Raw genomic sequence first — 144,179 nt, 5'->3', positions numbered from 1 at the left:
TTAAAAACACTGTATGTGATATTGCTTCAAATAGACAGATTGAAACTCGTGAATTTCATAATATGAATGCAAATAGTATCATTGACTATACAAAGAGATATGACAAGAGTGAAGTTACATTGTACTGTAGAAAATGTGACCCTGACTTTGCAGTCAATCAAGATCAATATACAGTGTATCCAAATGATTTACCAGCATTAGTGGTTCACGACAGTTGCCTATACATCGAAGAAGAAATCTAAAGTGAAGATTTAAAGAAATTGTTGTATATATATATGCATTTTATTAATAAACAAATTCACATACATTTTTTAAGCGCTTTACTCTTAGGGCACTGAAATCAATACTGTATAGGTCTGAGAGGATATTTTCCACTAGAAAGTCCTTCAGACGAGGATTGTCAACATAAATGTGGAGAAACTGCTTGTAAGTATAGCCGCGACATCGGAACACAAAATATAGTAGTGCATGGAAGCCGCAGCTTTCAGTCGTCAGATCCTGCACCCTCTTCCAAATTTGCACAATAGTTTTCCCCCTGATCTCAATAAAGTTGCTGATGTGAGGCGTGAAGAATGTATAGGGTAGACCAAGAAGATCAAAAAATTCAATCGTGTTCATTGTTTGAAAGATGCACAGCCAATGACCCGTCAGCACTGTCGACGGACTGCTATTTACAATAATCAAGGTATTGTTGACACTTTGAATTTTTCCAAGAAAGTCCGAGGGCAGACAATAGGATTTGTACTGGGACATGTAGGGGTCCCTATTAAATACATTGATTATTTGACTGGTGTTCATGGCGCCAAGTCTAGTAGAACACTGCCTTCGGGAGTGATTTCCCAATAGGTTTCACAATGATTTAGTGATATTATTGCAATACTCTCAGCTAATGGGTCGGCAAATGTAAAATCTAAACGCACACTCCCCGTAATTACTATACTCATATTTTGTGTGCCAGACAAATCCAATACAATGACACCATGTGTTTTAGCAAACATATCTTCGGTTATACCATTTTCAAATAATTGCGAATCATGATCTAGGGTTTGCATGGTCAACTCATACAATGTTCTATAGCATTAATCAAAAGATAGATTGTAGAGTGGGATACCGTTTACTTTACACACAATAGATAAAAGTCCAAACATCTCAAATTTATGTGGGCATTAAGTCCATGATCCTATTGCACTGGCACTTTTTATAAATGCCAAAGCAAGTTTCGACGGAATTTCACCATTGATAAAGGATGAATCGATGAAGGTGCGTGAGCCCATTGCAATATGACGTTGATTGGTGATTGTATGAGGAACAAGTAGTTTAATATTATTTCCATTGGCTCTCAGTTTTTCCACTGCCAAAACAACAGAACTCATGACCTGTTGTTTGCGTACATGAAGTATTGCCGAGGCGAGGGAGAGACTTACATCGGGATTGGCAGGAAGTTCTTTTCTCAATATGAAACTGGAGGGTGCAAGCATTAAATTTATATCAACTTTAACATTGGGTGGCAGCCATTGGGGTATATTAAATATTTCATGATATATTTTTCCAACTAGATATAATTCCCTAGTTGTAGCATTTTTAAGTGCATCTGTACTATCAGTATTAGTAATATATTCATATCCATTGAAGATGCCTCTCAATTCCTTGTATGACTTGGGTGTCATCATTATGAATTGCATATAGCTTGTATAAAATGAGAGATTGTTGCTTGTGCTCACCAGCGTGCCATTGATGTAGACACTAATTTGACGAAATAAATTATGTAATTTACAATTTTCATAGGATATTCCATCGCCCCGAATTGGCATTGTATTATCGGATTTCCGGACTTTCATTTGCAAATCTATAAATGTCGAAGACATGTCCATAAAGTAGTCTTCATTGGAATAAATTTGAAAGTGGATATTATCGGAGAGGGGTTGCTATGGATAAAATTGTTCATAGTATCCATGCTTGACACTCACATCAACATTTTCAGCATTGAATAGATTCAATGAGGCGGTGATTGAAGGTTGAGAATCCTTATGCGGTAGGTAGGACATTTTAGGAGAATAAATCTAGTTTCGATCTAACACTTTTCTTCCTGGGGCTTCTTCTTCTGTTAACAGCACGTGTCGGCTTTTTCCTTCTTTTTTTTGACAAGAGGGATGATGTCTTTCGTTTCCGACCTGAGTGGAGACTGATGAGTGATGCATTGTTTCTCGACCTTTTTAAGCCTTTACCATTTTGTTTTAATCTCTCACCAAGGGTTCGCGCACTGGACCTAAGATTTTCCGAAGCAGTTTTTTTTAAATCCTTGCCAGAGCCCCAATCGTATAGTGTAGAGGATGCAAAATCTGTCGCAGCCGGTACAAGATATTTTCTAGCCAGTGGTAGTGAAGAGCGAAACAGCTTAGCAAACCAACTGCCAAGACTATAGCCAGACATTGACGAGCGACCCTTGCAATAGTCCAATTCATTGCCCTGTTGTCTTGTGCCAAGAGTATTAACATACCAGTCAATATCAGGACAGGTGAATACCACTTTTTTATCAGACATCTTGGTTTTGAACGATGGGACGAAAATGGCATGTAATCACAGCCAAACATTTTGAAATTGCTATGGGATCACCCAATTCGGTTCTTAGTGTTAACTGACAGAGTTCCAAATAGGAAGTGTTTACGGGAATATACTGAAGATCCTTTATATTGTAGTGGTGAATATGTTCTTGATTGGTTTTTCGTTCAAGAACTCGTAGGAGGGGAACATTTGAATTACCAACTCTCGAAGTTTCCACAAATCAAGCTCAGAGAAATATAGAAGGGTCTGTGGAGAAGGCTGGTGGATAGTCAGAGAAAATGAAATTAGTGTTTCCGGCACTTTTGCCATTGATTATATTGAGCTTAAAGCCAAGAACATCCTTTAGACTATCATTGAGAATAACCTTTTCACTGGCAATAGGTGAACTAATGTAGATCTTGCCCTCCTCCTTTGAATAGTTGAAATGAAAAGCTCCCTTTTTATGAGCGTAAATTCTTTTATTAATAGAACGACATAACTCACCCATACAGGCGAGTTCCTCGTAGGGTAATTCAATGCATGGATAATTCATCCAATTGATTTTTTGAATTTTTTCTTGATCACTTGAGGATGGCGGCGGCCAATCATAGGGTCTAATTTTTATTTCATATTTACGATCCTTTCTCAGGATGTCATAAATATTTTTGAGAATACAGTCGACAAGAGTTACTTCATACTTTCCGTCGAATTTGATGGTGGGGGAGAGTTTCGTCCAAAAACACTTGTTCTATTCAAGTCATTGTATAGAGGATCGGAAATATTGGACATGAAAGTCACATAGAAATCATTGGGCATTGTTAATGTCTTCAGCACTGACCCAAGAATCAAAATATGAGTTGTATCCTAGCCAGCGAACAAGCAACTGTCTCTTGCCCCTACGAGTACGACTCTTTAATATCTTTTCAATTTGATAAATTTCGCTAGTGTTTCTAACTTTTTGCAGTTCATATTCATAAAAACCACCGAGAATCTCATCATCTTTGGTGTCTCGCAGTCGATATGTCGTGGGCTCGGTGTCCAGGATTTTGGACACTTTAAAAGTTCGGTGCTCCATAAATAATTCCCATTTCCAAAAATATTGGTGGTTCTGTTAATTCGAACAGTATCACCAACATTGAATTTCTTCTTCACATTTTTTTTTTCTTTTTCACCGTTGGAGTATTGCTTTAGAAAAGCATCAAATGTATTTTTATTGTAGTGAACATCTCGAGGGTTTGACTTGGACAGGGATCAATGAGGTTGATGGTTGTATATCTGCACTAATTTATCTAAATCTTGAATAAAAGCCGATGTATTTTTCAGGGTACAATATCTTGAAATTAATAGACGAATCGTTCTTATTAATCGTTCAGCCAATGCAGCCTTTATCGGGCTGCGACTATGATAAAGTGTTGTATTATATTTCAATAGAACTTTTTGCACATGGGGATTAACAAATTCACTGCCACGATCCGATTGAATTTTTCTAAAAGGGTGCATTGTGACGTTGTTGAATTGCGTCCAAAGTTAAAAGATCCGTTTGCATTATATGCATAGGGGAAAAGGCTTTAGTTTGTCGATATTGTTTGCTGCGAAGCCTGTGATTCCAGTGCAGTGTATAACTCGGTTCATTTTCTAGATACTCTTTTGCTTTTTTCAATGTGGTGGTGCCAGAGAAAGCGTTAGAAAGATTTTTGGGAGAACTTAAACTTTCCGCGTCACCAATATTTTCATAGACACCTTTCAGAACTTCATCCATTTTGAACGCAAGCACGTAGTGTAATGTCCACTCCCCTTTTGCACACTGGAGGATGAATCAATTCGTCTTCGCTTTTGACTGGCAGCCACATGTGTTGTAAAATCAGTGCTGTTACTAGTATTTGCAAGTATTGAATATTGTTCTTCTTTTTTTAAATGGAGATGATGTTGGTGGTGATGGAGGACTGTATTCTATTAGTTTCTTTAGAATTTGATTATTGCCAATAATACCCTTGGGAAAATTTGGTAAACTTAGAAAAGTGGACAAATTATCGACAAATGATAAAAGTCAGTTACGATTCGTTACCATATCACAAATTAAATCAACTAGATTATAACTTTTTCCCTGAATTATAATTTGTTCCCCTGTGCTATGGACTTGAACTTGATGTTCATCAGCAGTTTCTAACATGAGATAAGATAATACTCTTTTACTCTGTTCTCGATAGGTCAGTGGCAATAGGTTTCCAATTTTTGAAACACTTGAATTCAAGTCCTTCTCCTTTGATGGCAGTGCTGCAGAATCTTGAGGAGATGTTTCCTGTTTAGAGGGATCAGTGGCGGCGGCGGTGACGGTGGGTCTCTCACGATAAGGTTTATGTTTGTCCACACGTCGTATTGCATCTTGAAGTAAAAGCAGCTTTTTGTCATCGGCAATATTCTCATCATTAATGAATTTGCTTAGATTGACTTCAAAATGTTCGATGGCCGAGAGGACAAGTTCAAATGGTGTCAATTTATAGTGCTTAGCCATTCTCTCTCTAGAAAAAATTGTTTGCAAGTCCTGCCATTATTGGCACTAAAAGTATGAAACAGCAACAACCTGCTTGAAGGAGACATTTAAGTTTAAAACTGTTTCCCTTGTTTTTACAAGCCAAGGCGCCTACAGTGGAACGATGTTGCTTTGTCTTTTGTCTAACACCATCTGGCAGTTGAACATTGCCCTCAGTTAAATTTAAACAAAGTTCAGATATTAGATTAATGAAATCATTGTCAGCACCATATTAGAGTATGGCTTTCCTAAGCGATGGTTTTGAAGTGCTTAAAACGGAAAATAAATGCTGTTGTTCATGTAGTTTTTTCAGTGTCATGATAGCGACTAATAGTCTTTTCTACTATTCACCGGGAGATATACTGTAATTTCTTTGTCGAAAATGTCGGTGACTACACGTAGATCCTCGGGTGTGCTCTGATTAAGATCCAGCAAAATGTAACCGTAGGGCTTGCTAGTCACCTGAGTGTACGCTGACAACAGAAATTTTGGAGCGCCGGGGTATATCTGTTTATTGAGAGTTATGAGCGAGCTAGAATCACGAACGACTCGATAGATAATATAGACGGTGCAATTCAAAGCAAGGGTTCGCATACATTTGCTCTGATGAAACAGATTGTGTAGAACCAGGGTTATGGAAATGTGTTCATGATGGAAGCGGACAGTGAACAATTGTAGCCTTTCCTGTGAGAACTGTTCAATGGATTCAGCCAAATCATCAATAATCAGCCACGAGTTCGATTCAATACTATTGAAAACATCAAGTCCTCGTATGAATTGTATTGGTATGGCTGTGGCAATAGCTTTTATTTTATCATAGGACTCCTGCCAAATACTATAGCAATAGTAGATTTTTTTCGGCTTTTCCAAAAACATTCTATCACAATTTTGAATTATTTTAGCTAAAAGTGTTGTTGTTCCCGACATTGAGGGCCCACACAGAAACGATCTGAAGGGTGTTTTAAATTGATACATGCTGTTGACAACAGTCGGCCTACAACTAACTGTAAATCATACGTGTCCAATGAATAAGCAGCATTAATTTTCCCATTGATCTATCTATTCAAGAACAACAAAAAACCAATCTTTCATGGCAGAATTTATTTTGGCAATATGAAAACAAATATTTGTTCAACATGAACAACAGTAAGAATAACACTGGTTTAACAAGAATCTGATAAAATTTCATGGTCAATATGAAAACTCTGTTTTTTCAACATGAACAATGATAACACTCTATGTACAATATAAAACACTTTTGTCAATCATCAGCACTTATTGTCTGTAAACACTTTTCTGTACAACACTTTTGTCCAGCAGCTAATTGTCTTTAAACACTTTTCTGTACAACAACATCAACAGCACTTATTGTCTTTAGAAACACTTTTCTGTACAAAAAAAACACTTTTCTATACAACAACAAAAACAGAAAACACTTGGAACATGAACTAGCACAGTTGAACATTATAGTGAATTTAAAAGGTGGGACCCCCCCCCCCCGGGTCCGCGGGGCCGAAGGCCGGCCGGCCGCGGGTGGGAACCCCCTCCCCCCCCCCCGGGGAGCCGGCCGCGGGAAGGCCCCCACCCCACCCCCGGGGACGGCGAGGGTGAAATAACAGTACACAATAGTTGTCGTCACTGCTGCTGCTACAGGTTAGGGTGGGTTATTGGTGGTGGTTAAGGTGGTTAGTTGACGTTGAGTTAAGGTGAGGTTGGGTTAGTTAATTTATGAACGGGTTGGTGGTGGTGGTTAGTTAATTTATGAAAGGTTGGTGATGGTTAGTTGGTTAGTCAGATTAGGTTAGTTTATCCAGACCAAGTTGATTGCGATAGTCTATGCATTCAACTCGGTCTGAAATACGGTAGTGACCATGAGGCAGGACACTCACACCATTCTCGAGCACATAGACTTTGTCGAATATACACGACATTGCATTCTTTTCCACTCTTACACTATAATTTCTATACTGTAGAGAGCAAATTGCAAGCACTTGTGCTCTTGGCAATAGGCTACTTTCTACACTGTTTCTGTACACACTCATGTTGAAATTGCTCTTTAAAAAGTGTGTAGGTACCCCTTTACACGCCTGTTTTTCATCCCCAATATGAGTTTTAACGCAATAAACTTTGGGACCCGGGAACACCCCCCTTGATATCAAATCACTCCCCGTCTCTGATTTTAACATTAATAGTTGGTTGGGGCTTGACGTTTCACCATCTCGGGGTAGAGAGATGGATTCCAGTTGGTGAAATCCATCCGCGAGCTGATGTGTTTCCCCTTTTCTAAATCACCCAATAAATCTTCGGTCCCATTTACCTTTAACAGCAGAGAATCTGTATCCCCATGGTAAACTTGAACCTCCCCCTCCCGTGGCCATTGCACCTTGCACAATTGTAAAAGAACGACAACATGAGCCTTTTGGAAATTTCTAGTACTGAACTGCCGCCTGCTATATTCTTGTTCAGTACCACATTTCGCTTTCGCCTGTGTAGAAGAACCATGCCAGTCTCTATGCTCGTGAATGATGTAAAATTGGGATCGGTAATAATTCGTGCACACTCTAGAGGGTCAGTCACGACGTCGCAGCGAGATCTATTACGTACGCTTTCACACATTTTGCCAAACGCTGAATTTAGGATGAGTTTGTACATTTCCTTCTCCACCTTTGAATTTGCCCTAGAGCGTTTATCGACAAAAGTATCGATAAACGTTTTCAAATATGGTCGCTGATTGAACTGCAGGACCCTGTGTATTTTGGTGATCTTGAAACCATTATTCACCATCCAGTGCAAAAACACATGGTGAACAACGATATTCTCCTTAGGGTCCAAATAAGCAATCAGTTTTTGTTTGGAGGGAGTCCAGATCATCCCCATATCCTCAACCAATGATCGATTGTAGGGGCTCAGAGAGTCCCTGCTCACGGTCCGATTGATACAGGGAAAAACAAAATCTTTGACTGAGTCGTGAAGCGCCAGCAGAATGTGACCGTCAACTTCAAAGAACCATCCATGTGGCCCATTGTCCTCGACGGTGGTAATGTCGGGGAACTCACAAGGATTCTCAAGCCATTGATAGTTCCCTCACGGCAAAGAGTGGTGAGACATTGCCGAGGGGTACAATGAGTTCATGTCCAAGAACACTGCATTTGACTTTGCACCGGTGCTTTGTCCGCTCGGATCGGTTGATAAAACGCGGTCCCCATGAAAAACATACCCTCCCCTCATTGAACGCTCTGCAAAAAGGTGTTGATCTACATCTGTGATTAGGCCTATTTCCTCCCTACTAAATTTTAAAATCAAATCCATCACTAAATGGGTTGTGGAAAAATAGTAGCCTATATCTAACCCGAACTCTGAATAGATTTGGTCTGTGTTCTTACAGACTATATCCAACAGAGTTAGAACGTCAATGGCCAAGTACAGTCTACAATAATCCCACCCATTTTTACAATTCCCCTTAGACCACACCTTCTTGGCAAATTCATACTCCTCGGCTGTGCATTCACTGCTGGTCAGTGAATTGTAAAAAGCTTCAATTGGAGGTAGTTTCACCTCACTTAAGCGAGCACTAGAACAGTAATACTCGTATACATATACACCTTTACAGGGCAACAGATCATACATTTCACTGTCTGGAAAGAGCTGTTTAAGCAAGGGAAAGCTATCAAAATTGTCGCTTTTCTGCACTTGAATCAATTGACTCAATGCCTTGGGAAAAAACTAAATGAATATAAAAACCTGATTTTATTCCAGCACGTTTGCCCATTATCCACTGCCTGCCATTTCAACTCAAGAAGCAACAAATTTTCGGCCAATTTGGGAATAATGTTATTGGTAAATGAACTGTTTACCCATGGACTATCTACTCCCCCTCCCTCCCTGTGCATACGTGCCAGTGCCGGTAAAATAAATTTTAAGTCATAATTAGAGTTGTAAATAAAAACAGGGATAAAAAACTGCTGGCTAACATTTCAATTTCACGATTGATGCGCAACCCCTCTAAAATTACTACCCCCCGAGGATATTTCCTGCCACAAGTGATTATGATCTCTGACTTTCCCCCTCCCCTCTCTTTTCCCTTTAGTCCCCTTATCCTCTTCCTCTGCAAACTCCCCCTTACAAACCCAACATATTTTTTGATCTTTAATCGCGAGACGATCCTCTGCAGACAAAACCATAGGATAATGCGTATTTAGCAAACAAGAAATAGCACCATTAGCCGTGCCAATTAGTTTAGTAAGTGCCTTGACCGTACACTCCCACTCATCCAATGTTTCTACTATTTCTAACAACCGCATGGTGTTAGAACTATCTCTTTGCGTGTGAGCATAGGACACTGCAATAGCCTGATGTTCTTTGATTCGGTTTGGAAATTGGGGATCATTCACCTCCACCAGCTTAGCTTCACAGTCTAAAGATATTTTGTTGCACTGGAGAAGGGTGTTCTGGAAATTTTTGAAGCGTAAAATAGCCCTATCCCCTGAAACCCTTTGCAGTGTCTGGTTGCCATGTCGGCTACAATGTCTCATGTGATTTCGAAACTTTAATTCAGTCCAAAATCTAGATAGGCATATTTGACAGTAGAAATGAACCCCCCACCCCGGTTTACCCTCTCACACCCCACTCATAAAGGCAGGAAACTGAGTGAAATTATCAAATGCATTAGCAGGTTAACTAGGGGGGGTACATAACAACCAAACCCAGTGTCTGACCAAATCAACTGACTGGCCCCTTACAGGGACGACCAGTCTCTTCTTTTTAGAGTGAACCCCATCTTCAAATTCAGTTTCATACTGAACCACAGTAACGCCGATATTTAAATGGGCATTAGCCCTTTCAAAAATTTCAATAGATCGAAGCGTTACTGGGTATTTTTCCTCTAAACAAGAAAAATCTACAATGGGGAAATTGGACCCGTCCTTCCCATGTACAGCCCAGTGATCTAAATTCCTCTTGTAAGCGTCACGTGCTAGAGGCTCGAATGCTGATATGAGAAAAGCGTACATGAAATATTTATGTCCTGTTTCAAAACAAATCCGCTGGACACCTTTACAACCTTCTAGATCTGGATTATATTTTAAGACTACTGCTCTTTCCCCACTCCCCCTCTTAAAATAAAATCTTTCTTAATTTTACATATATTTACGCTTAAATTTTCAACAAAAAGAACTAGAGACCCACTACTGTTTTCGTTAAAGTTCTCAAGATGCGTTATAATTTGACTATCTATGAAAACTATAACTAATCTATGAAAACACCCTCAAAATTTTCTAAATTCGAATAAACCAAACGCATCTCGGAATGTACATAATGATAATAAACTTCGCTTTTCCCCTCATTTAAATTGAACCCTTTTATAACAATAGAAACCTTAATTGAATCCCCCCCCCCATAATTGAATTTGTTTATCCAGTAGTGTGCGACTTTTATCTACATAGGTATGTACAATTTTTACAGGGTCAAACACAAAATTCCCCCCCATTAGTGAATTAAAAGGGTCTCCAAAAGTCGCAGTGTAGACAACTATTGCATTTAAAATTGTGTTGGTCAATTGAAAGTCGGGAAAAGTTGTACCCCCATCCCCCTCTTGTATATTATCCCCTTCCCCACCCCCAAGTTGTTCAACAATATCTGGGGTATGTGAATGCTCCACTTCAGTTGTTTGAAGTGGACTCGTTAGGGTATCGGAGGCTGGAGGAGGAGGAGGAGGAGAAGGGTTCCCAGTTAATTCGTTTGTGAAATCCTCCAAAAGCTGTAGTGTATTTGGGCTCAAGTCCCCCTGCCTGACTGCGCTATTATCTACATTTAAAAAATCATTTAAATACTCATCAATATTATCAGGTTTTTCATCGGAATTAGCAATATCACTCAATGGTGAAGTGTTGTTGGAGAGCTCCTCACCTTCTCCAACTGATGAGGGGGAAGACAAAGAATAAGGGACCAATGGTCGTCCAACCTATAAGTGAAAAATAGCTTATTTTCAAAGTGTTCAAATCATCCCCTACTGTTTTTAAAATTTGGATTATTATTTAAAGTCAGCGCTTAGTAGTAGTAGTAGCAGTATGCGCATAGTAGCATTTGGTTAATTCAACTGAAAGAAAATCCAACTTAATATAAGATAAATACAATCTAAAACGCCGCTTTACATAGAAGGCGGCAATTTGATTTTGTTCAAAAAAAATAGCTTATTTTCAGTGTTCAAATAATCCCTATTGTTTTGTTTTTTTTTTGCCCGCAGCACTTTACCGCAGCGCTTCTGGCAGCGCTTCCCACGGTACTTCTCAGGCCCGCAGCTCTTCCCGCGACGCTTCTCGGTCCCGCAGCGCTTCCCGCGACGTTTCCCGCAGCGGCCTAACCGCTAATGATAGAACAAGACAGGAAAAGTTATGAAACAGATCTATTTATATGCTTGTGCGGAGCTTTAAGCCAAAGATTAAAACTAGGGATATTCTATTGTGAAAAAAATAGCATTTTGAGTTTCAAAGGCGGTGATTATTAATTGACTAGAAATTACATAAAAATATTCGCTTATGAGATATCGAAGCGATAGCAACAGAGAAAATAGCAAAGATTAGAAAAAAGAGGAGCGGTTTCTTTGCAAAAAAAATTACATTAGATATCTCCGAGGGAGGGGGAGAAAACAATGGTTGGAGGGGGGGCGAGGGGTTAATATTTTAATATCCTGCTGAGATAAGTTTATATTGGATTGAAAAATAGTGAAAAGAAAAAAACATTGGAAGAAATAGATCTATATATTTATATAATATAGGTAGGAAAAAAATGCTCACATTTCCAAATCCTGGCTGCACTTGTGTGCCGGATGGTCCAGGTATTGCGTGTTGGAGGGCGGACGGGGCGGCAGCGCTATGTTCTTGCGCAGCTGGGCCAGCAATGTCATGGGCTTGCATAGATGAGCCAGCGGGGTTCACCATCCTTATGGCCCATTCTCTTTTTGGTTTATGCCCAGACTGTATGGGGGCTGGCACTGATGGGGCTGCCTCACTCTCTCTTGCTCTCTTACTGGGTGGTGGTGACGGGCATTCTTCATAATTGGCCTTAAAAAGAGAAAAAAGTTAGTATCGAAATAATTTCCCCCTTTTTACAGAAAGAAAGTTAGTATCCACATCCAAATGAATTTGTCTAGAAAAGCATTTATCACTAAGAAAGGCCCCCCCTACGCCAGCATTTTCAGTAAAACAAAAAGTAAAAATATACTACACTCAGAAATCAAATGCTATTTTAATTAATTAAAAGAGGCTTATTCCTCGACATCCCAACCTAACCTTACTTCTCATGCAAATCTTTGTTTTCATTTTACAATAATGGTGATAGAATTGAGCCGTGTCAAACCCCCCCCTTTCATCAATGTCCTAAATATATTGTTAGTAATTATTTTTGGAAATAATCACGTTTCACCGGTTCTCCGGCAAATACAGGTTACGAATCCACAAGCTCAATAAACAGCAATCTCTTTTTGCTTAAAACTGTTTTAATTTGATACAAAGGGAAACAAATCCTTTTTATCATTGACACCTTTTGGTTAAGTCGCTAACGTAAAGGATTAACAAGCAGGAAGTGCAATTGTGGGATGTCAGCTAATTATCACCTGTTTAAATCATTGCGGAAAAATGTTTTTAAGTCAAGTAAACGGCTGTGGTGGCTTAAATGGAAACGGTTTATTAATAGCTATGGGATAGACAGAAGTTGATTGTCACTTTTTGATAGGCTTACAGAAAGAATAAATTTATTGAAAAAAGAGAAATATTTCTATTGGCAAGAATTATACTTGTAAAAACATTGGGGGGGGGGGGGTTGCGGGGGTTTAGGTAATAAAAAGAACATATTTTATGTTTCCTAGTGAGTATAAGATTGCATGGTGGTTAGGTTTGTGGGGGAGGGGGTACTTACCTAAATGTACTAGAGGGTGACCAAGGAAAATAATTTATTTTGAAAATAAAAAATGTACTAAATCAGAACTTACATGGTAAATTGAAGTTGCCAAGGCTTCTAATTCATCAATATTATCCATTGTTGTTTGAACTATATCAAAATACTTTCTGATAATTTAATCACATTGCATGCCCGTTATATACGAAATCTCAAGGGCGAATTGTTATGTAACTGGGGGAAAACCATATGTAACCAGCTCTCTGATTGGCTGAGAAGGAGGATGTATCCGACTCGCTGATTGGCTGAGAAGGATACATGCACTTCCGGTTTCCTATTCCTGGACACCTTGACATTCATCCCTAGCATGCACTTGTCCAAAACAACAATAACAAATGAATCCCTCAGGCCTAAAGATTAAAGAAACCATAATGTTTCTTAATTCCCCCTTCGTGAATCAATACATTCCCCTAGCGATTATTTAAATCAATTTCTCAGGTTAGGTTAGCCTAAAGATCAAAGAAGCCATGTTTGTTTCTTAATTCTCCTTTCGTAAATCAATACATTCTCCCCCACCGATTATGTAAATCAATTTCTCAGGTTAGGCTAGCCAAACAACAATGAAGCCATGTTTGTTTCTTAATTCCCCTTTCGTGAACCAATAACTCCCCCGCCGATTATGTAAATCACCCCATTGTCATTACACCTGGATAAACAACAGCAAATAAATCGACCTTGAAACATCCATCAAAGTGAGAAAATTCCTGTTTTTTCATTCTCACTGACAATGAACCATAAAACATCCATCAATGTGAGAAAGTTCCTGTTTTTCCATTCTCACTGACAAAAACCATAAAACATCCATAAATTGCTGTACTCGTCGCTGTTTTTTCATTCTCACTGACAAAAACCATAAAAAAGACATAAATTGTTGTTGACATCCATGAAAAACATCAACTAAATTGACAAACACACATAACCATCCAAGAAAACATCCATCAATGTGAGAAAATTCATGTTTTTTCAAGTGAGAAAATTCCTGTTTTTTCATTCTCACTGACAAAAACTATAAACCACGTGGTAATGTCACGAGTTATAGGGTCCTCTCTACTCTCATATGTGAAAAAATATGGAATTTTGCAATTTTTACCAGAAGAAAAATCACAGATGTTGTTTTATGTGGATTTTTGTTGTTGTTTTTTTTTCCAGGGGTGGTTATATCTACATTATATGCCTGTAACATAAGGATATGACTCGTTCTAACTAACATGAAAATCTATTATACATTTTTTGTCTACATATAAATGAAGCGGTCCCCTCCTCAACTGCTCGCAACTTAATATAAATTTTGTATTTCTAAAAAATTTATTTTTTTAAACAATAAAAAAAATTACTCTTAACGAGAGAAATGTTGAGGAGGGGACAGTCCCTTTCATATACGGAAAAATTTCTGTTCGTTTTATGTTTTAATGTCACTCCTTACTTTCAATTAGAAAAACCTTTTTTTTTGTTTAATTTTTGAAAGTTTTTGAATTAACGCAGGTTTTGATTTTGTTTCACCGTACATAAATAATTAAAAACAATTTGCATATTAGTTTTACTTTTATTTGGCTAAATGACTTTCACGAAAGCTGTTTAATTACCCATCAAATTCCAAACAGAGAACATAGAAATACTGATCTTTTTTCTGCGCTTCCAAAAGTACTGTTGTAATTTTACTGTTAAGTTTCATTAAATTTAATAACCCAACTAGGACATGGAGTGCAGAGAAAATAAGTATCAATATTAAAACTTAAAAGAAGTATCCACACCTTTTACAAACTGGATAAAAAAAAACTATCATTTATTTTTTGCTTGTTGGCGCGGTGATTATCTTTAACTGAAGGAGGTTGTAATTGGGAAGGGAGCATTGCCGTGAAGGGGGCGCCGCATTTCCAAGCATTATTAAAGAAAAAGGTCAGAAATTAAGTAAAAAAAAGTTTTTCAACTGAAAGTAAGGAGCACCATCAATACTTAAAACAAACAGAAAATATTACGTACATAATTAGGGTCAAACCCCTAGTCCATACTTCGGTCTTAAAACCAAAGATTTTCTAGAACTTTCATAAGAGACATTTATTCTAATTAACTACCTGTGTTATTAAGGATTCGTTTTTGGCCAATTGGAACAAAATTTGAACTTTATCTTAAAGAGCAAGGTATTGAATAGGGGGCTAACCCCCTTATATGCGTATTAAAAATCAATGAATATAGAAGTTCGGTACGTAAGTTAATTCGTAAGTTATGTATACTTATTACTAATCAAAACGTTCGTAAATGAAATTAAACATGTTTTGAAAAAGCCATTTAAGCAAAAAAAAAGTAAAATTAACGTACAAATTTTCTTTTAATTATTCATGTACGGTGAGGCAAAATCAAAACCTGCATTAATTCAAAATCGTTCAAAAATTAAATAAAAAAAAAAGTTTTTTTTACTGAAAGTAAAGAACGATGTTAAAATTTAAAACGAAAAGAAATTATTTCTTATATGATTGGGTTTACCCCCTAGTCATTACCTCGCTTTTTAAACTAAAGTTTTGTTGTTGTTGTACTTTCACCAGAGCTTTTTATTCTAATTAACAGCCTTTGTAATTAAGGGTTCATTCTTAAAGAAATGGATAAAAATTTGAACTTTAGCGTAAAAAGCAAGGCATTAATATGCTTAATAAAAATATAAGAATATAGAAGTTCGTTACGTAAGTTAATTCGTAAGTTCTATAAGATAAAAATTTCTAACATGAAATTTGGCCAAAAAAAAGTAAAATTAATATACAAATTTTTTTTTAATTTTTCATGCATGATGAGCCAAAAACAAAACCTGAAATTATTACAAAACACCTAAACATTAAATAAAAAAAAACAAGTTTGTTTTAACTGAAAGTAAGGAACGACGTTAAAACTTAAAACGAACAGAAATTATTCCGTATATGACCGGGGCTGTCCCCTCCTCAACGCCTCGCTCTTTACGCTAAAGTTTGACTTCCTCACAACTCTATTTTTTTTAAACAATAAAAACTTTAGTGGAAAGAGTGAGGCACTGAGGAGGGTACAGCATCTTTCATATACGGAATAATTTATGTTCGTTATAATTTTTAACGTCGTTCCTTACTTTCAGTTAAAAAAACTTGTTTATTTATTTAACTACATATAAAGAAACAAATTATTTATCTCTCAAATAAAATACTGGTTACGGCCGTGGGGGATCAAACATCCATTTCTACTTTATTTTGGCGCATTAGCAGAAACTTAACAAATCATAAGCTCAAAAATGCTTTTGAAGCTAAGCCTTCCTACTCTCTTTAAGTGAAAACACTGCAAGTCTTCTCATAATAAGTTATTTTATGTGACTAAGAGACACTTACGAAAACTTTTAGCAATGCAATATTCCAGAATCCGGACAATATACAAAATTTAACAATCTTATCAAATATGTTGCTTCTTTGAGTCCTATTGTAGAACAAATTTGATAAGGCTTTATTTCAACCCAAGGACAAGAGCAAATAACATGTTCCGGTTTTCTAGAATTCTCCCTAGAGATTTCAAACCTGTAACAACCCAAATGAAAGTTGACACCCTGAAGCAAAGCATAAGCCATTGGAAATATCGATCGAAAGGAAAAGTCAATTTCTTGGGAGATTTATCCGAACTGAAAACTACAATAGAACATCGTGGGAGTTTTCATTAGAACGGAAATTAAAAGTTCTAGTTCCCTTTTTAAGTGACCAAAAAAATGGAGGGCAACTAGGTCCTCTTCCACACTTTTTTCCAAAAGTCACCCGATCAAAATTTTGAGATAGCTCTTTTGTTCAGCAATGTCAAAAATATGAAAACTATGTCTTTTAGGATGACTTAATCCCCCGAAGTCCCCGGGGGGAGGGCGGAAAGTTATGAACTTTACCCAATGTTAACATATAGGCCTAGTATTGGTTATTGGGAAGTATACAGACATTTTCAGGGGGAATTTTCTCTGGTAGGTGGGGGGGTCGGGGTTATATGGGAGGATATTTCCATGAAGGAAGTTTCCATGGGGGAAGGGACATTGCTGTGAAGGGGGCACCGGATTTCCCATCATTATTAAAGACAAACATAAGAAATTAAATTGAAAAAAAAACAAGTTTTTCAACTGAAAGTAAAGAGCAACATCGAAACTTAAAACGAACAGAAAATATTACGTATATGATTGGGTTCACCCCCTAGTCAATACCTCGCTCTTTGAGCCGAAGATTTTCTATTGCTTTAATAAGAGATATCTATTATAATTAACGGCCTTTGTGAATAAGGGGTCATTTTTAATTAATTTTAACAAAATTAATACTTTAGCTTAAAGAGTAAAGTATTGACTAGGGGGCGAGACCCCAAATATAGGCATTAAAAATCTATGAATATAGAAGTTCGTTACGTAAGTTAATTTGTAATTTACGTATATTTATTACTAATAAAAAAATTCATAAATAAAATTAAACAAGTTTCGAGAAATCCGTTTAACCAAATAAAAGTAAAATTAATATGCAAATTTTGTTTTAATTATTTATGTACGGTTAGCCGAAATCAAAACCTGCATTAATTCAAAAATGTTCAAAAATAAAAAAAAAGTTTTTTTAACTGAAAGTAAGGAACGACGTTAAAACTTAAAACGAACAGAAATTATTCCGTATATGAAAGGGGCTGTCCCCTCCTCAACGCCTCGCTCTTTACGCTAGTAGAAGGGCCTTATTGACTCCGATCCCTCACCCCTGCTGCCACCTACAACATTTTTGCACCCCATATATGGGCATAGCCTCCCTAGGGAGAACACGTGGTTAATGGGGTCAATGACCAAAATTTCCAAAGGTGTTAATGTTGTTGTTGTTGTAAGTGCACGCTCTCAGCGAATGTCAAGGTTGATTTATTTGTTGTTGTTGTTGTAAGTGCACGCTCTCAGTGAATGTCAAGGTCGATTTATTTGTTGTTGTTGATGTAAGTGCACGCTCTCAGCGAATGTCATGGTGTCCAGAAATAGAAAACAGCATTTGTTGTTGTTGTTGTTTTGGGCAAATGTTATGAGTTTCCCGGAATCCCGATCCGGACACTTTTTTTAAAACTCCCACGATCACCACGTGGTTTATGGTCCTAATATGGGAATAGAGTCCCTAGGGGAGATGGATTTCTGAGAAATTGATTGCGTAATCAAAGTGTGTCAATGACCTAAATTTCCAAGGTCGATTTATTTGTTGTTGTTGTTGTAAGTGCACGCTCTCAGCGAATGTCAAAGTCAATGTTGTTGTTGTTATAAGTGGCACGCTCTCAGCGAATGTTATGAGTTTCCAGAAATAGTATTTGTTGTTGTTGCTTGAGCCAAATGTTATGGTCCAGAAATAGTATTTGCTGTTGTTGCTCGAGCCAAATGTTATGAGTTTCCCGGAAACAGTTAGATTACGTGTTTCCTTCTCAGCCAATCAGAGGGCTTGTTTACATATTAGTGGCGGAGGGAATATAAGGAAAGGATTTTTGCTATAGTTTTTATTAGTCAGTGAATAGAATTCACTAAGTTTTTAGTTAGCAGTGTAATAACATGAGTGAACAAGTTGAGTTAGAAATATCTTTTTATTGCAACTGTTCTATTTGTAAAGGACATTTTCATGATTTTGAGTATTCACATGAACCTACTGAATGTTTAGATAGCTTAGAGGCAGAGACAGATGAGAAGAATCTGGAGGAAACGAGAAGAAACATTATACGTGACATGGAGAGAAATTTATATCGATTGCAAGTAAGCTCAGATAAAAGAAGGTTGGATATGATAGAAAAGGAGGATCAAAAGAAGAGACTGGTAAAAGAGGGCTTTCTCTATAGTGTAAAAGACAACAGTGAAAACTCAAAGAAAAATGTGTATAGTGCAAGATATAACTTGGATTATTATGATGATTATGCTCCAAGAGAAGAGAAAAAGTGGTCCTTTAAGAGACAACATAAGAGGTCATTCTACGAAAAGGATTTTAAACAACGAAAACCGTGGTGGAAGAGTTCTCATATACCATTTTACGATAAATCCCATTTTTGATATGCTTGAAAAGTTTTATATCATAATCATACAATAAATTTGTTTCTGCTATTTTTATTTTCTCCTACTAGATATGTATAGAATAAGGATACCAGCAGAGACTTCTGTACATGAAGAGTTTAGTTTGATTAGATCACCATATAGAGTATTATCAATCCCCAGTCTAGTTTTCTATTAAAGATAAAAAATAAATCATTCTTCTAATCATTTACTCATTTGAAAAATCAATATTTACAACGGTTTTTAAATATATAATTTCTGGTTAAATTATTTCAACATCACTATCGCTATCTTCTAATATCGCTATATTACACAGAGGGGGTGGTATACATTCAACCTCCGGTTCAAGTAATTGAACCTCGTCTTCATCATTGACCATTATATCGATCAATGGGGGCATCTCCTGAAATAAATCATCACGTACTCTTACAGGTATACTAGCAGCCAACCACTCATCGTCTTCAAGACACATTCGACCCGAAGGCCCCCTCCTCACTAAATCATCAGATGTGTATGATAGTCCTAATGAAGTATAATGAACTTCCATTATATCATCATCGGTACCATCAATGCTTATATCGCACAAAAGAAGCTCATCCTCAACTTTCTGTGAGCTCCCACTCGCTCCATACATCCTAAAAAGATTGAGAACACTATTGTCAAAAGCTCTGTGGAAAGGTATAGTCTTCATGAATATACTGAGGGGTGTTCTATAAATGTAATAAACAGGGTTACTTATTATTTTTAATTTTGTCTATAATTTTGTATGTCTAAAATTCATCAATTAGACAGATGTGGTTTTTTTTTTATTATTTTTTACATACGGAGCGAGATTTAATGTCATTGATAGAAGCCTATATTATATTTAATGTATGTGATAAAACCAGGAAAAAGAAACTTTCCAAGAACTATGTTTTTCAAAGAAAAGTAAAGAGCTACGACATTAAATCAAAGAGAGCAGAAATAAAGTTGAATAATTGCATAAACGTAAATTTTCTGTAAACATACTTCGAAATAATCACTCCTAAAAAGGTAAGTATAGACCGCTCATCCTCTATGGTGGGGGAGCATGCACAGCTGGGTCCTTCTCGGTCGACTAGGTGCTGTAGTGAGTTGTTGGTAGTAGGAGTACATTATTTTTGAAGATTTAAATGAATCACATTAGTTAAACAAAGCTTATAAATAAAAATTGTATTAACAGTTAATTTTGTACCGACTACATAAATATTTAAGACCTAGTGCATCACGAAGCACCATTGTGGTCTGAGAAATTCAAAAACTCAGAAACTCAATACATAGTTTTCGATAATTTCAAGTTGATTGCTATCTAAGAATTTTATTTCTACAACACTTAGACCTTCCTTAGGTTGAAGTGCTGTTTTGCGCCACAAAATGATAGAAAATCCCGCTTTACTTGAGTACATTATACGTTTTGCCTCTTACAATAGACACTAAAAAGGTAAGTATAGACCGCTCATCCTCTATGGTGGGGGAGCATGCACAGCTGTGTCCTTCTCGGTCGGCTAGGTGCTGTAGTGAGTTGTTGGTAGTAGGAGTACATTATTTTTGAAGATTTAAATGAATCAGATTAGTTAAACAAAGCTTATAAATAAAAATTGTATTCACAGTTAATTTTGTACCGACTACATAAATATTTAAGACCAAGTGCACCACGATGCACCATTGTGGTCTGAGAAATTCAAAAACTCAGAAACTCAATACATAGTTTTCGTTAATTTCAAGTTGATTGTTATCTAAGAATTTTATTTCTACAACATTTAGACCTTCCTTAGGCTGAAGTGCTGTTTTGCGCCACAAAATGGTAGAAAATCCCGCTTTACTTGAGTACATTATACGTTTTGCCTCTTACAATAGACACTAAAAAGGTAAGTATAGACCGCTCATCCTCTGTGGTGTAGGAGCATGCACAGCATGAAAAGTCATATTAAGAGCTATATTTTTGAGTTTTTCACTGAAAATTCCTTTTTTCATACCAAGCCCTGACCCCCCTAATTGAAGGATATGAATTAGAACCATGGGAACATAATTACGTCGTATTTTGCGTATTTTTGTTGGAAAAAACACTGAAAAACCATATTAAGAGCTATATTTGTGAGTCTTTCACTGAAAATTCCTTTTTCATACCAAGCATTGACCTCCCTAATTGAAGGATATGAATGAGAACCATGGGAACGTAATTTCGTCGTATTTTGCGTATTTTCGTTGGAAAAAACACTGAAAAAACATATTAAGAGCTATATTTGTGAGTCTTTCACTGAAAATTCCTTTTTCGTACCAAGCCTTGACCTCCCTAATTGAAGGATATGAATTAGAACCATGGGAACGTAATTTCGTCGTATTTTGCGTATTTTCGTTAGAAAAAACACTGAAAAACCATATTAAGAGCTATATTTCCGAGTCTTTCACTGAAAATTCCTTTTTCATACCAAGCCTTGACCTCCCTAATTAAAGGATATGAATTAGAACCATGGGAACGTAATTTCATCGTATTTTGCATTTCCCACAAGAGGACACTTTTCGAGTAAAAGTAAAGAGCTACCAGACTAAACCAAAGATATGATGAAATAATAACGAATAATTGTTCAAACTTAAATTTTCTGTATTACGGGAATAGTTTATTTTCGAACCAATATATCTACCAAAGGTTCAATACCTGAGTTAAACTAAGAGGTTTCAATTTCAGGAAAAAATTACATTTTGACAACATTTGACAATTTACCAAATTTAAAGTTTTGTTTAGTTTCAAAATGTTTTCTGTCACTCATCATCTTTTAATCATTCACAAACAATACTAAAGAAAACCACTTCCCACGGTTTATTGATTTTAAATTATTAAGAAGGCTATTATTTCATTGAAATATACATTTTACATTTTTAATTTTCATGCTTTTGATAAGTATCTTGTCCTTTTGGTGTAAATTGCAGCTGAAGGCTTATCGCAAAATCACTGTTTCAAGTTTTTTCATAATTAAAGGATACGAATTAGAACCATGGGAATGCATTTCCATCATATTTTGCTTATTTTCGTTGGAAAAAACACTGAAAAGTCATATTAAGAGCTATATTTTTGAGTTTTTCACTGAAAATTCCTTTTTCATACCAAGCCCTGACCCCCCTAATTGAAGGATATGAATTAGAACCATGGGAACATAATTTCTTCGTATTTTGCGTATTTTCGTTGGATAAAACACTGAAAAACCATATTAAGAGCTATATTTGTGAGTTTTTCACTGAAAATTCCTTTTTCTTACCAAGCCTTGACCGCCCTAATTGAAGGATATGAATTAAAACCATGTGAACGTAATTTCGTCGTATTTTGCATGTTTACTTTCGAAAAAACACTGAAAAAACATATTAAGAGCTTTATTTATGAGTATTTCTCTTAAAATTCCTTTTTCGTACCAAGCCTTGATCCCCCTAATTAAAGGATATGAATTAGAGCTATGGGAACGTAATTTCATCGTATTTTGCATTTCCCACAAGAGGACACTTTTCAACTAAAAGTAAAGAGCTCCCAGATTAAATCAAAGATGAACAGAAATAATAACGAATAATTGTTCAAACTTAAATTTTCTGTATTACGGGAATAGTTTATTTTCGAACCAATATATCTACCAAAGGTTCAATACCTGATTTAAACTAAGATGTTTCAATTTCAGGAAAAAATTACATTTTGACAACATTTGACAATTTACCAAATTTAAAGTTTTGTTTAGTTTCAAAATGTTTTCTGTCACTCATCATCTTTTAATCATTCACAAACAATACTAAAGAAAACCACTTCCCACGGTTTATTGATTTTAAATTATTAAGAAGGCTATTATTTCATTAAAATATACATTTTACATTTTTAATTTTCATGCTTTTGATAAGTATCTTGTCCTTTTTGTGTAAATTGCAGCTGAAGGCTTATCGCAAAATCACTGTTTCAAGTTTTTTCATAATTAAAGGATACGAATTAGAACCATGGGAATGCATTTTCATCATATTTTGCTTATTTTCGTTGGAAAACACACTGAAAAGATATATCATTTGAACTCACATCAAACTTTGGCGGACTTGCATTTGAATAACCTACCATATTTTCTATCTTGTCCTATATTTCAGCTTATACTGACATTTAAACCCTTTCAAAGCCATAAATATACTAACCTAACGGTTATTTATTTACGAAATCGTGCAAACTGTTGATTTTAGAACAATAATTACCTTTCTATATATCAATTAACACTCGCTAGAATTGCCACTTTTCACTCGCGGAGAATGGTTCACAGAAGGACTCGTCACAGAAACATTGAAAAGGACTCATTTGATTGGGAATTAAAGTGACTAGCACCCAATTCACAGGAGGGGGCGTGAAAATTTCTAGGAACGTATTTTCAACATATTTAAATATTTACCTACGTACGCATCACTTAGGTTAGATTAGATTAGGTTAGAGACAGACAAAAAAGTTAGGTGTATGGTTAGGTTAGGTTAGATTCTGTTAGGTTATTTTCTATCTTGTCCTTTATTTCAGCATATACTGACTTTTAAACCTTTTCAAAGCCCTAAATATACTAACCTAACGGTTATTTATTTACGAAATCGTGCAAACTGTTGATTTTAGAACAATAATTACCTTTCTATATATCAATTAACACTCACTAGAATTTCCACTTTTCACTCGCGGAGAATGGTTTCAAAACAATACCTCTTACATCACATAGACTAATTGTGTCAAACGAAATATCTTCAATGCAGGTTAATTAATTGTTACGTTCAATTTTGTTTTGGACATAGGAGAGCATCGGCGGGAGTGAGAATTTCTGTAAAACTATCAAAGATTGATCAACTCTATGATTTCACACTACTTGTGTAATCAGAAAGAATAAATAAGAAAAATTGAAGAAAGATATTTTTAAATATGACACGAAATCATAGATATTCTAGCCTAACTGGAGCGATTGGAGGGAAAATCTGGCTTAAGAATATAATGTATGTATAATTTTATATTATATAAGTCCTCTCATAAGTACTCGTCACAGAAACATTGAAAAGGACTCATTTGATTGGGAATTAAAGTGACTAGCACCCAATTCACAGGAGGGGGCGTGAAAATTTCTAAGAATGTATTTTCAATATATTTAAATATTTACCTACGTACGCATCACTTAGGTTAGATTAGGTTAGAGACAGACAAAAAGTTAGGTGTATGGTTAGGCTAGGTTAGATTATGTTAGGTTAGGTTAATTTAGGATAGACTAGCTTAGCCTACGTACGAGAAAGAAAAGTTCTTAGGTGTGGAGCTCCCCCACCGCCTCAACCATCGCTCTTGAAATCCCTTGAATTAGGTTAGAGATAGACAAAAAGTTAGGTGTATGGTTAGGTTAGGTTAGATTATGTTAGGTTAGGTTAATTTAGGTTAGACTAGCTTAGCCTACGTACGCGCGCGTACGTAGGCTAAGCTAGTCTAACCTAAATTAACCTAACCTAACATAATCTAACCTAACCAGATGTAATACAGAAAATTTAAGTTTGAATAATTATTCGTTATTATTTCTGTTCATCTTTGATTTAGTCTGGTAGCTCTTTACTTTTAGTTGAAGTGTCCTCTTGTGGGAAATGCAAAATACGATGAAATTACGTTCCCATGGTTCTAATTCATATCCTTTAATTAGGGAGGTCAAGGCTTGGTACGAAAAAAGAAATTTTCAGTGAAAGACTCATAACTATAGCTCTTAATATGGTTTTTCAGTGTTTTTTCTAACGAATATAAGCAAAATATGACGAAATTACGTTCCCATGGTTCTAATTCATATCCTTCAATTAGGGAGGTCAAGGCTTGGTACGAAAAAGGAATTTTCAGTGAAAGACTCACAAATATAGCTCCTAATATGGTTTTTCAGTGTTTTTTCCAACGAAAATACGCAAAATACGACGAAATTACGTTCCCATGGTTCTAATTCATATCCTTCAATTAGGGGGGTCAGAGCTTGGTATGAAAATGGAATTTTCAGTGAAAAACTCAAAAATATAGCTCTTAATATGACTTTTCAGTGTGTTTTCCAACGAAAATAAGCAAAATATGCTGAAAATGCATTCCCATGGTTCTAATTCGTATCCTTTAATTATGAAAAAACTTGAAACAGTGATTTTGCGATAAGCCTTCAGCTGCAATTTACACCAAAAGGACAAGATATTTATCAAAAGCATGAAAATTAAAAATGTAAAATGTATATTTCAATGAAATAATAGCCTTCTTAATAATTTAAAATCAATAAACCATGGGAAGTGGTTTTCTTTAGTATTGTTTGTGAATGATTAAAAGATGATGAGTGACAGAAAACATTTTGAAACTAAACAAAACTTTAAATTTGGTAAATTGTCAAATGTTGTCAAAATGTAATTTTTTCCTGAAATTGAAACCTCTTAGTTTAACTCAGGTATTGAACCTTTGGTAGATATATTGGTTCGAAAATAAACTATTCCCGTAATACAGAAAATTTAAGTTTGAACAATTATTCGTTATTATTTCTGTTCATCTTTGATTTAGTCTGGGAGCTCTTTACTTTTAGTTGAAAAGTGTCCTCTTGTGGGAAATGCAAAATACGATGAAATTACGTTCCCATGGTTCTAATTCATATCCTTTAATTAGGGAGATCAAGGCTTGGTATGAAAAAGGAATTTTCAGTGAAAGACTCAGAAATATAGCTCTTAATATGGTTTTTCAGTGTTTTTTCAAACGAAAATAAAGCAAAATACGACGAAATTACGTTCCCATGGTTCTAATTCATATCCTTCAATTAGGGAGCTCAAGGCTTGGTACAAAAAAGGAATTTTCAGTGAAAGACTCACAAATATAGCTCTTAATATTATTTTTCAGTGTTTTTTCCAACGAAAATACGCAAAATACGATGAAATTATGTTCCCATGGTTCTAATTCATATCCTTCAATTAGGGAGGTCAAGGCTTGGTATGAAAAAGGAATTTTCAGTGAAAAACTCAAAAATATAGCTCTTAATATGACTTTTCAGTGTTTTTTCCAACGAAAATAAGCAAAATATGACGAAAATGCATTCCCATGGTTCTAGTTCGTATCCTTTAATTATGAAAAAACTTGAAACAGTGATTTTGCGATAGGCCTTCAGCTGCAATTTACACCAAAAGGGCAAGATACTTATCAAAAGCATGAAAATTAAAAATGTAAAATGTATATTTCAATGAAATAATAGCCTTCTTAATAATTTAAAATCAATAAACCATGGGAAGTGGTTTTCTTTAGTATTGTTTGTGAATGATTAAAAGATGATGAGTGACAGAAAACATTTTGAAACTAAACAAAACTTTAAATTTGGTAAATTGTCAAATGTTGTCAAAATGTAATTTTTTCCTGAAATTGAAACCTCTTAGTTTAACTCAGGTATTGAACCTTTGGTAGATATATTGGTTCGAAAATAAACTATTCCCGTAATACAGAAAATTTAAGTTTGAACAATTATTCGTTATTATTTCATCATATCTATGGTTTAGTCTGGTAGCTCTTTACTTTTACTCGAAAAGTGTTCCTCTTGTGGGAAATGCAAAATACGATGAAATTACGTTCCCATGGTTCTAATTCATATCCTTTAATTAGGGAGGTCAAGGCTTGGTACGAAAAAGGAATTTTCAGTGAAAGACTCGTAAATAAAGCTCTTAATAAGGTTTTTCAGTGTTTTTTCTAACGAAAATAAGCAAAATATGAAGAAATTACGTTCCCATGGTTTTAATTCGTATCCTTTAATTAGGGAGGTCAAGGCTTGGTACGAAAAAGGAATTTTCAGTGAAAGACTCACAAATATAGCTCTTAATATGGCTTTTCAGTGTTTTTTCCAACGAAAATACGCAAAATACGACGAAATTACGTTCCCATGGTTCTATTTCATATCCTTCAATTAGGGGGGTCAAGGCTTGGTACGAAAAAGGAATTTTCAGTGAAAGACTCACAAATATAGCTCTTAATATTGTTTTCAGTGTTTTTTCCAACGAAAATACGCAAAATACGACGAAATTACGTTCCCATGGTTCTAATTCATATCCTTCAATTAGGGGGGTCAGGACTTGGTATGAAAAAAGGAATTTTCAGTGAAAAACTCAAAAATATAGCTCTTAATATGACTTTTCATGCTGTGCATGCTCCTACACCACAGAGGATGAGCGGTCTATACTTACCTTTTTAGTGTCTATTGTAAGAGGCAAAATGTATAATATACTCAAGTAAAAGCGGGATTTTCTATCATTTTGTGTCGCAAAACAGCACTTCAACCTAAGGAAGGTCTAAGTGTTGTAGAAATAAAATTCTTAGATAATAATCGACTAGAAATTAACGAAAACTTTGTATTGAGTTTCTGAGTTTTTAAATTTCTCAGACCACAATGGTGCATCGTGGTGCACTTGGTCTTAAATATTTATGTAGTCGGTACAAAATTAACTGTTAATACAATTTTTATTTATAAGCTTTGTTTAACTAATCTGATTCATTTAAATCTTCAAAAAATAATGTACTCCTACTACCAACAACTCACTACAGCACCTAGTCGACCGAAGAGGACACAGCTGTGCATGGTCCCTCACCATAGAGGATGAGCGGTCTATACTTACCTTTTTAGTGTCTATTGTAAGAGGCAAAATGTATAATGTACTCAAGTAAAGCGGGATTTTCTACCATTTTGTGGCGCAAAACAGCACTTCAACCTAAGGAAGGTCTAAGTGTTGTAGAAATAAAATTCTTAGATAACAATCAACTTGAAATTATCGAAAACTATGTATTGAGTTTCTGAGTTTTTGAATTTCTCAGACCACGATAGTGCATCGCGGTGCATTTGGTCTTAAATATTTATGTAGTCGGTACAAAATTAACTGTTAATACAATTTTTATTTATAAGCTTTGTTTAACTAATGTGATTCATTTAAATCTTCAAAAATAATGTACTCCTACTACCAACAACTCACTACAGCACCTAGTCGACCGAGAAGGACACAGCTGTGCATGCTCCCTCACCATAGAGGATGAGCGGTCTATACTTACCTTTTTAGGAGTGATTAATTAGAAGTATGTTTACAGAAAATTTTCGTTTAAGCAATTATTCAACTTTATTTCTGCTCTCTTTGATTTAATGTCGTAGCTCTTTACTTTTCTTTGAGAAACATAGTTCTTGGAAAGTGTTTTTTTCCTGGTTTTATCACAGACATTAAATCTCATACAGGCTTCTATCAATGACATTAAATCTCGCTCCGTATGTAAAAAATAATAAAAAAAACCCACATCTGGCTAATTTATGAATTTAGACACACAAAATTGTAGATAAAATGAAAAATAATAAGTAAACCTGTTTATTACATTTATAGAACACCCCTCAGTATATTCACACCTTTCCACAGAGCTTTTGACCATAGTGTTCTCAATCTTTTTAGGATGTATGGAGCGAATGGGAGCTCACGGAAAGTTGAGGAGGAGCTTCTTTTGTGCGATATAAGCATTGATGGTACCGATGATGATATAATGGAAGTTCATTATACTTCATTAGGACTATCATACACATCTGATGATTTAGTGAGGAGGGGGCCTTCGGTTCGAATGTGTATTGAAGACGATGAGTGGTTGGGTGCTAGTATACCTGTAAGAGTACGTGATGATTTATTTCAGGAGATGCCCCCTTTGATCGATATAACGGCCAATGATGAAGACGGGGTTCAATTACTTGAACCGGAGGTTGAATGTATACCACCCCCTCTGTGTAATATAGCGATATTAGAAGATAGCGATAGTGATGTTGAAATAATTGAACCAGACATTATATATTTAAAAACCGTTGTAAATATGGATTTTTCAAATGAGTAATTGATAAGAAGAATGATTTATTTTTTATCTTTAATAGAAAACTAGACTGGGGATTGATAATACTCTATATGGTGATCTAATCAAACTAAACTCTTCATGTACAGAAGTCTCTGCTGGTATCCTTATTCTATACATATCTAGTAGGAGAAAATAAAAATAGCAGAAACAAATTTATTGTATGATTATGATATAAAACTTTTCAAGCATATCAAAAATGGGATTTATCGTAAAAAGGTATATGAGAACTCTTCCACCACGGTTTTCGTTGTTTAAAATCCTTTTCATAGAATGACCTCTTATGTTGTCTCTTAAAGGACCACTTTTTCTCTTCTCTTGGAGCATAATCATCATAATAATCCGAGTTATATCTTGCACTATACACATTTTTCTTTGAGGTTTCACTGTTGTCTTTTGCACTATAGAGAAAGCCCTCTTTTACCAGTCTCTTCTTTTGATCCTCCTTTTCTATCATATCCATCCTTCTTTTATCTGAGCTTACTTGCAATCGGTATAAATTTCTCTCCATGTCACATATAATTTTTCTTCTCGTTTCCTCCAGATTCTTCTCATCTGTCTCTGCCTCTAAGCTATCTAAACATTCAGTAGGTTCATGTGAATACTCAAAATCATGAAAATGTCCTTTACAAATAGAACAGTTGCAATAAAAGGATATTTCTAACTCAACTTGTTCACTCATGTTATTACACTGCTAACTAAAAACTTAGTGAATTCTATTCACTGACTAATAAAAACTATAGCAAAAATCCTTTCCTTATATTCCCTCCGCCGCTAATATGTAAACAAAGCCCTCTGATTGGCTGAGAAGGAAACACGTGATCTAACTGTTTCCGGGGAAACTCATAACATTTGCCTAGAGCAACAACAACAAATACTATTTCTGGATCATAACATTCACCTCAAGCAACAACAACAAATACTATTTGTGGATCATAACATTCGCTGAGAGCGTGCACTTACAACAACAACAACATCAACCTTGACATTCGCTGAGAGCGTTCACTTACAACAACAACAACATTGACCTTGGAAATTTAGGTCTTTGACACACTTTGATTACGCAATCAATTTCTCAGAAATCCATCTCCCCTAGGGACTCTATTCCCATATTAGGACCATAAACCACGTGGTGATCGTGGGAGTTTTAAAAAAAAGTGTCCGGATCGGGATTCCGGGAAACTCATAACATTTGCCCAAAACAACAACAACAACAAATGCTGTTTTCTATTTCTGGACACCTTAACATTGTCTGAGAGCGTTCACTTACAACAACAACAACAAATGCATTGAGCTTTACATTCATTGAGGGCGTACACTTACAATAACAACAACAAATAAATCAACCTTGACATTCGCTTAGAGCGTGAACTTAAAGCAAAAACATCATCGACACCTTTGGAAATTTTGGTCATTGACCCCATTAACCACGTGTTCTCCCTAGGGAGGCTATGCCCATATATGGGGTGCAAAAATGTTGTAGGTGGCAGCAGGGGTGAGGGATCGGAGTCAATAAGGCCCTTCTACTTACGCTAAAGTTTGACTTTCACACAACTTTATTTTTTTAAACAATAATAAACTTTAGCGTAAAGAGCGAGGCGTTGAGGAGGGGACAGCCCCTTTCATATGCGAAATAATTTCTGTTCGTTTTAAGTTCTAATGCCGTTTCTTACTTTCAGTTAAAAAAAACTTGTTTTTTTATTTATTTATTTAGGGACAGGTGAAATAATTCCCTAAGCCTAAAGGCACATTTCTATTGAGCTAGCAAAATATGCCACAAATACGTCTCGACATTCGAAGCTGTCCGCTAAATTTACCACCCATGGAAAATACCCCCATTCCTTGGAGAAAAATAACCCCCAGAAAATACCCCCACAGAAAATACCCCCCTCCCCGTAAGTAACCCGCAGAAAAGACCCCCCCCCCCCTCTGTGGAAAAATAAGTCTTTCAAAATTTGAGAATTTTATATGACTTTTGTTTTTTTTCCGTAGGGGGAAGAAATTTTGGTACTTGTGTATTATACGACACTAACTCAAGTTTACGCTCTTTAAAATATTTAAACTTTTAAAACTGTGTAAGACTTGTGAATCGTAAACTTGAGTAAGTGGCGTGTAGTACACGAGTACCGTTAACAATGTGTGCAACTTGAGGACAAACCGATTTCTTATTGAGTTTTTTCGCTACTTTCGATAAACATTTGGGCTATATATTTGCACATTAAGAGGAAGAGGGATAAAGTATAGCGGGTCTGCCTGAAAAATTTGTTAGGTATAATTATTCTGCATATTATGAAGCAAGGATTGTTTTCTGACTTCAAACATTCCAAATACTTTACCGACCCCCCTTTTTTGCAAATATATAGCCAAAATTTTATATAGTTCCCATCTATTCTGTCACTTGTCTTTGTCTTGTCTCACGCTAAGTTGAAATAAATGAACTAAGAAACAATTTTTTTTTCAAGTTTTACAAAGCTTTATTTTAATTGAGTGGCATATAATACACAAGAAACAAAATTGATTTCCACTAGGCAAAATTAAAAAAACAAAACCAAAATAAAAATATCAAATTTGGAAAGTCTTATTTCCCACTGGGGGTATTTACTGGGGGGGGGTATTTTATTAGGGATATTTTCCGGTGAAGTATTTTCCACGGGGGTATTTTCCATGGAGGGGGGAGAACTATTTTCTGGAGGGGGTATTTTTTAGGGTGGTAAATGCTGGGAGGGGGGGGGTAAACTCCTAGAACCGGTTGAACCAAGTTTAAGCAAGCAAGGTAAAAGTAGAGTTAGATTAAAAGCAAAACTTGAAAATTATTTGAATTTATTTCTACCCATGTTTGGCTCAATGGAGCTCTTTACTTTTCTTTGAAAAATTTGTTTGTGAAAAAAGTCTTTAAAATTAATTTGTGTTCGTTCTTTATTGACATTAAATAAAAAAACTTTTTCCACAAAATAATCTTTCAAAGGAAGGCCTCTCAATTACTTGGACTATCTGTCTTGGCTTTTCTCTGTTTACAATTATCCAGCGTCTTGATGCAACCTATGCAACCTATTGCAAAATACTTGATAACTTCAATTCAAAATCAAAAAACTAGAAATGAACTCCGTTAAACTAAAAATGAGTGAAATAGAATCAAATGATCTGCCAAGCATAAAACTACTACCAATCATCCTCATTAAATAAATGAAACCCAGAACGAACAGAAATTACAATAAATAACCGAGTCAGAGTCAAAACGAGCAGAAGTTAACAAGAGTAGGGCTCAAAACCCAGGGGTGTAATTTGATGTGGGGCATGGGGGGCAACTACCTCTTCAGGACCAAAGCCCTCCCTAGACCTCAGTTTGCCCCTCACCCCAGCAGAAATCTAGTTTCTGCAAAAAATCTTGTCAAAACTAAGATAAGCCTGCATAATTCAAGTATCCTGAGAAACAGGTCAGTTTTTTTGAATATCTTTGCCTTTATGGTAATATATGGATAAAATTTCACTTTTCATTGTCATTTTCACTTAATTTTGGAAAATTCGTTCCAATTCCACCCCTCACTAGATTTTGACGAAATTACGCCACTGTCAAAACCCCTTATGTATTCCAAATGACAAAACATAATTTGCACCTTACTGAAAAAAAATACAAGTGAATTTGCATTGTCAGTTTAATATATGTTTTCTGATATTTATTCCTATTTATTTACAGTTATTTGTTAAAATCTCTTCAATCTCTAATTTCATCATCATAGAATCGTTAGTTCTATCAATTTTACCCAAACAAACAGACATATAACATTTTAACATCTGAATTAAAAGGAAAAGTTTTCAACGCAAGCAAATTGAAAGAATTTTCTTATTATCAAGATCAGTGGTTCTAAGCCTTATTTAGACACTGTACCCCTTTTTACCCACAACAAGTTTTAGGCACCCTTTCTCAGTTATTGGTACTTTGTAAACTATAGCTAAAATATAAATGAAATTGCCAGTCCTAGAGTTAAAGGTTGTTTTATTTTTTATTGGCCGGTCTCGTACCCCCTAAAAAACTATGATGTACCCCCAAAGGTACGCGTACCACAGTTTGAGAACAACTCATTAAGATTTAAGGTGATTTAGAAGATAAATGAAGTCCTGTAAAATACTTTCAGAAAGGGAAACTTTTGCTATGTTTTTTTTTTCTTTAACAAAAGAATTGTTTATAGTAAAGAGCCATAAGGCTCCAATGTTTTATTATTCATCAAATTGAAAAAATTATTTTTGAGCTGAAAGTAAGAAGCGAAGTAAAACCTTAATATGAGCATAAATTATTCCATATATGAGGGGGTTGCTCCCATCCTCAATACCTTGCTCTTCGCACTAAAGTTGTTTTGTGCTTATGAAAAAGCTTATCCTTCTAATTAAACGGCCCTTGCGTTTCAAGTCATTCTAAAAAAAATTGGGACAAAATTAAAAACCGTCAAGCCTTAGCGTAAAGAGAAACGTATCAAGAAGGAGGGAAATCCAGGGGTAAATCCCCAGCATTTTATTGGGGGGGGCGCCAGTCAACGGGAATCGGATATATAATAATTTTCTTCTCCACATTACTGGGAGAGGGGGAAACTGCCTCCACCTGGCCCCATCAAACGAAGCCCCTGGGAAAACCCCCTCTATATAAAACTAATCTATGTTCGTATTGAGTAATAACGTCACTCCTTACTTTCAGTTGAAAAACACTATTTTTGAATTTAATTTATGATACTTTTTCAAATAATGACGGTAAATGATCTTCTTGAACTATACAATTCTCTACTCTGGAATTAAAATAAACCATCGAAGTTTCTTTCCCTCAGAAACCCCCCCCCCCCCTCCCGCAGCTCATTGGTCTACAACCACTTTCGACTTATTAAAAAAAGTACTTGAACTCTCAAGTTCCGATCTAATGAGCACCCTCTGAAGCTTTTGCGACAATGAGGCATAAGTTTGGATGAGGAAGGGATAGTCCTTTCCTATACGAAATAAATTCTGCTTATTTTGGGGTTTAATGTTAATCTTTACTTTCATAGCAACAGCGTACACCAGAAGTATTCCCAGAAATCATGAGGGAGTACATATCAATTTGGCATTTTTGTTTTTTTTTTCGTTTCTGTTGCACCCCCCCCCCCAAAAAAAAAAATATTCACTGTCATTTTTACTTAATTTGGATAACTTGGCTCCAGCTTTACCACCACCACCCCCTCCCAGGATTTTGAAGAAATTACGGCACTGTCAAAACCCCTATGCATTCCAAAGGCCAGAACATACTTTGCACTTTACTGAATTAAATTTAAAAAAACAAGTTTTTTTTTACTAAAAGTAAGGAACGACGTTAAAACTTAAAAAGAACAGAAATTATTCCGTATATGAAAGGGGCTGTGCCCTCCTCAACGCCGTGCTCTTTACGCTAAAGTTTGTTATTGTTTAAAAAAGAATAGAGTTGTGAGAAAGTCAAACTTTAGCGTAAAGAGCGAGGCGTTGAGGAGGGCACAGCCCCTGTCATATACGAAATAATTTCTTTTCGTTTTAAGTTTTAACATCGTTCCTTACTTTCAGTTAAAAAAAACTTTTATTTTTATTTAATTTTTGAACATTTTTGAATTAATGCAGGTTTTTATTTTGGCTCACCGCACATGAATAATTAAAAAAAACTTGCATATTAATTTAACTTTTTTTTATTAAATGTATTTTTAAAAACTTGTTTAATTTTATTTACGAACTTTTTGATTAGTAATAAATATACGTAACTTACGAATTAACTTACGTAACGAACTTCTATATTCATTGATTTTTAATACGTATATTAGGGGGTTCGCCAATACCTTGCTCTTTAAGCTAAAGTTCGAATTTTGTTCCAATTCTTTAAAAATGACTCCTTAATCTCAAAGGCCGTTAATTACAATAAATAGCTCTTATGAAAGTACTAAAATTATTTGCCTTGAAGAGCGAGGTATTGACTAGGGGTTGAACCCAATCATATACGTAATATTTTCTTTCCGTTTTAAGTATTGATGGTGCTCCTTACTTTCAGTTGAAAAACTTGTTTTTTTTTAATTTAATTTCTGATCTTTTTCTTTAATAATGCTTGGAAATGCGGGGCCCCCTTCATAGCAATGTCCCTTCCCCAATGAAAACTTCCTTTAATGGAAAGATCCTCCCATATCACCCCGACCCCCCCCCCCAACTTCCAGAAAAATCCCCCCTGAAAACGTCTGTATACTTCCCAATAACCAATGCTATATGTTAACATTTGGTAAATTTCATAACTTTCAGCCCTCTCCCCGGGGACTCCGGGGGATTAAGTCATCCTAAAAGACATAGTTATCATATTTTCGACCATGCTGAACAAAAGTTTTCTGGAGGGGGATGGGGTTGTCTGGGGGAATTTTCAGCGGATAGTAAAATTTTTGGAATAATTTTTCTTCAGTGAAGATGTATTTTCTGAGGATATTTTCTTCAGAAAATAATGAATGAAAAGTGAATTCGAGTGAAAAGTAACGAAGTTTTTTCGGTACTTGTGTAGAATATGGGTGCACACGAAAGAAAGACCGTATCGAAATCCCAAAGCCACTATTGATAAACAGGTTTGAGAGGTGTTGCTCGCTCCGTGACAAAGATTTAAACTTTAGTTTTTAAGGGCTTAGGGAACTAAATCACAGTTTTTTGGAGTTTGATAGCTAGGTTAGGCTAGAATAGGTTACATATTTAATATAGATAGATAGATAGATAGATAGATAGATAGATCGTGCATTTCAAAAGCCCAAGAGCCATATACACACAAAAATGTATGAAAAATAAAGAAATCACAACAGACAAATTACGAAACACACATTAACATGATACATAGCGAAAAATACCTTACGGTAATTTATCGAGAAAATAAGTTTAATTCCATATAATTAAAAATAATTAATTGTAAAAACTTTTTCTTCTTTCTAATCCCTTCTATATGTACGCACCAATACGAAATATTGTGGTTGGATTACTACTTTGTAAAATTTTAGGAAGCAGCATAACAATCCCATGTAAGTCAATTTCCCTTAAATCAGAGAGCTTTGGGCATTTTCGGAGAAAATGGTCCAAATGTTCGTCCTCATCCCTACAAAGAGGACACACATACCGACCATCAGGATGTACTATCCCCCTGTCGAACACCATTTGCCTGCTCTGGATTGGAAGGTAATTCACCCTAAGCTGAATCCATCGACATAAGATCATAGCCGGTAAATTAAATTTAAAATAAATTTCCTCTCCAAATCTAGGTTTAACCTGATTATAATGATTCAATGTAGCAGAATTTAAAACCAGCCCTTGCCAATACTGAATTTCTTGACCCTCTAAGATAAATCGTACCTGGCTTACTAAATTTGTCGGTAGGTCACGGGAGCCAAGACCATCATTCCATGAGTAAGGCATCCCTACTCTTTCTAGTAATGACCTACTTTAGGACGGCAACGACGGTTACGAGCCCTAACTCAAGATCTGATAATAAGCAGCTCTTACTAGTCTATCTTCATTACACCTAATGAGCTTAAACCAAAATATAAGCATCACAATAGACCTACGAATTTTTAGCGAAAACAGACCCATATCACCTTTCAGAATCTGTGAATCAGTAGTCTCAAAAAAAAGCATCAGCTCTGCTTTACCCCCACCCCCTCCCCTAAGGTGTAAATATATAGACTAATTTTGTTTGTTAAATATTATATTTTAGTCCCATTTTTTTTTTGTTAATTAGAAATAAAGACACTCCACTTCTCGCGTGTGTACCTAGATTCTAAACAAGTACCGTTGTTTCTTATGAAAAAGAAAGCACGAACATGACAGCTGACAGTTAAAATTCGGGATTTGCAGTTTGCACAACATATCTTCAAAGTTTTCCAATAACAAATCCTATCTGTAAGCATTGGACAAATTATAAACTTAAAAAGGCCCTTAAACTTCTACAATAGAATCCTGTGAGTATTCTGCAGTTAGGGAGGGAGGGGGATATCCCAAAGGGTGTATTTTAATGCCAAAACATCATAGTTCTAATTGAACCATCAGATAAATACAGAATTAGTTCTAAGTGAGAGATAAGGGGAGTACGGAAGTAAAAAACGATGTATAATCTCCAGGGCCATAATCAGAATTTTTATTTTGGGGGGGACAAAAGAAACTTTAAAAAATGTATCTGGATTACTTTTTGGTCTGCTTTCTAGGAATATCTCTGGTCTACGCTGCTATCATGAAATTAGAGCATCATTAAATCCCAAAATGAGCGGGATCTATTATATATGGAAGGGGGACTGCCCTTCGTCATCTGCAACTCCACCCTGTGATCACTGATACTCTGGAGGATGCTGATTAGATCAGCAATTGAGAGCTCTAGTCCAGGGGTGGATCAATAGCAAAATCTTGGTGGGAGAGGTGGGGCAATGTGACAAAAGCGCCAATGAGCAAAATCTTTGGGGGGGGGGGGGCAATGTGACAAAGGGGCCAATAATTGACCAAATATACAAGTTTATTCTAAAGGAAGAATGAAAAAAAAAACAGGGAAAGAGGACGCCAGAAAATCGTGGGGGGGGTGGTTGACTTCAACAAAAATTTTACACGGGGGGAAGTTTGCCTGAATTCATAAGCAAAATTTACTCATTTACCTCATGAGAAGTAATCCATGAAGAACTATCATCAGTAATAATTCTCTGCTGTAATATTTTCCACACAAGAAACTTCCTGTTGGAGGGGAAGGACCTTCCCCTCCAACAGTGCTACCGGTCGCTGATTTTCACTGCGAAGGACACATTGAAACCTGTATATGGGATAATCAGCAGTACCTGCAAATATATATCTAGACCTGTGAACGTTTGACACATCCAAAATTAGACTTAAAATACCACTTAAAAATAAGAGATTCACGTCTCATATGCCATCTTCTATTCAAAGTACAAACTCCATAACTCGTAATTAGCAGACCCATATATACGATGGATGCCAAAGCCAAAACAAGAGACATTCAAGTTTTGTGACAGAAACCAGTTTTTACGTAGAGCCTAAACGTGCCGCATTTCCATAGAGTCGTTTTTGGTTTAGAATTGGCATGTCATCACCTTCGTATTAGCTTAAGAAACAAAACAAGTCTTGTGACGTCAGCTCTTAAACATGCCCCTTTTCGACAAGAATTCATTTTTGTTTCTAAGTGGCCATGCCGCATCAAACCTGTTTCAAACATGCCACAAAGCGGCTGATCCTGTTTTCGACCGACCCCGTCTACAACAATATGGAAAAAAAAAATACAAATAACACTATAAGAACACTAACACGTGAATACAAATAACACTAAGTCTTGTTGTATGCTTCTACGAAAAAGTGGACAAACGTGTTTTTGTAGCAGTTGATTCTGCAGACCGGAGGTTGTAGCTCCGACTGGGATCTGCTTCTTTGGTTAACAGGAGCATCGGGTGGGAGGATCAGTCTGTGATGGGGCGAAGATAGCAGTAGCTTGCCGAGGGACATGATCAGTGATAATCGTCTGTCGCTGAGAGATTCAAGGATAAAATACCCATCTCAAAATGTTGACCGAATACCTTTGGAGGGAGGGCAGCTATAAAAGGCACGACAGGGGCTGTTTCACTCTTTAACTAAAAAAGGCACGAGAACTTTCAGTCAAATGAGTCCCCATCAGAAGTTTCTACGATCGCTCCTTCCATATGTGAAGCGGCTCTGGGTTAAAAAAAAAGATAAATGTTATATTGAAGCCTTATGGCACTGTACTGCAACCACAGGTCTGCATGATGAAGATTAGGGAGAGTATCTACAGGACGAGGGTTAGGATGACTACAGCCCTATCCCCTATAAAAGACAAAAAAAACTGCGAATATTCTGAATTCATATGGATAATAATTATCCGTCCAAAATTTATTGCCAGAAATTACTGTTGATCGAAGATTCCCACTTAATGTTCAAATTTTGTCTCAACTTGATATTACGCTTCATCACTTATTCTTCAGTAGAAAACTGCAAAACAAATTCTTGATACTACCCAATAATAAATTTATGTCAATTGAAAATAAGGAAAACTAATTTCAAAAGGACTTAGAAAAAACAACTTTTCCAGTAAACTTGATTATTATGCGTTTTTTTTTATTATTCTTCGTTATAAAAAAGCAGTACTAAGCACAAAAGTAGCACTTCAAAAAATTGTACAAACAAGGAAGTCTAGAAAGCATTTTTGATCTGCCAAGCGTTATTTCTCCGTCTTTTAGTTGTTAGTCCGCATTTGAAGTGAGGATATTGGGAAGCTTCGTAGTAACTTTGAAATTTGAAATGAAATGAAATGAATAACTTTGAAATGAATTGGGGTACCCAAGGTTGTGGATCATCCTGTAGGCACGATATCTTTTCCATCTTGTTCATTAGGACTTTTAGAAAATTTAAAGTTTAGTGACAAGAAGCAATTGATGTAAAAAACTAAGTTTTTTAACTGTTTTGAAAATTGATATCGCTTTTGAATCGGGATTCTTTCTTCTTTCTAAGCTAAAATCTTTGAATCCAAACTTCCTTTTCAGCCTCACTAGCATGACCTAACCTTTGGCCATATAAGGTCGAGACATCAAACTTGACTTCTCTCACATATTCTTTTATTATAAGTGATCGGCAGTGAGCTCTGAATTTCCTGAGAATTTAGCTGATCTGATAAAATCAGGAATGAAGACATATTTTCTTGTACCCTATTTCCTTTCCTGCTTTATAGAACCCGTAGAAAATCTGATGATTATGCCTTACCTCAGGTCTCGATTTCCTTGTCTTGCGCCCAACATTCTACTCCTTTGAGTATCCTAGAACTGTGTGGCGAGTCTTAGGGACTCGCCACACAGTTCTAGGATACTCAAAGGAGTAGAATGTTGGGCGCAAGACAAGGAAATCCAGACCTGAGGTAAGGCATAATCATCAGATTTTCTACGGGTTCTATAAGGCAGGAAAGGAAATAGGGTACAAGAAAATATGTCTTCATTCCTGATTTTATTTATCTATTTATTCCTTCTATTTATTCCAACACTCAGCTAAATCATGTTTATATGTTGAATTTATTACTATTTTTCTTTGAGGGACTTCGCAACGAAACTCGCTATCACATTTTGCAATCTGACCTACATTCTCTCTTCTTTAACTTTTGAGACCTTCTACAGTAACTTGTTTCTTATTTTATATTATTTTTTCTATATTGAGCCGGACTTGAAAATTCAAGACACTTAACTAGAAATGAAAACGCAAACACTTTTCTTAAAAGATTTGAAAAGCGTGTAGTTGTGTTGTATAAAAATAAGCTTGTTTACTGGGTGTGGAGCGAGCATCGAACGCTCAGCAGCTAATTTTAGCCCCACACAAATGACAAATTTCTGCTGCCGCACTAGCTGCTGGCAACAAGGACGTTTCTTGCCAAAGCTGCTGTCCATGGCAGCTTTGGCAAATATGTTTTTTCAGAAGACAATGGCTAGACTGATTGCATTAACCAGGACAGGGTCTTTTGATATCCTGGTATAGACTGCCAAGTTTAGCGACAGACCTGCTTGACGCCGACTCTTATTAAGCAACTTCATTTTGTTTGATGTGCAATCATCAGGAGGTTTCGAACTGCTGCTCTTTTGACAAAAATACCCACTAGTCAGATTCACACAGTAATTTGAAGGCTCTGATCTACTGACAGCATTAGAGATTAAAGCCTCCTATTCAGCCACTTCATGGACCATTTTTTTTTGTAGAAAAGAATTCCTGCAACATTGGCATACTCATCATAAGTTGAAGTAGAGGAATCTAAAGTATTCAGTCTTGAACTAACTCTCAAAGGGAATACAACTGTTTGAACTTGATTCTTGAACCTTGAATTAATTCAGTGATAAGTTGTGCAATCGGATACTTGAATTTTTTATACAGTCAGATTTTTGGCTTTTTAAATTGAGAAAATTGGATACGGTAGATGACTGTGGTGCGAATAGAAAATTCGACATTATTTCGGGATGGTGTTCTGGATGTCAGAGTACGATGGTTAACAATCAGCAGGTTTCCACGGTCAATCGGACTACCGACCAATAAGGTGATTGCCACTGCCATCCGTGGGCCTGCCCACAAAAAGATAGGTTTCTTTTCGTTTCTATCTGATGCTAATTAAATTCAAATTTTATTGATTTTTATATTTATTGTTACCGTCATGGATCCGGCTAACATTAAAATTGGAGATTTGTTCCTCGCCAAATTTGCGGGTTATCCCCTTTGGCCAATTCGAATCCTAGAAATTATGAAAACAAATACCTCCCAGGCCAATACTCAAATATATTTTCAGGGGCGTGGAGATTAATAGCTCAAAATATTTTTTGGGGAAGGTTAATCGCACTTTTTTATTGGGGGGGGGGGGGATAATAATAATACAATTTTTTTTGATAATTTGAATAAGAAATACAAGAAGATAAATAAAAGTTCAAATAGGAATAAAATCCTTTTAATAGACAGTGATGATGATAACAGTGATAGAAATTCACAAAAATACCAGATATTTCGGTCAAATTTGCAGTGACCGTCATCAGTAGTAAAACTAAATTAAAACCATTTAAAACAATAGTTTATATACAAAAACAAATAAAACTACACATTTTTTAATTCTCTAATTCTTTTCAAAGCAAAGGCAGAAGCTAGCCTCTTTGACCTTGTTGGATTCGTTTCATTAGCGTTCAATGATATAATACTTGGACAGAGGTCAACTGCATAGGTTGAATTGAGCTTTACTCTGTCATACTTTAATAAATTATCGCGGAGAGAATTCAGCCCAAATTCACCTGTGTCACGATTCAAAGCTATTTTCTTGAATAAGATTTTCTTTATTTCAAGAGTTTCGTAAAAATTTTGCTTTGAACCCCGGTCCCTAGAAATCAAAGAGACATTATCGAACAAAATAAAATGGTCTGGAAAATTGAAAATATGTTTAAGACTTTCAGAGAGTGCACAGAGTCCAGCAACTATTTTGATGTCATTATACATCATTTTGATTTTCAAATTTTTTTTAGAGGGGGGGGGGGGGTAATCTAGAATAGATATCATGTTTAGTCTAGTGATTCAAATTGTTGAGCCCGTTTATTTGTTTATTTATTCACAAACCTGACATTCAGTTTATCTTTTCTGGTGACAAGGCCGTATCTAGGAAAGGGGTTTGACCCCCTCCCCCAGAAATATTTTCTGACTCGTAAAAACCTAACAAAAATGCATATGAACACATTTAGAATATTTTTTATGGCTATTTTGTGTACCCCCCCTCCCATCCAACAAAAATCTTCAATACGGCCCTGTATTGAAGACAGACACATGGGGAAAAGCTTTGAGGGTCTTACTTTATCGATGTCGTTATCGAGAAAGTAGTATAAGATTAAGCTGTTACAAAATTTTATATTATATATTGTATTATATATTATATATTTATTTATATTATACTATTTTATAACATACATTATTTTGATTTAATTTACATTTTACATTATACTGTTTTATTTTATAATAGTTACCAAATTAAATTCATAAATAAAATAATCGAAAACAGACGTATAAAACACATTAATAAAATAATTGGAGTTTCACAGTCCTTAGAATTAAATATGTTTAAAGATATCATTTCTTTACCTTATGTACCGGGTTTAGGAGAGATACTTATCGAATTTTACAGAAATATGACATTGATGCATATCTCCAGTTGGTGAGACCATTAAGTAGTTTCCTTAATTTTGGAAAGGATTCAACTCGGGGAAATATAGTAAGTGGGGTATATAAGATTTCTTGTTCTTGTGAGAAATTTTATATTGGTAAAACTAACCAACAATTTGTTGAAAGATTTATTGAGCATCCCAACTCAATAGAAAAACGCTAAAATTGAGCCAGCCTCCTGAAACTTTGTTTTGGCTTTGGCAGAACATATCTCTTATCACCCTTATTATTTTGTACAGTCTGGTGATGCCACGGCTATTTCTAAGGATAGAAGTTTTTCTCAGTGGACGAGGGAGGCTATTGAAATAAAAATATATATGTTTGCTAATATTTTAATAAATAGGGATACATGCAATGTAAATATTGACCCAATTTATTATTGGGTCAACATTTGAAAAATGAACCATTCTTTTGAAAAATGAACCAATAGTTAATGGGAATAAGATTTTACCAATTCACCAGGGGATGAGATTACCTACCAGACCACGGAAAAATGCTCCAATGATACTAAACAAAAGGATTATTTTTCAATAAAACAATTAACTTCATTTTCATCTTTATACTTTTTTATCCAGTTGCTTTGGTGTTCTCATCAAAATAACTCTATTAGCTTCTGTGACCTATTTGGATCAGTTGCGACAGTTGTATCTTGTTAATATTGGTGATGGTTTTATTTGTGTTTAGTGTATTTTAGTTTTTATCTTTGTTTCTTCTGTTTTGAAGATGCTTTGTTTTCATACAGGCTAAATATCCGCATTTTTTCATTTTTTTTTATCTTTTCTCTCTACTGGCCACTGTCTTGTTTGTTCTTCATCGATTTTTTTCTCTCTTTATTATTGTTTGTCATCGCTAGCCAGTTCGGCTTAAGATATTTCATATTGAGAATTAGCTAGTGCTTATTTGGGCCATTGAGGATCTTTCATATAATTTTTGCAAATCAAAATTGTATGAAAAAACTGATTGGTTTAAATTAACGCTAGCTAAATCTCGTCGTTAATGAAATCTTTTTGGGAATGGACGTCAATCAATTTGGTTTATTAAATGGTTTAGGATGTTACGTAATTATTTTAGTAGTAATTGATACAACGCTAGAAAAATAAAATTAAATTGAATTAATGGTACTTCTTGAAAGGTCTTCTAATTTAAAAACGAAAAAACATATATACTATTTAGGGCTAAATATTGTTTATTATGTAGGAGCCTCGACTGAACGATACAATTTTTTTAATAGGAAGGGTTCGTATTTCATAAATAGAGTCAGTATTCTTATATCTGTTCAAGATTCAGTTAATCGAAAAATTATTCTTGTTGTAGGAAATTTTGAACCTGCTTTTCATATGGTAAGAAATAATATTATGTGGTACAACTTTAGTCAGACACTGGTATAGTTTACTTCAAACAGATGCCATTGCTACTCATTATCTTATGGCAAAGAACTTAAAAATTCAAAAGGAGGTTAGGTTACCTTTAGTGATATTTAAGACGTTGTGATTGGCTGTTCAACTACTGGGTTTCTTAAATTTATAAACCAGTAATTTTTACTGCTGCATCAGAGGCAGTGCTTGTTTTTTTTCTTAAAATTTATTCATTTTTCAATAGGTTACTGTTTTTTACTTTAATAATTTTTGTCAATTATGCCTGATGCAGTAGCCTATGTAGGCTCATTTAATTTGTTTTGTATGAGGAAACCAATATTTTTTTGGGTAAAATTATACTTTAGCTACTTTTGGCTATCTTAGAAAGGGGTTAGGTTTGGAAAATGAAAATTTCAGGGATGTGCATAAAGTGAATATACCACTTGATGCCTTTTTTTATGCTCTTTGTGAATATAATAATCATTTTTGTTGGAGATGAATTTTAGCCCCCACCCATATATATATACCCATTCAGGGTATATGTTTGCAAATTTGGGGGGTGGGGGGAAAGTTTAAACTTACCTCTCATTTACATCAGAAATAAAATTTACGGTAAAATTCTACTTTAGCTACTTTTGGCTATCTTGGGAAGGGGTTAGATTAGGAAAATGAGACTTTCAGGGATAGGTCTACAGGTTAAAGTATGTCCCAGGAAGGTGTTTTGAAGGGTCTACTTCCACCCCTCCCTCTAGAGGGTCATGAAATTTGCCTATATGACAGGTCTATACCCATTGAAATTTTGACAAAACAACATTTTACCTTTATTTTCAGTTATCAGTTTCTTTTTCTCTGGCTTTAGCTCCGAAAATACAATATCAGTTATTTGAGTAGAATTTTAAGACATATAAATAGTTTATTTCCAAAATTTAGGAAATGTATTTGCATATCTTTAAAACCTTATAAATTGGGATTGAGCAAAGTTGTGAAGCTGAAAACAAGTCTGTTGTACTTTGTTTAAGAAGAAGATCTATTTTGCAAAGTTTCACTTCTATAACTCACATATTTTTAAAGGTCATCAAAGGTCAGGACCCTCTAGAGGGAGAAGGAGTGGAGGTGGGTACTTCAAAATATCTTCCCAGGACATACTTTAACCTGTAGACCCATCCCTGAAAGTTTCATTTTCTTAACCTAACCCCTTTCCAAGATAGTCGAAAGTAGCTAAAGTAGAATTTTACCAAATTTACCCTCACCCCCCTAATGTGCAAATATATACCCTGAATTGGTATAAATAGGGGTGGGGGTAAAAATAATTTCCAACAAAAATGATTATTATATTTGGAAAGAGCATAAAAAAGGCATTGAGTGGTATGTTTACTTTATTTGCAAGGCAATAATATGATTTGGTAAAAATTTGCCAAGCTATTTAATGGGCATGGGTTAGGCATCACTAGTTGTCTGTTGCCCAGCTAGCTAGGTTTCCTATTAGTGATTTTAAGAGTTTCCTAGGGCACCAATTCTGAATATAAAGGGAGGCAACAATTTTACCATTTTTTTTTAATGAAGACACAAAAAAGGTGCTTTTCAAAATCCATAGAATATGTTCCAGGATGTTTGTCTAATGATACAGTAAAACTTTTATTTTGTTTAATTCAATGTAATAAAAGTCATATTTATATCATTACTCCATGTTGAAGCAGTTTTGAAATAAAAGTGGTAAGCTTTAGGCTATGAAAACTAAAATTAATTATTCCCAAGCAAAGTTAGTAAAGGCTAATCTTAACCTTGCCTACATTTTCTTTAATCTAAATTTAGTGCTTCAGCAACTCAGTAGAAGGGGCAAGCAACATTTTTTTCTAATAGCTGAAATCCCACTATAAAGGGCATTGTGGCTAGTTGTATTTGACAGATAAAGATTTTGCAAGAAAAGGAGAGACAATAGGGAGAAAAATAACAAAAAAAGAATAATTTGTTAGTATTCTTTTCTTATTCCTAATTAAGAGAGGCAATAAGAATGCTAAGAAAAGGTGGGTATGACAATAGACTGTTCCAATCATCTCAGGTTCTTAAGATATAGATGCCATATGACTGTTGATGCACTATTCATGGCTAGGCACAACCTGACTCTTAATTTTTGCACTGAAATTAGTATAAAAGGGGTAAGGCAAATTGGTGAAATTACAAAATTGGCAACATAAAATGCAGCACTAGTAGGAATAGCAGATATATCAGCCTGTACATATTTTGATAACCACTAGGGGCATATGTGTATAATAAATTTGCAATTTGCACTATGGCAATGAAAAAGAAGAGAAAAGGTTTGATGCAACAAAAACTAAAGAATTGGTGCCCAAAAGAATTTTTTTTTACAATATTTCAAATTAAGTCTGTATCCATATTCATTCCTGAAAGGGGTATTGAATTTGTAAAACAGAAAAAAATGCATTTCTAATTTTGATATTTCTGATCATAGGCAGGACAATCACACTGCCTAAGTAAAGAACAATGTTGGCACAATATATTATTATTTTTTTGTTTTTCATACCAGGGCACTTTGTATCAAAGGAGTTGTCATAGAAACTTTGAAAAGGGCTCATTTGATTGGAAATTGGAATGGCTAGTGCCCTTTTTAATAGTTGAAAGTGCTTGGAAGGCAACTAACACCCCTCCCTCGCCCACCATTTCCCAAAACACATCCAATCATAATTTTGAGATAGCCATTTCGTTCAGAATAGTTGATTTCCAGATAGAAATTATGTTTTGAGGAGGACACTCCCCCACAGCCTTCAGGGCAAGTGTTGCAAGTTATGCCTTGGGGGCGTATAAGGTTTTTCTAGAAATTTTTGTTGTAGAAACTTCAGAAAAGGCTCATTCAATTGGAAATTCAAAGGACTAATGCTCTTTTTAATAGTTGAATGTGATTGGAGGGCAATTAACCCCCCTCTCACACCCACCTTTTCCCCAAACATATCTAATCAAAATTTTGAGATAGCCATTTTATTCAATGTAGTTTTAAGTTTTGGAAATTAGGTCTTTGAGGATGACAACTGCCCCCATAGCCCTCTGGGCAAGGGTTGTAAGTTATGCCCTGGGGGCATATAAGTTTTTTATAGAATGCATTGTTGTAGAAACTTCAAAAAGGGCTCATTTGATTGGAAATTGAAATAGCTAGTACCCTTTTTAATAGTCAGAAGTGATTAGAAGGCAACTAACATCCCTTCCATGCCCACCATTTCCCCAAACACATCTAATTAAAATTTTGAGATAGCCATTTTTTTCCATGTAGTTTAAAGTTCAGGAAATCATACCTTTGAGCAGGACACTCCCCCCACAGTCTTTAGGGCAAGTTTTATAAGTTATGCCCTGGATGCATATAAGGTTTTTATTGAAATCTTTGTTGTAGAAACTTGAAAAAGGGCTTATTCAATTGGAAATTCAAAGGTGCCCTTTTAATAGTCAAAAGTTATTGGAGGGCAACTAACCCCCCTCTTATGCCCACCTTTTCCCAAAACACATCCAATCAGAATTTCGGAAATTAGGTCTTTAAGGATGACAACCCCTCGCCTAAACAGCCCTCAGGGCAAGGGTTGTAAGATATGCCCTGGGGGCATATAACGTTTTTTATAGAAAGCAATGTTGTAGAAACATCAAAAAGGGCTCATTCAATTGGAAATTGAAAGGGCTAGTGCCCTTTTTGATAGTCGATAGTGATTGAAGGTCAACTAACCCCCCTCTCACTCCCACCATTTTCCAAAACATATGCAATCAAAATTTTGACATATCCATTTTGCTCGACATAGTTGAAACCCAAGGCCAGAATATAATTTGCACTTTACTGAAAAAAATACAAATGAATGAGCATTGTCAGTTTAATATACATATACTGATATTTAGTAATCAAAATGTTAATATTATTTGATTTATTCAAGTTATAAAAGTAAAAACATTTATATTTTTTCAGTAAGGTACAAATTATGTTCTGGCCTGGGAAGGCATTGGGGTTTTGAGCCCAACTTATGTTAATTTCTGTTCGTTTTGAGTTTGACTCACTTATTTATTGTAATTTCTGTTCGTTTTGGGTTTCATTTATTTACTGATGCTGATTTGGGGTAGTTTCACACTTGGTAGATTTTTTGATTTTATTTTTGCTCATTTTTTGTTTAATTGAGTTACTTACTTTTCTTTGAAAAACTTATTTTGTGGAAAAGGTTTTTTTTAATTAATTGTATAGTAACTACATTGTTGTATTCTATATGATTAGATAAAAATAAAAGATTTTCAACTGAATGTAAGGAGCCATTCTAAAGTTTAGAATTGGGACTTGGCGTATTTTTTGTTCCTTTACACCTCTTACATTTCCTTTGTGTTTAGTTCTCCCCAAGTCGTGTTGCTACATTCAAAATGATACCAATCATTGCATTTAGAGCACTGGCCACCTCCCCTTGAGTGAGCATTTTTTTTTTGTATTTTTGACAAAAGTCAGATATCATTTTTCTGGACTTACTATTTAAAGGTGAATACAAGGGAAGTGTTGAAAGTTGTCTACCTTGTCCCAGCAATTTAAGGGGCAAGCCCGGTGGGTACCATGGCTCTCTATAACCAACTAACTACTATGTAAACAACTCTCTAGCCCCTCTCCTCCTTACATTCTCCCGCCACATCTAGCACAGCATAATTCCCTTGAGTCCTGTGCATGAAGGGTATGGATGCTGAATGTTTGTTGAAATCAATTCCAATGATTCAGTTAATAAATGTAGGTCAGTATTATATGTCATTGCCTCAAGTGAATTGTTGCTACATGATAGAAGATCTGTGAATTGATTATGAAATATAGGCCAGGATTATAAATCACCATAATCTCAAGCCATTTATTATGAAATGTTAAATTAATTCACTTGTAAAAAATCTCACTGATTTAATAATGTTCATAAAGTATCCCATTTTAGTTGTTTATAACTTTGAACTCCAAAACAAGACCAGTATTGTTGTATTGTTGCTCATCCAGATGTCATTAATCTTCAAATTCTTCTGTGTTAGCACTTTACATTATATTTATTGATTTTTGTTAGACTTGAAAGTAAAAGAACTGCTGGTCAGGTCACTGCTTATTTGGCTCTATCTTGGTGGCATTCTACATACTCCAGCAGATGTTTTGGCTATTTTTCCAATTATTTTCTGATTTCAAATTTTTTATCTTTAGATTTATAATTCCTATTTTTTATACAAAGAATGCAGTTACAGATTTTCTCTGTTATTATTGTACAAAGAACTGATGTTGAAGTGGGAAACATGCAGAGGGGCACTTATTAGAGGAAGTTATTCATGCCTTATACTTTACTATTCATCAAAAACATCCATTTACAATCAGGTTTTATAGCACATTTTGTAATTTTTAATTTGATCTAAACTACTCTTTTTTGTAACTTTAATTGTAGCTGGCTTATAATATCCATGTCTCATCACCTCAAAATTATGTCTTCCTGCAATTAAAAATTGAGAGATAGATTATTGATGGTCCCTATGAAAAATAAATATCACAACGCAAAATTGGCAAATTAAATACAGTTTTGTGTTATGTTATAAAAATTTGAAGTTTTATTGCAAAGATTTACTCACTGAAAATTTGTTTTTAGTTAAAAGAAAAGGGTTGTCACAGTCGACTTGATGTATAAAATTCTTGTTTCTTAGAAACAGAATTATTAATAATATTAAAATTGGAGTTTGAGAATGTGTACAGCTTGTAAGTGAATCAACAGTGGATTTACTGTTGGCTGGTTCCTATGTGGTAAATGCAAAAAAAAACAAAAAACATCTGCACCAGTTGAGAAAGTGTAATATCAAAATAAAAATTTTGGTCGTCTATTTTGTAAATATTCATCAGACTTTTGCTCTAAGATTAGTTACATTTTTCCTGTCTTTCCTGTTGATAGTAGTTTTAATTTCTTATTAATCAAATCACAATTTCATAAAATATACATTGTTTTCTTTCATCTATTTATCTGACTCTTTGGATAGGGGGGGGGGGAGGGTAAAATACGAAAGTATAGTTATAGTTCCCTCATTTTCCAATGAGTGAAATTTTACTTGCACACTGGAGGGGCTTTGGAATCTCCATAATACGTCTCTGTACAGCCCAGGCTAATATTAGAGGAAGGAGGACATCCTCCCACTTGGGGACAGTTATGATGAAAACACTGTGCTCCTATGCATCAAAACTGAAAATGAAAAGGCCCTTTGTGGGCTTGTGATAGTGATCTTTTTGAAATAAATATCTTATCATTTATCTTTTATCTAAAAGGGGGCAATAAAAATGCCAAGTTGACACTATTTGGTGTCACTTAAATATTTCAATAACTTAATTATTTCTTTAAAAGTGTCCCTTGTTCTTTTAGTTGAACAGTAACAGCCCCTGTTACTGTTCTCTGGGTACAACAGTTTTCTTGCACACTCAAGAAAGTCCCAATGCTCTGGTTCTTAGTAGACATGTTCAAAACAAAGAATGACATATTTCTGAGAATTTCTAAGAAATTACCCTTAGATTTTCACTTGGGTAACACATTTGCTCCCTATTCTAAAACAGGGTTATGCACATCTAAAATGAGCATAACCATTTCACAGTAAAAACAAGTGTAAAATATATTTTTGTTTTATACCATTAGCAGATTCATGGCTAAATTAAAAAGCTGCCCTTTTTATTTTAGTAGATATGTACAGTCAGCAAGGACCACCTTCAGCCCCTTCTCAGCCTTTGACTTCACCTCTGCCTCAACCAGGTACACCATCAAACCTACCTATTTCCGCTAGTCAGTCGTCACCAGGCAGCTTTGGAGGATCATTCTCTCAGTCCAGTACACAACCTCAGTCCCAATCAGTTCCCAAGGAGGTTGCCTTAAATCTAGCTAGTCTTTGCAAGGTTGGTCAAGATACAGTCCAGGACATTGTTTTCAGAGCACAAGAAATTTTTCAGCTTTTGAGAACAGTACAGGTTAGTTTAACATTGGCAAAAGTGTTTAAACTAGTAATGTTAAGCCTGGAATCAAGTTCTTTTGCTAAGGAATTTGCCTTTGCTTTTGAATTTTTATTTTTTTTTTTCAAAAGAAAAGGAGATGAAAGAGCAAATAATTTAACATTGTTTCTAGTCCCCTTTATTTTAGATTTTTTTTTCAATTTTTCTCATTCTAATTTGTAAGTCTTTTGTAGCCTGAATCGTTTTTAATATGATTTGAGCTAAATAGGGTACTAAAAAAATACTTTTTCTGTGACTCTGAATCACTTTTTGTGCTTGATTTTGTTTGAGATTGAATTCCAGTTGTATTTACATTTCCTTTGTAATGTGGTGTTGTAGCCATTTTTTTTGTGACTTTCAAATGGTATGTCCCAAGTATAATTTATTATTTTAGAGCAATAATAGTGCATATACAGAAATACTATCTTAGAATTACACTTTATTTGCTTAAAACCCAGTTTATTCTCTATTTCCTGACACTCAATCAACATTGATACTTCCAAGAATGCATAAAGTATGCATGCTAATTTTTTTGCTTCTTTTATAAAATATGTTGTTCGTTTTCAATTGTCTTGATGTTTTATGCTCTGATTGCTCCAGTTTATGCTCTTATCGAAATATTTTGTTTCTTAAAACAAAACATCAGTATTTTAGGCTTAAAACAAGTAACAACCTTTCCTCCCATTTTTGTAAAAGAAGGTTTCAGATTTTTGGTTGCAATTCAGTCTCCACGAAAGAGATGGATATAATGTTATTAACCTCAAAATGTATGTCAGAAACTAATCATAGCTAAACCAAGTAGTAAAAGTTGCAAGCTCATTGTTGCCAAAGATGACCTGGGTTTCTCAGCCAATTGCCACCTTAATATACAAAACCAATATCAGTGCTGATGTAATAAAACTGGAGAATGGCGATTGCTCATGAATAGTACCAGAGGAGCACATCATAATGACAGGGGGGGGGGGTCTTTTGTAGATCATGGCCTGACATTATTCTGCTACCAAATAGTTTGACATTCTCTGCATAATACAGTTAGAAACAAAGTGCAAAACCCCTTCTTATATGCTAAAATGTTAGCAGCAGGGAAGGAGGGGCTGCTGTGTGTTCCACTAACCGACATTGCTTCTCCAGTCACACAGATCAAAAACCGATGTGTGATGTTTCATGTCTAGAGTGAACCATGGCACGTTGTGACCAAGAGTTTAAAAATATGTTAAAAAACTGCCTATGGAGAAAAATTGCCATTATTAGCTGATTCAGAAATGGTAACTACTATTTTGATTAATCTTGATAGTAAGAAGTCATTTTAAAAACAAATTTACAGAAATTTTGAAAAAGAAACTGAAACCCGTCGAAAATGGTGTCAGATCAAAATGGAGAAGATCTTAATGATCTTACTAAATACACTGGTTTCATGGCTGGTGAAAGACTATTGAGAGTATTATAGAGCAGTCTTTTATTTTCTGCATTGTAACTAAGGACGTTTCTGTTTATAATCGTATTTTGTTGCGTAGATTTTGTGTTTTCAGTTAAGTGATATTTTTTTCAGAATTCTGTAAATTTAGAAAAATCTTACAGTTTGTTTGAACCAATAGTGCAGATATTTATGTCGATATCAACTGCGAAGCAATAATTTCGTTCGTTCTATGTTTCACCTTTGCTCTTTACTTCCATCAGAAAAAACTTTGTTTTATTAATTTCAAACAAGGTGCAATATACCTATATATCTGCTAAACGTTGCAATTGGAAGGGGGAAGTAGTTGCAAAGGCGAATTGTCATCCTTGCTTCTCTAATCACTCAGATTGGGTGATCTTTGCATCTTTAGATCTTTGCATGAATCCTCTGTAAATAAGGAACAAAACGCCTATGTTCTCCTAAAATTTTGTGGGTAAGATGGGCGGTGGTGGGGTTAATTTGAGGGGTCACAGGCGCTCTTTATGCTTCCATTAATACAGATTGAAAATCCTTGTGGGGTTTCACTTAAAAACAGATGTGACATGTTCATTTTTCTGCTGAAAAGTTGGCTGTAGTGTCACTATATTAAATTAATTTCCCGTTATTTTACTTTTTCTTGTTTGTAGGATGCATAAACTAGTCGAACCAAAACTCGTTTCTCACTTATTCAGCAAATTCATTTGTCAATAATTTACCCTATCTAGAGCCATCAATAGCCGAATGGTGGGGAGACGGAAGGTTAACGGGTTTGTTCAAAAGGCTTACAGAATAAAATCGAGGTTCGGCTTAAACGCCGAACTTCGTGCAACAATTCTACGTTATACCATTTTTTACGAAGAAGCCTATTGTATTTATTATACATGCAGCAGAGCCATCTAAGGTCGTTCTTGCATTTTTCTAGATGCCGTTCGAGTAATGCAAGTGATATCATTCTCTTGGTAATTTGTTTAAACCATTCCCCCTAAAAAAAAAAAAGTAAAATGGTACAACGAATCAAACCAGGGCTGGTCACCCTACCATCCTCTTAAATTCTTTGTACGCAGTCAAAAACTACTCGCAGATGCCTTAGAACATTCAGTTCGTTCCACTTACCATCAAAATAAAAGTAAAACAAAAAGAAAGACATTAGCTTCCTAACACAACCATGCAACCATAAGAGGCCTTCTCTCCTCATTTCGTTGTAGGAGCAACAGGTTAGCTCAATCAGTTTTTTTTGTGCGCTCGATCTCAGTGCAATAGACCTAAATATTTGTGCAATAGTGCAATAGACCTAAGTACAAAAAGAGCTTAATTTATGCACATTTCTTAACGATCACATTAAAACGTTTGCCATTGGAAAACAGTGAATTTTTGAACCAATATAGGTATATTTGTTTTAACACTGATCAGTGAACTTAAACTTTGATGAGCTGGTCGAAATATACTACACCAGTCATTCGTACATAAATTTGGTCTTGGCACTTTAGAGGATAGTTACTTGGACCAGGGACCAAAAGCCCTATTGTCTTAAAAATAGTTTGAGGCCATGGTCCCCTTACGAAAAAAAACGAGACCGAAAAAGTCCCTAAAAGTTTTTTTCTAAGCAGCTCGAATTATTGTGCTTAAACTATTTGGCCAAGAGGGTTCGAATATATAAAGACAAATATAAGTTCCCCAAAAACTGGTTAAAAAATTTTTTTTTTTTTTTTTTTTTTTTTTTTTTTTTTTTTTTTAACGGCTTGGAACTTACGCCTGTAAGTTTTTTTTGCCAAAAGTGCTCTCTTGCACGAAAAAACTGAGACCATAAATATGAATAAATAAATTCAAAAAAATATATAATGGTTTAGTTGGAAGTGGGGTCTAAACCAAATAAGATCCAACAAACAGTATAAACAGGGGCCAACAAGCTGTCTTCCGTGAACAATTTGAAATTTAAATCTTGCGTTCCTGGCCAAGTTGGATCTTAATGTATAAATTATGGTCTTGAAATGTCCTCGTCAGAATTGTGCCCCCCCCCCGAAAAAAAACAAACCAAAAGCTTTTTTCTGCAATTAACATAAAAAAATAAGGGTCTTTTCTTGTGCTAAAGGGGACCACTTCTTAAAGGGGGAGGGTGCTAGGAGGCCTGGAGAATGGTGAAAAGCTGTGTAGTCTCTGATCATTTTGAGCATACACGAAAATGAAGAACAAAAAAACGAAGAAAACAAAAGGTCGCACCAAACAGAGATGGTTTACGACAAAAGCAGAATAAAGAAATTATTTAAATATTCATATTTAAATAATATATTTAAATATATAATATATTTGAATATTTATATCGTAATTATTATGTTTCAGAAGCAGAATAACAAAATTATTTAAATATTATATTTAAATATTATATTTGAATACATAATATATTTAAATATATATATATCGTAATTATTATATATCAAAAGCTGATTTAAATTTTTATCTTTAAATAATGCATTGAAATATATTTAAATATTTATATCGTAATTATTATATTTCAAAGCAAAATAACAAAATTATTTAAATATTTATATTTGAATAATATATTTAAATACATATACATAATATATTTAAATCATTATATCGTAATTATTACGACCAAAGTGGGAGACGAAGTAGAAACTTAGCATACTTAAAGAAAACAGATCGAAATTTACGTTTATTAAACTTGTGAAAAATTTTCCAAACAGGACTCAAATACAAGAACTGAGGGAAAGGGCAATTGTATTATATAGACGAGCTAGAAGTTTTCTGTTGAACCTCAACTTCTTTGAAGTAATTTTACTATATGCAAAACCAATTTGCTTCTGTAGATGGCCGATAAGCAATCGACGGTATTTTTTTTAGAGTTGAACCGATATGAAGGCCAATGTAAGTAATGAACTGGACTGGCTTAACATTTGTATTTCCAAGAGCAATTGTAAAACCATTGGGGATTGATTTCCAATTGAAAAGCAGGATTTCCGACTTTTCTGCGTTAAATTCTAATCCGAGGTGCTTATAATCATTCTGGAGGATGTTAAAGCATGTACAAACATGAAAATTTGTAAAAACTTGTATCTTTTTGTTTATTTAACTTTAAATAATTTTAATTTCTTAGTAATCATTCTTATTTATAATTTTTTATTAATATTTTAATTTATTTACTTAAATTTATATATTTTAAATGAAAATTTTAAGCTAGTCAAATAATGAAGGAAACGGTCTGTTTTTCTACAATATTTTCCTTAGCTGTCAACAAGTTTCATGGGCCAGCTATAAACTTATGACAAGGTAGCTTCAGCGGAATAATACCCTACTCCGCCTCTGAGTAAATTCAGTCCTACTGACGCCCGTGCTCGCACATTCTTGTCTATTGTACACCCTGGAATTGGGTTCTTCATTTCTTGTTTTTGAGGTTCAATTACTTCGTTTTTTCAATGCTTTTAAACTTTTCTAAACTATTCTATACTTTTGTTTAGACACAACTCCTTAAATGTTCCAGCAAGTGATACTATAATAATTGTAAATCTGTTTTTATCATAGGGGATAAGATTTTGAAAGTCATGTTCAGTATGTCGATTCCTCATATCTTTTTGAAGTAATCCGTTTTTTCTTTTGTTCAAAAAACTCGGGAGCTTTTGAAACATTTACAATAACAATAACAAAGGCTATTCTATAAAGTGAATTTGAAAACAGAGTTCTAACATTTTGAAAATATTGTTTCTTTTGTGACAGAAAGAATAACTTTTTATACCTATCTTAATACATACTTGAACAAAAGGATTGTGGAGTCTTGCACACCTCCAATGGGAAAAAACTTTCGCATAAATCCGAATTTCTTGTTGAACCCGTGGTGGATCCGGGGGGGGGGGGGAGGGGGCGCGTGCCCCCTAACGTAGTCTAAAGTAGTGTAATTTAATTAATTAACGCAAGTTTGCGTTAATTAAAATTGCCCTTAATGAACGTTTATCGGATCAACCTATTTTGCCCCCCCCCCTAAAAAAAATCCTGGATCCGCTCCTGTGTTGAACTCCCAGATAACTCAAACGATTAAAATAACCTACTTACAGTTATGTATGATTCTTTCTATTAACCTCTTATATTGCCTATATTATTTGCCTACTATAGTTGTATTCTTGAACGTGTGCCCACAACAAAGTTTGGGGCAGTCTGTGCTCATGTTTCTGTCAAGAGGGAAACTTCAGGTCTGATAGTTAATCTTTTCTATTTAAAAACATGGGTAAATCTAAGACATTTCTAAGGTAGACTGCGCAAGTTTTGTAGCTTCTGTTTCATTTATGAACATTACAGTCGCAGGTATACACAGTTCTGTTCTTTATGGAGATCAGAAGACGTTTATGTAGGTATGGGGTTGAATAAGCCAAAAAAAGCGTATTCATAGTGTACTCCTCCTTTACTTACCTTCTTCTCTCTAGAGGAAGGAGGTAAGTAAATGAAAGGGAGCATTTGGCCTTCCAATGATAGTCTAAGGGCTTTTTTTTTATTTAGAAAAACCTAAAAGATCTTGTAATCTTAAACGAAATCTTAATATGGCAAGTTCCATGTCCTAAAGTGAATTATAACGTAGATATTGGAAATATATTACAATAGAAAGACGTTGCTATGACAATTGATTTGGGGAAAAAATGGACAAGAGAGTTACACAATTTGTTACTAAATTGTTTTGTTGCTTTATAAGTTACAGGTTAAGGGGATTGTTACTAAGCTGTTTAGCACTTTGTTCCATTTGGATCCGCTCCTTGCCTAGGTAATTGAACAAAATAACCTGTGTCATATCTAGTGTTGAATACAATTACACAATTTGTAACGGTAGTGGCCGTTAGTAGAAACATCTCTGATTGGCCCAGAAATGGGTGTAGCTGCAGAAGCCCATCAAATCCACAATATATTTCACGATAGATTTATCTGTCTATAACATACGCTGTTTGACGGGCTTTTACCAAGGACATTAAATCACCCGTCAAATCCACAATATATTTCACGATAGATTTATATCTATCGTGAAATATGGAAATAGGCTTATTGCCGAGGTAGTTGAAAAAAATAACCTACATTATATCTAGTGTTGAATTGTTTCCTGCGATCTTTTGTCTCCTCTTTCCGTGAGATTTTGGGAAAACTGGTAAGCCTGTAGAGTTCCTGGTATTTAGTTCTAAATTATATCCTTTACTAATATTATATTTCTCCTTAATTTTGTTTTGGTGGTAATTCGACGAAGAACTGGCCCACCCGGTGCCAAAGGAACGTAGTATTAATTACAGTGACCCCTTTGACCTTTTGGCTGCAGATTCTTTGGTAATCTTCAGCCACTCTTTGTCCCATCATTTGTCATGTCTCGGTAGATTCGCTCTCTAGTCTTAAATAGTCCAATCAATCTTCACAAGCCTATTACTGTTTTCGCCCTTACCTTATTTGCTGTTACCGTTCCAACCACCCAATAATTTTGGTGCTGTTTTCGCCCTTACCTTACTGTTACTGTTTTCGCCCTTATCTTATCTGCTGTTACCGTTCCAGCCACCCAATAGTTTTGGTGCTGTTTTCGCCCTTACCTTACTGTTACAGTTTTCGCCCTTACCTTATTTTCTGTTACCGTTCCAGCCACCCAATAATTTTGGTGCTGTAGTAGCCGCAAACAACGAAAAGAAAATGAAAATTCTAGAACAGATGAAAACAATCCGTACACTTTTCAACAGACTGAAGAAGATTTGTGACAAGTTGGATGAAGTTGCAGAAGATCCAGAGGAGAGAACTCTTGAGGTAGCGCATCTCCTTAATCTATATTAGTTTTTCAAAATTCCCCCTCTTCACCCCCTCTCTTCTTAGGTTTGATATAGAGTTGAACATTGAATATCGAAGGCCATATTAATTTCATTGGTTATTTTACCAAATCTTTGGAGAATCATTTAGTTACTCCGATTTAGCTTTCACTTGTAATAAAAGCAGTAATCTGTCTTTAATCCTTATTTATTTATTTATTTAATATACATAAAAATACAAAAACACATTAACCCCCAACTGAGAGCAGAGCTCGTAAGGTTGGGTCTGTAAATACTGGGACATACACAAAACAAAACTTCTCGTCATAATAATAATAATAATAATAGCAAAATTAATTTAATTAAAAAAAAAACAATAAAAACAAAAACTTAGAAAACAAGGAATAAAAGAAAAGAAGGGAGAAAAGAACTGCTGTGCAGGAAAGAAATCCTTGATTTATTATGATAAAAAAAATCAGTAAGCATGTACTTTTTCGCGAGAATCTAGAGAGACACTTTAGTCAAAACAAACAAATGAGCAAAAAACGTATAATTTTGGGAAATTCAGAGCATTTTATTGGTCTTATGTCGGTAACTGTACTGATTATTGTAATTTTGTTTTCTAAGTAATTGAGTTTTACTGCTCAAGTCTGGTAGTGGCTATTGTTTCTATAACAGTTTATTCCAGGATTTTCAGAATATACTTGCCAATTATTGTTGACCACATAGATGGACATATTTTAAATGAGTGTGTTCTTCCTTTTGTATAATAGCTGATTTGGAAGCCTCGCTACTTGCATATTCATGTCCTGAATTATTTAAATGTATGATTAAGAGCTATTGATTTTGGCTAATGTGAACAAAAAAGCTTCAAAGTTCTGATTTAGTCACCATAAGATACATTCTTCGTGTGTTGTACCATTGTCCTTCCGTTTGGTACCGTCTGGCACCATTCTGCCTTTGGCCCCTTCAGTACTATCAGCATAATCCAATTTTCTGCACGTTACTAGACTAATTGGTAGTCTTTGAATAAATCAAATTAGCTTAGTGATATGTGCTGTTAGTTGCAAAAGTAAAACAAAAGTAAAATTCTAATGAAACAAAAAAGTAGAAAAAAGTCAAAGAATAATATAAAATCCAATTTTTCTAAAATAAAAATTTTAAAAAGTAAAATTTAGTTGTAAAACAAAAGTGAAATTCTAATAAAACAGAACAGTAGAATAAAATAAAACTCAACTTTTTTAAAATAAAAAAGGAGTAAAACTCAAATAAAAAGTAAAATTAAGTAGTGTAAAACAAAAGTGAAATTTTAATAAAACAAAAAAGCAGGATAAAACAAAACTCAACTTTTCTAAAATAAAAAAAGTAGTAAAAATTCTATAAAGTAAAATTTAGTTGTAAAACAAAAGTAAAACTCCAATAAAACAAAAAAGTAGAATAAAGTAAAATTCAACTTTTCTAAAATAAAAAAAAGTAGTAAAAATCCTAAAAAGTAAAATTTTGTCGTAAAATAGAAGTAAAATACTAATAAAACAAAAAAGTAGAATAAAATAAAATCCAAATTTTCTAAGATAAACAAGTAGTAAACATTCTAAAAAGTTAAATTTAGTTGTAAAACAAAAGTAAAATTCTAATAAAACAAAAAAATAGTATAAAATAAAATTCAACTTTCCTGAAATAAAAAAGCAGTATAAATTCAAAAAAGTAAAATTTAGTAGTAAAACAAAAGCAAAATTCTAATAAAACAAAAAAGTAGAAAAAAATAAAAGTCAACTTTTCTAAAATAAAAAAGTAGTAAAAATTCTAAAAAGTAAAATTTAGTAGTAAACCAAAAGTAAAATTCTAATAAAACAAAAAGTAGAATAAAAAAAATTCAACTTTCCTAAAATAAAACAGTAGTAAAAATTCTAAAAAGTAAAATTTAGTAGTAAAACAAAAGTAAAATTCTAATAAAGCAAAAAAGCAGAACAAAGTAAAACCGAGAAACTAAAATTAAAATCATCAGTAAAGCAGTTTTAACATAATTACGTTAAGTAATATGAGCTAGAACTGACAAACAACGTAATTAATCCAAACAAAATCATTAGGAGAAAAGTGCTCTTAGCATGATTCATTTCTTCTGAATTTTCACCTTGGTATTGTGCAAAGCACGCTCCTGAAGTGTTTGGATGTTTTTAAGGGTAATATCAATCCAGTGAAAAGCATAAACATTAGGGAAAGAGAAATTTTGAGAACTAAGAGGTTTATAAGAGAAAGAAACATTGGAATTTGGATAATCACGTATTAAGCGAAAGGCCAATTTTACTAAAAGTAGATTATTCTTTATGAACCATCCATGATTGGACGATTTTGATGTTATTAGTCCCAAGATGTTTCAACTATATCTGTGAAACACGTATATTTTCTGATCAGAACTCAATTGACACAATTCCTACTGCCCATCGGCCCTTACATGGCATAAATTGTCTATATAAAAGACAAATAGTCAAAGCTGAATTCTTGAAGTTTTGAGATATAATAGTCTTGCTGGGAGACCTCAATAATATCATATAGTAATGCTAGAAGAATATTCACGTAGATTATTTTGTTCAAACTCTTAAAATTTGTTACTGTCATGGTATTTTTGACTATTAAACTTAATTAGGAATTTCCTATTTGTATTTCAATTTCGACTTTTCTTGTTTTCTTCTCATTCTAGTCTTGGATACCCATGAAAGGGGTAGAAAATGAATTTCAAAATTACAAAGACTCAGATGCATACAGAGTTGCTAATGAAGAGCGAAGAGAACTTTTAGAGGTAAATAAGATCGAAGTATTTGCAGAATGTTCAAGTTTGTGGCAGTCACATTATAGTTAGAAAAATAGACTTATAGGCAGAATCAATGAGAATGGGTAACTGATAAGAATCGGATTTTCCGCGATTTAACATGCAAAGATAGGAACTGGAAACTTGCCAAACGCAGCGTAGTGACTAGAGAAAGCATTAAAAGTGTCTAAATAAGTAAAAAAAATTCAACAAGAACTGGATAATTGATATGATAGTGATATAGGCCTAGCCTAATCTGTATGTTTATATCATTTAAAGGTGAAGTCTCTGTGTAAGTAATAAATTACCCGTATTGATTTGTTTTTCAAGAACTAATTTAACTCAATTAGCCTATCTAGGCTACAGAAAGTAGGCCTAGGTTGAAACTGGTAGGCCTACTAGTTAAATGGTTTTTGGCTCTTTACTTTCACCAGCATTTCAAACTGCTTAAAAATTTCAAGTATTTGGCTGTTTAGGGTGGACTAATCTACTGTTTAAGAGACATACACTAGTCCTAGCCCTATAATTTCGCCAGAGTCTAGATGGCGTTGGTGAACTTATTGGCACTAGCAGGAGTTTCCACTATTATCAATAAACTGTACTCTTTGGGCAGAATGACGATTCTATTTTCAATGAAAATCTTTTTATTGCGACGAATGCCAATGAGTTTATGTCACACTTAGGAAAAGTCAAGAAACAGATATACCGTTTGATTTACCAACTAGTAAATGGTATGAAAAATATTAGACATTATAAGAAATTGTAAAATTTCGAGATTTATTAAGCACAAGAGCGAAAGGGACAGGGTCTCAAACCTCCGACCCTATATGCATGGCAGCATCTGTATCAACCGTGTCAGATACAGGTATGGATCCAAAATTAAATAGAGTAGTCAACATATCGTCAGTCGGGTATCAAAAGGACGTATCTCTATAAATGTATTTTTAGAAAAGCAAAAATAGCTCACAATTTTTTTCTTCTATGAAAATCATTTTATTGCGACGAATGCCAATGAGTTTATGTCACACTTTAGTTAAAAGTAAAACAATATACTCCAAAGAGTCCTTTAGTGTGTCTTCGTCTTCCTCCCATGACTGTTTTATCTTTACCTTAAACTATGTATTTTACCATGAGGTTTACCCTTTATCACCCTCTATACCTACCTCTGTATCAACCTCTAAGTCCTACCTCTCTACTAACTTCCGTGTCTATTAACGGGTATAAAAGGCGGGAGCACACGAGGTGCTGTGAGATTATTTTGGGCCTCTACTCTGTCAGAAAACGCCTTCCTTTATCCTTATACCCGGAAGGGAAGCCCTGCCTTCGTGGCCTCGGATTTTTGTTAGGATGGACCTCCAGTAAGGCTATCTGACCAGAATCGTAACTGGAAACAGAACTGTTCTTGACAACAACCTTGAGTAAGTTATAGTATAGTAGATGACATAGTATTGCACCGGTTTTGTGATAATACGCAGTTTTTCTGTTTTCTTATTTTGTTTAGGCATGTGTTTTGGGGCTATTTTTATCCTTTTCCTAGCTATTTTATTTGCTATGGGTTGCCTTTTCGGTGTGCACTATCTACATTCATAAATGGTATGAAAAATTGCAATTTAATAAGCTTGAGATTGTATGTAAAGTGCGTCGACTTGTCTCTGCCCAGTTGCCCCAGGTTGATACAAAACTTATCTTCAACTGAGTTCCTAGAAACTTTTTGGTATTTGGTTTTAAGTTGGCTTTAGTGCTTTCCTTATGCTTGACGAGTATTAGTCCTTGACATACACCGAGAAGATCCACTGTTTTTTTTAGATGGTAAACATCATAACGATTTAAATTGTGCCAAAAGTGTGAGCAGGATGTTAAACCCATGGGAGACAGCTATTACGCTAGTATTTTGACTTGCAAATTCATCAGTTTTGAGCTATACTTGTTAGGAGTTTTCGAAACCGATTTCCCTGGTTAGGATAGTAAAAAAATAATGAATATTGAATTGATTCTTTCAGCTAGGAAAGATGCGGTATATAGACAGGGAGTAGATGTCAAGAAACATAAGTAAGCTCCAAACACTGTTTTGGTTTTGGACGGTATAAATGATAGAAATCTAGTTGTTCACTTCATGACCAAAAAGAGCAAAGTATCAGTAACAGTGGTATGTTCCATGTAAAAAACGACTAAGGTTGACTCAGGTGGAACTCAGATGAATTTTACATGCAGTTATCAGAGACAACGCTATAGCGATGCCTGTAGTAAAGGCCATACGGCTCCAATGTATCATTATTATTATTTATTTTTTTTCATTCCCAGAGGCACTTCATATGGAAAGAATCGTCGCATAAACCTCAAAGGGGCTCATTCGATTGTAAATCGAGGGTTTTAATGCCCTTTTTAAGAGTCAAAAGTGATCGGAGGGCAACCAGACCCCCCTCACGCTCTTTTTTCCCCAAATACATCCGATAAAAATTTTGAATAAGCCATTTTGTTAAAATTAGTTCAAAGATCATATAACAAAAACTTCGGGGTCGACACAACCTCCAGGGCCCGAGGGCAGGCGTTTTCAGTTGTGCTTTGGGGACCAATATGGTTCTTGTAGAAGGGATGCTTGTATAAAATTCAGAGAGGGCTCATTTGATTGGAAATTGAAAGTTCTATTTTACTGAATGAAAGTTCGATTGGCGCTTCACTGAAAACGAATTATATTACAAATATTTTCTTTTGTACTTATTACTACATTGAAAATAAACATAGAAATGGCAGTAAAATTATATTTTGAACTGATGAGGCTCTAGTTCACTTTTTCAGAGTCAAAAGTGATCGGAGGGAAACTGTCCCCCCCCCGCTACGCCCTTTTTTCCCCAAATACATCCGATAAAAATTTTGAGATAGCCATTTTGTGAAAAGTAGTTCAAAGATCATATAACAAAAACTCCGGTGTCGACACAACCGCCCAGGGACAGCCGTCGTAAGTTATGCCCTGGGGGCAAATGCGGTTTTTATGGAAAGGATGCTCGTATAAACTTCAGAGAGAGCTCATTTGATTGGAAATTAAAGGTTCTAGTTCACGTTTTCAGAGTCAAAGGTGATCGGAGAAAAACTGTCCCCTCCCCCTCTACACCCTTTTCCCCCAAATACATCCGATAAAAATTTTGAGATGGCCATTTTGTTAAAAGTAGTTCAAAGATTATATAACAAAAACTCCGGTGTCGACACAACCGCCCAGGGCCCCGGGGCAGGCGTCGTAAGTTATACCCTGGGGGCAAATATGGTTTTTATTGAAGGGATGCTCGTATAAACTTTAGAGAGGGTTCCTTTGATTGAAAATTAAAAATTTTAGTTCATTTTTTCAGAGTCAAAAGATATTGGAGGGCAACTAGCCCCCCCCCCCCTCCCACGTGCTTTTTCCCCCAAATGCATCAGATAAAAATTCTGATATAGCCATTTTGTTAAAAATAGTTCAAAGGTCAGATAACGAAAACTTCGGTGTCGACACAACCCCCCAGAGTGCAGGGGCAGGCGTTGTAAGTTATACCCTGGGGGGCATATAAGGTTCTTATGGAAGGGATGCTTGTATAAAATTCAGAGAGGGCTCATTTGATTGGAAACTGAATGTTCTATTTTACTGAATGAAAGTTCGATTGGCGCTTCTCTGAAAACGAATTATATTGCAAATATTTTCTTTTGTACTTACTACAACATTGAAAATAAACATAGAAATGACAGTAAAATTTTAATTTGAGATGATGACTTTCCAGCTATTAATGTCATTGTATATCATATAGTTAGCATAACTTTAATAATTCTTTCCAAGAATATTCAAAAGAAATATAGCTCTACTACAGACAAGAATTTGAATAATACACTTTTCCCTTGCTACAAAAGCCTAGAGCCTTCTATGCCATTGGTGCCTCACTGAAAACGAGTTATGTGACAAATATTTTATTTTCCAGCTATTGCAGCGTTGAAAATGAAAACAAAATTACAGTGAAATAAAATCTTGAACTTATGATCTTTCAACATATAATAGCAAACATTCAGTTTGATTTTATTTTTAGTTTTCAAGACTGTTCAAGACACATAGTTTTCATTAAAGCGCCAATGACGCAGTAGGTTTTAAACTTTTATAGTGAAATAAGGAGACAAAACCCAAACTCTTCTTTGTACAGAATTTTGTTCGTTTCAAGCTGGATTTGTACATTCAATTTAGGTTTCGCTCGTTTAACGATTTATTTACTCATTTATATTAGTAGGTACTGTTTTTTTGTATGCTATGATTGTTTATTTAACTTCTGTTCGTTTTGGGTTTCATTTATGCCTTAATAGCCACGAATTTTTGTTCGTTGTAAGCTTGGCTCGTGTTCGCAACTTACGCTTTATTCGTTCTGAGATGTATTTATTTATTTATATTAGTACCTGTTATACATATTTCATTTCTATGATTTCCTATTTATTTTCTGTTCGTTTTGGGCCTAATTTACTCTTTAACAGTAATTTGAGTTCGAGTTATTGTAGCTTTCTATTTCTTCCGATCTCAAGTTTAATATGGCATTTACTTTTCTTAAGAAAACTTCTTTTTCGGAAAGTTTTTTTTAAATTATTAGGAATAAATAGGAATTAATAGAAATAAATAGACATCGTTGTGGTTGGGTGGATTGGCAAGATTCCTTAATTTCCCCAACTTAAGAAAATCTGGTAGAGTGAAGGAAATATTAATGGTAAAAGACTGTCACAGTTCTTTAGGTACAATATTGTAGGAATAACCAATAGTCTAGATTTTTTTTCGTCGTCAAAAAACCCATAAATTAACAGGAATCTCACATTATGGTAAGACAGCTAACCTTATAGTTTATGCTATTGTAATTAAAGACTGTCTGGATCCATACGTAAAAGTATATGGGAGTGCTGGTGTTCATTCTAAAATTAAAGCTAGCCATCCCTTGAATCTAGACTCAGTTCGGAGCTGAAATTAAGAAGGGTAGCCATCTATTAAGTATTTATGACCTTGGTAGACTCTAGGTTGAGAATCTGAGAGAAGCTTCCGAAGAACAGTTGGATTTCAACTTGGAGAGCATAGAATTAGTCAATGAAGAAGATGAATTGAATGATTTTATTTATAATGCTTTACGAAGTAATAGGCAATTTCTAAGGGAGGAAACTGAAAGAGATGGGAGGTTAGAGAAGTAGCTAGAACTGCTGAGGAAAAATCGCTTCGAACTTTAGTAGAAGAAAATAAAGGTTTTGTGTTAGAAGGTTTTAAGTGATAGAAATCAATGGGCAATGCTATAGCTTTGGCTATAGGGCCAGAAGGCTTTGATGTACTATGTTTCATCTTAATTATTTTTTTATCCAGAAGTACATTATGGAAGAGGTGGCTGTATAAATTTCAAAGGGGGCTTATTAGATTGGAAATTGAAAGTCCTAGTGCCCCCTTTTTAAATGTCAAAAGTGATCGGAAGGCAACCAGCCCTCCTCCACTCCCTATTTTCCTGAAATTTTGTCCTTTCAAAATAGCCATAGCCAAATGCGTCCAATTGCCATTTTGTTTGGAATAGTCTAAAGGTCAAATGACTAAACCTCCGGGGTTGACTTTACCCCCATAGTCACCGGGGCAAGGGTCATGCCTTTTCAAAACTAAAACGTAATTTGCACTTTACTAAAAAAAAAACACTATTGAATGTGCATTGTCAGTTTAATTTGCGTATTCTGATATTTATTCTTTCAAATCTTAATAATTTTTGATTTATTAAAGTTAAAAAAGTGAAAACATTTAAAATGTATTTTTTTTAAGTAAAGTACAAATTACGCTCTGGTCTTGAGAATGTATGGCGGGTATCAACCCTACTCATGTTAATTTCTGCTCGTTTTGAGTTTGACTCGGCTAATTATTTTAATTTCTATTCAAATGGGTTTCATTTGTTTATTGATGGTGGTTTGTGGTAGGTTTAGACTGGGAAAATTATTTGACTTTATTTCTGCTCATTTTTGGTTTAATGGAGCTCTTTACTTTTCTTTAAAAAACTTGTTTTGTGGAATTTTTTTAAATTAATCTACTCTATGGCAAGCCACTCATGCCAGTAGATTATAAGCTCTGCTAAAGCCATGTTAAAGTTCCAGTGATCACTCTTTTGTTTGTTTCCACACACGCTTTGATATAGCTTACAAGGGAAACTGTTGCTATTTACTATAAATGGAAATTCACCGGTGCGAGTAGATTATAAGCTCTGCTTAAGCCATGTTGACGCTCCAAAGATTACTCTTTTATCTGTTTCCACACACTCTTTGATATAGCTTACAAGGAAAACTGTTGCTATTTTCTTTAAATTGCAATCCAACTGTTGCAGTCGCATCCCAAATTGACATTGATTTCTTTCCTCTCTGTCTTTCTTCGTTGAAACTGGTATGGCTGAGGGTTTCTATTTACGGGGTTATAACGATCAGGAATGTCACTCATCTTGGCTTTGAACCTAGATCCTTAGACATTCGTTAAGCTCATCCTTGTAGTGAAAACATCTTGCCGTGGGTTGGGCTGATAAAAGAAAATTAATTTCTCGTCCCTTCAGCCCCCCCCCCGCCAGCCCCCTGGATCCATCTCCCCGCGGTTATAAAATTGCTTTCTCGAACTAATAGAGAAATCCATGGTTCATCTCGGCATACGAAGATTTCAATTATTTTCTTCAACGAAGAAATTTCCTCTTAAATCCTCAAGCTTCTAATTCTGGAATCTCTGGCTAAAGATCCAGCAATAATATGCTCTAGAAATTATTTGCTTTTGCTGTTGAAATCTACTATCTCTTCTTTTTCATAGGCAGCGCATTAGCGCTGCCTAAGTAAAGAACGATGTTGGCACAATGTGATATTTATTTTTTTGTTTTCTTTTTCCATAATAGGGCACTTCGTATCGAAAGAGTTGTCGTAGAAACTTGGAAAAGGGCTCATTCGATTGGCAATTGAATCGGCTTGTGCCCTTTTTAATAGGCAAATGTCGTTAGGATGTAAATGGTACTTCGTCTAGATCCACCGTTTCCCCACAGAAAGTCACTCAACGGTTTAATACAACTGTTGTGTTAAAAATAGGCAATTTTTAGATAGAAATTGTATTTCTGCGGAGGCCGTTCCCCCACAAGTTTCTTGGTCAGAATTGTAAATATTGCCCAGGGGACATATAAGAACGATGTTGGCACAATGCACAATGACACTTTGTATCGAAGAAGTTGTCGTAGAAACTTCTAAAAGGGCTCATTCAATTGGAAATTGGAGTGGCTTTTGCCCTTTTTAATAGTAGAAAGTGACCGGAAGGCAACTAACACCCCTTCCACGCCCACCATTTCCCGAAACACATGCAATGAAAATTTTGAGATAGCCATTTTGTTCAACGTAATTGAAAGTTCAGGTAATTATACCTGTGAGCAGGTCACTCCCCCCACAGTCTTCAGGGCTAGGGTTAGAAGTTATGCCTTGGGGGGCATATAAGGTTTTCATAGAAATTTGTGTTTTAGAGACTTGTAAAAAGGCTCATTCGATTGGAAATTCAAAGGGCTATTTTCCTCTTTAATAGTCGAAAGTGATTTGAAGGGAACTAATCCACCTCTCAAGCCCACCTTTTTCCCCAAACACATTCGATCAAAGTTTTTAGGTAGCCCTTTTAATCACCGCAGTTGACAGTTTTAGAAATTAGGCCCTTCAGGATGACAACCTATCCCCCCCCCACAGCCCTCAGGACAAGGGTTGTAAGTTATGCCCTGGGGGCATATAAGGGTTTTATAGAAAGCAATGTTGTAGAAACTTCAAAAAGGGCTCATTCAATTGGAATTGAAAGGGCTAGTGCCCTTTTCAGTTGAAAGTGATTGAAGGGTAACTAACCCCCCTATCACGCCCACCATTTCCCAAAATATATCCAATCAAAATTTTGAGACATCCATTCTGTTCAACGTAGTTGAAAAATCTGGAAATTAAGCCATGATTGATGGGTATTCCTGTTACATTTCTCCACGCTGCAGTGCATTGGGAGAACCCAAGACGCATGGTGGTGATGGCGGTTTCTACTGCAAAGAAAACGTGCCTCATAGGATTCTAGATGTCGCAGTACCAAAGAACCATGTCATCGAAGTTTCGTGGCTATGAGCGCGACCAAAAGGCCTACCTTGGCAAGTGTCGTCATTGATATTTGCCACGGAACATTTCCCACCAAGAGGATCATATCGGCGACAATTTTTGGAATGCCTCCAACAAAGTTGCGGCTTCATCAGAACAAAATATCCATATGCAGGAATCTTTTTTTGTGGGGACTTCAACGACCTCAAGGCAAACTGGTTCGAAAGAACTACAGCCCTGCATCAAATAGTTAAAGTGAAAACACGGGGAGAAAACACCCTTGGCTTGATCTTCACTACACTTGGTGATTTCTACTTAGATTCTTTGGCGGAAGCACCACTCTCAACCAGTGACCATGCAACAGTTTTATTACCGCCAAAGTCAACAAAGAAACCTACTAAACCAACCCAGTTCACCTACCGTCCACTTACAGAAGAAGGTATAATTGGCTACAGAGAATGGCTCAACTCAGTATGCTGGTTCCGCCTTTTCGAAAACAAAGACGCAAACAACATGACTGAATTCTTCTATGAACAAACAATTCGAGAGTACGAACGTTTCTTCCCTGAAAAGTAAGTTACAATTAGGGCACAGAATAAACCATGGGTTACTCAGACAATTAAAGCAGCAATGGCAGATCGAGACATGCTTTATGAGACAAAGCCACACTCTGACGAATATCAACGGAAGAGAAACATAGTAGTTAGACTACTAAAGCAAGCTTAGTAGTATGGACACCAAATTTTTGTTAAGTTCCATACAACTGTACGGAAACTAATGGGACAGCAGAAGTCTAAATCCATCCTGACGGACCAGCAAGGAGAGAATGTAACCGCAGAAGCAATTAATGCATACTTTTCAAATATTTGTCGCCAACAGCCTCCCCTCAAGACTATACCACAAAATGGTCCAATCGAAACCCTTCCTATCATTACAGCGTTCCAGGTCCAAAACAAACTTAAGAACATAAAAATTAGGATTGTCTTAGACTCTGTTCAAATTCATGTAAGCCTGTGACATGCAAGTTCCCCCTTACTGGCTACATCATTATCAATGGTGTGTAGCCAGTGCACACTAGGATACATGGTCTTATATAAATTCAAAAAAGCATTTATGACAGCAATTACCTTGAAAAGATCACCATCCGATCTCAGGCCAATCTCAAAGACGCCCATCATTTCAAAAGTCTTCGAAGATTTTATTTTACACTGGCTACTAGCAGAAATAGAACACTAAATCGATCGTATGCAGTTCGGTTTTTGTTAAGGATACAGTGCAACTCATTATCTGGACTGATTACTTCATTATCTACTAGAGCAAGTAAAAAATAATGAAGCCCTTGCTACAATGTTTATTTCTGATTTCGTGAAAGCTTTTGATCTGCTTGATCATGAGACTGTAATCAATAAAGCCCTTGCCCTGGAAGTCTTGCAGCTTCTCTTATTTACCATTGCAAGTTTCCTTTGTGGTCATCAACAGTGCATACAACTCGAAAACGGGGAAACATCCAACTTCCAAGACATCATGTGTGTACCTTCCCAAGGAAGCAAATTACGTCCAATATTATTTGTTATAGTCATCAACTAACTGATGAGGTAACAAAAACAAAGGTATTGATTTGCAGATGATCATTCACTTAGCCTGCTGCACTTCCTGTCAAAAACTCCCAATCAGCTCATACCCCTTGTTGCAGGGATTCAACATCAAGCTGATCAAATGAAGCTCCAGATAAGCCTCTAGAAAATCTGTGTAATACATCTCAACTTCCTGAGAAAGAAGAAGAGCACAAATGAATCTGCACCTCTCCAAACAAAAAATTCATTAAACATACTTGGTATCACATTAAGTGATGATCTCTCGTTTGGAGATCACATCAGCCAGATCAAAGCAAAGGCAGCTGGTTTTCTAAAAATCCTTTGTAAATCTAAGAAGGTTTGGAATGACAGAGCAACTCCTTCTTTCGTTCTATAAAACATATGGAATGCCCGTAATGATGTACGGCTTTCCTGCCTGGCACTCGTTACTTACAGAGAAGCACAGAAACGAATTGGAAACTATTCAGAAGAGAGCCTGCAAAATAATTCTTGGGCAGAATTATAAAAACTATGAACAAAGCTTGGGCCAACTCAAGCTCCCAACCCTGGAGGAAAGGAGGCATGAAATGCTGATGAAGTTTGGAGCTGACATTCTGAAGTCCTAAACACACCGAGATATACTTCCTCAATTTACTTCAGAGACCCATGCGTACAGAACAATGTTAGCAATTCTAAAATAGGGAAAAAACTGCTTGGATGCCCACTATTCTCCTTTACAACAAGAAATATTAAGTCCTGTGTGCCCTACTAATTCAGATCTTACAAAAAGTGTGTCATTAAATAGAATTGACGGTTAACCATGTGTATTTTTTTGGTCCTGTGTCTTGTTGTGTTTTTTTTTTTGTGCTTAAATTGACGATACCCATGTTATTGCAGTGTGATAAAGGGAACGAATAAAGATTATAACACGTAAAGTCTCTTAGGATGATAACCCCCTCAGAGCCCTCAGTGCAAGGGTTGTAAGTTATGCCCTGGGGGCATATAAGGTTTATGTAGAAAGTTGTAGTAGAAATTTAAAAAAGGGTTCATTTGATTGGAAATTGAAAGGGTTAGTGCCCCTTTTAATAGTTGAAAGTGAATGGAGAGTAATTACCCCCTTTCTCACGCCCACCAGTTCACCAAACACATTCAATAAAAGTTTAGAGATAGCCATTTGTTCAACGTAGTTGAAAGTTCTGGAAATTATGTATTTGAGGATGACAAACTCCCCAGAGCCCCCAGGGCAAAGGTTGTAAGTTATGCCCTGGGGACATATAAATTTTTATAGATACCGTTGTCGTAAAAACCTCAAAAGGGGCTCATTCAATTGAGAATCAAGAAGGCTAGTGTCCTTTTTAATGGTCGAAAGTGATTGGAGGGTAACTAATCCCCCTCTTACGCCCACCATTCCCCCAAACACATCCAATAAAAATCTAGAGATAGCCATTTTGTTCAACCTAGTTGAAATCTCTGGAAATTAGGTCCTTGAGGATGACCCCCCCCCCCAGCCCTCAGGGCAAGGGTTGTAATTTATGCCCCAAGGGCTTATAAGGTTTTTGTAGAAAGTTACATCTTAGAAACTTTAAAAGGGCTCATTCGAATGGAAATTGAAAGGGCTAATGTCTTTTTTAATAGTTGAAAGTTATTGGAGGGAAACAAACCCCCCTCTCATGCCCTCCCTTTCCCAAAACACTTCCAATCAAAATTTTGAGGTAGACATTTTGTTTAACGTAAGGTCTAAAGAGGGTAAGTTGAAAGTTCTGGAAATTAGGCCTTTGAGCATGACAACCCCCTCACAGCCCTCAGGGAAAGAGTTGTAATTTATGCCCTGGGGGGCATATAAGGTGTTTATAGTAAGTATTGTCGTAGAAACTCAAAAAGGGCTCATTCGATTGGAAATTGAAAGGGGTAGTGCCCTTTTTAATAGTAGAAAGTGATTGCAAGGCTGGACATTTTTATACTAAAGATTGATGTGTGAATTTTTTTTTTTTTTTTTTTTTTTTTTTTTTTTTTTTTTTTTTTTTTTTAGACCAGGGCAGTTCGTATCGAGAAATCTGTCGCGGAAACTTCAAAAAGGGCTCATTTAATTGAAAATAGAAAGGGCTGATGTTCTTTTTAAGAGTTGAAAGTGATTGGAAGGCAACTAATCCCCCTCCCACCCCCACCCTCCCAATTTGTTATTATGTTTAAAAATTAAATGTTGCCTTACGATTAAATCAAAATGGACTGTGTTAATGCTTATTCTCAATAAGGCATCTCAGCAGTATCTCAAGAACGACTGAGGGTATTATGTTCAAACTTTCGGGGCTACTTCTGCTCTTAAAATTTAACCAAAAGTGTATCCAAGCTATCAAAGAAAGTAAACAGATTTTATTTGCGAATGGTATCAAGTTTGCCATTTCAGGTCAACTAGAGGAGGTATGAAACTAAATTAAACACTACTATTTGTGTCCAGATTTTCAAAAGGGTGTGTGTTGTTAAAAATTGCTGAAGTCTTAAAAAAAGGAAAATATTTAAAGTATCATTTTCCTTTTGCCTGAAAAGACTATGTCAATTAAAACGAACAGAAATTAATTAAAAAAACTTTTCCCACAAAATCAATGTTTCAAAGAAAAGTAAAAAACTCCATTAAACCAAAAATGAGCAAAAATAAAATCAAATAATCTACCAAGCGCGAAACTACCAAAAATCAGCATCGATAAATAAATGAAACGCCAACCAACAGAAATTATAAAAAATAATCGAGTCAAACTCAAAACGAGCAGAAATTAACTTAAGTTGGGCTCAAAATCCCTATGCCTTCCCAAGGCCAGAACATAATTTGCACTTTACTGAAAAAAATGGAAATGAATGTGCATTATCAGTTTAATATACATATACTGATATTTAGTTATCAAAATGTTAATATTATTTGATTTATTAAAGTTATAGAAGTAAAAATACTTATATTTGTTCAGTAATTAAGTTAGGAAGAGGTTGTATAGTGAGGAGGTTGAAGAGGTTTGAATAGTTTGGAATATTTATTTTTTCGCTGCTAATAAATTATATTTTGTCTTATAGCCTAGGTCTCTTAACATTCCTCCCTCACTGTCTGATCAATTTTATTATGATATTCGTAACACAAAATTATATTAAAATTCCTCTTATGTTTCCATAATGAATGAATGAATGAATGTATTGTAAACCCGTCAAGTTTAGACAAGAAACACAGACGGAGCAAAAATAAAAGAAAATAAAGAAAATGAAAAACGAAAAGACGCTTCAACAGAAGCAATAATGAAAAAGAAAGAAAAACAAGACTTACACTGAACCTAATAAGGAGAAAAGAAACTTCACATTACTGATGAAAACTACTGGGTTAGTATGGGCCACCACTGATGAGTTTGACGATTATTATTGAATTTAACAATCTGTTCTTCTGCCGCTTTCAGTGGATCCCTGTTATTGTAAATCCTGATTATTTTTGTATTACTGGTCCAAGGTGGGAGTCTGAGTAAATAATTTGCAAAGCGGAAAAAAGTGCTGTGGATTTTATTTTTATCTGTTTGAGTAAATATTTTCCAAAAAGGTGTACAGTATAGAATGTGAGGGGTTGCAATCGCATTGTAAAATGAGGCAAGGATAGATCTATGGAAACGAGGTTTGGCCTTGATAAATGTCACATGTCTCGTTGTACGTCACATTGTTTCGAATATCTTGCCTGAAGCTTTTTGAACGTGTTCGGTACTGACTTATTTGTACTTGCAACAGGACCAAGCATTCCCCCTCACCCTGTATACAAAGCTTCTGAATGATGTTCTTCCATGTAGGTCGGTCTTGTGTCAATTCTTCGGTGCACTTTAGCCATCGCTTGTCCGATCTATGGTTGAATGCACGGAAACCTCCAACAGGCTTCAGATCTTGCCTAATGAGTGACCACCAATTTTTTAGTTGCCCTCCTTTTCTTTTACGCCATGCTGATAAGAGTTAAACGAGAAGTATCTGTTTAATGAACCGTTCGTTGGGGTGACGCAAAACGTGCCCAAGCCAGCAGAGTATGATGACGCTTAAGATTTTGTCGATGCGGAAATAATGTTGGCGGATATCGTCGTTCGAAGTCTGATCTGATATCCGGAAGCGTAAAATTGTATGTAGGCAACGGTGGTAGGCAAAAACTTCTAGAACACGTCCCTGAGCAGCTTTGATGGACCATGATTCAACAACATAGAGGAGGACTGCCCTCGCTGTCGACGGTACCTCCAAAACTCTGCTGGCACCTCTGAAAAAAAATTCGGTGGATGTTTCAGTTTTTTCTTGGCGTAAGTATATCCAGGTTAGGCTGGAGTCTGTCAGGTTTTGTTATATTCTTTTTATCCTGCACCATTTGTCACTAATTTTTTTCCAATTCTTAACTTCCTTTTTCGTTTTGGGTTTGATTATAAGTAAAAAATGCCCCTCCTTTCTTTTACAGGCCACGGAGACATTGTGGGAAGTAGCGTTAGGTGTTTAATTTTATGCTTTTCATTTATGAATGCAATTTACTGATTTATTGGGTAACTTTGGATTGCCGCTGCGTAAGAAATTGCTTTTGTATTTAGGAATAAAATTGATTGACTCTGAGTCAACCAAGTATTTTCTAACCAGATTATCACAATGCACAAGAACAGTTATCTACTGCTAGGATGACAAATAAAGTTGAATCTCTTAGCTAAGAGAAATTTATGTAGTCTGAAACGCAAAATGGTTGACTCGAAAGGGAGCCGTTTTAAGCTACCGGTTCTTTCACTGCACAGTAGAGCCTTACACGCCAGCATAACTTAGGACTTTATGTAATCTTTTGGAACAAACTCTATCCGTTACGTAGACTTTTTTTTAGAGAGAGAAAAAGGGTTTTATTAAAAGGAATAAAACACATTGACAACAAAACCCGAAGTTTATATGTCTTGTATGGGTAGACATCACCCTTTACAAAGCCCTACATACTCAATAAATACCAGCTATCCTTACCCCACCCCACCCCCAGAAAAAGATTATTAATAATAAAATAAACAAATAAAAATACACGAAATAAATTAGTTTTCAATAAATATTTATAACCTAACTTGGTATCAGACACAAAATTCTATGTCACGTTATAGAAAAGTCAACATAATAGCAGGAAAATTGACTTTCTGGATAAGTAATTAACGAATTTTGAAAGTAAATTAATAGACTTATCCTAGAAAGTCTTTGCTGGTGCCTTTTTGTCACAAGTCATTCTGCCACAATGACCATAAGATCGTCATCAGAGCATCTCCATCAGAGCATCTCCAAATCTCCATCTCCATGTTTTGGATAGTTTCCTTATGATTATTGTGATCGTTCTCGACTCTTTGTTTAACTTGATGATTTTATGGATTTTTACGGCGGCCTGGTGTGTAAGGATGTGTTTAAGCGTGAAAGCTTAAGCTTAGCGTTGAAAATCTTGTACGTAGTGTGAAAGTTGCTTAAATCTCAAAAATAAAATCCCTTGCATCTGTATTAGATTTTTTCCATCCACTTTCTTTATCTTCATCTTTTATCAATCCATGGTCAAATCCACTTTCTTCACGTTTGGTAATTTATCATTTCTTTGGCGCATCTGATTGCATCTAGTTCTGATATTTTTAAAACAAAGTTCAAATTGCTACGATATTTATTATTTATTTATAATGTTTGATAATCTGACTATCCAGATGGATATTTGGATAGGATGCATGGATCCATGTTAAATCACCTTTCATCAGAGGACTGGAAACATTATTCCGTATTTAGGGCATATCTGTAAAAATTTTCCAAGGGGAAGGAGGATATGTCACTAGAAATTTTCCAGGGGGCAAATTCTGCGACTTTTTTTTTTATTTTCTCCCATAAGTGTCACCTTTTGAGCATTTTGTAATATTGCTCTTCTCGGTATAAGTTGGTAAGTTAAGCCGGTCAAAGCAAAGGTTATCATCAGTTGCAGAAAAGAAGCTAAATCTGGAATTTTAGATATGTGGTGCCTTGATGTTACCCCAAGGAGAGTTCAAATGTAAACTGGGTGAATGGGAAGATTTCATGCCGCATTATTACATACATAGATAGACCGATTTATTAAACAACTCACCAATAAATCATAATAATAAAACTGAATTCAACATCATATCCTCCTATGATGCAGGAGGACATCCTCCCGCAGGGCTTCCTGGCAGGAACTTCGGTATGGGGTTCGGCTCATTCCTCCCCGTAACCCCCCTGGAAAATTCTCTCCGCATTTAAAATCGAGCAGCCAAAGGGAAATTAAGACAAATAAAAAGAATGAAGAAAAGCATATAATTGTACATCAGGTATTATGAACGAGGGGTGGTAGATCTTTTTGTAGGGGGGGGATGCCAGATAACTAAAAGAGTGCATTTCAATATCCAAATTCTGTAAATCTTCATGAGCCTTTGGGTAAATACAGGAAGGGGTATGTGGGAAGGAGGAGGGGCTAGACATTAATCTCTCTTCTCCCTTCATTTAGACTAAGCCCGAATAAGGGTGCTGCAGGATGACACCTCCCTTGTTATTGAAGAAAACGTTTCTGGTACTTATTTTAAAGCTTCATTTAACTAAACTACTTTACTTCATATGTCATAAACTGATATGCAATGATGTGTAAGTGCGCATCAGCTATTATGAAGGAGAGGCGGTGAATCATTTTGTATGCAGGAGGACGGGATGGCAGCGGATGCCGCAAAGGGTGCATTTTAATGCCGAAAAATTCCAACTTTCATTGAATCTTTAGATAAATATAGAATTAGTTCTAGGGAAGGGGGAAGGGATGTAGAATTGATATTTAATCTTTTTTGTTTCCGGAAATATTTCTGGTCTGCGCCTTTATTGTGAAAATAGAGTAACATTAAACCATAAAACGAGCAGAATCTATAATAGAGGGTTTCACCGTCCTCAACCCCCCCCCCCCTTGTGATCGTAGAAACTTTGGAGGATACTCATTCGAACGGAAAACCAAAGTTCTAGCGCCTTTTTCAAAAGTCAATAGGGATTGGAGAGCAACCAGCCCCTTTTGTAGGGATGTAGGGAAAAGCACCAGATGCCTGATGCTTTTATTACCCTTTAGGGCATCTGATCAACATTTCGAAGTGCCCTTTTTGTTTAGATTAGTTGAAAGATCAAAAATTAGCATCCAAGGATAATATAACCTCCAGAGCCCCTGGGGTAAGGGTCTTAAATTATGCAAATTGTCAATTCTTTACAGAACTTTCCGAAAAAGAAGTTTTTTAAAGAAAAGAAAAGGCCTTATTAAATTTAGGATCGGAAGAAGTAGAAATCCACAATAACTCAGACTAAAAATGACCAGTAATTACTATTAAAGAATAAATGAAACCCAAAACGAACAGAAATTATGTAAACAATAATAGCGAAAAACATACAACAGGTACTAATATAAATGAATAAATAAATTTTAAAACGAGTAAAGCTTAAATTGAATATACAACTCAAGCTTAAAACGAACAAAAATGTTTTGCTATTGAGATATAAACGAAACCCAAATTGAACAAAAATTAAATAAACAATCATAGCAAACAAACATACAATAGATACTAATGTAAATGAATAAATAAATCTTAAAATGATTGAACTGAAATTGAATATGCAAATGAAGCCTGAAACGAACAAAAATCTCTACAAACAAGAGTTTGGCTTTCGCCTTCTTTCACTGTAAAATCCTAAAACTTGCTGCGTCATTGGCGCTTTACTGAAATCTGTTTGTGTCTCGAACAGTCTTGAAAAGTAAAAATAAAATCAAACTGAATGTTTTATATATTGTTGCAATTAATTTGATATTAACTGTTGAAAGATCATCAGTTCAAGATTTTATTTCACTGTGATTTTGTTTTCATTTTCAATGCTGTAATAACTGGAAAAATATTTCTAATATAATTCGTTTTGAGTGAAGCACCAATGACGCACTAGGCTCTAGACTTTTCAAACAGTTCCTGGTAACGAGCTGTAAGAAAGGGGCGACTCGGGTCAATAGTAACCGAAACTTAAAAAAATGGAATTTTGATACCAATAGATACATCACAAGAATCCGATTTTTATGCTTATTTCAAATATATAAGTTTCATCAAGTTTAGTCTTACCCATCAAAAGTAACGCGCCTGAGAAAATCTGCCTTATTTTCGAAAAAAGGGGAAACACCCCCTAATAGTCATAGAACCGTAATGAAAATCACACCATCAGATTCAGCGTATCTGAGAACTCTAAAGTAGAGGTTCCAAGATCCTATCTGCGAAAATGTGGAATTTTGTATTTTTTGCCAGAAGAAAGATCATGGATGCATGTTTATTTTTTATTTTTATTTTCTTCTCCCCAGGGGTGATTGTATCGACCCAGTGGTCCCAGAATATCGCGGGAGGCTCAATTCGAACGGAAATTAAAAGTTCTAGTGTCCATTTAAGGGAACAAAAAAACTGGAGTGCAACTAGGCCCCCTCCCACGCTCATTTTTTCCAAAAGTCACCCGGTAAAAATTTTGAGATAGCCATTTGGTTCAGCATGCTCGAAAAATATAATGACTATGTCTTTGAGGATGTCTAATCCCCCACGGGGGGAAGAATTGCAAGTTATGAACTTTGCCCAATGTTTACATATAGTATTGGTTATTGGAAAGTATACAGACGTTTTCAGGGGGGATTTCTTCTGGTAGTGGGAAGGGGGAAGGATGGGTCGGTGGTTATATGGGAAGATATTTCCATGGGGGAAGGGACATTGCTATGAAGGGGGCACCGCATTTCCCAGCATTATTTAAAAAAAAGATCAGAAATTAAATAAAAAACAAGTTTTTCAACTGAAAGTAAGGAGCAACATCAAAACCTAAAACGGAGAGAAATTATTACATATATGATTGGTTTTGCCCTCTAGTAAATACCTTGCTCTTTACGCTAAAGTTTTTTTTAGTACTTTTCCTAAGAACTATTTATTCTAATTAACGGCCTTTGTGATTAAGGGGTCATTCTTAAAGATTTGGAGTTTTTTTTTTTTTACTTTAGCGTAAAGAGTGAAGTATTGACTAGGGGGCGAACCCCCTAATTTACGTAATAAAAACATACGATTATAGAAGTTCGTTACGTAAGTTAATTCGTAAGTTACGTATATTTATTACTAAAAAGAAATTTCGTAAATAAAATTGGACAACTTTCGAGAAAGCCATTTAACCAAAAAAAAAAAGTAAAATTAATATGCATTTTTCTTTAATTATTTATGTACGGTGAGCCAAAATCAAAACCTGCATTAATTCAAAAACGTTCAGAAATTAAATAAAAAAACAAGTTTTTTTTAACTGAAAGTAAAGAGCGACATTAAAACTTAAAACGATGAGAAATTATTCCGTGTATGAAAGGGGCTGTCCGCTCCTCAATGCCTCGCTCTTTACGCTAAAGTTTGACTCTGTCTCACAACTTTATTTTTTAAAACAATAAAAAAACTTTACCGTAAAGATTGAGGCATTGAGTAGGGGACAGTCCCTTTCATATACGGAATAATTTATGTTCGTTTTAAGTTTTGATGTCGTTCCTTACTTTCAGCTAATAAAAACTTTTTTTTTCTTTTTTTTTTATTTAATACAGTTGAGGAAGGGGGCAGTTTCCAAACTCTTGTTTGTAGTGAAGCTATATTTGTCCTGAACAGTCTTGGAAGGAACTAATAAAATTAAACTGAATATTTGATATATAATGATATTAATTGCTGACAGATCATCAGTTCAAAATTTAATTTTACTATAATTTGTACGTTTACTTTAATTCTTGTTACACGCAAAAAAAGAAATATTTGTGATAATATTCGTTTTCAGTAAGGCGCCAATGACGCAGCAGGCTTTATACTTTTACAGCGAAAGAAGGTGGCAAAACCAAAACTCTGGTTTTTAGTGATTTTCGTTTGTTTCAAGCTTGATTTGCATATTCAATTTAAGCTTCACTCGTTTTAAGATTTATTTATTCATTTATTTTAGTATCTATTGTATGCAAGGCCGTACCCAGGATTTTTTTTTTTTGAGGGGGTTTTACTCAAGGATTTCTTTTCAGGGGGGGGGGGGGGATTTACACAAAAAAAAAACTTAAAAAAAAGTATACAAAATTTGTTTATATCCATTTTTGTTACGTTTTTACGAATCAAAAAAACATTTCGGGAGGGGTTCAAATCCCCTAACCCTCTGGGTACGGCCTTGATTGTATCTTTGTTTGCTATGATTGTTTATTTAATTTCTTTTCGTTTTGGGTTTCATTTATACTTCAATAGCAAAATATTTTTGTTCGTTTTAAGGTTGAATTATACGTTCAATTTAAGCTTTACTCGTTCTAAGATTTCTTTATTCATTAATATTAGTACCTGTAGTATGTTTTTTTGCTATTGTTCTTTAGATAATTTCTGTTCGTTTTGGGTATCATTTATTCTTTAATAGTAATTTTTTGTCGTTTTGAGTTTGAGTTATTGTAGGTTTCTATTTCTTCCAATCTTAAGTTTAGTATGGTTTTCACTTTTCTTTAAAAAACCTCTTTTTCGGAAAGTTTTTATTTAATTTATTTCTGGTCGTTTTTGATAGCCAAATTTTCAAGTTTGTCAAAATTCCTTATTTCAAAATAGTTTTTTATTCCAAAATAAACAGTCTTTGCAAGAAGTAATAAAGTTAAATTGAATATTTGATATCTACTGATATTTATCGCTGATAGTTCACCAGCTCAAGATTTTGTTTCACTCATGACCAGATTTAAAGCTTTGATACATCTAGGCCCAAGCTTTTTTACCGCTCCGTTTTTGCAAGATTTTCGAGAAATTCCCAAAACTTCTGGAATAGAGTAAAGCACCAAATACGCAGTAGGTCTTGTGCTTTTACCGTTAGGGAAACGGCCAGTAGCCAAATTCTTGTTTGTAGTGAAGAATATAGGGGTCTTGAACAGTTTTGAAAAGATTTAATAAAATTAAACTGAATTTCCATTATTTTTCGAATAAAATATCGTTAATAATTTTTCAGGGGGGGGGGGGCACGGGTCAGCTCCCGTGATTTATTATTGATAATTTTTGGGGGAGGAAGGGGTATCGGGCCATGGAGGGCCAGGGGCCAGCTCCCATTAGTTTTAGAATAAAATATTCTTAATAAGTTGTTTTTTTTTTGGGGGGGGGGGTGGTCGGGCAATTACGTTTTGGAATAAAATATCGTTAATAAGTTTTTTGAGTGGGGGTTGGGATTAGGCTTATCTGATCTTTGAACTATTTTCAAAACACTTGCATAAGAACCTTATATGTCCCCCAGGGCATATCATACAACACTTGCCCCGGGCTCTGGGGGTTTGCTGTACCATGGAGTTTTGTTGTATGATCTTTTGACTTATTTCAACAAAACGGCTATCTCAAAAATTCGATTGGATGGATTTCGGGCAAAGAGAGCAGGGGTCTAGCTGCCGTCTGGTCCCTTTTTACTCTTAAAAATTGAACTAGAACTTTCAATTTCCTATAGAATGAGCCCCTCCTTATATGATCTTTGGTCTATTTTGGACAAGATGAAAATAAAAAAATCGATCGGACGCATTTTGGGAAAAGAACGTTAGTGGGGGGGGGGTCTAGTTTCCATCATATTACTTTTGATTCTCAGAAAAGAAATTAGAACTTTCAATTTCTATTCATTTGAGCCCGAAGATTACCTTTTCCATAAATATACCCTCGGACATAAGTTACAACCCTTCCTCCGGGCTCCGGGGGGAGGGGTGTTGACCCTAAAGTTTTTGTTATCTGATTGTTGGACTATTTCAAACAAAATGGATATCTCAAAATTTTTATTGAATGCGTTTGTGGAAAACAGGGTGTGTGTGAGGGGGGAGGATAGATGCTATCCTTTCAATTTTGATGACCCTTAAAAAGGTAACTAGAACTTTCAATTTCCAATCAAATGATCCACCTGATGTTCATACGACCACCCCTTAGATAAAACCTTATCTGCCCTCGGGGCATAAGCTACACCACTTCCCCCTGGGCTCTGGGGGGTTGTGTCGACCCCTGAGTTCTTGTTATTTGATCTTTAAACTATTTTGAACACAATGGCTATCTCAAAACTTTGATCGGATGCATTTGGGGAAAAAGGGCCTTGAAGGCCGTAAGTTACCCTCCGATTATTCTTTACTCTTAAAAAGGGCACTAGAAATTCCAATTTACAATTGAATGAGCCCCATCCGAAGTTTATGTGATCATTCCTTCTGGGGTACTGTGTTATCTCTGGAGTTTTTGTTATATGATCTTTGATCTATTTTGAATAAAATGGCTATATAAAACATTTGATCGGACACATTTGGGGAACAGAGAGTGGGGGGGGGGCTAGTTGCCAGTGGGTAACTTTTGACTCTTAAAAAGGGAATTAGAACTTTCAATTTCTAACCATTTGAGTTCCCTACGAGGTTTTTGCGACCACTTCTTCCATAAAAAACTTATATGCCCACCGGGCATAAGTTACAACCCTTCCCCCGGGCTCTGGGTGGGTGGGGGGGGGTATGTTGACCCCGAAGTTTTTGTATCTGATCGTTGGACTATTTTAAACAAACTGGCAATATCAAAATTTTAATCTAATTCATTTGGGGAAAAGAGGGCGTGTGTGTTTGGGGGGGGGGGGTAGATGCCCTCCGATCACTTGACTTATAAAAAGGTAAGTAGAATCTTCAATTTGCAATCAAATGAGCTACCTCTAAAATTTATACAACCACCACTTAGATGAAAACCTTATATGCCCCCGGGGCTTAACTCAAAAACTGGCTCCCGGGCTCTGGGGGTTTGTGTTGACCCTGGAGTTTTTGTTATTTGATTTTTGAACTAATTTCAACAAAATGGCTATATTAAAATTTTTATCAAATGGGTTTGGGGGAAATGTAAAATTAAACACTATAAGACATTCTACAGCTCATATTCTGCATGTATTTTGGAATATTTGTGGAATATTCTGAAATTCCTTTTTTCCTCATTATTTTTATTTGTCAGACTTTTTCTGTAGCTGCTCAGTCCTGAATTTGGGAGAGTTTTTCACGGGGGTGCGAATTTTCCGAAGGAAAGAAGCTTAGCACCTGCCGGTATATTATTCCTTCTGCTATGATCAGGTTTCGATGGTAAGTACGTGATGTAGTGAGCCAGTACAACGTTCTTTGTAAATAATTAAATAAAAAAATACAAGTTTTTTAAACTGAAAGTAAGGAGCGACATTAAAACTTAAAACGAACAGAAATTATTCCGTATATGAAAGGGGCTGTCCCCTCCTCAACGCCTCGCTCTTTACGCTAAAGTTTGAAGCTTCTTTAATAATGTTCGTTGATAAGCTGAATCTGATGGTGTGAATTTCGTTAAAGTTAATTAAAAAAATTTGCAATTAAAACAAAATTTTATTGTTTAAAAAAAATTGAGCTGTGAGAAAGTCAAACTTTAGCGTAAAGAGCGAGGCGTTGAGGCGGGGACAGCCCCTTTCATATACAGAATAATTTCTGTACGTTTTAAGTTTTAACGTCGTTCCTTACTTTCAGTTAAAAAAACTTGTTTTTTTTTTATTTCATTTGTGAACGTTTTTTAACTAATGCAGGTTTTTATTTTGGCTCACCGTGCATGAATAATTAAAACAAAATTTGAATATTAATTTTACTTTTATTTGGTTAAATGGCTTTCTCGAAACTTGTTGAATTTTATTTACGAACGTTTTTATTAGTAATAAATATACGTAACTTACGAATTAACTTACGTAACGAACTTCTATATTCATATATTTTTAATACGTATATTAGGGGGTTTGCCCCCTAGTCAATACCTTGCTCTTTAAGCTAAAGTTCGAATTTTGTTCCAATTCTTTAAAAATGACCTCTTAATCACAAAGGCCGTTAATTAGAGTAAATAGATCTTATGAAAGTATTAAAAAATCTTTGGCTTAAAGAGCGAGGCATTGACTAGAAGGTGAACCCAATCATATAGCTAATATTCTTTAGTTCGTTTTAAGTTTTGATGTTGCTCCTTACTTTCAGTTGAAAAACTTGTTTTTTTTATATTTAATTTCTGATTTTTTTTAAAATAATGATGGGAAATCCGGCGCCCCATTCATAGCAATTTCCCCTTCCCCATGAAAACTTCCTTCATGAAAAGATCCTCCCATATAACCCCCGACCCACCCCCACCCCCCACTACCAGAAAAAATTCCCCCTGAAAACGTCTGTATACTTTCCAATAACCAATACTATATGTTAATATTGGGTAAAGTTCATAACTTTCAGCCCTCCCCCTGGGGGATTCGAGGGATTAAGTCATCCTAAAAGACATAGTTATCATATTTACGACCATGCTGAACAAAATGGTTATCTCAAAATTTTGATCGGGTGACTTTGAGAAAAAAAAATGAGCGTGGGAGGGGGTCTAGTTGCCCTCCATTTTATTGTCACTTAAAAAGGCCACTAGAACTTTTATTTACGTTCCAAAGAGCCCTCCTATGATATTCTAGGACTACTGAGTTAATACGATTACCCCCGGGGGAAAAGAAAAAAAACAAATAAACACGCATCCGTGATCTTTCTTCTGGCAAAAAAGGGAAAATTCCGCATTCTTGTAGTTAGGAGCTTGAAACCTCTACAGTAGGGTTCTCTGATACGCTGAATATGATGGTGTGATTTTCATTAAGGCGCCATTGCTTTTAGGGGGCCTTTCCCCTTTTCTCGAAAATAGCAACATTTTCTCAGGCGCATAGCTTTTGATAGGTCGGAATAAATTTGATGAAACCTATATATTTGAAATCAAAATTAAAATCTGATTCTTTTGATGTATCTATTGGTATCAAAATTCCTCTTTTTAGTTTCGGTTACCATTGAGCCGGGTCGCTCCTTACTTACAGTTCGTTACCACGAACTGTTTGATAATCTTTAAAAAAAAAATGAGTTTTTAATTTTGAATTTTCGCACAAGCTTTTCAACTATAAAAAAACCTAAAATTTTAGCTGTAATAAAATATGTCACAGCACTGGTTCCTTCTAATCAAATTGCATGTATATCCTTCTAAGCAAATCCTTTTTTTTCAGCAAATTGTGATCAAGAACCAGCACTTAAAGGAGATTATTGACTATACGCGGAATGTGATTTGGGAAATCAACAGTATGCTTGCTGCAGCACGTAAATAATGCATTTTATTCTTGTTTTTTAGAAAAATAAACTTCGTTGTATTGTTTTAGATCAACCTATAGATTAGCCTTTTCCCTTATAGGGTTTTTTGTGGGTATTTCTAGAGTTTTGCAAGAAATTGTGAAAGGATGGGCAATTAAAAAAAAAATCCTTTATCTCTATCAATAAGTTTGATGAATACAGAGGATTCAGTATCCTACAAACCTTCAAAATGTACACAGGCACGAGGGATTACGAAGCAAGAGTTGCATCATTACCTTTTGGCATCAACTTTGACCCAAGGATGGCTACTGAGCTCCTATCTCGGCTAAACACAATGGAAATGTTTGTACCTACGCATACCACGTTTATGACGCCCTTTCAAAAAGATTCTTTAAGGTACATTTGGCTTGAGCTTAGAAAGCGAGATGGGGCATTTGGTCGATTCTTTGACAGGTAAATTACGAAGTTTTTTTCTTTTATTTGACTACGTGGATGAATTTCAGTTTCAACTATACTGTTTAAACAAATTAATACAGCAACAAAGATTAAGTCTCAACGGAGAGTAAGTTCAGGAAGTTGGATGTAATGACAAATCTACAATCTAATCTCTTCATAATACTGATTTTATTGTTTCCAAAAAACAAGCAGCTTTACAGACAAAGTCTTTACCCTGCATTCTTCTTCTGTCAAAGCTTTCTGGTCCTGTCAGTTTAGCCCTCCTCCTATTTTCCTTCTGTTCTCCTCCTATCCTCATGACTATCTACCTCAGTTCTGTCCTAGGATGGATGGATGATAGACTATCTTTCAATAAGTGAAAATGACATCATTTTTATACAATCCTGAAAAACGCTTATACCCGCTTTGGCTCTCACTCAAACTATGTACCTTGGCTTTTTCTCCAACTAACCATGGCTTGATGGCAACTTGATCTTAATTCAGTTGAGTTGAGTATTGGATTTTGTTAAGGTTGAGTATTGTACTCTGACTGCTTGCTGGAGTTCATATATTTTGTAATAGCTCTAAGGATTCTAGGCACCGAACTGTCGAGTTGATCAGATTGGGTCCAACACTCTTTATAAGAGTTAACCAGGGTTTTAATAGAAAGTGGTAGTTTGTGGAATGTCTTTATACCTCCAGAACCAAGTGCATTTGAAAATGCTTGGTAGTGACAATGTAAAGTTTAACATTGTGAGACCTGATCCAGGAGCTTGGGTTATCTAGGCTGAATCTATGCAATATTTAGATGTTATTTTCGGAAGTATGCAAGAGTTATCCCACAATTCTTTAACCAATGGCTCGATTTTTAGAAGAAAGATGGGTCCATGATGAAACCTTTTTATCTATTTTTAAACCATCAAAAAAATAGGGAAATGCTTCTTATATATAATTTTATCAAATTGAGAAAACTTTTTCTACACTTACTGGAGAAGAATAAGTTCTTTTTTTCGTTTTGAAAATGGGTGCTTATTAGAGGTGAGTATCCAATTCCATGGTCTATTTTCATTTCGAAAATAGTTTAAATAGTTTCTATATTTTCACTTAATTTAACTTGGTCTATATATATATATATATATATATATATATATATATATATATATATATATATATATATATATATATATATATATATATATATATATATATATATATATATATATATATATATATTGAATTGAATTAAATTTATTTATAACCCGTTGAAATATAATGATGAGCGGAGTATAAAAAAAAGAAAAAAGAAGAAGAAAAGAAAAAACAAAAGAAAAATAAAAAGACGGATAATGACAAATAAAACGACATTAAAATTCATAGAATAATCGCACAAGCATAGTAATAAACCAAACAAAAAAAATGACAGCACAAGCCAATGTGACAAGCACATAGACAAGCACGAATAAAACAAAGATAAAACTTATGGAACAAGCACACAAGCAGAATAATAAACCAAACAATCATACAGTATATATAACAAACACAAACAGTAAACGTGAAAGACCTATTGTTTTATTAAATAAAAAAAACAAGTTTTTTAAACTGAAAGTAAGGAGCGACATTAAAACGAACAGAAATTATACCGTATATGAAAGGGACTGTCCCCTCCTCAACGCCTCGCTCTTTACGCTAAAGTTTTTCATTGTTTAAAAAAATGAAATTGTGAGCCAGAGTCAAACTTTAGCGTAAAGAGCGAGGCGTTGAGGAGGGGACAGCCCCTTTCATATACGGAATAATTTCTGTTCGTTTTAAGTTTTAATGTCGCTCCTTACTTTCAGTTTAAAAAACTTTTTTTAATTTCTGATCTTTTTTTAGTTAATGCAGCTTTTATTTTGGCTCATCGTCATTGAATAAGTAAACAAAATTTGCATAAAATTTTACTTTTCTTTTGCTGAATGGCTGTCGCTAAATTTGGTTCTGACGTAATTTACAAATTAACTTACGTAACGAACTTCTATATTCGTATATTTTCCTTCTGGCAAAAAATACAAAGTTGCAGATTTCTGCAGATATGAGCTTGAAACCTATGCAATAGGGTTTTCTGATACGCTGAATCTGACGGTGTGATTTTCATTAAAATTCTTTCGCTTGTAGGGGATGTTTTTCCCCTCTTTAAAAAATCAGGTAAATTTTTTCAGGCTCGTAGCCTTTGATGAGTAATACTAAACTTAATAAAATTTATATATTTAGAATCAGCATTATAAGCCCATTCTTTTGATACATTTATTGACATCAAAATTCCTTTTTTAAAAGTTTCAATTACTATTGAGCCGTATTGCTTGTTTTTTTTTATTTTTTTTTTTTATTACGTATATGTTATTACGTATATGAGGGGGTTCTCCCCTTAGTCACTACCACACTCTTTACTTTAAAATTTAAAAAAAAATTTAATTCACAAACCCCTGAATCACAAAGGCCGTTTAATTAGAATAGACAGCTGTTTTAAAAGCACTAAAAAAAAAACTGGAGCGTAAAGAGTGAAGTATTGACTTGGGGGAGAACCCCCTCATGTACGTAATAATTTCTGTTCGTTTTAAGTTCTAATGTTGCTTCTTACTTTCAGTTGAAAAAACTTGTTTTTTTGTTTTTTAATTTAATTTCTGATCGTTTTTTAAATAATGCTTGGAAATCCGGCTCCCCTTTCATAGAAATGTCCCTTACCCTAAAGAAACATCTTCCACGGAAAGATTCTACCGAGTAACCCCCTCCTCCAGCCCCCCCACCAGAAAAAAATCCTTCCTGAAAATGTCTGTATACTTCCCAAATAACCAATACAATATATAAGCAATGGGCAAAGTTCATAACTTCCAGCCCATTCCCTGGAAACTGTGGGGGAGTAAGTCATCCTCAAAACATATTTATTAGATTTTCGACTATGCTGGACGAAATGGCTATCTCAAAATTTTGATTGGGTGACTTTAGGAAAACAATGAGCGTGGGAGGGGGCCAAGTTGCCCTCCATTTTTTTTGGTCACTTAAAAAGGGCACTAGAACTTTTAATTTCCGTTCCAATGAGCTCTCCTACGATATTCTAGGACCACTGGGTCAATACGATTATCCCTGGAAAAAAAAAACAAAAAAACAAATAAACACGCATCCGTGATCTTTCTTCTGGCCAAAAATGGAAAATTCCACATTTTTGTAGATAGGAGCTTGAAACCTCTACAGTAGGGTTCTCTAATACGGTGAACATGATGGTGTGACTTTTATTAAGGTTTTTTATCTTTTAGGGGGTCTTTTCCCCTTTTTTCAAAAATCAGCCAAATTTTCTCAGGCGCGTAACTTTTGATGGGTAAAATTAAACTTGATGAAACTTATATTTTTGAAATTAAAATTAAAATCTGATTCTTTTGATGTATCTATTGGTATCAAAATTCCGTTTTTTAGAGTATCGGTTACCATTGAGCCGGGTCGCTTCTTACTTACAATTCGTTACCACGAATTGTTTGAAAATGGAACACCATGGGTGTCCATTTATTCCCCTATTGTAAACTGCAATAAGGATTATGTAATCATAATCCTTAGTGTCATCGTTAATAATGCGGTACATTCACGAGTCCCACCGTCAATGCTTGTAATAATAGGAAGTGCAATAAAGTAAAGAGCGATAACGGCTTCAGTGCAATTTTTTTCATCATGCCACTTCTTATGGAAGAAGTATATATATATATATATATATATATATATATATATATATATATATATATATATATATATATATATATATATATATATATATATATATTATATATATATATATATATATATATATATATATATATATATATTGTGCGAGCTTATTGGTTTTTATTGTTTACATATATATATATATATATATATATATATATATATATATATGTATATATGTATATATGTATATATATATATATATATATATATATATATATATATATATATATATATATATATATATATATATATATATATATATATATATATATATATATATATATATATATATATATATATATATATATAAACAATAAAAACCAATAAGCTCGCACAATAATATGCTCTCCGACAGATGAACTAGCCAAATTTTTTTCGGGGGGGGGGGGGCGGCGGGAGGGGGGTCAATGGATTTTATTGACCGGCTGGTCATTTTATTTGACTGTGTGATATCGCTATTAAAAATTACTTCTTTTTTATCGACTGAAACTAATCTTCTTTCATTGGTTTTACGTCATTTATTTCTATCAACCCATTTACTTAATAGAAAAAAATTTGAGCTAGTAAAATAGCGACTCAAATTTTTTCACTGACTGGCTGAAAATATTGAGCGGGGCTCCCTCTCGTATGTGACGCCCCGACTCCCAGAAATGCTCAATGGCTAACAAAAGGTTTATTTTCAGGTTTTTCCAGTGGCCTGGCCACAGCATGTAGTAGCATACACACTGCAGCATGTAAATAATTGTATGAAGTTTCTCCATTTTATTGGCATGAAGTAAAGCTCGAAGTGTTTTATATTTTGTTCCATAGATTAGGCTTATCCTTATATTAAAAAAAAACGATTGTTTGTGACTAATTCTATAGTTTATTAGCAAGACATTTTGAAAATTTTTATCCGACAGTTTTTCTGGCTAACAATGTTTTCACGATCTAACAGAAAATTGCTAGCATAGACTGTTAGGTAACAACCGGAAAATAATAAATCCAGGGACGATGATTATTTTTCATTAAAAAAGCTAAACCTGTAGGGTTAAATTTTCGGGATTTTTCTTTTGTCAAAAAAACTGTGGTAACCGAAAGGTGAATAGCAATAGTGGTAAGGAATTGAGGACCGATAAGAATTAATCTGAATAGTAGTCCTGGTCAGAACGCTGCATATCATTGTTCGAATATACTTTTTTTAGTTAGAAAATCGACAAATAATTTTGAAGTACTGCAAGGCAAATATATTTCAAATAATCATCACGATAATCACAAATGATCATAATCCTTAGTGTCATCGTTAATAACTCCGTACATTCACGAGTCTTACCGTCAATGCTTGTAATCATAGGAAGTGCAATAAAGTAAAGAGCGATACGGCTTCAGTGCAATTTTTTTCGCCATGCCACTTCTTATGGTAGAAGTTTCGTAGAAATTTCGGAGGCGGTTCGTTCGATTATAAACTGAAAGTTCTAGTGCCCCTTTTTAAGAGCCAAAAGAGATTGGAGGAGGACCAGCCCCCCCCTACTTTCCCACGCCCTCTTTTCTGCCTCTCTCTCAATTCCAAAACGCAACCGATCAAAATTTTGAGATAGTTGTTTCTTCAAAATAGCAAAAACATTCAATATCTATGCTTCCGAGGACTGTACCACAGCTCACATCTTTGGAATAAGGGCAGTAAATTTTGCCAGCTGTCCATTGGTTGCATATAGGCTTGGTTATTGGAAAGGGAGGGCATATTTGATCCTGGGTCTCCAAAAAAGTTAAGGGTATTAAGGTGGAATTTTCAAGGCGTGTTAAGGGCGATTTAAGACTAAATCAAAAGACACTACGTTCATTCAGTTTGTCAAAAGGGTCTATCTGCATTATCATAGAAACGATTAAGAATTTAGCTTAGGCTTTCAGGGTATATTGAGGAGGATGTTGAACCTAATCAAAACATTATTTATTATTCAGGGTGTCAACAGGCCATGTGGGTAATGTCGTAGGAAGTAATGGGGGTATTAGGTTGATACTGGTTCTAAAAAGGGAATATGAAATATCGTTCTGAAATATCACCTTTAGCCGTTCTTAAGATATTGTAGACATCCCCTTTTGACAACTAGTATGCACATAGGGTGTTTGATTTAGTTCAACATAACCTGGAAGGATAAACTTAATGTCCTTGCTGTTTATGAGACATTGCAGGTAAACTGTTTTGAAAGCATGGAAAGCAAATGTTCTGAAATATCGAAGGAATGGCTAAGAGTATGAAGTTGCAACTTTCAATGTCTGTTGAGGGGATGTTGAACTGAATCGAAAGACACTATATGTATCCATGCTTTCAAAACAGTTTACCTGCAATGTCTCATAAACAGCAAGGACATTAAGTTTATCCTTCCAGGTTATGTTGAACTAAATCAAACACCCTATGTGCATACTAGTTGTCAAAAGGGGATGTCTACAATATCTTAGGAACGGCTAAAGGTGATAAGTTGAAATTTTCATGGAATGTTGAGAGCGATTTAAAATTAAATTAAAAGACACTATTCGCACCTATATTGTCAAAAGGGCTTATCTGCAATGTCCCAGGAATAGCTAAATTCATTATGTCGAAATTTCCAAGGAATGTCGAAAGAAGGATGATGAACTAAATCAAATGCTTTTAAATGCATCCAGCTTGTCAAAGACGACTTATTAGGGTATTGTGAATTTTCAAGAAAAGGCGAGTGGAATGTAAAACTAACTCAACAGTTTGTTCACTTTCTCCCCATCTTTAGGTTGCGGCTAAGAGCATAATGAGCTGGAAAGCTAAACTGATTATTGAAGATTTTGCAAAAATTATGCGTAATTTTCGACAGGTCAGTACGAAAAGAAGGGGGGGGGGGAATAAAAAGGAACTAAGGGGCTGCGGACAAGATTACATTAACAAGACGTTTGCTAGAATGATCTATTTTCTTTTCAAGACTCTTTTCAAGATTTCCGCAGGAGAGAGAGTGTTTTGAAAGATTTCACGGATTTACTGAAGAACAAATCACGAAGGTTGTCACCTCTCTTCAGGACATAATTGATTGCACTTGGAATAATGACAGAGATAGTGTCGATAGAAAAATTGAAGACCTTGCAGTTCACCATGCAGAAATGGATGTGAAAAAAGTGAACTTTGAGGTACAGTATTTGAATTATTTTTTCTCTACTGTCATACTCTGTTTACCAACTATTTCTTTTTTTTTAGTAATATGGCCTTGAAAAGTTTTAAAAGAAGGGGAAAACGTTTCCTGCAACAAAGCAACTGCTATAAAAATACAACCATTATTAAATTACTGCTCTACTAACAGTATAGCAAAAGACCAAAGTCTGAACCTTTTCCAACTCTTAGTATACTTTTTCGCGATGTGTGGAAGTATGGATGAGAGTGATGTATGACTGTGTAAAATTGAGTGAGTTGAGAAATGAAGCATATGGAAACTGTGAGTTTGATGAGGGATGGCTGGTTAATGTAATGAGGAATGCATGTTTTACAAGTATTAAAAATTTAGGACGATTTCTCAGGTGGGCAATGGAGCAGAGAAGTAGATTTTGTGATCTGTGTTTCTCCTTATTTATGTTATGTAATGTTTATGTAATGACATTTATTTAAAAGGGAATTTTTCTTTTTTGTTTTGTAGTGCCATTGCTCTAGGGCAATAAAACTCAACTACCTACTTACTATACGTACTTGGAGGATGGAGAAAGGTGAAATCAATAACCAAAGGTTCAATACAAAATATAAGATTCAAATCATAAATGTGAAGTTAATTCAATAATGGCGAAACAGAACCCAATATAATTTGTGTACGGTCTGGGGAGGTTTGAACTCTCATCTTACTCGAGGGGATTTATGCTTATTCTATAATTTAATCTCGTTTTTTAGTTAATGCATAAAAATTTATTTAATTTGTTAGGAAAAAAAAGGATGCTTTCTCTTTCATCATGCTTGTAACGGTCGGCCTACTTTTTCTTTCTTTTATAAAAAGAAGCGCATATCATTTATTAGTTTGTTTATGGTGAAAAGCTTCTAAAAGTACCTAGTTATTTGAAACAGATTGCAATGCGCAGACAGCAACAAAAGGATGTAACAATACAAATAATAAGAAGCTTACTTTTTCTGATTCATTTTCGTAGACCCTCGTTGGAAAACCTATTTCATAACATCGAACTTCCCATTTTACATTAGCCCAAATAGGAAAAAGCAGCACGCCCCCTTGCGAAGATTTGGGATTTTAAAAACCAAGAAAGAGCTACTTCTTAGTATGTTCGGTTTGATCAATTCATTTATTTGGATACACACGATTTGTACAATCGTGTACAAATCCTGAGTATCAGTAAATGACTCTCCTTTGGCTGTTAGGTATTCGGTTTTAATTCTTCTAATTTTTTATTTTTTTGAACTTCATTCGTTTTTAATTTTGGGTTTTCATTGGTTTTTTTTTTTTTTTTTTACATTGACTCTCCACGTTTGGTTTTTCTCTGTTTTTTTTTTTTTTGGCATTTTCCTTTATTTTTTTTTTGTTTGAGCTAAAGAAGAGACGCGGTTGTCTTATCGAAACATTCGCTTTGTTTTTTTTTCAGTATTTTCGTATGGCCTTGAAAAAAAACATTTTGATTGTTTTTCTTTATATTTTGGATTTAGGTCAAACAAATAAAGCTGAAAATTTCAATCCCAATACAGCTCTCCACGCTCGTGTTACAACCATAATGCAAATTTTGTGGCAGCTCATCTTTTACATAATCTTATTATATTGTCTTTTATGGTAGCAATTTTTAGGCTTTGTACTTTTTCAAATATAGTTTCTTTGCTCGTGACTTCCAGTTTTCTGGATTCCAGGATATCCAGCATTTCTCGATGCTTTTTTTTCAGGATTCAAAGCTTTTTTCCAGGATTTGGTGCTTTTTTTCCAAGCACACCTAATTTTTGTACAGTTCGTAGTATTATGGCAACTTGATTTACAAAACTACGTAATATATTGCAGTTGTGGCTGATTGAAAAATAATCAAATCGGCACATTAAGCTACAGCTCTAGAATTTTTGCAGATCAGCGACTGCAGTGAAGCTTAAGAAATTTGATTCTAGACTTTCATATCATGATCGTGTGGAATGACTAATGTAATTCAATATAAAAATATAGTATCTTAAAGTATTGTCCTTCTCTTTCACTCTTTATTTATATTTGTCTCTCTCTTTCCGTCTCTCCTTAGCAACCATTTTCATTCTTTAACTTCAGAAATTTTTAACTTTAAGCAATTATTCCTTTTTCAGAGGTTTGCAACTGTCTTATTGGAATTTATGGTTGAGGAAATGGAAGAAGAAATTTCAGATTTCGACCTTGAATCCTGGGTAGTTGCACTGAAAATATTTGTGAACGTTATGGGTGTTTTTTTAAACCAATAAAAAGTTTGGTATAATAACTTTGGTTTTTAGTGCCAATTGATTGACATATTTTACGGATACTATTTTACCCCTTTATAAAATATGGGTACCCTCCAGGCAAATTACTTTATACGCACTGGGGACTAGGACTCGTCAATGGGAATTTCATTTAAACCAACACAGAATAATATCAAAGATTATGTCGTGCTTTGTGTCTACAGATTCTGTAGAATGCTTTAAAATTTTACTGTTGGGACTGAGTCCTTCAAGCAGGGATTCACTGACTTCATAACCTCCTAAAAAGTTGGAATTTGTTCTAGAGGTAGGAAGTTCTGTGGGCTATCGCTCTCCTTTGGCTTCGAAGAAACATCTGAAAACGACAATGAAAGGGAAGTCTTGACAACACATTAAACCATAGATAGATAGATAAATAGATAGATATTTATTGCAATAAAAGCCGCTTTGGGCCATGGCAAAAAATAGAAAATCACACAAAATAATAGCACATGATTATAACACTAATAGCAAAATATAGTACATAACAATAACAATGCAAAATTACTAAACTAAACAAAAACACAATAAAGCACGTAATGCCATTAAACTAACATATATAACACAAAATCTCACACATGATAGATAGATAGATAGATAGATAGACATTTAATGCTCTAAAGCCACAAGGGCCATGGCTATAAAAAATAACAAACAAGAAAACAACTTACACACATACAACAATAATTTCAAAACTTACCCTACCCCCTTTACAAAAATTCTATCTCAATGTGACATACCCAATCTTATATTATTTTGCTATCATTCTTATTATCCCATAATTTTTTGATCCCATTACTGAAACCAACCACTCACTTGTCCCCACATTACCAAAAAAAATTCTTTCCTTAAATCCTGTAATTCGGGACAAAGGACCATGAAGTGAAGCAGATCCTCACCATTTTCTCCACACATAGGGCATGAGTAGGGACCGTCCATTACCCTTAACCTCCCTAAATATTTCCTCCTTTCTCTAAGTGCCATAAAGTTACCCCACCCTTACAGATACCACTTAATTTCTTCACTATTTAAACCTACTTTAAAATAAATATCATATCCCCAGACATTCTTCCATTGCCGGTAAACGCCGAGGGACGCCGAGGCTGCGACAGTAGAGATGCCTCATGAGCTCGTGTCACCCACCCCTGCTGCCACCTACAACTTTTTTTACATAATTTATGTCTGTTTGTTGTCAGTGAGAATGAAAAAACAGTATTTTTCTCACTTTGATGGATGTTTTCTTGGATGGTTATGTGGGTTAGTCAATTTATTTGATGTTTTTCATGGATGTCAACAGTAATTTATGTCTGTTTTATGGTTTTTGTCAGTGAGAATGGAAAAACAGTATTTTTCTCACTTGAAAAAACAGGAATTTTCTCACATTGATGGTTGTTTCATGGACGGTTATGTGTGTTGGTCAATTTATTTGATGTTTTTTATAGATATCAACAGTAATTTATGTCTGTTTTATGGTTTTTGTCAGAGAGAATGAAAAAACAGGAACTGTCTCAGTTTAATGGATGTCAACAGCAATTTATGTCTGTTTTATGGTTTTTGTCAGTGAGAATGAAAAAACAGGAACTTTCTCACTTTCATGGATGTCAACAGCAATTTATGTATGTTTTATGGTTTTTGTCAGTGAGAATGGAAAAAAAGTATTTTTGTCACTTTGCTGTCAGTCATTAATCAAATTGTTTCCGGGCAAAGTTTAATAATGTCTGACAGGTACTGCTCCAGGAATAGATCCAAGTCATTAATGTCTTTGCCTCGGAAACAATTCTACTGGTCGAACTCCAAAAGATATTAATAACCAAACGCCATGGAAACAATTCTCCAAGAAACATCTTAGCGATGAATAGATTTAGCGCGGGAATCAGGTTTCTTAGTAATTTGAAATGTGACAGAGCAGAAATGCCAAAAACAAAAGGAACACGCTGAAATTACGTTTAGGGGTTATTTGGGCAAAACCGTTTTTAGACATTTTATGGAATTATTTCGGTGAAACAGTTAGAGACATTTTAAAAGATGATTTTAAAAGATGATTTTAGAAGAGGATTTGAGGGTGAAACTCTGTGGTCATTATAATACACAAGTTGTATTTGAACAGTGTCGTGAGGTCCCCTACCCCAACCCCAAAGGGCTCCCATCCCCCAAACCCGACCCCCCAGGAAGCCCCCGGTCCTCATAGGTCCCCCAAGCTCCTAAAGGACCACCCGGCCTTCAAGGGCCCCCCAGACCCTCAAAAGCCCTCCCTGGGCCCCGTCTTTTGTTGATGTGCGTTGTCTGAAACCTATCATTTGGGGTGTATGGGTTGCTATTTTTGACTTTTCTGAGTTGGATTTCTTAGCCATTCAAAGGTGTGTGTTGTCTAAAACTTATGATTTGAGATGGATTGTTTGCTATTTTTTACTTTTCTGAACTGGATTTCTTACCCTTTCATAGGTGTGTGTTGTCAGAAAATTATGATTTGAGATGTGTAGTTTCCTAGTTGGACTTTTCAGAGCTAGGATTCTTAGTCTCTCATAGGCGTTGTTGTCTGAAACCTATAGTTTGGGATGAATAGTTTGCTATTTCAGGCTTTTATGAGCTAGGTTTCCTAGTATTTCGTAGGCGAATGTTGTCTGAAACTTATGATTTGGGATATTTAAATTTCTATTTCGGACTTTTCTGAGCTCAATTTCTTTGTCTTTTGTCGGTTTGTGTTGTCTCAAACCTCTGAGTTGGGTTGGGTGGAGTGCTATTTAGGACTTTTCTGAGCTGGATTTCTTAGCCATTCATAGGTGTGTGTTGTCTGAAACTTATGATTTGGAATGGTTAATTTGCTATTTCCAGCTTTTATTAGCTAGATTTCTTAGCCTTTCATAGGTGTGTGTTGTCAGAAAATTATGATTTGAGATGTGTAGTTTGCTATTTGGACTTTTCAGAGCTAGGATTCTTAGTCCCTCATAGGTGTTTGTTGTCTGAAACCTATAGTTTGGGATGAGTAGTTTGCTATTTTTGACTTTTCTGAGCTGGATTTCTTACCCTTTCATAGGTGTGTCTTGTCAGAAAATTATGATTTGGGATGTGTAGTTTGCTAGTTGGACTTTTCAGAGCTAGGATTCTTAGTCTCTCATAGGCGTTTGTTGTCTGAAACCTATATTGCAGTTTGCTATTTGGACTTTTCAGAGCTAGGATTCTTAGTCCCTCATAGGTGTTTGTTGTCTGAAACCAATAGTTTGGGATGACTAGTTTGCTATTTCAGGCTTTTATGAGCTAGGTTTCTTAGCCTTTCGTAGGTGTGTCTTGACTGAAACTTATGATTTGGGATATGTAAATTACTATTTCGGGCTTTTCTAAGCTAGATTTCTTAGTCTTTCGTTGGTGTGTGTTGTCTGAAACCTAGGATTTAGGATTTGTGGGTTGCTACTTTTTGACCTTTCTGAGCTGAATTTCTTAGTTTCTCATACGTATGTGTTGTCTGAAACCTATGATATGGGATGAGTGGTTTGCTATTTTTGACTTTTCTGAGCTGGATTTCTTACCCTTTCATAGGTGTGTGTTGTCAGAAAATTATGATTTGGGATGTGTAGTTTGCAAGTTGGACTTTTCAGAGCTAGGATTCTTAGTCTCTCATAGGCGTCTGCTGTCTGAAACCTATAGTTTGGGATGAATAGTTTGCTATTTCAGGCTTTTATGAGCTAGGTTTCCTAGTATTTCGTAGGCGAATGTTGTCTGAAACTTATGATTTGGGATATTTAAATTACTATTTCGGGCTTTTCTGAGCTAGATTTCTTAGTCTTTCGTTGGTGTGTGTTGTCTGAAACCTATGATTTGGGATGGGTGGATTGCTATTTATGACTTTTCTGAGCTGGATTTCTTAGCCATTCATATGTGTGTGTTGTCTGAAACTCATGATTTGCGATGTTTAATTTACTATTTCCAGTTTTTATTAGCTAGGTTTTTTAGCCTTTCATAGATGTGTCTTGTCACAAAATAACGACTTGTGATGTGTAGTTTGCTTTTTGGACTTTTAAGAGCTAGGATTCTTAGTCGCTCATAGGTGTTTGTTGGCTGAAACCTATAGTTTGGGATGAGTAGTTTGCTATTTCAGGCTTTTCTGAGCTAAGGTTTCTTAGTATTTCATAGGTGTGTGTTGTCTGAAACTTATGATTGAGGTGTGTAATTTGCTATTTCCGACTTTTCATAACCAGATTTCTTAGTCTTTCGTAGGTGTGTGATGACTGAAACCTATGATTTGGGATGTGTGGGTTGCTATTTTTTGACTTTTCTGAGTTCTAGTTTAGTTTAGTTTTAGTTAAGAGTTTAGAGTTTTTAGCTTAGAGTCTTAGCTTAGAGTTTTTGTTAGAGTTCTAGTTTAGTTTTAGTTAAGAGTTTAGAGTTTTTAGCTTAAAGTTTTAGCTTAGAGTTTTTGTTGAAGTTCTAGTTTAGTTTAGTTTTAATTAAGAGTTTAGAGTTTTAGCTTCGAGTCTTAGCTTAGAGTTTTTGTTAGATTTGAAGTTTAGTTTAGTTTTATTTAAGAGTTTTGAGTTTTACCTTAGAGACTTTACTTAGAGTTTTAGTTTAGTTTAGTTTTACTTAAGAGTTTTTTAGTTTAGAGTCTTAGATTAGAGTTTTTGTTAGAATTCTAGTTTAGTTTAGTTTTAATTAAGAGTTTAGAGTTTTTAGCTTAGAGTCTTAGCTTAGAGTTTTAGTTAGATTTCTAGTTTAGTTTAGTTTTAGTTAAGAGTTAAGAGTTTTTATCTTAGAGTCTTAGCTTAGAGTTTTTGTTGAAGCTCTAGTTTAGTTTAGTTTTAGTTAAGAGTTTATAGTTTTAGCTTAGAGTCTTAGCTTAGAGTTTTTGTTACAGTTTTAGTTTAGTTTAGTTTTAGTTAAGAGTTTAGAGTTAAGAGTCTCGAATTTTTAGCTTAGAGTCTTAGCTTAGAGTTTCTGTTAGAGTTCTAGTTTAGTTTATTTCTAGTTAAGAGTTTAGAGTTTTAGCTTAGAGTCTTAGCTTAGATTTTTTGTTAGAGTTCTAGTTTAGTTTAGTTATAGTTAAGAGTTTGGTGTTTTACCTTAGAGACTTAGCTAAGAGTTTTAGTTTAGTTTTAGTTTAGTTATAGTTATAGTTAAGAGTTTGGTGTTTTAACTTAGAGACTTATCTTAGAGTTTTAGTTTAGTTCAGTTTTAGTTAAGAGTTTAGAGTTTTAGCTTAGAGTCGTATCTTAAAGTTTTTGTTAGAGTTCTAGTTTACTTTAGTTTTAGTTAAGAGTTTAAAGTTTTTAGCTTAGAGTCTTAGTTTAGATTTTTTGTTGAAATTCTAGCTTAGTTTAGAGTTTTATCTTAGACTTAGAGTTTTAATTAGAGTTATAGTTTAGTTTATTTATAGTTGATAGTTTAGAGTTTAGCTTAGAGTCTTATCTTATGGTTTTAGTTAGAGTTCTAGTTTAGTTTAGTTTTATTTAATAATTTAGAGTTTAACTTAGAGTCTTAGCTTAGAGTTTTTATTAAAGTTCTAGTTTAGTTATAGTTAAGAGTTTAGAGTTTTACCTTAGAGACTTAGCTTAGAGTTTTAGTTTAGTTTAGTTTTACTTAAGAGTTTAGAGTCTTAGCTTAGAGTTTGTGTTAGAATGCTAGTTTAGTTTAGTTTTAGTTAAGAGTCTAGAGTTTTTAGCTTAGAGTCTTAGTTTAGAGTTTTTGTTGAAGTTCTAGTTTAGTTTAGTTTTAGTTTAGATTTTTAGATTAGACTTAGAGTTTTAATTAGAGTTCTAGTTTATTTTAGTTTTAGTTAATAGTTTAGAGTTTTTAGCTTAGAGTCATAGTTTAGTTTTATTTAACTAAAACTAAACTAAACTAGAACTATAACAAAAAACTCTAAGCTAAGACTCTAAGCTAAAATTCCAAACTCTTAACTAAAATAAACTAGAACTCCAACTAAAACTCTAAGCTATGACTCTAAGGTAAAACACCAAACTCTTAACTAAAACTAAACTAAACTAGAACTCTAACAAAAACTCTAAGCTAAGACTCTAAGCTAAAAAAAACTCTAAACTCTTAACTAAAACTAAACTAAACTAAAACTCTAAGCTATGTCTTGAAGGTAAAACTCCAAACGCTTAACTATATCTAAACTAAACTAGAACTCTAAAAAAAACTCTAAGCTAAGACTCTAAGGTAAAACTCTAAACTCTTAACTATTACTAAACTAAACTTCAACTCTAACAAAAACTCTAAGCTGAGACTCTAAGCTAAAACTCTAAACTATTAACTAAACTAAACTAGAACTTCAACAAAAAAAAACTCTAAGCTAGGACTCTAAGCTAAAAACTCTAAACTATTAACTAAAACTAAATTAGAACTCTAACTAAAACTCTAAGCTAAGACTCTAAGGTAAAACACCAAACTCATAACTAAAAGTAAACTAAACTGGAACTCTAACTGAAACTCAATGGTAAAACATCAAACTCTTAACTAAAATTTAACTAAACTAGAACTCTAACAAAAACTCTAAGCTAAGACTATAAGCTAAAACTCGAAACTCTTAACTAAAACTAAACTAAACTAGAAGTCTAAGATAACCTCTAATCTGAGGCTCTAAGCTAAAACTCTAAACTTTTAACTAAAATTATAACTCTAACAAAAATTCTAATCTAAGACTCTATGATAAAACACTAAACTCTTAAATAAAACTAAACTAAACTATAAATCTAACAAAAACTCTAATCTAAAACTATAAACTCTTAACTAAAGCTAAACTAAAGTAGAACTAAAACAAAAAAAAACTCTACACTATGACTCTAAGTTAGAGATCTAAACTCTTAACTAAACTAGATTTTCAACGAAAACTATAATCTAAGACTATAATATAAAACTATAAAATATTAAATAAAAATCAAATAAACTAGAACTATAAGTAAAACTCTAAGCTAAGGCTCTAAGCTAAAAACTCTAAACTCTTGACTAAAACTAAACGGAAATAGAACTATAACAAAAAACTCTAAGCTAAGACTCTAAGGTCGAGCTCTAAATTAGTAACTAAACTAAACTAGATTTTCAACAAAAAATCTTTGCTAAGACTCTAAGATAAAACTCTAAACTCTTAACAAAAACTAAAATAAACTAGAACTCTAACAAAAACTCTAAGCTAAGACTCTAAGATAAAAAAAACTCTAAAATCTTAACCAAAACTAAAATAAACTAAAACTCTAAGCTAAGTCTCGAAGGTAAAACTCCAAACGATTAACTATATCTAAACTAAATGATAACTCTAACAAAAACTCTAAGCTAAGACTTTAAGTTAGAACTCTGAACTCTTAACTATTGCTAAACTAAACTTCAACTCTAAGAAGAGCTCTAAGCAAAGACTCTTAATCTAAAACTCTAAACTCTTAGTTTTTACTAAACTTAACTTCAACTCTAGCAACAAATCTATGATAAAACTCTAAGATGAAAACTCTAAACTCTTAACTAAAACTAAAATAAACTAGAATTCAAACAAAACTCTATGCTAAGACTTTAAGCTAAATTTCTAAACTCTTAACTAAAACTAAACTAAACTAGAAATCTAAATAAAACTCTAAGCTAAGATTCCATGGTAAAACACCAAACTCTTAACTAAAAGTAAACTAAACTAGAACTCTAACTTAAACTAAAAGGTAAAAAATCAAACTCTTAACTAAAATTAAACTAAACTAGAACTCTAACAAAAACTCTAAGCTAAGACTCTAAGGTAAAAACTCTAAACTCTTCACTAAAACTAAACTAAACTAGAACTCTAACAAAAACTCTAAGCAAAGACTCAGCTAAAACTCGAAACTCTTAACTAAAACTTAACCAAACTATAACTTTAAGTAAAACTCTAAGCTATGACTCTAAGCTAACGCTCTAGATTATGAACTGCAACTAAAATATACTTTAACTCTAAATAAAACTATAATATAATAATATAATGAAAAAATATAATATATTAGATTAAACTAAATTAAAATATAAATACAAATAAAACTTAACTTAGAATCTAAGATAAAAACTCTTATCTAAAACTAAACTAAACTAGAATAATAATTGAAACTCTAAGAATAAGCTAAAAATCTAAAATAAAACTAAACTAAACTAGAACTTCAACAAAAACTCTAAACTAAGACTCTAAGCTAAAAACACTAAACTCTTAACTAAAACTAAACTAAAACTCTAACATAAACTCTAAGCTGAGACTCTAAGCTAAAACTCTAAACTCTTAAGTAAAACTAAACTAAACTAAAATTCTAAGCTAAGACTCTAAGGTAAAACTCCAAACTCTTAACTATAACTAAACTAGAACTCTAACAAAAACTATAAGCTAAGACTCTAAGTTAAACTCTAAATTCTTAACTAAAACTAAAATAAACTATAACTCTAACATAAACTCTATGCTAAGACTCTAAGCTAAAACTCTAAACTCTTAAGTAAAACTAAACTAAACTAGAACTCTAATTAAAAATATCATTCTAATATAAAATTATAAAATAAACTATAACTTCAACAAAAACTCTAAACTAAGACACTAGTCTAAAAACTCTAAACTCTTAAATAAAACTGAAGAAAACTAAAACTCTAACAAAAACTTTAAGATACGACTCTAAGCTAAAACTCTAAACTCTTAACTAAAACTGAACTAAACTAAAACTCTAAGCTAAGTCTCTCAGTTAAAACACCAAACTATTAACTATAACTATAACTAAACTAAAACTAAACTAAAACTCTTAGGTAAGTTTGTAAGGTAAAACTCCAAACTCTTAACTATACCTAAACTATACTAAAACTCTAAATAATAATTTAAGTTAATAATCTAAGCTGAAAATCTAAACACTTAACTTTAACTAAACTAAACTTGAAATCTAACAAAAACTCTAAGATATTACTCTAAAATAAAACTCTAAATTATTAACTAAAACTAAACTAAACTAGAACTCTAACAGAAACTCTAAGCTAAGACTCTAAGCTAAAAACTATAGACTCTTAACTCTTAACTAAAACTAAACTAAACTAAAACTGTAACAAAAACTCTAAGCTAAGACTCTAAGCAATCAATAATTTATTACCCACAACTAAAAAAAATTATTACAAGTGTATTAAATAATAATAAAAAAGAAAAACAAAACCAAAAAAAAATAATCAACAAACACTATAAAATAAATTAAAAAAAGAAAAGAACTGTAAAATAACGTGGCCAGGGCCAAATTTACAAAATGCATCTGCAGAAAGCTTTTTGTGTAGGACACCGAGCTTTTGAGTTACATCCGTAACATAAAAATTATTAACTAGATACCGATTTCTAGTCCATGGCGGCAGAGAAAGAAGAAATTTACAAAATTTGAAATATGTAACTTTAATCTTTTTCAAATCCTTTAGCTTAAGAACAGAATAAACACTCGAAAAATAAAGTACGGAATGATCAGAAAAAGTCTAGAATAAGCGCCCAAGAGCTCTTCTGTAATATTTTCCAGGGTTTGCTACAATTTTTGAATAACTAAACCGAATTTATCTTACTGCATCAGCAACAATCTGTTTACGAAATCTCTTTCGTAAACAGAGAATTAGAAACTTCGTAAACAGCTAGAGAATTAGAAACAGTAATACCAAGCCACCGAAAGGAAGAGACAGAAAGTACAGAAAATTCATTACATACCAGAGGAGTAGACGAAGACAGATTATAAGATAAGAATTCACACTTGTCAAGATTCAGGGATAGACCAATATTTAGGAAAGACTGAGAAACTAAGGAAACCATTGCAGAAAGAACAGACTTAGTACGACTAATCAACAGAATGTCATCAGCATAGGCAATGTAAGAAACATCAGTAGAACCAGAAAAATAAGTGCCTTAGATCTTTTCCAGAACACTAGAAATACAAATTTTGAACAGGGTTGGTGATTAAACACCTCCCTGTCTAACACCACGAAGCAGTTTAATAGTTGTTTCTGGAAAAGATTTCAGGCGGAGGTAAGAATTATAATACCAAAACCGTAAAAGGTAAATAACCGAAAAATTAACACCAGATGAAGCCAAAGAAAAGACAAGCTGGTTATGAACAACAGAATCAAAAGCCTTTGAAAAATCAAGTGTACAGAGATATACGCCTTTACCCTTAGAAGAATTAGAAAGTAGAATAGAAGAAAGGACACGATGAGCATGTTGGCATCCCACACCGGACTTGAAACCAAGTTGATTTTCACCAAAGAAAGAAATATTTTGAGTCAAATTAGGTGAAAGAATATACTCAAAGACCTTGCTGATATTTCAAGAAACAGAAACTGGACGGTATGGAGAACAATCTGTAGGAGGTTTACCTATTTTTAAAATTGAAGTCACGCTGCCACACAAAAGACTTTCCGGGAAGACAGAAGAAACCAAGCACATTTGAAACAAAAGCGCAAGATCTGACACAAGTTCAGCAGTTTGGGGAGTTAGATGCAATTTAGAGATACCATCAGCATCAAAAGATTTCGACTTAAGATGATTCAAAGCATTCAAAAATTCACAACGCGATATAGGCAAAACAAAGCGCTGACTTAGAAATCTAGGGACAATTTTAACAAACGCTTCACCAAACTTTTCATGAACAGAATAATTCAAAACAGAGAAAATCTTCGAATAATATGCATGCCAAGAACTTGGTGGAATATCAATACTACTTACATCAGAATCGTCTGTTTTACTTGAATTAATTACATTCCTCCAATCCTTAGGCGAAGATGGAAAATCAAGCCCTCGGTATCGGACACTTTTTAGATACTTCTTAAATTCTAATTTAGTTTTCTGTTTAATAAGAAAAACATTACCGGACCTAGGCCGACCACAATCTGTCCAAATTTTTAGCCAAAATTTAGCTTTATTTTTACAGGCCTTAAGGTTAGGGTCAAGTGACCAAAGAGGCTTTTGAGTATTTTTTCGGATTCGCTTAACTGGGACAGAAATTTTTTTCAGCTTCTTTCATAGCAGAGAGGATAGAATGATAATATCGGTCTATTTCATATTTAGCATAAATAAAATTCTGACTACACTGCAAAAGCTGATAAGGAACATAAATAGTACTTAATAGTGAAGCCAAAGTTATAAGATAAACAGAAAAATTCGCAAGCTAAAACTATAAACTCTTAACTAAAACTAAACTAAACTAGAGCTTCAACAAAAACTCTAAGCTAAGACTCTTAGCTAAAAACTCTAAACTCTTAACTAAAACTAAACTAAACTAGAACTCTAACTAAAACTCTAAGCTAAGACTCTAAGCTAAAAACTCTAAACTCTTAATTAAAACTAAACTAAACTAGAACTCTAATAAAAACTCAAATCTAAGACTCTAAGCTAAAAAACTCTAAACTCTTAACTAAAACTAAACTAAACCAAAACTCTAAGTTAAGTCTCTAAGGTAAAACTCAAAACTATTAACTATTACTAAACTAAACTTCAACTTTAACAAAGACTCTAAGCTATGACTCTAAGCTAAAACTCTAAATTCTTAATTAAAACTAAACTAAACTAGAACTTAACTGCAACTAAAACTCTAAGCTAAGACTCTAAGTTAAAAACCCTAAACTCTTAACTAAAACTAAACTAAACTAGAACTCTAACAAAAACTCTAAGCTAAGACTCTAAGCTAAAAACTCTAAACTCTTAACTATAACTAAACTAAACTAGAACTTAGAAAAGTCAAAATATAGCAGCCCACACATCCCAAATCATAAGTTTCAGACATCACACACCTACGAAAGACTAAGAAATCTGGTTATGAAAAGTCAGAAATACCGAATTACACACCTCAAATCATAAGTTTCAGTCAACACACACCTACGAAATACTAAGACACCTTAGCTCAAAAAAGCCTGAAATAGCAAACTACTCATCCCAAAGTATAGGTTTCAGACAACAAACACCTATGAGGGACTAAGAATCCTAGCTCTGAAAAGTCCAAAAAGCAAACTACACATCCCAAATCATAATTTTCTGACAAGACACACCTATGAAAGGCTAAAAAACCTAGCTAATAAAAGCCGGAAATAGCAAATTAACCATCCCAAATCATAAGTTTCAGACAACACACACCTATGAAAGGCTAAGAAATCCAACTCAGAAAAGTCATAAATAGCAATCTATCCATCCCAAATCATAGGTTTCAGACAACACACACCAACGAAAGACTAAGAAATCTAGCTCAGAAAAGCCCGAAAGAGTAATTTACATATCCCAAATCATAAGTTTCAGACAACATTCGCCTACGAAATACTAGGAAACCTAGCTCATAAAAGCCTGAAATAGCAAACTATTCATCCGAAACTATAGGTTTCAGACAACAAACACCTATGAGAGACTAAGAATCCTAGCTCTGAAAAGTCCAACTTGCAAACTACACATCCCAAATCATAATTTTCTGACAACACACACCTATGAAAGGGTAAGAAATCCAGCTCAGAAAAGTCAAAAATAGCAAACCACTCATCCCATATCATAGGTTTCAGACAACACATACCTATGAAAGACTAATAAATCCAACTCAGAAAAGTCAAAAAATAGCAACCCATACACCCCAAATCATAGGTTTCAGACAACACACACCAACGAAAGACTAAGAAATCTAGCTTAGAAAAGCCCAAAATAGTAATTTACATATCCCAAATCATAAGTTTCAGTCAACACACACCTACGAAAGGCTAAGAAACCTAGCTCATAAAAGCCTGAAATAGCAAACTACTCCTCCCGAACTATTGGTTTCCGACAAAAAGAACCTATGAGGGAGTAAGAATTCTATCTATGAATATTCCAAATAGCAAACTACAAATCCCAAATCATATTTTTCTGGCAACACACACCTATGAAAGGCTAAAAACCCTAGTTCATAAAAGCTGTAAATAGCAAATTAACCATTCCAAATCATTAGTTTCAGAAAACACACACCAAAGAACGGCTAAGAAATCCAGCTCAGAAAAGTCAAAAATAGCAATCCACTCATCCCAAATCATAGGTTTCAGACAACACACACCAACGAAAGACTAAGAAATCTAGCTCAGAAAACCTCGAAATAGTAATTTACATATCCCAAATCATAAGTTTCAGACAACACACACCTACGAAATACTAGGAAACCTAGCTCATAAAAATAGCAAACTATTCATCCCAAACTATAGGTTTCACACAACAAACGCCTATGAGAGACTAAGAATCCTAGCTCTGAAAAGTCCAACTAGCAAACTACACATCCCAAATCATAATTTTCTGACAAGACACACCTATGAAAGGGTAAGAAATCCAGCTCAGAAAAGTCAAAAATAGCAAACTACCCATCCCAAACTATAGGTTTCAGACAACAAACACCTATGAGGGACTAAGAATCCTAGCTCTGAAAAGTCCAAATAGCAAACTACACATCTCAAATCATAATTTTCTGACAACACACACCTACGAAAGGCTAAGAAACCTAGCTAATAAAAGCTGGAAATAGCAAATTAACCATTCCAAATCATAAGTTTCAGACAACACACACCTATGAATGGCTAAGAAATCCAGCTCAGAAAAGTCAAAAATAGCAATCCACCCATCCCAAATCATAGGTTTCAGACAACACACACCAACGAAAGAATATGATATCCAACTCAGAAAAACCCCAAATAGTAATTTACTTACCCCAAATCTTAAGTTTCAGACAACATTAACCTACTAAATACTAGAAAGCATAGCTCAGAAAAGCCTGAAATAGCAAACTATTCATCCCAAACTATAGGTTTCAGACAACAACGCCTATGAGAGACTAAGAATCCTAGCTCTGAAAAGTCCAACTAGTAAACTACACATCCCAAATCATAATTTTCTGACAACACACACCTATGAAAGGGTAAGAAATCCAGCTCAGAAAAGTCAAAAATAGCAAACCATCCATCCCAAATCATAGGTTTCAGACAACACATACCTATAAAAGACTAAGAAATCCAACTCAGAAAAGTCAAAAATAGCAACCCATACCCCCCAAATCATAGGTTTCAGACAACGCACATCAACGAAAGAAGGGGCCCGGGGAGGGCCTTTGTGGGTCTGGGGGAGCCCTTGAGGGCCGGGTGGTCCTTTGGGAGCTTGGAGGACCTATGAGGACCGGGGGCTTCCTTCGGGGTTGGGGGGGGGGGACCGAAGCCCTTTGGGGTTGGGGTAGGGGACCTCACGACACTGTTCAAATACAACTTGTGTATTATAACGACCACAGAGTTTCACCTTCAAATCCTCTTCTAAAATCATCTTTTAAAATCATCTTTTAAAATGTCTCTAACTGTTTCGCCGAAATAATTCCATAAAATGTCTGAAAACGGTTTTGCCCAAATAACCCCTAAACGTAATTTCAGCGTGTTCCTCTTGTTTTTTGGCATCTCTGCGCTGTCACATTTCAAATTACTAAGAAACCTGATTCCCGCGCTAAATCTATTCATCGCTAAGAAGTTTCTTGGAGAATTGTTTCCATGGCGTTTGGTTGTGAATATCTTTTGGAGTTCGACCAGTAGAATTGTTTCCGAGGCAAAGACATTAATGACTTGGATCTATTCCTGGAGCAGTACCTGTCAGACATTATTAAACTTTGCCCGGAAACAATTTGATTAATGACTGACAGCAAAGTGAGATAAATACTGTTTTTCCATTCTCACTGACAAAAACCATAAAACATACATAAATTGCTGTTGACATCCATGAAAGTGAGAAAGTTCCTGTTTTTTTATTCTCACTGACAAAAACCATAAAAAAGACATAAATTTTTGTTGACATCCATGAAACTGAGAAAGTTTCTGTTTTTCCATTCTCTCTGACAAAAACCATAAAACAGACATAAATTACTGTTGATATCCATAAAAAACATCAAATAAATTGACCAACACAAATAACCTTCAATTAAAAAACCATAAATTTGAGAAAATTCCTGTTTTTTCAAGTGAGAAAATTACTGTTTTTACATTCTCACTGACAAAAACCATAAAACAGACATAAATTGCTGTTGACATCCATGAAAAACATCAAATAAATTGACCAACACACATAACCATCCAAGAAAACATCAATCAAAGTGAGAAAATTCCTGTTTTTTCATTCTCACTGACAACAAACAGACATAACTTATGTAAAAAAAGTTGTAGGTGGCAGCAGGGGTGGGTGACACGAGCTCATGAGGCATCTCTACTTGCGACTTCACACTGCCATTTCTGAATCCCCTGATCTTCCAGCACACCCTTTATTAATTTTGCTACATTTCCTACTTCCAGTTCTATCCCCTTCCCTTCATTCCAAAGACCTGATAACTCACTTATTTAAAATTGATTTCACCTGGGAAGCCCATGAACTTTCCTTCTATCCTGCAACACCTCCAGATAAGCTGCATTTACTAACCTATTATTCTGTAAACCAAACACTTTTTCCCAGTATCCTATCATTCTAACCAATCTTTTTACCCTCAATGAAAACCGTCCTAGATCTCCCTTTAACACCAGACTATTAAATTCCCGCTTAGCCCTAAAAGTCTCCTGAAATGTCCTAAATAAATTGTCTCTTTTTTCCCCTTTTTCAAACCCTCAAACTTCCCCCACCGTAACTCAATACTGGGCCTACCTTCGTCTCAAAAATTCTTTTCTGTAGCTTAATATCTGCCGGTCCTAGATGCCTAAGGGGACTCTTCAATAACGTCCATGAAGCCTTCTGACCCTTCCAACTCGCTATTTGCACATGATCACTCCACCTCCCTGAACTCGTAAACTACCATCCCAAATAAATAAAATCCTTAACTTATTTCATCTCTTTTCCTTTAAAATAAAACTTATTCTTTTCCCTTTCTTCTTTAACAAAAACTAATATAATTGATTTATCAATATTTAAAACTAATTTTTTACTCTCCAGATAACTATCCAAAATCTCTAACATCTTTTGCAAATCCGGAGCCGATTTCGCAAGCAATACTATGTCATCTGCAAATAATAAAAAAAACAGCTCCAGCGACATTAATTTTAACATAGGGACATTTCTATTTCTAAAATACTCCTCAATATCATTAATAAAAAAAGAAAACAAGCGTGGTGATAGGGTGCATCCCTGTTTAAGGCCTACCTTACTTAAAACTGGCCTAGAATAAGAAATACCTACCTTCACTACTACTTTAACCACCTCATACATTTTCACTATAACTTCTACTAACCTAATTGGCAATCCTAATTTCACTAACACCCCTTTCAACATACTCCTTGAAACTTCATCAAATGCTCCCCTGATGTCCAAAAACGCCGTATATAGCCTATTTTCCCTATACCTCGTATATTTACTAACTAAAACCTGTAAACAAAATATTTGATCAATTGTACTATAGTTTTCCCTAAACCCTGCCTGACATTCAATTAATCTACCTTTATTTTGCAACCATTTATCCATCCTATTAGACAACATTCTACAAAATAACTTACTGATAGAACTTCCTAAACTTATTCCCATGTAGTTCTTGTGCAGGTTTCTTTCTCCTTTCTTAAATAATGGGATCATAATCGATATCTTCCAATTTTGTGGCCATAGAGGTGTACACAGAACTGCCGAGAATATCAATGCAAGCTCTGGCAGTATCCATGCTTTTGAAAATTGCAACAGCTTAGTTGGTACTCCGTCGATGCCCGGTACCAAGTTCCCTCTCATGCTTTTCAAGGCGTGCCATATTTCCTCCTATCCCACCGGCTCCAGTAGTTAAGCGTCCTCTGAATCCAACTCAATATCGGCTGTCTCTTCTAAACTATCCATCTCCTCATCAGATCTCTCTTCTTCCTTTTCGGTGTATATCTCTTTGTATTTTTGTTCTAAGTATTCTGACCAGGTATCGGCGTGAGGGACTGGATTAGTCAACCTTCTATTTTCTGTTGATTTCCTAATTAACTTCCAGAACTCCGTTGTATCATTCACGCTAAATTTCTCCCGTATTTTTTGGCTCTCTTCCTCTTCAAAACGTCTCTTCTTCAACTTAAGTAGCCTTTTATATCCCCTTCGCTTGTCCCTAAAAACCTGCAGATATTTTTCCAGATCAAGTGTACTACTAGCCTTAAGCAATCTAAAAGCTTCTAAAACCTCCTTCTTCTTTTCCTCACATTCCTTATAAAAAAAACTCATCAAACCTGTACTCCTACGATTTTTTTTCCTACGTGCCATCCTAGTTCCCATCTTATACAAAACCCCCGACAAAAAATCAACAGAACCTGCTATATCCCCTTCCCTTGCCATATCCTCACTCTTCTGAATAAATGAATCCAGCCCTCTATCTTCAACTAGTACCTTTTTTAACTTCTCCTCACTACCATTATCAAACCTTAAACCTTCCCTCCATTCAAGCTCATTACCCATCTTTCCATTCACCCCAATTTTTTTTCCGGCTCTCAGCACATCCTCCCCCTCCTAATTCAACCCTAATAGGCATGTGATCCGACCCATCCAGCGCCATCACCTCATAATTCCCACAACAAGAAAGAAACCCCAGACTAACAACCCCATAATCTATAACACTTGGAGAATTACCAGAAAAACAAGTAAAATCCCCTCTCCCTTATTCTTCCCTTTCCTCCCATTCAAAATAACCAGATTCTGCTTACCACAAAAACCCAATAATTTTTTACCTCAATTATTCTTTCTCCGACGACCATCCTTACTCGTCCTCCTCATAACCGACGGCTCAATCATGTAAACTCCATTCATTTTTTCTAGTTTTAGACCCCCCTCCATCTCACGGGCTCCTTCGTCCTCCCCCGTATATCTGTTAAAATCCCCTAGAAAAATAAAATAATCAGACGGAAACTGTTCTGAAAAGCGATCCATATCATTTTCTAATATCTCCCAGGAATCTTCATCACTAAAAGTGCTAGTTTCCGGCGGTAAATACACTGAACAAAAGATAAACGAGTTACTACCTAAAGATACTCGCACCCATACTAGATTACATGGAACACTTTTCAACCGAGATACATTTCGCCATCTTTTCGTTATCAATAATGCAATTCCTCCATAAGTTCTACCATTCTGCGATCGCTTTCTTTGTGATCCAAAATAAGAAAAACCTTCTATTCTCTCCTTTTTTTCCAGCCACGTTTCTACTAATGATACAACTGAAAAATCACGACATTTAAAAAGACAATGTACTTTAAGATACGAAAAACCCTGAACATTCCAAAGAGCTAAATGACACTCGGAATTTGTGCCATGGCCCTGCTTATCCTATCTACTATCTGAGCCAATGGGTTTTGACGGGTTAAATAGCCGCCTAGGCTCCATGTTTTTAGGGCCGTCAGCTCTAGTCGACTTGCTCTTTTGTCTTAGGTGGTCATCTGGGCTAATAATCTGTTGGCTGTTACGTTTGAGAGCCCCCCACAGGCCCGAAAAAAGTTGATGTGGAGCCTTTTTTAATAACCGGAGTTTCACTGTTCACCCCATTTATTTCGGTATCACTACTAAGCCCCTCCACTACACTAAAGAAAGATTGAATTGAGGATGAAGATCCTGAACGCGATCTTGAATTGCAAGGTTCTTTCAGGTTAAACCGATTATTTTCAGAAACAAAACTCGTTACTAAACTTTTTTGCGGCACTGAAAAAGACCCAGATACACGATGAAACTTTTGTCCAACATTTTCCTTAAAATGGGTCATGATACTCGCTGATGACTCTATATTAGGGGCATTCGTAACCTCAACTACAGATTGCTTATCAAAGCTATACGTAAAACACTGTTGACCAATATATAACTTTGCTCCTCTTAGTCTTGCTTCTCTATTTTCTCCTCTAGCAAGTTCAAGAAAAGGCTTTAGGTGGTTACGGATAGACAGTTCACGCTCTGTATAATCGGGACTAACACCAAGACCCGCCCTTTTCAGGTGAGCACTTGACCGCAATATAATATCACGAATGTAACCGCTTGTGAACTTAACCAACACCGGTCGCGTGCCTTGTTTAGCGTTTAGCCGAAAATGTCTCTAATGTCCATCATTTTCAGCCCTAAATTTAGCACATGTAAGTTCATTGCTTTCATTACATCTTCTCGTAACGAAGAACCTTTGTTTACAGGATCGAAATTATACAGGACCAAATTATACACTTTTTAGAATCATTTTCTAGTCTTTGCAATTTTACGTTAGTAGCCGACATTTCAGCTTGCAAACGTAGGTAATCTGTCTTTAATTGTGACTCATCCTCCGAGAACTTCTCTACTGTCGAACCAATTCGCAACGAAATAGCAGATAGGTCGTTTCTAAGTTCTTGAACCTGTGACGAAATTATTTCTATTCCGTTCAATTTTCGATTAATTTCGTGTAGAGTTTCAGATAAATTAACAGAAGTCATAATTAATCCGGAAATATGGTTATAATAAGTAGAAAGATTACTATTCTTTCTGTGAGGGTCGAGCCTCAAACATGCATCCGAGTGACTATTCCGGTGACTTTAATTATTCTCACAAAATTTCCACTTAACATAGCAAGTCTTATAAAGTAAGATTTCCACTTAACATGACAATTCTTGTCAATAGGAACTGTTTTTTCAAGTTATTTCACTGCCTGTGTATTTAGATGTTAGCGGAATGAATGCTGAAATGATACTGATGATGTATCAGGCAAACCAACTGTTTCTGAAGCTGCGTCAAAACAACCCTTGCCTACTCTGGTGTAAACTGTAAGTGATAACAAGATTAAACAAGTCTTTACGGGAACTTCGTCTTCAACCATGTTGAAGTGAACTTGTTTCTGAGTGATTAATGATATTAGCTGATTGATCATCAACCATTTTACGTTTTTAATCTCCGTTCCTTAAACCCTTACTTACCTAACTTAAATCCTTACTTGGCAGTGTAAAAGGAGTTTTTTTTGTTTTTTTTTTATAGTACAATCAGTATCGACGTAGGAAGCTCAATACTAATTAATCCTCGGTGTTTTAAGATAGACACAATGGGCTTGAAAGCTGGTCTGTTTATTGAAGTGCTTGTACAGAGTCTGCTTGATTTTCTACAGGCCAGCGAGAGGAGATACGGGAATAAAAAATTTGAGAGGGGGGCGGGGTGGCAAGCAGAACCTACAAAGTTCTAATAGGCTTTTTCATGGGTCACCTATCGAGAAAAAACTGTAATAGCTTTTATAATATCAATAATATGACAAGAAGAGCCAGAGAGAAACGGGCTTAAATCAAGGTTGGTTTTTACTTGTTAAAATCTCTTGACATTGGGCACTCCCTTATCAGATCAAACCTATGGAATTATGGAATTGGGTCAAAATCCTAAAATAGCGACTTTGTTTTGAATTCTCTAAAGTTCTAATAAGAATGGTTTCATCTGTTACGTGGCCCACGAGAGCCAAGTGCTTCCCATTATGTTTGGAAGTGGTTGGAAAAACATATTATGTTTTTACAACCACTTCATATGGAAGTCGTGGCCACAACTTTGGATCCACGTTAAGTGATGTTAGGTGTTAAGTGGCCCACGAGGACCAAGTGCTTCCCATTATGTTTGGAAGTGGTTGGAAAAACATATTATATTTTTCCAACCACTTCATATGGAAGTCGTGGCCACAACTTTGGATCCACGTTAAAGGTTAAGTGACCCGTGAGAGCCAAGTGCTTCCCATGTATTATGTTTTTCCAACCACTTCATATGGAAGTCGTGGCCACAACTTGGGAGGGGTTCATTTGATCAGAAGTTGAAAGCTTATAGGCCAACAGTATTCTTGGCAGTCGTATACGCAATGAAAACCATGCTATCATTGCCCACTCTATAGCAGTTAAGACGTCAAAAACGGGTTTTATCATTGACTACTCTATAGTGGTTAACCCGAGAGGCCCGCATAATGGGAAAGTACCCATATTTTATACAAAAACTTCATGTTTTGTCTCTTTATGACTTAGACTTGACTAGGCTAGATTTGACTTGACTAGACATGATTGGACTAAGTATGGCTCAGTCAAGTTCCATAGCAGAGCATTAGTCTGTCTTTTGGTTAAAATCCTAGATAGTTATTTAAGAAAGAGATAGACTTCGTCCGCTTTTCTGATAATTTGTTCATTGTTAAGTCGAAGGTTTTACAGTTTAAATTCGCACACAATGCTAGGGATAAATTTATAAGATACAGTCGACTCTCGACTGTATATTGATATATCTCGAATATTGATATCTCGAATTATTTTCAATCCGCTTGGAAAAACCTGTTTAGGTCGTAGAAAAAAACATGCATAACTCGGAATAAGTTTGTGGCTATATATTACCTCTATCAGTCGAAATGACTTGAAAATTACCTCTATAACTTGAAATTCAGTTGATGAGTCGTCATTGAATTTTTACTTTATCTCTGCAAGTAAAAGTTTACCTGTATCTCGAACTTTTCCCAACGGACCTCTGTTAGTCAAAACCCCTGTATGCAGGTTGCAACGTGTAAATTTTGATATGTATTAATTTTGCATGACATATTTTTTTTTATCAGACTCTGTCAATGTTTAGGTGTCTGTTTCCTAGAAAACTAAATTTATTATTCACATTTAAACGTCAAGTATCGACATTTGAAAGTGAAGTCTTGATACGTCAAGTCTATAATACACTAATAAAGTTATTCTTAACTTTGTAGTGACTGTAGGGAGTAAATGTAGCGATTTTATACCTCTGTAACTCGAATTTTTATTTAGCTTACCTCTATAACTCGTTACCTTTATAAATCGAATTTTATGTAGACTGGCCTCTATACCTCGAACGATGCATAAGTCGAACTGTACGTAATTCGAAGAAAAATCGTGGTCCAGTTAATTTTGGGTTATCGAGAGTCGAATATAATAGAAAGTTCACGCCGCAAAGTTAACCTAACTTCAAAGTCGGTATCTTACTTAGAGTTGCCAATATATTTAATGATAATTTTTACGAGTTTTTTACGACTTAACTTTAACAAGTGTGTTTTTATACATACATTGATTAAGTAAAAATACTACTCCTCTACTTCGGCATTGAGCCTTGTAAGTAAAACTAAGTGTTTCTATTTAATTCTATTTATATGAAAGCTTGCCTATAGGAGAGTACGGAGCAGAAGAGAAAAAAAAATGACAAACATGCTAAAAGTAGATAAAAAAAAGAAAATATTGGCAACTCAATTACAAATCGAACAAAAACACTAAACCGCGAGTGAACTGATTTTTCCTTTGCATGTTTTTCACAAAGTTTTGAATTTCTGGGTCTGTCATGCTAAATTTATTAATCAGTCTCGAGTTTTATGTTCAATGGAGTGCGTGGAGCAAATATTTGGCGCAACGGAAATTTACACCCGCCCACGAAGTTCCCATTTCCTTTAAATCTTTCTTTATGACGTCCTCCCACCCCAGACGGGGACGACCTGCTTTCCGTTTAGCCCAAGATGGTTGGCCGAAGAGAACAATCTTCCGCAATCTGTCATCCTTCATCCGCACAACGTGCCCTAACCACCTCAACCTTTCTTTCATTATAGCCCTAGAGAGCGGTATTGAACCACACTTTTCCCGTGCCTTTTTTTTATTTAGTCCAAAATAGGTTACTCAAAAGAGACTTTTGGGCCGTATTTACTATCCTGGTTCTTATCTCCGATCCTCTTTGCTGTAATATATGTCACACAAAATTGTATTATGTAAAAATAATAAAAGAAGATTAAAAGGAACTATTATTGACATAAGAGTGTCTGTCTTTTTTTTTACACCGCCTGAATTTTGTAGTTTTTAATTGTTTTTTGTCTTCAGTCCTTCATCTTTCCGTAATGGAGACTATGGGTATTCTGTTTGCCACTGTGCGAATAATGTTTTGCTTAGAAGGGTTTTTGTTTACCAAAACTGACATTACCTTTATGTCGCAATTTGTAGTCGCTTTCAGAAATGAGCAACTCGAACAAAATACCAGTATAAGCGTCTTTTCTTTCATTAAAAAATGTTTTTCTCAGGAGTTTCGAAATTTTTAAAAATACAGCTTGAAGTATACGTATAAGAAGGTTTTTTGTTCGTTGATAGGATTTGTCAATAAAAGGGTTCAGTATAATACCGGTCATCAGCTATGTCTGTGGTAACAAGCGAACCCGAAGCAAGAGGCGATCAATCTCCTTTTGGGATCAGATTTGACACAAGGATGGCTGCTCAACTTTTAAGTAGGCTAAATACCATGGAAATGTTTGTACCAACTCATACTACATTTATGACACCTTTTCAAAAAGACTCTTTGAGACACATTTGGCTGGAACTTCGCAAACGAGACGGGTCATTTAACCGTTTCTTTCAAAGGTAAAATAGTAGATATATAATAAATGTATTTTTACAAGTTGAGATACAGATATAAATTTTGATTATGAAGATACTTATATGGATACTAAGAAATCTGGATATAAGAATACAGGTGTGGATATATACGTAAGTGAAGTCAATATGTTTATAGGGGAAGACAGTTGCATTTAATTAGCCATATAAGCGTGATCCTGTTTATCACATTGCGTAAATTTGAAAAAAATCTTAGGGGGTGGGACTTATGTTTTAATAAAGAGCCTAAAGTGGACAAATAATTTCCCAGACATGCTACTTTTCTATTTATATAAATTAAGAGCAAAAAAACACGCATAATTGAAATAAAACAGTGGAACAAAAAACTTTTAATAATAAAAATCCGAATATTTCGACTCCCCGTCCGGGAGTCTTTATCAACGGGAAAAAAGTTAAGGTTGAGTTAAATCCAACACAACATATAAAGAAAAAGACAAAAAAAATATGTAATTTTCATCTTAATATCCTCCAGAATACTGCAAAAACTGTAAATAGCATGAATAAGCACATAGAAATGACAAAAGATTGTCTCTGGTACACGAGTTTGTCTGTCGTATAATTTCAGTTTGGCAATGAAACAAAAATAAACTACTATATTAACTTGAAAGATAGCCTGGGGTTTATAATAAACATATTATGTCCTTCAGTTTTCTGAAATATGTTTCAAAATAGTTGTTGTATTTACGGTTTTGCTGTTAAATGTGTAGATTTTCAGTGACTCACTTTGTCCCTGTCAAGCCCGTTTACGCCTAGGATTTCTGGTCAATGTAACCCCGCCATAATGCCAAGGAAAGAAAAATACAATGTACCAAATATTTTGACTGTATAGCTCAAGTATTGGTAGCACAAACCTTGCCAAGGCCTTAGTTAAGTACTCACTACTAATGAAGAACAACTTGAGATCAGTTCAGTCAGTCTAGGCTTGACTCAGACAACCTAACTCGAAGCATTTACAATAAACAAAGATGAAAATTAGGCGAGAAAATCTTAATCAACTTTCCAACTTTTAGAGAATAGATTGCCCTAAAATCCCTATAGCTACCTTCGCCTACTCCCTCCAATACTATTTTCAATAGATTTGCTTGTGCATCCTTTTTATTTTTCCAATGAGTTTATCTTGTTGCCATAATTTGCAGTTAAATTTGCAAAATGAATACTCAAAGTGGACTCTAAGTTAACATGTCCATCGACTCATTAAACATTTTTTTTTGTTATTTTTCTTACTGAGATTCGATAGAAGTCTTAAAAGGTAGTTTGCGAGAAAATTTGAAAGCAATACTTAACAGTTCCAAACTCTGATACTAATTCTGCTTCCATCCTGTACCTTATAAGTTTGATCGATGTTCTAAGTAACCATAAACCGATCCTTACCTTGGAACAAACAACGCTTTCTGGCTTTCCAAGGACTAGTTACCCAAGAATTAATATTATGCATTGGTTACCTTATATTTTTCCTGTTGATTGGCTAACTGGTAAATTCGAAACCCATCTTCACCTTGAAATAAATAATGCCTTCATGCTACCCAACAATTAGTTGCCAGATAGCTAGGATTACAAATGTTTACCGTCTCTCAGCTACTAGGATCAATCTACGTTAGACTCCAGGAAATCCAATGCGCTGTTAAATTCACTCGAAGGGTTCTTAACCCGGCGGGCTTAAAGCATTAAAAACATTAAAATTAAAATATTTCACCTGTTGAAAGAAAAATATGTTTATCCCTAGGATTGGGATCCCACTGTTGCATAAAAACACCCACTTTGTGGTCTGAACCCTATTCCATATTTTTATTGCAAGGTGATACCACGGCTGTTTTGAATATCCTTTAATTGGGCCGTTAAAAAACGCATAAGTTAAAAAATAAACGGCTATCAATCCAATATCGCATTTCTTTTTTTCCATTTACATTTGAATGGGTGAACGAAATGAGACTTTAAAATGAAAACTTCTGTATTTTTGTTGCATCCGCTGTGAATGGAGCCTTTTTGTATCAGAAAAAAAAAATTAATCTGTGATCCCAGAGAATGAGTGGTTTTTGTTATAACCAGAAGAAATAAGTAAGAAAAAATGACGTAAAAAAGTGACGTCGATGGATAGGGGGGTCTTGTTCCCCGCTTGATTGTTTTGACCCCCCCCCCCTCCCAAATTTATAAAAATACCTAATTGGGGTATTCATATTGCAAGATTCATTTTGTTCTGGTATTTTCATTGAAAAAAAAATCTCCCCCCAAGATTTTGAAATATTAATTTTGCCCCCCTCTTCACCCAAAAATTTTCGTCAATTGATGCCACCGGTGGAACAAGAGGATTTTCATAGACTGGCAAAGGGATTAATTTATTTCTTTTTAAGGCTGTTTTCAAGATTCCCCCAGGAGAGAGAATGCTTTGAAAGATATCATGGCTTTACTGAGGAGCAAATCTCGAAAGTAGTAACTTCCTTTCAAGTTATTGTAGACTCTACTTGGAGTAATGACAGAGATACTGTTGATACAAAAATTGAAGAACTTGCGAGTCATCATCGATTTATGGATGTGAGAAAAGCCAATTTTGAGGTACATTTGATATATTTGTAAAAACACTGTAAACAAGATATTCCTAACTATCTCCGAACTATCTCCTAACTATCAATATGACGTGCGTGTAGGGGTGAGAGGGTAGCTGCCCTCTGATCACTTTGACTCTTAAAAAGAGCACTAGAGCGTTTGATTACCATTCCAATAGGTCCCTTTGAAGTTTATACGACCACACTTTCTATAAAAAAAAAACCTATATGTCCCCAGGGCACAACTTACAACCCTTGCCCTAAGGGCTGGGGGGGATTTGTTATCCTCAAAGACATAATTTCCAGACCTTTCTGATAGGCCTTTCCAGACCTTTTCTGTTCGTTTTAAAAATTGACTTCTTTGTTAATTGTAATGGATATATATATATATATATATATATATATATATATATAATATATATATATATATATATATATATATATATATATATATATATATATATATATATATATATATATATATATATATATATATATATATATATATATATATATATATATATATATATATATATATATATATATATATATATATATATATATATATATATATTTAACTTGAGTAAATATAATTGATAAAAATCAAGGAGAGGATTAGTGGCTACAGTAGACAACTGTTATGTTGGCTACTAGTTTCTGACTTGGTTCTACAATTACAAGTAAAATTTGACTAATCTTAATGAGAAAAAGAAACTGCCGAAACCTCTAAAAAATTACCTCTTGGATGGTATAGAAAAGAGGCTTTTTCAAACCTCTTGAGATAGCCATAAAAATATGGCTATTTCAAAACTTTGATTGGATGTGTTTGGAGAAATGGTGGGCGTGAGAGGGGGGTTAGTTGCTCTCCAATCGGTTTCGACTATAAAATAGGGCACTAACCCTTTCAGTTTCGAGTCAAATGAGACCTTCCTGAAGTTTTTATGGCAACACTATCTATAAAAACCTTGTATAACCCCAGGGCATAACTTACAACCCTTGCCCTGAGGGGTTTGGGGGGTTTCTCATCCTCAAAAACATAATTTCCAGAAGTTTCAACTACCTTTAAGAAAATGCCTATCTCAAACTTTTAATTTGATGTGTTAAGTAAAAACAATATAATTTGTACTTTACTGGAAAAAATTCTTTCAAATGTTTTCACTTTTATAACTTTAAGAAATCAAAAATTAATTAAGATTTTAAGTAATAAATTTTTTTTATGTAAATTCATTCAAATTTTTTTCAGTAAAGTACAAATTATATTCTGGCTTTTAGAAAGCATAGGGTTTAGAACCCTACTCAGATTAGTTTCTGCTCGTTTTGAGTTTGACTTATTTTAATTTCTGTTTGTTTTGGGTTTATTTATTTATAGATACTGATTTGTGATAGTTGTATGCTTGGTTGATTATTTGATTCTATTTTTTTTTTAATTTTTTGTTTAATGAAGTTCTTTACTTTTTTTTTGAAAAACTTATTTTGTGCAAAAAGTTTTTTTGATTAATAGTCTAAAAAATCCATTCTTGTTCAATTGTAACTGACACTTCTTTTTTTTGCAGAGGTTTGGAACTGTCTTATTAGAATTCATGGTTGAAGAAATGGAAGAAGTAATGACAGATTTCGACCTTGAATCATGGGTGATTGCACTAAAAATATTTATAAATGTTATGGGAATATCTCTAAATCAATAAAAATGTTGACGTAAAATCTTTGCTTGGTGGATTTGAACCTGTTTGATTTTTATCACTAACTGATTTGACTTTTTATTTCAGCTTTAGTGAATAAAATACAGGAATTTTCTGTTACCTTTTGTAGCTCTAATCATGGTTGATATGCAATTATCATAGTTTTTCTTTGGCTAATAGCACACGCAGCTTAATTTTTCCTCATTTACCTTCAAGCTTGGTAAACGTGAGCACAGGTGTTCGAAAATCAATCAACTCTGTATTTCTATACGAATTACGGGATGCTTCAACACCAGAAAGAAAACGAGAGTTTACTTGTTATATTTCTGTAGCTTCCCCCCCCCCAAAAAAAAAAATCTGCTCTTTGTTCGCTCAACACTTCACACAAATGAAACAACCAGGTTATGTGTTCTTTTTATGAGCTTATAATAATGACTGGCTTGACCGTCGGGATTGTTTGTCTCTCTAGAAATAACGAATAATATGAAAGCACGCTTTTGAATTGAGAATCACAGTACAGTGCATACATTTTTTTCAAAACCTTGAAACCTTGTCATTGAATATTCGTCTACTAAATTTAATAAGATAAACACGCCGACTAAGGTAGGCAAGTTAGGTAATAATAATAACTTGTTACGATGCTTCACTTGAGGCTCCTGCTGGTGGTCCAGCGTAGAGAGAGATGTGACTCTTCGCCTTCATTCCAAACGGTCCTGCGCAAGTGTGACTGCTTCCTGGAGATCAGTACCGATCATGGAGAGGTATAGGGTAAGGCTGTCCCTCCACCTGAACTGGGTATTCCATGGGGGTGCTTCTAGCCATGTTGAGGGGGGGGGATAAAAATTGAAAAGTGTGCTGGTGGGTGCTTCTTTTGGCATGCGAATTAAGTGGCCAAACCACCGGGTTCTTAAGGTGAGCTGACGAAAGGTGGGGGTCTGATCCGTTAGTGTCAGCAGTCGGGTGCTTGAGACGAAGTTGTACCACTTTATCCCTTCGATTCGTCTTAGGAAGTTTGTTTGGGCCACATCTATGGCATCACGAACAGAAGCAGCTGTTGGTCAAGTTTCAGCACCGTAGAGAAGGACTTGCTTTACGATCGTGTTGTAGATCCGCATTTTTATGTTTCGGCTAATGTTGGGCTTTGACCACAAGGAATATTTTGACACATTATTGACTTTAAATAATTCACATGGCTACGTGACAACCAGATTTCATCATGGAGAAGGAAGTAAGATTATCATTTAAAAATGGGTATACTAGGTAGGAAATAGATAAGAATGTCTACACTTTACCTTCCAGTGTTGAATGACAAGGTAGAGGCTATTTTCTAAAGAAACTACCGACGTGTTCCATCAATAGCGGGAAGGGGGTATATATTTTTAAGTAGTAGAATTGAGAATTGACACTTGTCACTTGAATAAGTTAAATTACAGTTTCAGAAGGATTTAGTAAAAATGCTAGAAATTCGTTCTTTTTGCTAAAGATGGACACAAAACAAAAGTACTGTAGATCCAACAAACCCCACTTGAAGAATTTTTATATATTACCACTCACACTTTTTTAACACATTTCCAAGCCCGGGATTTAAGTCGGAAAGGGGAAGGGGGTGTTATGCATATTTAGGTGGTTAAGGGTATTCAGCTGTAAAAATTTCTTTCCAAGAATTTTTAAGGCATTAAAAAATAAAAGAGAGGATGTTCATGGAATTTTTACATTTCAGAAACAATCCAAAACCACTGACCATCCTCCCATGGGTACGATCTTTTATTACACTGATATACGTATATTTGAAAGTCACAAAAAATACTCCAATAACTCGGATTTATTCACAAATACAAAAATAAATAAGGTATTTCTTAGAAAGATTTTCTTAAAAATATTCCTTGTCAGGTTTTCCTGAATGAGTACGATGAATTTCCAAAGGTTCCAAATCAGGAAGAGTTTTTACCAATGAGATAATAGGTCATTAGCTCGCCTTTACCTTTTATTTTTACAAGGCCTCTTTGCTCAAATATAAATCCAAATCTCTGCAAAATCTGTGTTGTCTCTTCTGTAGCCTTAAATAGAAACAATATATTATATTAATTGATTGATAAATATGGAAGGGCATTAACTGATAAATATGGAAAGAGAAAAACTTGTCTTTATGTGGGATTTCTGGACCTCCATACGCCGTTCGACAGTGTCGACAAAGAACTATTGAAAAACGCCCAGTTTGAAACGGGCCTCCCTCATATGTTTGTGAGACTGATAGTAAGTATGTATATTTGTGTGAATGGAATTGTGTTAGTTGGTAACAGGTTTTCTAGGCTTTTTAATACTAAGCTGGGAGTAAAACAAGGCGGCACTCTTTTACCTAAATTGTTTAATATTTTATAAATGATGCTGCTGATTAACTAGAGAATAGACGGGCTCCGAAAGTTACTTTAGGGACCCATAAACTATCACTACTATTATTTGCAGATGATATTGCTTTGGTGGCTAGTACACCGCAAGATCTGCAGACGCTTTTGAATCTTATAGAAGAATATTTGCAGATGAAAAAATTAAGGCTGAATGTTGAAAAGAGTGAAGTTATTATTTTAAAAAAAAGGAAAACAAGTGGCGAAGATAATTATAAATTTAAATTTAATAATAAGGAACTGAAAGTAAGTAAAAGAATAAAATATTTAAGATTTGTTTTATCGCAAAATGGAACTTTAAAGCGTCATGTAGATGAACTAATTAATAGAGGTAAAGTGGCCATGCCTGCAATTTTTAGAAATCCGACGATAATGGGAATTAAAAACCTAAAAATGCGTAAAAGAATATTTAATACAAAAATGTTACCAGTAATAAAATATGGAGCAGAGATTTGGGGCGGAGAAGCGGCACAAAATTTGGAGTCCCTCCAGTTCCAGTATTATAAAAACTGTTTGGATTACATCAGACAACTCATTCACAGATTATGAAAGGTGATATGGGCCTGTTTTCGTTTAAACTACGTAGGTCTATTTTGATGCTTAGATTTTGGTTGAAGCTCATTAGATGTAATGAAGATAGACTAGTAAGAGCTGCTTATTATCAGATGTTGAGTTATGGTTCGAAAACGTCGTGGCCATCCCAAATTAGGTCATTACTAGAAAGAGTGGGAATGCCTTACTTATGGAATGACGGTCTTGGCTCCCGTGATCTACCAACAAATTTAGTAAGCCAGGTCCGATATATCTTAGAGGGTCAAGAAATTCAGTATTGGCAAGGGCTGGTTTTAAATTCTGCTACATTGAATCATTATAATCAGGTTAAACCTAGTTTTGGGGAGGAAATTTATTTTAAATTCAATTTACCGGCTATGATTTTATGTAGATGGGTTCAGCTTAGGGCAAATTGCCTTCCAATCCAGAGCAGACAAATGGTGTTCGACAGGGGGATAGTACATCCTGATGGTCGGTATGTGTGTCCTCTTTGTAGGGATGAGGACGAAGATTTGGACCATTTTCTCTGAAAGTGCCCGGTGCTCTCTAATTTAAGGGAAAAGTACTTACATGGGATTGTTTTGCTGCTTCCTAAAATTTTACAAAGTAGTAATCCAACCACAATATTTCCTATTGGTGCGTACATAGAGAAGGGATTAGAAAGAAGGAAAAGTTTTTACAATTAATTATTAGTAATTATATGGAATTAAACTTATTTTTTCGACAATTTACCATAAGGTATTTTTCGCTATGTATCATGTTAATGTGTGTTTCGTAATTTGTTCTGTTGTGATTCTGTATTTTTCATAAATTTTTGTGTGTATATGGCTCTTGGGCTTTTGAAATACACGATCTATCTATCTATCTATCTATACAAAACAAGCTGTAGACTCGGGACTTTCCCATAGGGTCACTTACTCTCCACTTCATGGTGTACATAATCCATCTAAACGAAGATAAGACATCTCCTACCTTATCCCCTGATCGTATACCAGTTGTAATACTAGCCTCGGCTCCTACCTCCTACCTTCACAAGCACAATATTATTTTCATACGTAGGATAAACCATTTTAACGTACTTATCTAGTATATTATATAGGGATACGACCTTTACTGAAGATCTTTTTATCAAGTAACCGAAATGGTCATTCATAATATACTGTGTACAACTCAGGCCTAAAGCAGTTTCATAGTTACCTGAATGGTATTTCTGGATCTTAATTAACAACAGTTAATAACTTTACAATTATTAATCTAAGTGTGAAAATTTTGTCAAAACATTTTCTATCTTTCCCAAAAAAAAAACATTATTTTCCGCTGTCAATCACATCTGCAGTATCTTTTACTCTAACAATTAACACTCTAATAAATAATCATGTTAAGCAATTTCATACCTACCAACACAAAGCTAACGCCTCTATAATTGCTATACTAACTATTTTGGCCTGTATTGTGAAGGTTTTCAACTAAAATGTTCCAAAAATCACAAGCTATTTTCCCTTAATCAAAATCACGGTCGTAAGTAGAGAGGGAGGTGCTACTCGTGTCACTCACCCCTGCTGCCACGCACAACTTTTTTTACATAATTTATGTCTGTTTGTTGTCAGTGAGAATGAAAAAACAGGAATTTTGTCAATTTTATGGATGTTTCTATGGATTTTTATGTGTGTAGGTCAATTTATTTGAGTTTTTTCATGGATGTCAACAGTAATTTATGGATGTTTTTATGGTTTTTGTCAGTGAGAATGAAAAAACAGTATTTTTCTCATTTGAAAAAACAGGAATTTTGTCACATTGATGGTTGTTTCTTGGTCGGCTATGTGTGTTGGTCAATTTATTTGATGTTTTTCATGGATGTCAACAGCAGTTCATGTCTGTTTTATGGCTTTTGTCAGTGAGAATGAAAAAACAGGAACTTTCTCACTTTGATGGATTATTGAGTCTAATGGGGGCAGGTCAATGACACTTTCTTCATGTTGTTGTTCGAGGCAAATGTTATGAGTTTCCAGGAAACAGTTAGATCACGTGTTTCCTTCTCAGCCAATCAGAGGGCTTGCTTACATAGTAGCGGCGGAGTGAATATAAGGAAAGGACTTTTGCTATAGTTTTATCAGTCTGTGAATAGAATTAAAAGAGAACAGTTTATTTGGATATATATTTGTGTCGATGGCAGGTGAAATGTTTACACAATTACAAGTTGATAGTTGAGTTGATGGTAATAATACAAGAGCACCAAACATTGCGGTGGAAATTACGAAAGGATCGCGGCTTTGTCTGGAATGGAATACAGTAAATGCAAGGTATGTGATATTCTTGAGCAAATTTAAAATGGAAGATCAATTATGTTTCGCCGCAAAAGTTGATATAGCACATGTGAATAGACTTCAACGAGCTTTAAGTGCATTAGTGAAACATATCGAAGACAATAAACTCTATCGCTAATTGTACATGCATAGTATTATTGATGTTATAATTATTTAATAAAATTGTTTCGAAATGTTCCCTTTCTTTTCTGGTCAGTCTAGAGTCAGCAGTTAGAGTGAAAGGATTGAAAAATGAATTAATTTGAGAAAGAGAGAATTAGATCTAATCTAGTGTTTATGGAAAAGTATTTGATTTTGGATAATGATTTTCTCGAGTTATCCCTTCAACGTAGAATATTCTCTCGAGAAACACTTGAAAATATAATAAAAACTAATTCTCTCCCATTGAACTATTGTATGAAACTTTTAAAATGTGATTCAAGTGCTTATAGTCAATTTATTCATATATTATTTGGAACAAAGCAAAATAATATCGTACATACAATTTTGAAAACATTACCAACTAATTCATTATGGATGGCTCCTCCTTCGAAAGTGGTAGCGTCACAGAGTTACTCCTCTCCCTTTTCCACCACTTTGAATTTATCTAGCGAGGACAATCAGTTTCGTTTTAGCTGTGAGAGAGTTGACATCGGAAACTAAAAATATTCTATATATGCCCATTGTGCACGTACACTCTTGGCAGTTGGACTCAATGTGAGAATTGTACAATTATTGATGACTATAGTGAAAAGTGTAAATTATGTAATCCTTGCAAATTACATAGAGGCTATGCAGTACAAATTAAAGGATGTAATTCATGTCTTGGGGGGGTGTGTGACTCTCACCCTAGAGGGCACCTGTGCTCCAATTGTCACCATGATAAATGTGATCAGTGGGAGAATACTTACCCCTCTATGATTGGAAAGAATCCTAAACGTGATTTTAGTTTATTGCTACGAGATTGGTATCGTCGTGGATTTAAATTATTCTGGGAAGAGGAATCCGGTCTACGATTCAACTGTTGGGGTAACAAGACAATCTGGTTTCTACGTCATCGCTGTGACGACACTGCCTACTATGACTATAAATCAAGTGATTTTTATTTGGCAATTATCGAATGTGATTTATCATTTGAAAACAAAGTTTGTGATATTGGTTCAAACAGACAGACTGAAACTTGTGAATTTCATAATATGGACACTAATGGTAGTATTGACTACACGCGCAAAAACGATAAGAGTAAAGCTACACTATCCTTCAGACAATATGACCCCGACTATGCCATCCACCAAGATCAATATACAGTGAATACAAATGATTTACCAGCATTAGTGGTTCACGACAGTTGCCTATACACCGATGAAGAAATCTAAAAGTGAAGATTTAAAGACATTGTTGTATATATGCATTTTATTAATAAACAAATTCAAAAGCATTGTTAAAGCACATTGCCCTTAGGGCACTGAAATCAATACTGTAAAGGTGCAACAGGATATTTTCCACCAGAAAGTAATTCAGACATAGATGGTCACTATAAATGTAGAAAAACTGCTTGTAAGTATTGCCACGACACTCGAATATAAAATAGAGTATTACTGTACAGCCACATCTCTTAATTGTTAAATCCAGCACCCTCTTTCGATTTTGAATAATAGTTTTCCCACTGCTCTCAGTATAGTTGCTGATGTGAGGCGTGTAGAATGTATAGGGTAGGCCAAGAGGATCAAAAAATTCAATCGTCTTCTTGGTTTGAAAGATGCACAGCCAATGACCCGTCAGCACAGTCGATGGACTGCTATTAACAATAATCAAGGTATTGTTGACACTTCGAATTTTTCCAAGATAGTCTGAGGGTAGACAATAGGATTTGTACTGGGACATGTAGGGGTCCATATTAAATACATTGATTATTTGACTGGTGTTCATGGCGCCAAGTCTAGTAGAACCCTGCCTTCGGGAGTGATTTCCCCATAGGTTTCATATTGATTTAGTGAGATTAGTGCAATACTCTCAGCCAATGGGTCGGCAAATGTACACTCTAAACGCATAGTCCCCGTACGTACTATACTCATATCCTGTGTGCCAGACAAATCCAATACAATGATACTATGTGTTTTAGCAAAAATTTCTTCAGTTATACCATTTTCAAATAGTTGCGAATCATGATCTAGGGTTTGCATGGTCAACTCATACAATGTTCTATAGAATTTATCAAAAGATAGATTTTAGAGTGGGATACCGTTTACTTTGCAAACAAGAGATGAAAGTCCAAACATCTCGAATTTATATGGGCATTCGTTCCATGATCCTATTGTACTGGCGCTCTTTACAAATCCCAATGCCAATTTCGAGGGGATTTCACCATTGATTAAGGATGAATCGGTGAAGGTGCGTGACCCCATGGCAATATGACGTTGATTGGTGATTGTATGAGGAACAAGCAGTTTAATATAATTTCCATTGGCTCTCAGTTTTTCCACGGCCAAAGCAACAGAACTTATAACCTGCTGCTTGCGTACATGAAGTATTGCTGAGGTGAGGGAGAGACTTACATCGGGATTGACAGCAAGTTCTTTTCTCAATATGAAATTGGATGGTACAAGCGTCAATTTTATATCCACTTTAACATTGGGCGGCAGCCATTGGGGTATATTAAATATTTCATGATATATTTTTCCAACTAGATGTAATTCACTAGTTGTAGCATTTTTAAGCGAATCTGTAGAATCAGTATTAGTAGTATATTCATATCAACTGGAGGCACCTCTCAAATCCTTGTATGACTTGGGTGTCATCAAAATGAGTTGTATACAGCTTGTATAATTGGAGAGAGTGGTGCTTCTGCTAACCAGCGTGCCATTGATTTAGACACTAATTTGACGAAATAAATTATGCTGTATACAATTTTCTTTGGATATTCCATCGGCTCGAACTGGCACTGTACTATTGAATTTCTAGAAGCCCATTTGTAAATCTATAAATTTTGAAGACATGTCCATAAAATAGTCTTCCTTGGAATAAATTTGAAAGTGGATATTATCAGAAAGGGGTTGTAGTGGATAAAATCTTTCATAGTATCCATGCTTGACACTCACATCAACATTTTCAGCATTGAATAGATTCAATGAGGCGGTTATTGAAGGTTGAGAATCCTTATGCGGCAGGTAGGACATCTTAGGAGAAGAAATCTAGTTTCGATCTAACAATTTTCTTCCTGGGGCTTCTGTTTACACTACGTGTCGGCTTTTTCCTTCTTTTCTTTGACAAAAGGGATGATGTGTTTCGTTTCCAACCTGAGTAGAGACTGATGAGTGATGTGTTGTTTCTTGACCTTTTTAAACCTTTACCATTTTGTTTTAATTTCTCGCCAAGAGTTCGCGCACTGGACCTAAGATTTTACATAGCACTTTTTTTAAAATCTTTGCCAGAGCCCCAATCGTATAGTGTAGAGGATGCAAAATCTGTCGCAGCCGGTACAAGATATTTTCTAGCCAGTGGTAGTGAAGAGCGAAACAGCTTAGCAAACCAACTGCCAAGACCGTCACTAGACATTGACGAGTGACCCTTGTAATAGTCCATTCCATTGCCCTGTTGTCTTGGGCCAAGAGTATTAACATAGCAGTCAATATCAGGACAAGTGAATACCACTTTTTTATTAAACATCTTGTTGAATTTGAACGATGGGCCGAAAATGACATGTAATCACAGCCAAACCCTTTGAAATTGCTATTAGATCACCTAATTCAGTTCTTAGTGTTAACTGAAAGATTTCCAAATAGGAAGTGTCTACGGGAATATGCTGAAGATGCTTTATATTGCGGCGGTGAATATGCTTTTGATTGTTTTTTCGTTCAAGAACTCGTAGGAGGGGAACATTTGAATTACCAACCCGTGATGTTTCCACAAATGATGCGTTGAGAAATATGCAAGTGTCTGTGGAGAAGGCAAGCGGGTAGTCAGCAAAAATGAAATTAGTGTTTCCGGCACTTTTACCATTGACTATATTGAGCTTAAAGCCAAGAACATCCTTAAGGTTATCATTGAGAATATTCTTTTCATTGGCAATAGGTGAACTAAAGTAAATCTTGCCCTCCTCCATTGATTAGTTGAAATGAAAATCTCCTTTTTTATGAGTGGAAATTCTTTTATTAATAGAACGACATAAATCATTCCTACAGGTGAGTTCCTCGTAGCGTAATTCAATATACTGATAATCCATCCAATTGATTTTTTGAATTTGTTCTTGATCGCCTGATGGTGGCGACAGATCATAGGGTCTAATTTTTATATCATATTTACGATTTTTTCTCAGGATTTCGTAGGTATTATTGAGAATACATTCGACAAGAGCCCCTTTATACTTCCCGTCGAATTTGATGGTGGGGGCGAGTTTCATCCAAAAATCACTTGTTCTATTTAAGTCATTGTAGAGAGTATCAGAAACATTGGACATAAAAGTCAAAAAGAAATCATTGAGCATTGTTAATATCTTCAGCACTGACCCAAGAATCAAAATCTGAGTTGTATCCTAGCCAGCGAACAAGCAACTGTCTCTTGCCCCTATGAGTACGAATCTTTAATATCTTCTCAATTTTATATATTTCACTAGTGTTTCTAACTTTTTGCAATTCATATTCATAAAAAACGCCGAAAATCTCATCATCTTTGGTGTCTCGCAGTCGATATGTCGTGGGCTCGGTGTCCTGGATTTTGGACACTTTAAAAAGTTCAGTGCTCCATAAATAATTCCCTTTTTCAAAAATATTGGTGGTTCTATTAATTCGAACAGTATCACAAACACTGAATTTCTTCTTCACATTTTTCTTCTCATTATCATTGAAGTATTGCTTTAGAAAAGCATCAAATGTGTTTTCATTGTAATGAACATCCCGCGGGCTAGATTTGGACAGAGATCGATGTGGTTAATGGTTGTATATCTGCATGATTTTATCTAGATCATTAAATAAAGCCGATGTATTTTTCAGTGTACAATATCTTTAAATTAGATGAAGAATCGATATTATAGCTCGTTCGACCAATGCAGCTGTTATCGGAATGTAACTCTGATGAAGTACTGCATTATATTTCAAAAGAACCATTTGCACATGTGGATTAACAAATGCACTGCCAAGATCCGATTGAATTTTTATATACGAATCCCTTTCTAGAATACTTTCAATGGCCCGAGCAACTTCAACACCTCTCTTTGACCGCATTGGACTGGCTTAGGCATAACGACTAAACGCACTGATTGCCACCAGAATATATTTGTAGGGCGCATTGTGACGCCGTTGAACTGCGTCTAGAGTTAAAAGATCCATTTGCATTATATGCAGAGGGGAAAAGGCTTTAGTTTGTCGATATTGTTTGCCACGAAGCCTATGATTCCGATGTAGTGTATAACTCGGCTCATTCTCTAGATACTCTTTTGCTTTTTTCAATGTGGTGCATGGGACAGCTCTAGAAAGCATTGTGAGAACACTTTAGAGCATTACGGCGCAGACGTTTTCTTTACCAACCCTCACGGATTGTATCGCGCTGTACGTGAAGATGTAGTTTAATCCTACCCTCGCTGCCATGAAACGGAGGGTGACTAAATTTCTCGGTGCTTTTGACTAGCAGCCACAGGTGTTGTAAAATCAGTGGTGCTAGTATTTTCAAATATTGTATCTTCTTCTTCTTTTTTAAATGGCGTTGGCGTTGTTGGAGGATTATATTCTCTTATTTTCTTAAGAATTTGCTTATTGCCAATAAGACTTTTGAGAAAATTTGATACGCTTAGAAAAGTGTATAGATTAGCATCAAAGGATAAAAGTCCTTTACGATTCGTCACCATATCACAAATTAAATCAACTAGATTATAACTTTTTCCCTGAATTATAATTCGTTTCCCTGTGCTGTCGACTTGAACTTGATCACCAGTTTCCAACATGAGATATGATAATACTCTTTTACTCTGTTCTCGATAGGTGAGTGGCAATAGGTTTCCAATTTTCAATAGATTCGAATTCAATTCCTTCTCCTTTGATTGTGCAGAATCTTGAAAAGATGTTTCCTGTATAGAGGGATCAGTGACGGTGGGTCTCTCACGATAAGTTTTATGTTTGTCCGTACGTCGCAATGCATCTTGAAGTAAAAGCAGTTTTTTGTCATCGGCAATATTCTCATCATTAATGAATTTTCTTAGATTGTCTTCAAAATGTTCGACGGGCGAGAGGACAAGTTCAAATGGTGTCAATTTATAGGGTTTTGCCATTCTCTAGAGAAAACTGTTTACAAGTCCTGCAATTATTGGCAGTAAAAGTGTGAAAAAGCAAAAGCGCCTGCTTGAAGGAGCCGTTTTCTTTTAAAATTTTTTCCTATTTTTTTACAATCCAATGCACCTACACTTGAACGATTTTTCTTTTTCGTTTTTCTAACAACATATGTTAGTTTAAAAATTCCCACAGTTAAATTTAAACAAAGTTAAGATATTAGATTAATGAAATCATTGTCGACACCATATTTGAGTATGGCCTTCCTAAGCAAGGGTTTTGAAGTGCTTAAAACAGAAAATAAATGTCGTTGTTCGTGTAGTTTCTTCAGTGTCACAATGGCAACTAATAGCCTTTTTTACTGTTCACTGGAAGATATACTGTAATTTCACTATCAAAAATGTTGGTGACTACACGTAGATCCTCGGGTGTGCTCTGATTAAGATCCAGCAAAATGTAACCGTAGGGCTTGCTAGTCGCCTGAGTGTACGCTGACAACAGAAATTTTGGGGTGCCGGAGTATATCTGTTTATCGAGAGTTATGAGTGAGCTAGAATCACGAACAACTCGATAGATAATATAGATGGTACAATTCAAAGCAAGGGTTCGCATACATTTGCTCTGATGAAACATATTGTGTAGAACTAGGGTTATGGAAATGTGCTCATGATGAGATCGGACAGTGAACAATTGCAGCATTTCCTGTGAGAACTGTTCAATGGATTCAGCCAAATCATCAATAATCAGCCACGAGTTTAGTTCAATGATATTGAAACCATCAAGTCCTCTTCTGAACTGTATTGGTATGGATGTGGTAATAGCTTTTATTTTATCATAGGACTCCTGCCAAATACTATAGCACTAGTAGATTTTTTTCGGTTTTTCCAAAAACATTTTATCGCAATTTTGAATTATTCTAGCTAAAAGTGTTGTTTTCCCCGACATTGAGGGCCCACACAGAAACGATCTAAAGGGTGTTTTAAATTGATACATGCTGTTGACAACAGTCGGGCTATGACTAACTGTAAATCATATGTGTCCAATGAATAAGTAGTAATTTTCCCATAGATCTATCTATTCAAGAACGACAAAAAAACAATATTTTATCGGAGCATTTATTATAGAAATATGAAAACAAATATTTGTTCAACATGAACAATGATAACAATTGTTCAACCTAACAAAATTTCACGGTTAACTTGAAAACTCTATTTGTTCAACATGAACAATGATAACACTTTATAAATAAACACTTATTGTCTTTAAACACTTTTCTGTACAACACTTTATGTACAATAAAAAACACTTTTTGTCCATCAATAACACTTTTCTGTACAACACTTTTGTCCATCAGTAGCACTGATTGTCTTGAAACACATTTCTGTACAAAAAAACACTTTTCTATACAACAACAAAATACACTTGGAACATGAACTAGCACAGTTGAACATTACAGTGAATTTAAAGGTGGGCCCCCCCCCAGGGCCGCGGGGCCAAAGGCCGGCCGGCCACGGACGGGACCCCCCACCCCCCGGGGCGGCCGCGGGAAGGCCCCCCCCCGGGGGCCGGCCGCGGGAAGGACCCCCCACCCCCCGGGAGCCGCGTTGGAAGAACAATAGTTGTCGTCACTGCTACAGGTTAGTGGTTGGGTTAGTTGGGTCAGTGGTGGTGGTTAGTTGGTTAGTTAGGTTAATTTATCCAGACCAAGTTGATTACGATAGTTTACGCATTCAAATCGGTCTGAAATACAATAATGACCATGAGGTAGAACACTCACACCATTCTCGAGCACATAAACTTTGTCAGATACACATGACATTGTTTTTTCCACTCTCACACTGTAATTTATATACTTTAGAGAGCGAATTGCAAGCAGTTGTGCTCTCGGTACTTGGCTACTTTCTACACAGTCTCTGTACACACTCATGTTGAAATTGCTCTTTACAAAATGTGTAGGCACCCCTTTACACGCCTTCTTTTCATCCCCACTGTGTGTTTCAACGCAATAAACTTTGGGACCCGGGAACACCCCCTGGATATCAAATCACACCCGTCTCTGATTTTAACATTAATAGCTGGTTGGGGGCTTGACGTTTCACCAGCTCGGGGTAGAGGGATGGATTCCAGTTGGTGAAATCCATCCGCGAGCTGATGTGTTCCCCCTTTTCTAAATCACCCAATAAATCTTCATTCCCATTTACCTTTAGCAGCAGAGAATCTGTATCCCCATAGTAAACTTGAACCTCCCCCTCCCGTGGCCATTGCACCTTGCACACATTTTAAAAAAATGACAACATGAGTTTTTTGGAAATATCTTGTACTGAACTGCCGCCTGCTATTTTCTTGTTCAGTACCACATATCTCTTTTTCCTGTGTAGAAGAAACATTCCAGTCTCTCTGCTCGCGAATAATTTAAAATTGGGGTCGGCAATAATTCGTGCACACTCTAGAGGGTCAGTCACGACGTCGCTGCAAGATCTGTTACGTACGCTTTCACACATTTTGCCAAACGATGAATTTAGAAGGAGCTTGTACAATTCCTTCTCTACCTTGGAGTTTGCCCTAGAGCGTTTATCGACAAAAGTATCGATAAACGTTTTCAAATAAGGTTTCTGATTGAACTGCAGGACCCTATGTATTTTGGTGATCTTGAAACCGTTGTTCACCATTCAGTGAACAACGATATTCTCCTTAGGGTCCAAATAAGAAATAACTTTCCGTTTAGAGGGGGTCCAGTGCATACCCATATCCTCAACCAATTATCGATTGTAGGGGCTCAGCGAGTCCTTGGTCAGGGGTCGATTAATACAGGGAAAAACAAAATCTTTTACCGAGTCGTGAAGCGCCAGAGGAATGTGACTGTCAACTTCAAAGAACCATCCTTGCGGCCCGTTGTCCTCGACGTTGTTAATGTCGGGGAAATCACAAGGATTCTCAAGCCATTGATAGTTCCCACACGGCAAAGAGTAGTGGGACATTGCCGAGGTGTACAACGAGTTCATGTCCAAGAACACTGCATTTGACTTTACACTGGTGCTTTGTCCGCTCGGATCGGTTGATAAGACGCGGTCCCCGTGAAAAACATACGCTCTACAAAAAGGTGTTGATCTACATCTGTGATTAGGCCTATTTCCTCCCTACTAATTTTTAAAATTAAATCCATCACTAAATGGGGTGTAGAAAAATAATATCCTATATCTAACCCGAACTCTGAATAGATTTGGTCTGTATTCTTACAGACTATATCCAACAGAGTTAAAACGTCACTGGCCAAGTACAGTCTACAATAATCCCACCCATTTTTACAATTCCCCTAAGTCCACACCTTCTTGGCAAACTCATAATCCTCGGTTGTGCATTCACTCCTGGTCAGTGAATTACGGAAGGCTTCAATTAGAGGTAGTGTCTACCCACTTAAGCAAGTACAAGAAGACCTATAGTCGTATGGACATATACCTTTGCTGGTTAATATGTTATGAATTTCAATGACTGGAAAGAGCTATTTAAACAAGGAAAAGTCATCAAAATCGTCGCTTTTCTGCACTAGAATCAAGTGACTGAATGCCTTAGGAAAAAAACTAAAAGAATATAAAAATTTGATTTTATTCCAGCACGTACGTCCATTATCCACTGCCTGCCATTTCAGTTCGAGAAGCAACAACTTCTCGGCCGATTTGGGAATAATGTTATAGGTAAACGAATTAGTTACCCATGGACTATCTACTCCCTCCCTCCCTGTGCATACGTGCCAGTGCTGGTAAAATAAATTTTAAGTCATAATTAGAGTTGTGAATAAAAACAGGGATAAAAAACTGTTGGCTAACATTTAAATTACACGATTGATGCGCTACCCCCCTAAACTTACTACCCCCAGATGATATTTCCTGCCACAAGTGATCATGGTCTCTGACTTTCCCCTCCCCCTCTTTTCCCTTTAGTCCCCTTATCCTCGTCTACAAACTCCCCCTTACAAACCCAAGATATTTTTTGATTTTTAATCGCTAGACGATCCTCTGCAGACAGCACCATTGGATATTGTGTATTTCTCAAACGAGAAATAGCGCCATTAGCCGTGCCAATTAGTTTAGTCAGTGCCTTGACCTTGCACTCGTTCTCATCCAATGTCTCAACTATTTCTAACAACCGCATGGTGTTAGAACTGTCTCTTTGTGCATGAGCATAGGACACTGCAATGGCTTGGTGTTCTTTGACATGGTTTGGATATTGGGGATCGTTCACCTCTACCAACTTAGCTTTGCAGTCCAATGATATTTTGTTGCATTGGAGGAGGGTGTTCTGAAAAATTTTGAAACGTAGGATAGACCTATCCCCAGAAACCGTTTCTACTGTCTGATAGCCATGCCGGCTACAATGCTTCATGTGATCCCGTAGTTTTATATCACTACGGAATTGTGACAGGCATGACGGACAGTAGAAACGTGTCCCCCTATGCTTACCCTCCCCCAGAACTCTACTAATGTCAGTGATAGGGTTAAAATGACCAATTGCATTTGGTTCACTAGGCGGTGTGTATGGAAACGAAACCCAGTGTTTAACCAAATCAACTGAGGGGCCCCTCACGGGGAAAACCACCCCCTACTTTTTAAAACGACCCCTATCTTCAAATTCAGTTTCATACTGTACCACAGTAACGCCGATATTTAAATGAGCATTAGCCCTTTCAAACAAGTCAATGGATCTTAGCGTTACTGGGTATTTTTCTTCTAAGCAAGAAAAATCTACAATGGGGAAATTGGACCCTTCCTTCCCATGTACAGCCCAGTGATCTAAATTCTTCTTGGTAGCGTCACGTGCTAAAGGCTCGTATGCTGATATGAGGAAAGCATACTTGAAACACTTTTGATCTGTTTCAAAACAAATCTTCTGGACACCTTTACAACCTTCTAGATCTTGATTATAATTTAAAATAGTATCCCTCTCAGACCTAGCACCCCCTCTTAAAATAAAATCTTTGCTAAATTTACAAATATTAACACTAGCATTTTCAATACATAAAGTGGCACAAACACTCAAGTTTTCGCTGGAATTCTCGAGATATTATATAATGCGTCACATACACTCAATCAAAGCACTTTAGAAGTTCTCTAAATCCGTATAAATCACGCATAGCTTTGACTGTAAGAATGGATAGTAAACCTCACTTTTCCCCTCATTCAAATAAAAAACATTTAAAACAATAGAAACCTGAATTGAATCCCTCCCCCCCACAACTGAATTTGCTTCTCCAGTAGTGCACGAATTTTATCTACATAGGCATGCACAATTTATACGGGATCAAACACAAAATTTCCCCCCATAAGTGAATTAAAAGGATCCCCAAACGTTGCAGTGAGAAGAACTATATTATTTAAAATTGTACTGGACAATAGAAAATTGGGAAAAGCTGTAACCTCCTCTTGTCTATCACCCCCTCCCCCAAGTTGTTCAACAATATTTGGGCTGTGCTCCACTTCAGTTGTTTGAAGTGGAAGTGGGTAATCAGTGGGAGGAGGGTTCCCTGTAAAATCCTCTAAAATTTGTAAAGTGTTTGGGCTCAAGTCCACCTCAGGAACATTACCTTGCTCAGCTGTGCTAGGTTCTACATTGAAATAATTACATAGAAACTCGTCAATATTAAAATGTATTTCATCAGAGTTAATGATATCGTCCCATGTTTCATTGTCCTGAATCTCCATTGCCCCTTCAATGAGTTCTTCCTCTTCTTCACTCGATGGTGAGTAAGAGACCAATGCACCAACCTATAAATGAAAAATAGCTTATTTTCAATGTGTTCAAATCATCCCTACTGTTAAAATTTGGATTATTAATGCTTAATACAATTTGATTAATTCAACTGAAAGGTCCAACTTAAGATATTTACAATCTAAATCATCGCTTTACATAGAAGGCGGCAATTTGTTCAAAAATAGTTTATTTTGAAAGTGTTCAAATTTTTTGCGGCGCTTTGCGGGCCCGCAGCGCATCTTGCGGCACTTTCCGGGCCCGCGGCGCATCCTTGCGGCTCATCCCTGCGGCGCTTCTCGGGCCCGCATCGCTTCCCGCGGCGCTTCTCGGGCCCGCAGCACTTCCCGCGACGCTTCCCGGGCCCATAGCATATCTTATATTAGTATAAGATATTTACAGTCTAAAACATCGCATGACATAGAAGGCGGCAATTTGATATTGTTCAAACAATACCTCCAAATAAAATTTCATATTAATACTCTTTATCTGCTCTGAAAAAAAAAACATGATTTGAAATGGATAGCCATCTCCTCTCATGATACACAACTCATTCCGATAGAAAGTTGTTTTTTTTTATTGTAGAGGCAATGTGAACCATTCGCTAATAAAGCAATTTATAATGCAATGGATTTTGCTACTTATTATGAGCGGGATATAGTGCATTTTTTTTTTGGCTTCACTAATATAATTTAGCAAAGAGTGAATGCATGCACTTAACATAATTCAAAAGGGGAAAACATTATTTTTCCTTTGAGGAGAAAAAATATTTCAATATCCCGCTGAGATATACTCTTTCAATAACACAGTGCTCGAAAATGATGCATGTAGAACAAGCCTAAGAAATTTGGAAGGAATTGATAGATATTTCTATATGATAGGTAGGAAAAAATGGTTACATTTGCAAAATCCGTCTGGGCTTGGGTGTCGGATGGATCTGACAGCATGCCGATGGGTAACTTCCTGACCTAGCGTTGATGGGGCAGCTATTAGAGGTCCAAGGAGAGCGGATGTGCAAGCGATGTCACATTCCAGCATGGCTTGGGTAGGCATCACTTGTTTAGGAGGCTTCGGCCAGCGACCATATTGTATGACAGTAGCCTTCGCAGGGGCCGCATTATTAGCCCTTGCTCTCTTACTGGGTGGTGGCGACGGGCACTCTTCACAATTTGCCTTAAAGAAGAGAAAAAAGTTAGTATTGAAATAATTTCCCCCTTTTTTTAAAAGAAGGAAAATTAGTATCACCATCCACACGAACCATAATTTTGTCTAGAAAAGAATTTATCACTAAGAAAGCCCCACCCCCCCTACGCCAGCATTTCCAGTAAAGCAAAAAATAAAAATATACTAAACTCAGAAATAAAATGCTGTTTCAATTAATTAAAAAAAAAGGCTTATTTAACGACATCCCAACCTAACCTTACTTTTCATGCAAACACTTTGTTTTCATTTTACAATAATGGTGATAGAATTGAGGCATTTCCCCTCCCCCCCCTTTTCTCCAATGTTCTAAATAAATTGTTGCTAATTATTTTTGGAAATAATCCCGTTTCACCGGTTCTCCGGCAATACAGGTTACGAATCCACAAGCTTAATAAACAGTAATCTCTTTTTGCTTAACACCATTTTAATTTGAGAAAGAAAAAAAAAAATCCTTTTTATCGTTTAAACCATTTGGTTAAGGAGCTACGTGAATGTATTAATATGATGGAAATGAAATGAGTGGGTTTCCGTGGTTTAAATCTTGGCTGATAAATGCTTTGAAGAAACTCACGCGACGGTGGTGGCTTAAATAAAAATGCTCTATTAATAGCTATGGGATAGACGGAAGTTGACTGTCACTTTTTGATAGGCTTACAGAAAGAATAAATTTATCGAAAAAAAGAGAAATATTTCTATTAGCAAGAATTATACATGTAAAAACAGAGTGGGGGTGGGAGGGGTGTTAGGTTTAGGTAATAAAAAGAACATATTTTATGTTTCCTAGTGAGTATAAAGATTGCACGGTGGTTATGTTTGTGGGGGGGGAGGGGGGACTTACCTAAATATACTAGAGGGTGACCAAGGAAAATAATTTTATTTTGAAAATGAAAAAATGAAAATGTACTCACATTGCTAATTGTGGCTGCCAAGGCTTCAAGTTCATCAATAACATTCATTGTTGTTTCAATTGTGTCACAATACTTTCTGATAATTTAATCACAATGCATGCCCGTTATATACGAAATCTCAATGGGCGAATTGTTATGTAACGGGGAAAACCATATGTAACCAGCTCTCTGATTGGCTGAGAAGGAGGATGTATACGACTCGCTGATTGGCTGAGAAGGATGCATGTACTTCCGGTTTCCTATTCCAGGACACCTTGACATTCATCCCTAGCATGCACTTGTCCAAAACAACAATAATAAATAAATCCCTCAGGCCTAAAGATTAAAGAAACCATAATGTTTCTTAATTCCCCCTTCATGAATCAATAATTTCCCCGCCGAGTATGTAAATAAAGTTCTCAGGTTAGGTTCGCCTAAAGATCAAAGAAGCCATGTTTGTTTCTTCATTCCCCCGTCGTGAATCGATATTTTCCCAGCCGATTATTTAAATCATTTTCTAAGGTTAGGTTAGCCTAAAGATTAAAGAAAGCCATGAATGTTTCTTAATTCACCCTTCGTGAAGCAGTAATTACCCCACTGATTATGTAAATCAACTTCTCAGGTTAGGTTAGCCAAACAATCTCATAACATTCGCGTCGAGCATGTATATTCTCACTGACCAAAACCATAAAACAGACATGAACTTTTGTTGACATCCATCAATGTGAGAAAGTTCCTGTTTTTTCATTCTCACTGACAACGAACCATAAAACAGCCATAAATTGATGTTAACATCCATAAATGTGAGAAAGTTCCTGTTTTTTCATTCTCACTGACAAAAACCATAAAACAGATAAGAACTGCTGTTGACATCCATGAAAAACATCAAATAAATTGACCAACACACATAACCGACCAAGAAACAACCATCAATGTGACAAAATTCCTGTTTTTTCAAGTGAGAAAAATACTTTTTTTTCATTCTCACTGACAAAAACCATAAGAACATCCATAAATTACTGTTGACATCCATGAAAAACATCAAATAAATTGACCTACACACATAACCATCCATAGAAACATCCATAAAAATGACAAAATTCCTGTTTTTTCATTCTCACTGACAACAAACAGACATAAATTATGTAAAAAAAGTTGTAGGTGGCAGCAGGGGTGAGTGACAGGAGTAGCACCTCCCTCTCTACTGTCGTAATTTTCAATATCTTACCCTACCCTTCTAACCCTTTGTATTTCAATAGTCCAGTTGCCTTACTGTCATTATCACTATCAGTATTGTTATTTAAACCTTTTAAAGCCGTCTGTAACTCCTTGCTAAATTGAAAGGCACGGTTGTCTAAAGGATTATTTTCTAATGAAACTTTCTCTCACCTCTAAATAACGAGCACTTCTTTGAAATTATTTACTATGTTTTTCTTACAACTTTATCACGGTTTGAAAGGAGTCTCGTCAATTTGTGGAGGCAATTGCATGGGTTTGCTAAGCCCAGGCAGTAGTCTTTATTATTAGTTTGTCTTTTATTGGGACCTATGCGTGACATTGTGGGACATACAGCACTATGACTTGACTTATCCCATTGTGGGACATACAACACTATGACATGATTTATCCCATTGTGGGACATACAACACTATGACTTGACTTATCCCATTGTGGGACATACAACACTATGATTTATACACTGTACAGTTTATTGATAAAGAGCACGACAAAAATTCTAATATTAACACCAACCTAACACTAAAAAAATACTTAGAGGCTTTCTTATTCATCGAAAGTCTTAAGCCCTTCCCATCTTATAAGCCCCGTGAATTTTACCTGAATAGACAAATTCTACGTCACCAGATTTTAAATTCTTGGTCAACCTGCCTG

The 144,179-nt window shown here is 35.2% G+C and overlaps 4 protein-coding genes across 6 annotated transcripts in view; 3 read left to right on the top strand and 1 right to left on the bottom strand.

The window, feature by feature from the left end:
* The first annotated feature begins 44,096 nt into the window (after positions 1-44,096).
* MED30 (Mediator complex subunit 30) lies at positions 44,097-90,796 on the top strand. 2 transcript variants are annotated; one of them, XM_089088703.1, is made up of 6 exons: positions 44,097-44,188; positions 50,711-50,994; positions 58,064-58,222; positions 60,920-61,018; positions 85,744-85,834; positions 90,691-90,796. In XM_089088703.1, exons 2-6 carry the CDS (start codon positions 50,716-50,718, stop codon positions 90,747-90,749), a joined length of 687 nt encoding a protein of 228 aa, XP_088944829.1. In that variant the 5' UTR covers positions 44,097-44,188; positions 50,711-50,715; the 3' UTR covers positions 90,750-90,796. The 2 variants fall into 2 exon arrangements, with proteins under 2 accessions (XP_088944829.1, XP_088944830.1); XM_089088704.1 differs by lacking the exon at positions 90,691-90,796 and having other exon boundaries at positions 85,744-85,887.
* Positions 85,894-95,399, top strand: LOC148951750 (uncharacterized). The gene is made up of 3 exons (XM_089088705.1): positions 85,894-86,278; positions 92,935-93,136; positions 95,268-95,399. Exons 1-3 carry the CDS (start codon positions 86,055-86,057, stop codon positions 95,397-95,399), a joined length of 558 nt encoding a protein of 185 aa, XP_088944831.1. The 5' UTR covers positions 85,894-86,054.
* Positions 95,400-118,467: 23,068 nt separating this feature from the next.
* Positions 118,468-122,949, top strand: LOC148951749 (uncharacterized). Its single transcript, XM_089088664.1, has 3 exons — positions 118,468-118,691; positions 121,073-121,274; positions 122,818-122,949. Exons 1-3 carry the CDS (start codon positions 118,468-118,470, stop codon positions 122,947-122,949), a joined length of 558 nt encoding a protein of 185 aa, XP_088944790.1.
* Positions 122,950-124,779: 1,830 nt separating this feature from the next.
* Positions 124,780-144,179, bottom strand: part of LOC148951748 (adenylate cyclase type 3-like) — a 190,096-nt gene continuing 170,696 nt past the window's right edge. The window contains exon 9 of one of the 2 annotated variants that reach the window (XM_089088701.1): positions 124,780-125,000. In XM_089088701.1, coding sequence (XP_088944827.1) covers positions 124,875-125,000 — 126 coding nt within the window. In that variant the 3' untranslated portion in view covers positions 124,780-124,874. The remainder of the gene's footprint in view (positions 125,001-144,179) is intronic. The other variant, XM_089088702.1, reaches the window with a different exon arrangement.

Source organism: Artemia sp. Qi Xiang Cuo, chromosome 5 (genome assembly GCF_049724085.1).
Source record: "Artemia sp. Qi Xiang Cuo chromosome 5, ASM4972408v1, whole genome shotgun sequence".
In the NCBI taxonomy this organism is placed as follows: Eukaryota; Metazoa; Arthropoda; class Branchiopoda; order Anostraca; family Artemiidae; genus Artemia; species Artemia sp. Qi Xiang Cuo.
This window is presented reverse-complemented; position numbering and strand designations above follow the sequence as displayed.

Excerpts from the sequence above, each read along its gene's own strand:
- MED30 (XM_089088703.1), top strand. The coding sequence starts at position 50,716 with ATGTACAGTCAGCAAGGACCACCTTCAGCCCCTTCTCAGCCTTTGACT. Across the intron at positions 50,995-58,063 it reads AGCTTTTGAGAACAGTACAG|CCACCCAATAATTTTGGTGC; the intron begins GTTAGTTTAACA and ends TTACCGTTCCAG. Across the intron at positions 61,019-85,743 it reads AGCGAAGAGAACTTTTAGAG|CAAATTGTGATCAAGAACCA; the intron begins GTAAATAAGATC and ends CTTTTTTTTCAG.
- LOC148951750 (XM_089088705.1), top strand. The coding sequence starts at position 86,055 with ATGTACACAGGCACGAGGGATTACGAAGCAAGAGTTGCATCATTACCT. Across the intron at positions 86,279-92,934 it reads TTTGGTCGATTCTTTGACAG|ACTCTTTTCAAGATTTCCGC; the intron begins GTAAATTACGAA and ends TTTCTTTTCAAG. Across the intron at positions 93,137-95,267 it reads TGAAAAAAGTGAACTTTGAG|AGGTTTGCAACTGTCTTATT; the intron begins GTACAGTATTTG and ends TTCCTTTTTCAG.
- LOC148951749 (XM_089088664.1), top strand. The coding sequence starts at position 118,468 with ATGTCTGTGGTAACAAGCGAACCCGAAGCAAGAGGCGATCAATCTCCT. Across the intron at positions 118,692-121,072 it reads TTTAACCGTTTCTTTCAAAG|GCTGTTTTCAAGATTCCCCC; the intron begins GTAAAATAGTAG and ends TTTCTTTTTAAG. Across the intron at positions 121,275-122,817 it reads TGAGAAAAGCCAATTTTGAG|AGGTTTGGAACTGTCTTATT; the intron begins GTACATTTGATA and ends TTTTTTTTGCAG.